This window comes from Brienomyrus brachyistius, chromosome 21, assembly GCF_023856365.1.
Source record: "Brienomyrus brachyistius isolate T26 chromosome 21, BBRACH_0.4, whole genome shotgun sequence".
NCBI lineage: Eukaryota > Metazoa > Chordata > Actinopteri > Osteoglossiformes > Mormyridae > Brienomyrus > Brienomyrus brachyistius.
The window spans coordinates 17,908,426-18,052,604 of record NC_064553.1 but is presented as its reverse complement, the minus strand read 5'-3'; the positions used below and the strand labels follow the sequence as shown (position 1 = coordinate 18,052,604).

The window sequence follows — 144,179 nt, the reverse complement described above, 5'->3', positions numbered from 1 at the left end:
AGTAATTATTGCATTAAGCATTTATGTATACTTATAACTAATCATCATCAAATTAAAGCATTAAATTAATTATCCAATCAACATAATTCGTAAGTTTTAAATATGTACGTTGCTGTCTTAGGAAAGAAATCTGACCACTTTGTGATGAAATTGTTTAGGTCAGAGCATCAAGATCCGATTCAGTTTACATAGTTTGTTCAGATTTACATTATTTATATTTATCAAAACATAGAGTTGAATATAGGGATTTGAACAATAAAACGTCCCCATAATAAATTATATTACCCTCTGAAAGCATCGTGATGGCAGTCAAAATAATAAAAGATTTTTTTCACACAGTATCTATAGTATTTTTTTATTAGATAATTCAGCCGCTAATAATGAATGTCATATAAATAGACATGAAGTGTAAATTACACCCACTGCCTGTATTATTCTTCTAAGAACAGAAATTGGTGTGTAGCGTCGCTACATAGCTGTAGACCTGCCGATTTAGTTATTAGTCGACTATTCGCAAACTCCAGGTAAGACTACATTAAACTTATAACGTTACCATAACACAGCAAGTAGCTCAAAAAGTACTAATATAAGCTACTAAGTAGGTAGACAAGACTTCTTTGAACTCCTAAGCACGTTCCACATGTTTAATGTAAAGTTCCTCGTTAGTCATTAAGATTGGTTCTGAACTCCACCGTTGATCTGGTTATACACGTCAAAGAACAATCAGATCCCGAAAATTATTTCTTTGGTGTATGATTTGAACTTATTTAATAAATGTAGCGAACATGTACAGCTCCAAACAATAATGATAACCTCTAATGCAACCTGTTTGATTGTAGGCCTGCTCGTAATCCTTTTCTGATGTTTGATTGTAGTTCTGTTCGTAATTCTTTGCTGATGTTTGATTGTAGGCCTGTTCCTATTCCTTTGTCCAAGCTGACTGCATGTCTGCAGTTTTATGTTTCATCTTTCATTTCATAAATTTGTAGATAGGTTGATAATCACACAAAAAATTAACGCGAAATAATTTCAGTTCTAATAATTTTGCAATTTTATGCTATAAGAAACGTCCCTTGTTTTGTATTCAATACCTTCACCCATGCCAACTCAGTTATTAAATAGAATTTTCAATCAAATAATAAATTCCAGCCGCGACTCTGTACCGATTAAGCGGTACTAAAGATAATCAATGATACATAATAATTTGGTAAAATTTAGTTTGTGTTTTTGAAAATTGCAAATAAACCTTCTTAAAATAGCCACTTGTTGCAAAAAGAATAAAATTATAAAATATCGCAGTAACTTGGAGAGAAGTACTTATGCATGTAATTTTTATTACGCCATTTGTTATGTTCCTAAATCACTTTTCCTATACAGTTCGTCTAAAATGATTGCTGATACATGACTTGAACTTCACATTCATTTGGTATGGCGGCATCTGAAGACATTCACGTATAAATATCATAGATATCACAGACTGAATGTTATAAGAGTTATTGAACACCATAATTTATTAGGCAAATATTTGATTTCCTATAGTAAAACTATCAAAAATATCACAGAGCTACTACTGAGACTGAATACTATCACAGTACTATTAAATACAATAGAGCTCTACACAAGTATTGTAGAATACTACTAGACAGCGCTACTATAGACAGAATATTACATGGAGGTAAAAGTATCATAGATAGAGTATTATACAGGGCTACAGAGATCTAATAGTTTCTTGTAGTATCACTATAGCTTTTTAAATAAGGGTTTAGGTTAGGAATTGTTTTACAATATGCCAGTCAAATTTAAATGCATATTCCTTTGAATCGCTCTAGAATACACGTGATGATTGCAATTCTGAACATCAATATTAATCTACTTGTTCGTTTCAGCTTTATTGTCTTACTTCGCAACCGAAACGCAACAAGTAGGAAAGCGTTTGCAATAAACTTTTAAATGTTTCTCTGAACGAAATGTTTTTTTTCCGTTATGAGCTTGGTTATGCATTTGAAAATTATACAAAAATATGAAGAAATGATAAGCACTGTTGTCTTCTTTTTTAAACAAAACACTTCGTTGCTAAACAGTTTTTTCGGTAATGGCAATGCCAAATCGACTTACCCAAGCTTAACACAACAGAAAAAGTAAAAATTGCTAACGGAACACCAAGTCAATGACTGAGCAGCATCCACGTAGTTTTTATGAATCTTAAAAAAGTAATTGCAAACTGTCTCCCAAGCGTGCATTTTTGACTCAAAGACACTCATATCGTTCTCTCTGTTAGTCGTTCCCTTTCGATGTTTTCTTTGCATAAACGAAGAATGAAACATCTCAAACATACTCTGCGAAATGTTCAGTATAGACACGGCTCTTTACATGATCTGAAATCAAGTATTATGAGATACGTCTTGAGTGAAAATCCATACAATGGTGAGTATTGACAGTTTTTCGTTTATTTAAATGTTTTTGCGCGCTGTCATGATCCCGAATATGCCTCAGGGGTAACTTAGGAGGTTAACAGGCGTCGGCAGGTTAAAGGTATGAGCCCCAGCGCAGGGGACCGACGGACATGCCGCCGTGGCTGGGCTCAGTTGCTGCAGGTGATGAGAGTGAGGGTGATAAGGATAGCCCCAGTCGTTGTAGGTGTTCATCATGCCGGACAGAGTCATGCTCTGCACTGGAGAGTAGGGATTATATGCGGGATTAGGAGAAACATCCTCGGCATGCTTTGGACGTACGGTGCCACCTGCCATCTGACAAGAAGTGTAGGATATCGGGCTGGACTGCTGCCCGATCGGCGAGGGAGTATTCATGAACCCAGACTGCAGATACCCAGAAGGGGCAAAACAGCCATAACTATCCTCACTGAAAAATGAGTTCCCCGACTGAAAGTGGGTCGGCGACGATCTGAGGGGCCGCTTAATTCTCCGCCTCCTCCTGTAATTCCCATTCTCAAACATGTCTTCGCATGAGGGGTCTATGATCCAGTAGTTTCCTTTCTCGCCGCCGCCTTCCCGGGGTACCTTGATGAAACATTCATTGAGACTCAGGTTATGGCGTATGCTGTTTTGCCAGCCTTTCTTGTTTCTCTCGTAAAAAGGGAACTTGGTGATTATGTATCGGTAAATGCCTGACAAAGTGAGCCTTTTCTCCGAACTCTCCTGAATAGCCATGGCAATTAGTGCGACATAGGAGTACGGGGGTTTCTGGCATCGTTGTGTCTTCTCCGAGCCATTTTCCTGTACAGCCTCCTCTTCCATGCGTTGCTTGTCCGTGGTCGTGTTGGCATCTCGGATCTTCAAATGTATCGCGTCATCTCCATGGTTTTGGTAAGTGACCATCCTTACGCAAATCCAAACATAAAAAACTGTGCTCTTCCACCGACGAAGTATATATTTAAACACGCAATACTGAAAACTTAAGAGAAAACACTCTATATATACAATTCATATAAGATGCTAGAAAAAAAGTTGACTGGGTTACTTGGTGCGTACAGAAGACAAGTTTAATACCAAACTGGATCTGGACTCCAAGAAAGCCCTCGCTTAAGACTGCTTTAGGTGAGTCTGGCTGTGTCTATGTCTACTATGAACTACTATGCCTACTTTTAGGTCCACCTGTCTCTTACACCCTTTACAGATCTGTACCACGATCCGAATTACAGCCAGACCCTGTTCCGCATTCGTCACCGCAGTATCTCGTAGCTGCAGACTGAGCAAAAGCGTCCGATGAAAGTTGACCAGATTCTTTTTTTTGCGGTGAAGACATAAAAAATACGTAGGCGCGGGGCACGCATGCTCATTATTGCACATGCGAATTTGTGGAGGTAGGAGAACATTTCCTTCCCTTTGAATCAAAATAGTTAAATGTCCTGCACAAAGAATGATTAGTAAACTAATCTTTCAAACAATACACATACTATCCCTTTACTAGCAGAATTGTTTGAATGCATTACATTTTTATTTGGGGTTGTTAAAGTTTACATGGTCTTATAGCAAACTTTCTAAAACGATATAGACAGAGTGGACTTTCCCTGTACAACAGAACACGCAGAGTCGCACAATACATCTCCCAAAACAGGGAGCGCGTTTTAAATGCGAAGTTTTCTCGGCACGTTCACCAAGACACTAGAAAACTGAGAAACTATGGATTAAAGCGATTCTAAAGTGTCTTCCTGCATAAAAATTCATCAACCTTGATATATTTTTAGGGCAAGTTATGATTAGTAGTTGATATATTAGAGTGTTACCGAAATAACGATATATCGACGAGATATTTTTGTCAAGGCTGAGTTATAAAGAAATTACGTATTGAACAAGAATGGTCTATTTATTATCGACTTCGTTAGACTTAAAAACCATGCATTACGCTCAAGCCTAGACATGCGGTAAATCAAGTTGCTTCGTTTGGTCAAAATATCAAAGTATTATAAACAATGCACCTTGCTTTACTTAAAGATATAATGACATCTGTTCGAAATTGTTATTTCTCAAGGAAATATGCTAATATTTGTTTATGATCGGGAGTTGTTGGTTACGTTTTATGAGACTAATTTGTAGGTTATGTGGTGTAAATCATGTGATTATGAGAAATATGACAAATTAAATAAATTACCGTGTTGAGTAATAAGGTAGCAAGGGTGTAAATCATTTATTGTGGATTGTTTCCAGTTGAATACCAGCCCAGTTGTTGCTCTGATTTATGCCCCGTGGAGTTGGATCCGGGTGTAAATTTAAAACACAAAGGTATAATACACGATTAAATCAAGATGTTTAGCTACCATTAAATAGGATTTAACAGATTGTCATGAACAGATTGTATTTACACTTTAAACAGCTCACATGGCACTAAATGCTACGAAACGAATACAATAAAAATAAAACCAGAGGCGGCCTACGAAAGAATTTCGATATTTTAATAGTGTTATTTGTCTTCCTTGACTGGTTTCCACGAAGTAAAGAGAAACGCCATTTTTTGTTTGCCAGGCCTCATTCGCGGCGCAAGCGTCACTTTATTATTGGACTTGTTTACTCTTAAGGATTTCTGCAGTAATTACACAACATGTAGTATCCACCTATTTTTAAATCTTTTTAAATAACTACTGTCACGCAGCAGAGAGAGGAGTGTAGGGCGCGGAAGGTGTTACTAACATCCATCTCATTAATTTTATAACACAGTGTTAACTTGTTAACATGCCGTACCCATCGAGCTGGTTTTAAAATACCCACGGAATTCATATGAAACTGCAAGAGCTGGGACAAGAAATCATTCCTAACACAGAATATCATTTGTGTGATTGACTTTTTGGTTAATTCACTTAATCAGCTGCCTCATATAAGTGGCCTATGCGACGTGTTGAGCTTAAACACAATTAATACATTACTCACGGTTAAATAAAAGACATTAAAGTATTTATCTGATAATGTCCCTGAGTGACTGGTCGAAATTGGGTGCCTTGCCTCAATAGACCAGTAGGCAGAGCTGTGCAGAAATTCAGCTGCTTTTTGCGCACGAATTGATAATTGCACATGAATGATTATGTGTCACTGATAGGACAAAGGGATCCGGTATCAAAGCGTCCGCTGTCCTGTGGTTATCACCTGATCTCCGTAAGCCCAGAATAGCGATGTGCGGTCCCCGTTTCGCTGTGTTCCGGTGGGCGACTGTTCAGCGCACGCTCCCCGCGCAAAAAAAAATTAAATAAGAGAATTAAAGCGCAGTGTGCGTCAGTCCTAGTCCACTAGAGACAACTCCAAAAAGCCTATAAGCCAAGAATAATACACTTAGGGTATATTAGTAATTACCTATGCGTACAAGAGAAATTCAGTTGAACTGTAGGCTTATTACCCCGTAAAAAGTGCTTTACACTGAGTTATTTGCTTGTATTAAACAACAATAGCCACACAAAAAGGGAATGGTGGACCCTTTGATTGGCGAGGTCAAAACCGGCCTCAGAACGACCTTTCTTCCAGATTCCTCTGCACAACCAGGCAAAAATTAAGCAAAGTTTGGATGCTAGATGATGTGAAATGGAAGTTACTGTAGACATGGTGGTCCAACCAGAGAGGACCCCACCTGTGATTTAAACCACTTCAGAGGGTTCCTGCCATGGAAGTATTGTCACAGATATTAAGGAACTCTGCCCCCCCCCCACCCTTACTCATTCACGTATGTAATTCATGCACTAATTTGCGCAAAATGCTGGCTAAATCTGGCACATGGAAGCACTCACAGAAAGGAGAGTCGGGTAAATTCCTTTCCAAATACATCTTTGAATGCAGAAGCTGAGCTGACCTTAAAAATAGAGTGTAAGGTAACGTAATGACTGAGCTGAACAGCTCCCTGCGTACAAGCGAACTATCGCTCATTTCAGCACCTATCAGATGCAGACTTTCTTCGTTGTTCCAAGCATTGCTGATGCCAGACATTTCACCTCCTTTAGCCGACCGCAGCCGTCCGGCCCCAGGTACTCCACAGCTTGCTGCAGATGAACGGGCTAAAAAATGTGTAAGAAACATCCGCCTGCATTCTTTTGTATGTCAGCTTTAGGCAGTACTCTCTGTACCCAGAATCCCCCTATTTCCCACTGTCTGCAGCTTCAAAAAAGTAACAGTAGTGTGTTCTGAAGTAGTGTTTTCACATTAAACAGTAATTCACAAGTACAAACACAATATAGGCCAACTAGCATCGCCTTGCAGCTATTTCCCTGCCCTGGACCTGTGATAGCAGTCAGGCTCCCCACAAGCCTGTTCAGTTGTTAGATGGATGGATGGATGGATGGATGGATGGATGGGTGAGTGGGTGGATGGATGGATGGATGGATGGATGGATGGGTGAGTGGGTGGATGGATGGATGGATGGAACACACACACAGCAGTCTCTTTCCACAAGCCATCACTTGAACACTTAAAGCAGGCACACAGTGTCAGTCAATATTTGTATAATAAATCTGTTCACACTAAACATCCACTGCACCTATGAACTGCAATCTGTGTATGCTGTATATATGATGTATATATTGTATATACCGTATGTTGTACATATCAAGCTCACTGACCTCCTGTATATACAGTAATCAGCATCTTTACACTCTGCACCCATTTCATTATTGTCTTTTGGCTCAGGTGCTTACTGTACATATTGTATCTCAATGTTGTAGATCTGTGATCTGTATCTACATATGCTATAACTTTTTTTCCTGTATGTCTGTTCTGTGTAAGTACATTGAGCGCAAGGAAAAACCTGAGATAAATTCCTTATATGTAAAAACATACTTGGCTAATAAAGCTGGTTCTTCAAATATAGAAAATATGTTCTATATGTTTCAATTAATAATGTGTAGTCTAAGCTGGAGAACATTCCACAGGTTTTCCTGGATCTTTTTCATGTTCAAGTGTCATGTATCCGCCTTGTTATCACAGGCACCAAGTCAGCCGATGTTATCCACGCACGACATCTTTGCTGGGAAAGGTAACAGGTTTGCCACATGGTAAGTGTGGTGTAGGGTTGCAGAGAGATTCTGCAGAAGAGTAGCAGTGGTATACCATTCACAGGCGTGTAGGAGTTTGTGTGTGTCCTCCGCCGCCGAGAGCCCAGTTCCTACACCCTGCTCTGGAACATCAGCTGAGATTTTGTTTTTCTGCTGAGACACAGTACAGAATACAGAGATGAGGGGATTGAAGGACTGGAACAAAGAGAATGAAAATCACTAGAGCAGACAGAGATGTACTTACACTGTGCTTTCCTTGTTCGTTACATTATTGCCTGATAGTGTTGAGATTTCACATTTCTGCTTTTAGTTAACAGCAAATCACACTTTATGTAGCAGTTAGTTTTATGGTTTTCTATATTTATCTGATTTTACCCAAAGTGATTGGGGTTTCAGGGCCTGGCTCGGGGAAATGAACCTGCACCCCCCATCCAGTATTCTGTAAAGTTATAGTTTATAGAGTAAAATTAGTTTTGTTCTTGACACATCCTAGACATCTGAAAGACTTATCCTAATATGTAAGCGCTGTTTAATAAATATAGGCTATTTAAGTACAACTGTCACTGAACTTACAGGTATTTAGACCTGAACAACTGAAAAATATTTAAAATGTACAGCGCAGGTTATCTCATTTTTATTAGGGGGTCTCTGTGATTCCTAATGAGATGTCATAGGGAGATCAGCGCAGTCTGAGTTACCCCAAATAGGATAGAGAAATGCACACAGAAAAGCAGAAGAGAAGGGGCTCGGATTTGCTCGTTAGAAACAGATGATCCGTGCCAGGGTGACTCAGAAGCGATCACCACCTGCTCGAGCAGAGAGCTCACACAATTATGGAGGCTTACGGCTCCAGGAAGGCAGAGGAGCAGGTTGTCTGCTTCATAAGAGGGCAAGTTCTGGGAAATCCTTCTGGACTGTGAGAGGAAACATCATTATTCTTCATTATTTATCAACCAAATCAACAGTATGGCATAAAGATTAATCTAATATAATGTCAATATGCTTTATCAGGTTCAAGAATTAGCTTCCCCATATACTGCTAAGAGGGGGCGGCATGGTGGTGCAGTGGTTGGCACTGTCGCCTCACACCTCTGGGACCCGGGTTCGAGTCTCCGCCTGGGTCACATGTGTGCGGAGTTTGCATGTTCTCCCCGTGTCGTCGTGGGGTTTCCTCCGGGTACTCCGGTTTCCCCCCACAGTCCAAAAACATGCTGAGGCTAATTGGAGTTGCTGAATTGCCCGTAGGTGTGCATGTGTGAGTGAATGGTGTGTGAGTGTGCCCTGCGATGGGCTGGCCCCCCATCCTGGGTTGTTCCCTGCCTCGTGCCCATTGATTCCGGGATAGGCTCCGGACCCCCCGCGACCCAATAGGATAAGCGGTTTGGAAAATGGATGGATGGATATACTGCTAAGATTAAAGCCAAAATATACTAATCAAAAGCATTTAAGGACAAAATATGTAACTGACTGCTAGCAGCTCATTTTAATTAAAAAAATAATCTAAAATAAATCTTATTGTACTGTTGAAAGATATGGGTGTATGGGATGGAAAAAGGGGTAGAAATGTGTCCCTTTGTCACTGGGCTATACCCTCAAGGGTCTGTCAAGCCTTAGCTGTAGGTAATTGTACCTTTTAAGGTACATAAATGTTCACTGATCATCATTAATTCTGTTTGTACCTTTATGATGTTCCTCGAAGTCCATTTCTGTACCTTAAAAGGTACAATTACAACGGTACAGCTACAGTACAGCCCCCTCCCCCACCCCCAATCTTACAAACTTAAAATCATGTAAGTTCCTCTAAAACTGACCGGAATGCATAATTTGTATTGTCGTTTCTGAAAAAATAACGCATTCGTTCGCCTTGTGCACTTGAAGCGAATATTTCTAGAAATCCTCAGTTCCGTGGTGGTTTCCCGTCTAAATAAATAAACGAATGAATAAATTAGGTCAATGGTACAGTGTGTGAACCAAATTCATTCGTATTAATTTGAAACATCAATGCACCCATTGCTGTTGGTCGGAGTATAGCTACGCTGTTAAAGGGTTTGGCTCATTTGTGAATCATTTGTCACAAATCCTCTTTTTCCAGTAATATTCTGACTTACGGAAAACAAAGAAAAAGGATTATCAGAATTGGTAATTAGTTATCTAGGCCTAATTATTTTAGATCTGGGGATAAATGGGTAATTAATATGATGCTTTTAAACTTCCCTCACTTGTTCCCGTGACCGTCTGGTGCATGCCTGATCATCTCAGCAGCGGGGGTTACCTTGACCCTGCCTAAAGCCTGCGCAATCTCTTCCGTGGTTTTAATCTCACGCACTTCGACACAACAGCAGTAGTTGTTTTTTCCCACGTTAAGAAAGGATGTGAAACCAGCCGGATTTCGAGCAGGCAGGATAAACGCAGTCGTGTCACGGCGCCCTTGGGGTTGGATCCTCCAAACTCCCTGTCTCTTCGCTTCCTATCGGAAGCTGTCCTCCTCAAACTCCTCAAAGAATTCCAGCGCTGAGGGACAGGACGCCTGCGGGTCAACCGTTTCTCAGATCATCCCCCTCCCCAACCCAGTGCTGCAATATCCACAGCTGACCAGACCATAACCCCAACCCACCAAATACTCTGTTACATTCATGCTCCTCCCAACAAACTCCCCAGACTCCATCCATCCAACTTCTGCTGGTCAGAATTCCTTGACCTTCACTATAGTCCAACCATGTCACCAATATGTTATATACATTATGGATTTGCTTGGATATTGATTGATATTGAGGAGGTCATAAACGACTACCCTGCTACTATAGGTCAAGATTTATATTAAAGTGATTCCCGTAATATCGCCCTCAACATTCGCTGGGGATTTGAATTTTCCTTTGGTCGCCTCTTCGTAAAAATCTGCGAAAATTATTATATGATTATTATTGAGAAACGAGACGGAGTCAGCTGTCACGTAATAAAAGTCTCGAACTCACTTTGGTTCCCCTCAAGGCGAACTTGAACGAAGGAGAAATGTATTGATAATTCTAAATTCAATGAAAGATTCGTACATTTACTGTTTAGACCAACTACCTGGATGTTTTCTTTTTTATTATTTTATTTTTTTGGAATAGCCTACAACCCACAAGTTAGCAAAGTGTACAACAATAGCCTATTCTACAACTCTCTTACTTTATAAATTACTTAATTTTTTGCATACGACAATTACGTATTCATGTTTAACCTTTGTTTTGAAAATTCATCCAGAAGCACGTGCGATGCTTTGTCGTTCATCTTTTCTCCGCGTCAATGCATCTATATCAATTTCACTTCCCGAAACTGCTGTATACACAATCACTGTTGCACCTGACATGTTACCATCGCTGTTTTCTTTTACCTGAAATTTAAAGCGCATTGCAGCAGAAGGTTGTGTGAGTCATGTTTTTAGGAATGTCACCAGTCAGATTTAATAGTCTTATACAACGAAAGAACTCTGCTGTACTCCACTTAAACTCAATGACTTTAGCATGTGGTAACACGATTTTCTGTATGCCAAGGTGGGGAAAATGTTTACTAGATTTGTAATTATCATATTCTGAATACTTGAGGGGAAATTATTAGAGACCTATATAAAATTTGAAATAGTTATTACTGATGGTGATATTTGCGCCATCTAGTGAATATAGATAATGGCTTTTAAGTTACCTTAAATCAGTTAAGCATTTTCACAGAAACATTATAATTATGCATTGATTACCATGAAAACTATTAACCATCTTTATCGCTATGAGAAATGTATTATCTAGCCTACCAGCAGTGTAGGCGTGTAATATCTTTTCCCATTCTAGGCAAGTTTATTTTCAGTGTAAACCAAAGTTTCTCAAAAGATTCTTGAATTCCACGAATTTCAAGTATCTTGAACACCAAAACATGTAAGCTTTAAATGGTCGGGACTCCAAATAGATACCCTATCCATTAAACAAAGCTTCAAATACACGCGCTCGCCAAGCAAACAGGAAAACTCAAACTCCCACAATTCATTGTTCCTTTAACTGCAGGAAGGCATAAGTGGCACGGAAGCTATAGCAATTTTCAAGCATGGCAGCTTTCTGTGCCGCACGGGGTGTATTTAGATTATCTTCGTGGCTGAGAAATGTCGATTCCTGTTCTCCAACACAGATCGCTTATGCGAGAAGAATGCTGTGCAGCCCACCCTCTGATAAAGGTGTAACGCTTTACTTCTTCATCAGCAAACGGATTTAATTTGATAAATCACTTACTGACCTTGTGCATGTCGACAAAGAAAGAAGGGATTTTGCTTTTAAATATTAGGCATTCTAGCTAAATGATGGTTAGATTGTTGTAAAACCTTGAGCACCTAGGCTATATAAACTACTATATAAATTTTGGATACACTGGTCTTAGATACCAGGTGGTAGCTGCCACCTTCTATTCATATTTCAGTGCCTGTACTGTCTCAGTCAGACATACTAATGTTGAACACTCGATGTATTCTGGTAGGAGATGGCGACATTGCGAAGGTGCAGTTTTCCGATGAAAAAGTGCAAGACATCCTCATCAGAATCACCGGGATGGATCTGCAGAAGATATTTCGAGCCGTTAAGGAGGAGTTAAAGCCACCGACGTACAAGCTCATGACAGATCAACAGCTAGGGGAGGTACAATTGCCTTCGCTTGTTTGTACATATAAGTGTCCATTTATGAACGGCGGACCCTATCAAGTATTGAAAATATATTTCTGGTTTCATACCTTTTTTGTAGATGGATTGCTTAATGACGGGAATATGTTCTGATGTCGTGGTTGTGCGAAAATGATCACCGTGAGCTACTTACACAAACCTAGATGGTATATCGTACTTTTCACAATAAACTAATTTATAAGTAGAAAGAGTACACCCTGAAATAATGATGCTATTACAATACATAGCATAAACCAGTAACAGTTACTAAACCAGCGTTCTTTACTACGGAAGCCGAGAACGACTGTCCTTGCAATATTTTTATTTATTTATTTTTTATGTTATATCGTGATAACGAGATACTTTAGCAGCATGGCAGCATAAGCTACAACTTTTAAAAGGGCATGCAGCTTATATAGAGTTTACATTGTTATCTCAGGGTCACTCTGTATGTCTGCCATTGTATAGATGGAACAGGTTTGTTTATATGAAATTGCTGTGTCTTTATTATCATCTACATATGTTGTATGCAGTGATGACATAACATTTCTGTAGACCATGGTGCAGACAGGCCCTGACATGCATTTCATGGTAAAACACTACATGGGTATAACATTTAATTTCAGCGTTCAATACATGGATGCACACATTAAGTAACACAGTTACACTAGATATACAAGCAGTGTTACATGTGGCATGACTGCCGTGTGGCATCACAATTTGTTCATTCGTGCAAATATTCCGAGAAAATTCTCGTCATCTCGAGATGACGGCATTAAAAAATAATTGCAGGCATGCCTGTTCTCAGCTTCTGTGCTGTACATTACTGTATGTGTTATACATGATTGGCAGAGCAGTAGGTTTGTTTACACCAGAATCACCACAAACACGTTACAACATCACGCCGTTATGACGTTACTACAACCCCAAATCAGAAAAAGTTGGGACAGGGTGGAAAATGTGAATAAAAAAATAAAGCAGTAATTCACAAATGTCCCTTAACTTTTATTTCATTGCAGACAGTATGAACACAAGATAATTCATGTATTTTTTGGTCAACATCATCTGATTTGTAAATAAACATCCATTCTTGCCATTCAGGCTTGCAACACATTCCAAAAAAAGTTGGGACGGGGGCAATTCTGGGGTAGTAATGAGGCATAATAACTAAATAATGATGTGATTTGAAACTGGTGATGTTAACAGGTGATTGCAATCATGATTCGGTACAATAGCAGCATCGAGGAAAGGCCTACTCCTTCAGGAGCAAAGATGGGCAGTTTGCCACCAAGTGCGGGCAAAAATCCTTGAAATGATGAAGAAAAACGTTTCTCAAAGAAACATAGGAAGAGATTTGGGCATTCCTCCCTCTATAGTGCATAACATAGTGAAAAGAATCAGGGAATCTGGAGAAATCACCGTGCGCAAAGGCCAAGGCGCAAGCCTAAACTGAATGGCCGTGATCTCCGAGCCCTCAGACGGCACTGCATTAAAAACTGTCATTCATCAATAAATGATATAACTGCATGGGTTCAGGACTACTTCAGGAAGTCACTCTCAAGCACTACAGTACGTAGTTACATTAGGAAATGCCAGCTAAAACTGTACTGTGCCAAAAGAAAGCCCTACATAAATAGTGTCCAGAAGCGCCTGGTCCATTGGACTTCTCTGGGCTCGGAGGCATCTGGGATGGTCCATTGTGCAGTGGAAACGTGTATTGTGGTCAGACGAATCGGTTTTTCACATCTTTTTTGGAAGAAATGGACGCCGTGTGCTGCGGACCAAAGAGGAAAAGGACCATCCAGACTGTTACCAGATACAAGTCCAAAAGCCAGGGTCTGTCATGGTATGGGGTTGTGTCAGTGCCTTCGGCAAAGGTAACTTGCACTTCTGCGATGGCACCATCAATGCTGAGAAGTATATCTCAGTTTTGGAGGAACAAATGTTGCCTTCAAGACGACGTCTTTTCCAGGGACGCCCATGCTTATTTCAGCAAGACAATGCCAAACCACATACTGCGCGCATAACAAAGGCATGGCTGCGTAAGAACAGGGTGCGGATGCTTGACTGGCTGGCCTGCAGCCCTGATTTGTCTCCAATAGAGAATGTTTGGCGCATTTTGAAACGAAAATTGCGTCAAAGAAGACCCCGTACTGTTGCGCACCTAAAACATTGTTTGCAGGAAGAATGGGACAAACTAACACCTGCAACACTTAGTCACTTGATTTCTTCAATGCCTAAACGTCTTTTAAGTGTTGTTAAAAGACAGGGGAACTGTACAAAGTGGTAAATGCTGTACTGTCCCAACTTTTTTTGGAATGTGTTGCAAGCCTGAATGGCAAGAATGGATGTTTATTTACAAATCAGATGATGTTGACCAAAAAATACATGAATTATCTTGTGTTCATACTGTCTGCAATGAAATAAAAGTTAAGGGACATTTGTGAATTACTGCTTTATTTTTTTATTCACATTTTCCACCCTGTCCCAACTTTTTCTGATTTGGGGTTGTAATTGAAAGGAAATTTTCAGCTGCATTATAATCTTAGGGGACCACTGTCGTATTCACAGTCCGTCATTAACCAAAACGTCATTAGGTGGGGTATAACTGTGTATTGTATATTTCTATATTAATACCCACATTTTAATGATGATGTGATAAGCTGTTTAGTATTTCTGTGGCTAATTTAACAGGCCAGGCAGAAGGCGATTGAGGAGGCTAAAATGAAGCTCAAGATGCCCCCAGTCCTGCCCGAGCGAAAGCCCATTAATGACATCCTGTCGCAGGACAAGTTCTTAGCCGGCATGGAAACAGCCAAGTATGTCTTCACTGACATCACCTTCCAGACTCCTCACAGAGTAAGTTTTGAATGCCGATTCAATTATTTGAAAACGTTTTAGCGCAGGTGCTGTATATATCCGCTATACGGGTTACATTCCGATAAACCTATCGTAAACATGCTTAGAAACACTTACATTAGCCTACAGTTCATGAAACACATTGAAACGGAACATATTTTATAATGAAGCATGGAATATCTTATGTAAATGAGAAATTGAACGGAGTTGGAATTTCCATTGAAATTTCAAAAAGTTGAAATATCGCGCCATGGATCATCGTAACCTATAATCATAATTCTTGCAGGAGCGTTTTGTAGTGGTGCGAGAGCCAGATGGAACCCTGCGCAAGGCTTCATGGGAGGAACGGGAGAGGATGATTCAGGTCTACTTCCCTAAACCAGGCAGGAAGCTCACACCTCCCCCCCTTTTCCAGGAAGGAAACCTCAAGGTAAGGCCGGCTGACTGTCCAGCTTCCTGCTCATGGATTAAATCCTCAACTGCACTCCAGAGGAACAGCGTTCTAGGGTGTTTATCCACTATCCAATCAGAAAGCTGCTTCAGTTCCCATGTGACCTCTGACATCAGGCCTTTCTACTGCCCTGTCCAGGTTGTGTACCAGCAAGACCGTCACGAAGACCTTCTGGACCTTTGCATCGCCCAGTTCGAACCCGATTCCTCTGAGTACCACAAGGTTTGCGTTAAACCATAAGTTCCCCCCATCAGGATCATCTGCTGTGAAGCTCCTCCCAGTCACAGCACGGTCTGTCACGTCTCTGCAGGTGCACCGGCTCACCTACGAGGACATCGATAAACGGGCCAAGTACGAGCTCCTGCGCTCCACCCGTCACTTTGGCGGCCTGGTGTGGCATCTGGTGACGGTGCGGCGTGTGGACGGCCTGCTGGTGGACATGCTGCAGAGGGAGCTGTGAGTGCCGCCCCCATCCACCCGCCTGCCCGCCACATAGCGGTTAGCGATTAGCTCTTTTTGTTTAGTCATCTTAAAACATGGTTCCACAACTGTGCTTCCAGTTAAGATGGATCCTCTGTACTGTGTGTCACCTGTCTAGACTTCCACTGTGAAATGCGAGTAGAACGTGGTTTTAGGTTAGACTTACATTTTAGATGCTGGTTAATAGAGTAGCATTGTGGCTCATTGGGTGACACTATCGGGTCACACCTCCGGGGTTGGAATCCCCTCCAATCCCCCACTCCTGTGTATGTGTAGTTGCCGTCACCCCCCCCCCCCCCCCCCCCCATGTTTCCTCCTGATACCTCCCACATCCAAACAGGTTTAGGCTCACTGGCATATCTAAATTGCCCATAACGTGTGATTGTGTGCCCTGTGTAATGGCCTGGCATCTTGCAGCAGAGTGTATTGTGATAATAAACACCGCCCCCCCAACCCCTCGCCCCCCGGCAGCATAAACGACGCTGTGAACCTGGTCGCTCTCTTCCACATGATTCACCCCCGGAGCGAGTCAGCCAAAGAGGCGGCCCGTCTGGAGGCCAAGGGCGTCGAACTCCTGAAGGTTCGTTCCCCAGACAGATCGAGGATGAGCTGTTTTCACACTGAGATACAGGAAAGTAGAAATTCCAACTTTTATTTAGGGTATTTCCATCTGGAGGGGTGTGTAAAAGGTAGCCTAAAGAGGAGAAAGACCTTCGTGTTCCTGTGACATTAATGGATTTCTGTGGGATTATGTGTAGCAATTTCCAGTATAATTTTCACCTGTGATTTAACGGTCTCTTTGAACGACTGAGCTGATCTGTTTTGATGTAGAACAGTATATGTCCGGTGTTAGACTGTGTGCCAGTTGTACCATTAGTGGGATCCACACCGGTGAGATAAGCTGATGAGATCTACTGATTTCAAGAAGCTTAATCACCATAGTCAGGTGATGCTGATCATCTTCATTCTTCTCCACTGAAGGTCTACGCCAGCACGGAATCTCAGCGGGGGGGTTACATCGAGCTAGCCCTGCAAGCCCATCAGCAGATGCTGCAGGAGAACGCTTTGTAAGCCACCCTGTGGAGGCATGATGGTGCCTTAAAATGCCATTGGTCTGCTTGTGGTGACGCAGGATCCATCCCCCTTGCTGTGTGACACTGATGGACACATCGTGAGCCTGCGTACCCTGTAGCAGGGGACTGGGTGACCTTTGCCCCGTTGTTCTCTTGGATTTACAAGTGCGACCCTGACCTTGTAGGGTGTATTTTGTCTAGCAGTGTTTCAGGATGGGCTCCTGTGTTTGTAAATAAAGATGTTGATGCTTTGTTTTACCAGTTTAATTCTTCCCCTTTCATAATATCGCCTGTGCTGGGTGCCTGCTTAATGCCCATGTGCTTAGCTTAACATAAAACATTTCACATGCCTGATAAACCTCATTGGTAAACCAGCTCGTTCACTAAAAATATAAATATTGATGCTAGTGGTTTGTCTCTTAGTATCCTGTTATAGTGTGTGATGGCAGTACGTTCCAGAAAGGAAAGCAGAAAGTTAACTAAAGCTAAAATCAGCTCGTTAATCTGGATAAATATCAATATATATACGAGACTTGTAATCAATATATAAAATAGTTTTTTTTTTTTCTCTTCAACATCGTCATAAAATTAGGTTGACGGCATCAGTATGGTTAATATTTTTACCACTTAGAAAATGAAATAAATGCATTGCTGCCCTATTCCAACGTGTTTTACTATACAGCTCTGGAAAAAATTGAGACCACAGCAAAATTCAGTTTCACTCATTTCTCAGTTTATGGGTTATGCACTTGTATAAAATACACGTTTTTTTCTTTGCAAATTCCAGCCTGACTTTTCTCTGCTGTTCGTTAATGAAGGGCTTCTTCCTTGCTTTATGGGACTTCAGTCCTGTTTCTAGAAGCTTGTTATGAGTTGTCCTAGCAGTGCACTTCACACCTGCACTTAATGTTTCCCAGTCTTTTTGAAGGTCGCTTGAGGTCATCCTGAGATTTATGAGGCATTGTCGGATAAGTTGACGGTCGTCTCTGCCATTAGAAAATTGCTTCTGCCCTCAACCTGGCTGGTTTTAGGTTATTGCCAGTGTCTCCTGCTTCACCACATTCTTGTGTCATGCTGTCTTACAAACTTTGAGCCTGGAAGCAGCCTGCCTCGCAGTGTAGCTTTCTGCCAGCAGAACCAGGGTTAAACCGGTATTTAAAAATTCAGATTTAAAAAAACATATAGAGTGGTCTCTTACATTTTTCAGAGCAGTAATACTCTATATATGTGTTTTTTAGTCTACTGACATCACCAAGTCTTACTGAACTTGAGGGTGTCACAGATAAGGCTGGTACATGGACAGAATCAATGACCACCCTAGCGATGACCTCATCTTTACCAGCCCAGAACTTCACCTCTACCGCCAGCAGATCACACCCGCGAGCCACAGCAAGCTCACCTCACATCTGCCAATAACATTAGGAAATCCTTTCCCAGCACTGGTGGATAGAGTACCTGAAAATCATACCTAAGTTCTAGTAGACAAACCTTATTAGGAAAATGACTGGTAAAAGTTAAAAATCAACCACTGAAATACCACTTGAGTAAAAGTATCTGAAATTAATAGTACTTAAGTATGAAAAGTATTTAGCTGGAGTTAAATATAAGCTTAAGTAAGATGTAATAAAAATTAGGTACAATAACCTGTACCAGTTTCCCAAATAAAAACTAGATGCTGTTGGAACGACAATGTTTTCCGCGGACAGCCCATCACCCCTCCCCACATGTAACCCCTACTCCTCCCATGACCTCTGAACCTCTATAATCTCTACCCCATACCCACTCTCTCCACCTGTCCAAAAAAATCTTTTTTAATAGCCCAGCCTTGTGTGACTTGTCTCAGTGTTAACAGGTTCACTAGATCTGTCTCTCGCTGTCCTTTCATGTGCCACTGCTATGTGACACTGCTCCTATCTTTGTGTCATTTGTTTCCAAATACTCTAGGAGATTCTCTGTTCACAAGATAAAGTGTCTTCTGCAGACACCCTTTCCATCTTTTGCTCTCTTCTAGTGCTGCTGCTTCAGTCTTGAGGAGATTTATCACAAAATGAAATCAGGTGTAGACCTTCATCCATATAATGTTTTTGTGAAGTAATTATATAATCATTCAAATACCACATACACAAATAATTATCACATTTGGTGGAATTTGTGTCAAAATCTATCCAGATCCAGGCCCTCTCCTGTACAAAGGACCTGTGAAATATGAAAAAGATCTGAAAAATATTTCTCGAATGTTTGTAGCTACACTTCTCTTTGGTACCACTATGCTTGGCTGCTTCAATTTTGGAACAAATTTAAGTTTAATCAATCATCCAGACTTTCTCCCATAAAATTTGTTTACAAAGTTTGAAAAAGATCGATCACATACCCTGTGAATTAATGTGCTACTGAGATAAATGTCTGCGGTAAGGGCGTCCCAAAACCATATGTATCCCTCAACAAGTTATTTGCAGGTACATTAACTGGGAGGGGGCGGCATGGTGGTGCAGTGGTTAGCACTGTTGCTTCACACCTCTGGGACCCAGGTTCAAGTCTCCGCCTGGGTCACATGTGTGTGGAGTTTGCATGTTCTCCCCATGTCGTTGTGGGGTTTCCCCCCGCAGTCCAAAAACATGCTGAGGCTAATTAGCTAGTTGCTAAATTGCCCATAGGTGTGCATGTGTGAGTGAATGGTGTGTGAGTGTGCCCTGCGATGGGCTGGCCCCTCATCCTGGGTTGTTCCCTGCCTCGTGCCCATTGCTTCCAGGATAGGCTCCGGACCCTCCACGACTCAGTAGGATAAGCGGTTTGGAAAATGGATGGATTAACTGGGAGAAAAAAAGTACCAGTTTGCATCTTTGAGGGTACAATTACTTGTTACTGGGGCTGTACCCTCACTGGTCTGCCAATTGTTCCCTAGCTGTAGGCAAATGTACTTTTTAAGGTACAGAAATGGATTCTGAGGAGCATTTTTGTACCATTTGCGGTATATTAATGTTATTTCTGAGTGTGGACAGGTAGTAGAATTGCGGGCTTGAACCCCCCACCGCAAAATCTAATGAGGGAGTCTTACCGGTAGGGTTGTAATGAAACTTATTTCTGGCTACAGGCAGGGACATAGATGGACATGTCCCTACCACTACTGTGGGAGTATTATGTGCGATTCGGGCGGTAAGGGGGTTTGGAACTGATTTCTCCATACCAGTGATGATAACAAACCCATACCAATCATGGCTACAGGCCTGATTACAGTAACTGTAATTCATATTTAGGCAAGCAGTTGACACAACAAGCATTTTGAATGACATATTTTAGTATTTTATCACTGTTTTAATGATCAAATAAATTGACACAATCAGGGCAACAGTAAATCATTTTGTAAAATGTAAAAAAAAAAAATCTTACTTCCTTTATTTCTACATGAAATAAAAATTAAAGCAAGCTTGCAAAATTTTTATATATGCAGTGCTCTTAATATATCTTTTAAAGATCTACATCAAATTATTGTAATAAAACTATTCTGCCTCATGTAACTGGGTTAAAATTATATTGTGCAGGAAAAGCCTTTATAGAAACTAGCACAGTTACAAAGGAGACTTTAAGTACCAAGCTTGACATAAGCGACATTCTTGTTATAGATCAATGACAACACCAGTTTGGTAAGAAAATATCAGGGCATCCAGTTTCAAAATATATCTGATCTATTAATACCGGTATGCTTCATAATATTACCTCACTGTGTTTTAATAGGGTCATGATATGCCTGTGTAACCCTGTTCCCCACAGGACGTCACCTACCTTTGGTGGACTTATTGACATCAGCAGACATGTGATGGCCAGACCACAGTCAGGCTGCACTCTCTGTGTCCTTATTAACCTCACCTCAGTGAGTGGCACCACGGCTATCAAAGCTGTTTTTTTTCTCTAGTCGATTAAAAAAAGTGCTTGATCCAGTTGATAATCAATGCTGAATGACTGCCTTGCAGAGACTTTACAAGTGGGAAGATGCATGAATTGGGGGGGGTAAATTTTACCTGATCACCAGTATAAAAAAGGAGATCACTTTCATTCAGGCAAGAAGGGTAGGTACTCAGGCACCCCGAGCTACGTGCTACCCCCCCCCCCCCCCCCCCACCCCCGGACATGACTGCCGATTAAGGTCTCAGATTTAACAAAAAAACAGGGGTTACAGGTGCTTGACACAGTAACAAAAAGTTGCTCCCCATAGATGTGTAAAATTGCGTCAAAAAGCTGTGAGAAATTAATCAACAGCTCGTTCAGCTTAAATAACAAGGCTCTCTGCTGGACCTGCAGCCATCATAAATCGTTGTTCCTCGTACCAAAACCTAGGATGTACTGTGTCTTGTTGTTAATGCCAGTTTTTACTCACAGAATTAGAAAACAAACCTTAAACATATGTATTGATAAATACATGCATACAGTACAGGAGGTCATTCATATTAAAGTCCACCAGTGATTTGCTTATCATGCACAACACTGACTCTCAATCATATGGGCGATCAGATTTATTTATTCCTTTTCATTGATTTTTTTAGAGGGGTCTGTGGCAATCTGTTTAAACCCACTCGTTACTCCTAATCAAGACCGATCAAAGGGCAAAGGGCAGTTTACAGTATTTGTGAATGACTGTGATAACCAGTCACATGCATTCCTGATCCAACCTTCTTATACTATCCCTGTCACACATATAATCCGAATTAAACCACATTGCTTCACATACCACCCTGCACAATCCAACAAAAACACACATTAATATACATTGCTCTTTCTAAGGAAACCAAACCATTATTCCAATAAACAGCAATTCTGTACAATGCAAGCTGTATGTAATGTAGGCCTATACAACGATATTTATGAGTCGCCAGATCTGTTCATGCGTTATCAAAAGTTGCCTAATAATGTGGTATATAACTGAAGATTGAAAAATACATTGTATTAAAATGTATTATATTGACCTTAAGTGACATTTATTAGCTGTTAGGAACAGAATGTAACGTATGTCAGTCTTTGGATTTTGGATACAAAATAGAGGATCAAACTAAAATAAGTCAAGTAATGAGTCTGGTTAAACTTCTGAAGAGAAGTTCAAAAGGTTTCAGGTACAAGTGTCAAGTACGGCCCTGTCACTGCTACCACAGACAGGGTGTGTAACCTAAAGTGCTTCAGCTTTGCTTGAGTAAACTGTTGAAATCTGGAACCTGTTTAAGTTCCTTCGGAAAAAACTGATTTATTGAATTCAATTAAATTGATATTTAATAGAACACTTGACCTTTTATTCTTTCCGCTTGAACACCTGATGACAGACTATGTCCTCGCAGGTAATTTCCTGAAAATGCAAGAGGAAAACCAGGATTTAACGCCTGTTAATAATTTGGCTGAATTTGCATTCATTTCCAGTAGATGGCAACAAATCCCTTTCTAACTTACACAGACACAAGTCACACCATCGTTTGCTGCAATATTCCGTAATCATGCATACATTTAAACATGGGAAGAAGTGATGCTTGAGAAGTGCTTCATTGTTCATAATTTGTTACCATGTATAACATATCTCCTTTGACCCAGTGCTTCCATCCTCGATTGGCCTTTTCTCCTTTCTGGACACACACAAGTTTGTCCCCTTCCCAGGTAATGAGAGTCTAAAATCCAGGCAAAAAAGAGGATTTAACAAAGTAGTTTGAGATGTTTGATGCTCAGTGTTGGTTGGAAAACCTGAATACATTTTGTTCACAGCCCTCAATCTATTCTTAAATATTTAGTTGGCGTATAACTATTCTGCTGCCTTTCCTAAGAAATAACCAACATTATATACAAGAGAATGCAGGTACTCGATGTAATATGTCATCTTTGGCTTAGTTTGATTTATATTGTTGAAGACTGGAACCATTACATTATTTGGGAGGAGTCAAAATGACAGGACCCACCTTGAGCAGCCTGTTGTCCAAGCCCTTGGTGTACTCCTCAAACTCAACCCCCACGGTGAAGGCCACCTCATAATTCCGGAAGGTGCTCAGTGTTTTGATCACAAACTGGTCCCCATTCTGGATAATCAGCTTCGTCTGAAGCAGGTGAAGCGCAATTTTACGAGTGATGAAATCAATGTCTGGGTGAAAAAGGAAAGACAAAACAAAAAAATGACTTAATTTGCCCAAAACTACATCCCACTAGACTGGACTTGACAGTTTTTGGAATTTTCAACAATCGATAGTGTTATATTCTATCAATATTCTATCAATATTCTACCAATATTCTATCAATATTGAATATCTAACAATTAATTAAAATGGGAAATGAAAAATTTCCAAAGAATGGGAAACTTTGGTATGGATTACAGATCACATCAGTCTCAGTGAAGCCGAGGAGCCAAGCCTTAGCATAAACATTTTGTTAAATCAGACCTCTGTGTTATCGGAGGGTTTAATAAATAAAACTAATTAGTAATGGCTACTCCAAAACTTCCCACGAAGAGTCCGTATCACTGCGGAAGGAGAAGGTTCTTTGACTTCTTGTCGGTACATTAACGTAGCGATACAATCTCCCCATCCTTCGCTTTCAATAAATTAAATCAGCTGGAGTTTATTCATTCACTGCCACTGCAACGTAACTTCTTTTCATTTAACTATTTATTTGTTTGTGTTGACTTTTAGGTCTTTATAATTTTAAATGCGGTTTTAATGTCTTCTGTTTTAATCCCTGTTTAGTCCCTTCTGTTTCTATCCCTGTACTTCTGTAATTCACTTTGAACTGTCTTGCATCTGAATTATCCTGTGTAAATAATCTTGCCTCGCCTGTTCCAGGCCTCCTTTCTACAGTCTGATCATGACATTCCCCCAAAAGGTATTTAACCCGGAGTGGTGCTCGGGAGGTGGCTTACTGAGAGCTTTCATGAGGTCCTCAAAGTTCTCATTGCTCATCATCTCCCACCGGCCGCTGAGGTCTGCGGACATGGTGAAGCCGAGGTGACAAGCCTATGCAGGATGTTCACAGAGACAGAGGAGGAGTGTTGGGCCCCTCTGGGTCTTTTTATAACCACTGGCCATTGAGACCTGGGGCAGAGTACGCTAGATAAGATAATTTATTTCTCCTGGGGGCAGGGGCTTTGAAAGCTTGGGTCCGGCGTTGTAACTGCTGTGGCAAGGGTCAGTGAGACCGGCAGATCAATTTTTAATTGTAATGCATCGCAGAAACTCACAGTACGAACCTAAGTAGCTCACGCAACCAGGAACAAACACACACATTTGCAGGCACTGACTCACGAGCTCCCACCTACCCACACAAACCCCCACATCCGCAAACACTTACAGGACTATAAGGGCTCCAACGTAATTGTAGTTTATACAAATAAGCAATACACGTTATTTTATCTTTATCGTGTTCCCGGTATTAATTCAGTGCAAAGGGTATGTCTTTATTTAGAGATTGGGCAACAATTAGATTCTACGAGAAGGAAAGAACTTCAAAGAACGGAAAGACCTTTAGTTTGCTAACAGAGAGAGCTGGATATGACAGTATCATAAACGCAAACCTGGTTACCTTAGTGAGCTGCCTGTTAGCATGAGGTTTACGATCTGCTTCAGCATGTGCTCGAAACATCAAAAAAAGATTCACATCTGCATAAACAGGAAGATGGACCCAGTTCTTATCATAATAGACCTGTACTCAGAAACCTGGTCTGCAACAAGGTCTCTCATTTATACTGCTGCATGTTTAAATGCTTTGCTCTAGAGCAGGTTCCATGTGAGCCTTCAGCCAGCAAACATTCAGATTAGGTCCATTGCCTTAACATTTATTCTGCCTAAAAATGTAGCAACACATCGCATGACATGGATATCAGCAATCAGAATAAAACCAGTTGGCATCTTTAATTGGAGGCTTAAGGCCCCACATCACTTTCCTCTCTTGTCCATTGGCAGGGGTCTGATTTGGAAAGTCAAGGGCTTAATCTGAAAGGCACTGGGCCAGATGTGGAGGCTTTTTTAAGAGAAATATCAGCCAAATATACAAAAAAAGCTTTTGTGCTCATGAAGATGCCCCCTGTTAGTCAACGGAAGGTCAAGCATGCTTTCAGGCTTGTGTCTGTTACCATGGCAAAGGGGACAGCTAGTCTATCCGGTTAGAAGTCAAAGGTTTTATCAGACTAATTGACACTCAAATTAGCGAAGAATACATGGGGGAAAATAACAGAAAATGACACTATGTATCTAAATTCTGCATATGAAAGCATTTGACTCAAGAAATGTTTATAATTTTCTGCAAAATACATCAGTGTAGCGGTGGAATATTTCAGTGATATTTTAGTAAGTCTGCAGCTCCTCAGCAGACATATTGAGCATAAATGAACTGCATGTCATTAATCATCTAAAGGCCAACAAAGAAACCAAGCAAAACAATGCCTCCCTACACAATAACAGAGAGAGACCATTTTGCCAGACTCAGACTCTTAAATATCAAAATTGTTACTGGTGTGCCAAACTACTGAGAAAAAATTTCTTACAAAATTACAAAGTTTCAGTTTTCCAGCAGTCTGTTATCAGTTATTCACCCATTAATATGTCTGTGCATCACTTCAGACAAGTCAGACAAAAAAACGCAGACAAATAAACAAACAAACAACCGATGTTTGTTTGAAGATAAAAGCAGGAGAATTGTTGTTTGGTGATGATTTTAAGTACCATTAGTCAGATAATATGGTGCTATTTAAAATTGTGGACCCAACCTCAGAATTCTGTTATAAATGGCCAACCACTTCCCTCATTTTACCGTTCTGTTGAAGGTAACTAAGATAATATAGATGCCAACTGAGATTAATAGCCACTGGCCTACGACCTCCAATGACAATGGAAGAGTACTGTCATGTTCTGTCCTACACCCGTATGGCCAGCAGAGGTCTCCCTTGCTGGCCATGCTGTGTCCCCAGCCATTCACACCTGTCCCTCATGTAGCCCTCGTTGATTGTGATGACGACCCTCACCAGTGTCTGCTTATCCCTAGTACATGGTAGCAATGTACCTGTCTGTAGTCATCAGTGTATATACAGTAGGTGCCCCTCTGTCCTGTGCTTCCCAGTGCTGTCATTGTTTCCCTGTTGCTCAACTCCCCACTGTAACCCTTTGGGCTTTAATCATCCCCCGGGCTGCCTTTAGGGTTTCTTTGCACCTCCCAATGCTTTAGGACATGACAAGTACATGGGAGCTGGATGGCGCCCCTTAAATTCTCTGCATCTCTTATTTTTAGATGGAAGTGAGATGCCCATGTTTAGCACGTGTGTTTTTTTTTTTTTTTTTGCAGGATGGCCTAATTAAAAACTTTCTAAGCACTTGTCAGGCTTCCTCAAGGACAGACTTAATGAGACTAGCTTTGCCAAACACAAAAGCCAGAAAACACAACTTCACACTAGCCCACAAATTATCCGAAACAGCAGTCTGCCGGAGAGTAGATGATAATTATCTCGATGGCTGATTAATTGGCACAACAGATTCTAGACTCTTCAGATTGTTGTTTTTGACAAAAGGGAAATCAGTTGGAAATAAATTTAGGTTACATTTAGTCTACATTTTTTGGTTACAAAACATATTGTCTACATATTGCATTTTACATTCACGTTATACTTTATATATGTCATTTAAATTCATGGGCCAATGGTCAAGTCATTAGTAAGCAATATATACTGAATCTGCTTCATTGCTATTGTCTTTTTTCGTGCTGCATCAGCAGACCCGAACATTGCCATCAGGAAAATCACCCACTCAATGTAAACTGATAAAGAATCATAATCAGATATCAGGCAATCATTTTAGAGATCGCAACATGGAAAGATTTCCAGCAAGAGGTCCCTGCTGTGCACAACCACAAAATGCATGGTGCAAACGGAAGATTCCTGCACTGAAATGTAAAAGCATCAGCAATTAAACATACAATTATTTAAAAACCCAATTCAACATTTAATGCAAATCATATAAAACACAAATTCACACATAGCTCACAGTTATTTTATGGTATAATACTAAGCATGCCTGCCTCCTCTCCATGTTTCTCTGAAAGCTTTTGCATAAAGATCATAGAGAGCATGTAACAAAGTATTTAAATGTCCAGGAAAAGCTTATGTGTCGTCAAAAATGACAGACAAGTCCAGCACAGGCAGCTGAAACACATACAGATGCTCAGCCACACGGTACGAGACTAAAACACATTGCCTTGGAAGAAAGGGATGAGGAGTTCAAACTGACACCAATTATCTACACTATGGGGGAGGGGAGATGTTAGTATCACAGTTCTGGAGGCTTGCAGAAACACCCTGTCAATTTACTAAATACCTGGATTTTTTGCTAAATTATTTCTGGGTGGTTTTGCGAATAAATCCACACAAACACAAATTTTCCTTTATCACTTATCCAATGCAGAGTCAGAAAGGATTATTTAAATACATAGTAATTTTGATTATTATCAGCCTTTTAAAAAAAGACCTTGAAATTTGCACTTGGGTGCCCAAATGTGGACCATTTCACATTTTCATCGTTAAATGCTTTCAAAATGCTGTCCATTGTCCCTGATATAAATTGCAATGAGGATTTTGTATTTTTAAAAAACCCTGAATGACACTGCTTACAATCCTGCTTGGGTCGATCCCATTCAGTCTGTACTTGGCACAGCACTGCGCCCCTGCAGACGCTGGGCAGATGAGCGTGGAATGAGCTAGTGAGGAATGACGTCCAGGGTGGCCCCTGCAGAGGAGAAGGGTCTGTTTGAGCAAAAACAGGTTCATACCAGAATGTTAAGGTGCCCCTTTCTAGTTGCATATACCCATTCAGCTGTCAGTAATGTGACCTCAGCCAGCTGGCAACAGCCTCTGAATGGGTTTTGGTCACATGAGCATGGTTGATAAATACACATCGCGCTTGGAAGAAGTTGCCAGGAAAATGGAATATGTGATGATGAAACAGAGGCAGTGATTTCATGAGAGTGTATGCTGCGATATATATGGTAACGCCACCCATTCTCACCTATCAGCGCTGCACATCAAAATCACATGGGTGGAAGATAAACTGGTCTGTCTACAAGGCAGGGGGAAATGGTGGGCAGAGGCTGTGCCCCCTGGTGGGCGGAAGATGAATTGCATTTAGTAATTCCCCATTGTACCACTGGTTTATGTTTAGTAAGTGTCTCAGAACTTCATGAGAGTTAGCAAATCTTTTCCTGCAGTAATGAATACTTCACCAGGCTAAATTAAATGAAAGGATGATATTTAAGGTGCCTTTCACGATGTTGGATGACCACGCGACGAAAGCTGTTCATCTGTTTGTCTTTGCTTTGTGCAAATTATTAACTTAGGGTGCCCCTGAATATTAACTCTGGACTCCACTGTGAAATATTCATTTATGCACTGGCTTCGTTCAGGAATTAAGGGTATGTGGAGTTGCCCACAAGCAAGTCTTATAGAAGCAGAACAACATGTCACACTTGTGATAGCATAGAAATTGTTTAATCTGAGGTTCCTTTAAGTAGACTGTAATGGTTACTAATATATTCTAGTCAAGATGCCAGCCGCTGGCCATTTTAACTAAGTAAAAAAGTATCCAGTACCAGGAAATGGTAGCATTCAGGAAGAGCTGCCCCCCACGGCCCACCCCTCTGGAGAAGCCCGTGGTCCACTGTGTATCTCAGAGCTGGAGCAGAACCTGCCAGCCAACACCAACTGCCATTTTCACTAGCTGCAGATTATTATTAATTCATTAGTCAGTGATTATTGTATTTTAACAAGCAGAAAAGTTTATGAAGCTTTTCTTTGTTTTATAATCTCTGGAATAAACAAATGAATGATCAGTTCACAGCATATGTACTCAGACAAGAAGGTGAATTCTATGAAAGGTTTTTAAATAAAACTGTAGTGTTAGACAGATCAATGTTGTTTTGTAATACCACTGTATTCCATTAGATTTAAGATCTTAAATTTAAGGTCTTACATCTTAAATGAGCAAATATGTCTAATATTCCATAAATAGTTTTAAAATATCAATAATTAATTTAAAATGTATATTTTCATGTATATTATCATGCTACTTTTTCATTTTTAAAGCAAATTATACTTCCATGAAATGCACTGACAAACTGTGTCAGAAAACATTTATGTTTGAAAATCTTCTCATTGCAGATGTAAATTGGATACAAAGTAAACAACTGCAACCTTTCAAAATAACAAAGAACTTGTCACATAACTTATGTGTAGAAATTAGTCACTTGCTTACATGAGGTGAAAGTAATTGGGGCTCATTTGTTTATATTTTCACTAAGTCGAAATTAAAATGCCTCCCCTGAAATCCCGTCCCGGGTTGGGACAGCAAACAGAACCACATGCCAGAGAGGGGGAACTGTGTCGGGAGCTAGGGTTCCTGTCGTGGTGATTGGGGATGGAACACGGAACACAGAACCGATACCAGAGATGACAAAAAACAGGATGGAAAAGTGTCTGTAGTCAGTGACTATAGCAGAGTAAGTAATGACTGGCAAATTAACAACTAACACAGCACATCATGCACAATGGATGTGAATGTGGAACAAAAGTCAACAAGCCAAACCTGACACATGCCCTCTTCTTACAATCCCAAGAATGCTCGGAAATGGCGTAATTATAATAGCAAGTTAGCTTCATTCAGCAACCTTTGCACTAGTGTCTGGTTTACATGGATGAGTTTGCATTTTTGTGGATGAGTCCTTGTACCATAACCTCTCTGTGACAGTGTTTCATAACATACCCACCACAGAAACTGTCTGGCTATGTTCATTCATGATACCTGGGTTGATACTGAACAAATTCCAACTAGTTTCATTTGGTTCGGATATCAGCTGATCTAGCTCAATTTTTGCAGGGCAGTTACATATCTCTGCCGAGGGTACCCCACCACTAAAAATGTCTGGCGGTGCCTGTTTACAAGTCCTGATTGTATAAGGTAGATTGAAGCACCATTTTCAAGAAGTTCATTTTTGAGCTGACCTAGCTCAATAATTTGAATTCATTTCCACACCCCTCACAGCCACACCCACCACCACGGACCCGGCAGACATCCATTCTGATGAACTGTCATATGCCCCCAGCAAGATTACACTAAGGGAAATTGGTTCGCTTTTCAGCTAGGCTGACCCCTCTGGGCTCCTGGTCTACAAGGAGAAGTTCACTTTTTTTCCTGGGTTAAAGAGGAAGCAGATGACATTACACTCCAGCCTTTCTTTGCCAAATTTACTTTCTTTTGCCAAATAATGTTTCGAAGGCTTTCAGGCGTAGCCCTCATCTATGGGCTAACAGTGAAGCAGGGGTCAATCAAGCTTCTCTACTAATATCCATTAAACATTATAAAATAAATGACTTTACATTTTCCATCCATCTTTAAACCACTTAACCTGCTCAGGGTTGTGTGTGTGTGTGTGTGTGTGTGGGGGGGGGGGGCTGCAGCCAATCTAAGGCAGCACAGGACAGAAGGTTGGGGGTCCCCCTGGATGGGGTGCCAGGACTCAGTATTTTCTTGTCAAAATAAAAGTTTTGCAGTGTCTTTGTTAATGTTTTGTGTTAAAAACACAAAAAATAGTTAATATGTAATTCCATTACCATAATTATTAGAAGTGTGTTGGCAATTTCATCCTATTCATTCAGAATTCTCTAGGTGAGTCGCCTTCAAATGGCACCAACAATTTAACTGTTTACAGTGACATTAAGGAAGAATGGCTTGGTTAGTCACTGGAGCCTTGTGCTGTTCCTAATATTGGACCCCTAAAGCAATCTAATGGTGATTCAGTTTTGCCATCTCCAACAAAGAAATACACACTCCATTTGTCCTTCAATTACCATATTGATGACTCTGACTTGCTGTGTGTTCCACTAGATTCCTTGTGCAAAGGTCAAATTTTATGGCGCGTTCCATGCTTGCTGAACCCCGGCAGCCGTATCTCTTTCCCAGACCCACAAGTCTGTACACCAGGGGACAGATGGAGTCATGGTCCAAGCCCATTTCACAACTCACTGATTCAGCCAGGCAACCCAAGACCTTCCATAACCTCTCACGGATCCCTACCATTTTTGTATAATGTCACCCACAAAACATATAGAAGACATACAGAAAATGTTTCATATATAATCTTGGATTTGTATAGATTTATTTCATTGTTTTATACCACTGGCCATCAACTGGCAGACCTTGGATGTGTGTTGCTGATGGAATTTGGCTCTTACTCATGTTAATACCCAAGAGCTGATGATATAGCAACAATTATGATGAATTTTCAAATTAATAGACAGCAGAGCATCTATTAATATGTGGTAAGTGTTTTAACCATTGATTTATGTAAAAACAACAGTTACATCACAATTGTGCGTTGTGTGTGACTGAAATAACATCTGTCCTCTGCAATCATGTGATTGTGCTCCCTTTTCATATCTGTACATTATTGATCAAATCCCTTTCCAGTCCCCTAAACCCTAAACATGGACCCCCATCCTCGATAAAACTGTCATTCCCTGACAAGCCCCAGCGTTACACAGTTTCATTCGCTTTCCCAATCAAAGAGATTCCCACACATATCTAGAACATATCTGAAAGGGTTCAGATTCAAGACGAAGTGAGAAGGGGTGAAAAGCCCCATTGGACCCAACAGAAACACAGTTACACTGATTTAATTCTACCAAAATGTAAAAATGATGTTACACAACAATAATAATAATAATAATAATAATAATAATAATAATAATAAGATGGTAGGCTGGGCCTTAATTGTCTATGGATGATAAATGAAAACAGGGTGGGGATCTGTTGTCACTTGCAAGGTCGCCAGTAGGAGGTGTTCGTCTCAGACCAGGACCAGATCAGTTTTGTTTCTTGAAAACTTGCTTGCAAACCACTCCGCAAACTCTTAACTCCTACACAGGACAAACGAAGAAATAAAGACACTCGTGAGAAGCAACGTCCCGGGAGAATTATAGTGAAAGGGATTTTTAATACACGGGATCTGCAATATGATTACCAAATGTAATAGGTCTCCGTCCCTCCAGTGGGTCCAGCCTCTACCCTCCTTCTCTCCATTCTGCACGCAAACCAGTTTGTCTCCCTCCCATTTGATAGTGGTCTGCATCACATATAGCACGGACCAGTTATGACAGGCTCAGAATTGGCGCTTAATCAAACGCTTATCTAATAACTTTAAAATATTACTACATTCGGATAGTTATAATACATTTATGAGTTATTGTTCTTTCTGTAAACTCACTGAGATAGAACAAAAAGAAAATAACGCAGATAAGTTGCGTAAATAAAGGTTCTTGTCAGAGGCGTATGGCAGCCTAATTCTCATCGACCCTCTTACCCTGCATTTGCGATCGTCCACACCGCTGAGATCTTCCACGAACTCCTTCCCGACCTCAAAGTCCATGTTGTAGTTTTTGAACGCGCTGAGCGTCTTAATGTTGATATGGTTTCCATTGTGAGTGATGTCTTTATCGGGCTTCAAAAGCGTGGCAATTTTCCTAATAGCGATGTTTATATCTGCCAGTCCATTTCAAACAGAATAATAAACAGACAGACATAGATAGCATTAAAAAAGTGAAACATTAAAATAACAGCCAAATCAACTTCATTGGCCAATGAAGATTTTGTTACTTAAACCAAGGAACTAAAAGGGGAGCATATTTAAATACCATTACAGTGTTCGGGAGAGATAGGCTATTTGGATTGGGATACCCTATTAACCCCTGCCGAAGATATATGCTTATTCGTAATTAGGCTATGGAAATTAAGGTGGGCTAAGTACTGTTTAGCGGATTCATTTTCATCAGGCTAATTTCAACAACCACGCGTGTTCCAACTTGTACGATTAATGTTTAATTTTAACATTTCAAATCAATTTCACTGGTCTGTTGTATAACCATAATTCGAGGTAATTAATGCTCAGTCGACTATAGTGGTAATTATCTATTTTTAGTAGTAAGTAGTCTTTATTCAAAATTAAAAAGAAGTTTAAAATAGATAGTCGATAGCACTGCTATTTTAATGGACGTCATTTTACACAATAGCCCTAATGCGTACACTAGCAGAGTCAATGAATGCAAACAGAATTCAGAGATAATTCAAGCAAATATGTCTATATATTTAAAAAAAAAAAAAAAAAAAACACTGCCCAAATTAAAGTACTATAGGACTGTAATTTACTGGCCTAACACAATTCCTTGTTATTCTGTTAGGAGTGAAAGTCATTGGCCTGTGAAAAGAAGGTTGCTAGTGGAATTTCTTCCCGCGATAAAGTTTAGTGTTGACCTTAATAGTAACATGCGGTTGTGGCTATATTAACCAGTATAAATAATCTCATTGCTGTTTTAAAATCAAGACTACATTAAGTCATTGAGCAACGGCAACGAAATCTTTGCACAACGCAATACTTACCGAGAGCTTTCAGATACTCTTCGAAGTTGTCATTGGACACCATTTTCCAGTAACCATTCAAATCTACAGGCATTTCTGTTGTTTTTGCGCGTTTTCCTGAAGGAAACTTCAGATGCTTCGATCCGATATGACTGTTTAGCCTGCGGCTGAATGCAGCACTTCTGCTAATAAATACAATTTCAGCCAAGGTCGTTTTAATCCGATTACTCGTGAGATTCTGCTCTTAATAGACTCTCAACTCTCCTCGCCCATACCCTTACTAGTTTAACGTTATTGTATGTAATTATTGAGACAAAATCTACTCTTGTACGTGCAGTAAAAATTGAACGCTTTTCTTCAAGCGTTGAATACTCATAAAAGGCACAGAACCGTTAATTTAAAGCAATTTGTCAGCACTGTTATTGCATTAAACAGCTGTTATTGCTTTGGGGGGGGGGGGGGGGGGGGGTCTGTACCCTAATATCTCCACATATAGAAAGAATCATTATAGTTAATTATATTACGCCTACTTATTGTATTATATTGTTTGTGGGGAAAAAATCCGTTTATGGCATTAGTCCATTTAAAATGAAGAATTATTTATTGCAAGATGTTTTAAAATTGAATGGGCAAGATCAAAGACTATTTTCTAATGCTGAGTTAAAAACTTTGTGACAGCTAAACCCTCCAGTCTTTTTTTTGAGGCTGTGCAGTAATTCTGGAAACGTCTGAGACCAGCATTAAGGGACAATTAGTAAACATGAATGTTGTTTTCATGATTTTCTTTCTAGGGGTTTGACACAAGTCATCATTCAGCAAATAATACAGGGGCACGCACTCATCCATTATCTACAACCCCCACCGAGGGAGGACAGGGTGACAGTGACCTTGGGGCCACAGCCAGACATCCTTGATGGGACGCCAGTCCGTTGCAGGGCACACACTCACACAATATGGCCAATTAACTGACACCAGTTCACCTTTCTGAAAATGTTTAACGACAGGAAAACGGGGGGAACACACAAACTCCATAGCCGAGACCGTGGAGATGTGATGCTGTCTCACTCAGGAAACACACCCCCCTGTTCAAATTTCACCCATAACATAATGACTCATTGACTCTCTGTTGATAGCTTAGAGCTGTAGCTCACTGATGCCTTAACATGCACAGGGGAGTGGAATGATCTGTAAACAAGATGGATTTAATAAGCAGAATTATTTGCATTTACTTATATACATTTATTTACTTGCCAGATGCTTTTATCCAAAGCAACGTACAAATGAAAAAGCAGGGGCTGCCAGACCCTGGAACTACTCGGGTTAGGGTCTTGCTCAAGGGCTCAATGCTGATATAACTCTGCTGACTACAGGATTTAAACCAGGAACGTTCAGATCCAAGTCACAGCCTAGCCCATGGAGCCACATACTGCCCACAGTAAAGGGACAAGGACTCATTGAAGTTTGATTCATGTTAGGTGCTAGATAATCCTGGAACATATAGCCCATTAGTTCAGGGACTAAGCAAGGTATATACAACCCATGAATATCAAAAAAAAATATATATGACAGGTTAGCACTAGCATTTGTGATTGCTTTTTGCCCGACTTTGACAAACAGCAATGTTTCAACACATAACCATCTTGCATCCCACAAGTTCCCAGCATCACATACGTCAGCAAACATACATGCATTTTCCTGGATTTCTTTAGTCGGAGGATTAATATCCCAACCCCAGGAACAAAGACAATCTTTTTGTTTCTCATGTAGGATTTCTCATATAACCCCAAGAAGGAAAAACTGCTGGCTGACTAAGAAGAATGAGGACAGGAAAAATGGGAAGGTCTCAAAAATGAAGAATAAAGGCGTAATAAGCTGGGACCAAAGCAGGTCCAACCAGGAGTTCAACACACTGCTCATGATTCAGGTTCAAAGAGTCAGCTGTCATTCAGCGGCTCAGAGGGCGCCCCCTGCTGTCCGAGAGGCCTCAGCACACTGTCTTTGTTCCTCTGCTCGCTCTGCCAGGTGTACAGCTGGTGCTCCTGGACGTACTCGATTACAGCGTCTGGCAGCAGGTACTTAACGCTGAGGCCCCTTCGCAGGGCTCGTCGGATCTCGGTGGCGCTGGTCTCGTTTCGGACCCACTCCCGTACCAGGAAGATGTTGTGGCGGTGCTGGAAGAGGGTGTCGGACTCGTGCACGGCCCGGTCGGCCTGAAGGTCGCCGCGACTGACGCACACGAGGCCGAAGTGGCCCACCAGCTCCTCCACGTGCTCCTCCCGCCACAGGCCCGGCACGCGGAACGTGTCCAGGAAGTCAGCGCCGCACAGCAACTTCAGCTGGGGGGGTTCTGAGGAGCCTGGAGGCACGTAAACACAATGGCGGTAACGCTGCCCCTGCTAATGCCGTTTATCCCTTTTGGCTCATAGGTGGGATAATCATGGGCAGGGACTGGAGGGGAAGGACAAACGCAGCAGTGTTTCAGCATGAGACATTCAGGCTTTTTTCCCTAAAATCAGCTGAATCTGTGCGTTGTTTGAATTTACTTTACATCTAAATCTAAGTCAGAACTCACCTCAACCTTCAGCTGGGTGGGTGTTAAGAATGGATGGATGGAATCAGATTTGTGTAAATTAAATCCAACTGCATCCATCCACAATTCTGTGGTCTAACCTCTTATCCTGAGCAGGATGACTACAGGAGGATTCTGGTATATACTGGTATAACTCACATTTCAGGGAATTATTAATATAGGAATTATTTAGTTTTCACATATCCCATCATGCTTTGCTATGACACACACACACACACACAAACAGGGGAGAATGTAGCTTGGGGCCAGAGTGCAGGGTTTATTTACACAGCGCCCCAAAGCAGTTTTCGAGTTATGGCTCTTGCTCAACTGGCCAGCAGTGATATGTTCACTCTGTGGGCCGCGGGATTGAAACTGATGACCTTCCTCCGAAGGATAAGAAGCTACTGGGTGAAAAAATATGAGTAAGACTGTCTTAAACGGAAGAGCTGAGTTTTTTATAAGCTGCTAAACAGGTAGCTGGTTTAAGGTCAGGGCTGGGGCCGGGAAGCCTTACCTTCAAGGCTGGAGTGGGGCATCTGGAGGTCTGCTGCTGAAGGCTGCTGACCCAGAAGCTTCTGAAGGTGGTGCCTACAGGGGTTCAGATTGGCAGCGGGGTGAAAAGCAGAGCGGCAAGGAGGTCAATGAGAGCAGTGTTGGACTAAGCCTCTTACAGAGGCTCGAGATGATTCAGTCTCAGGCCCCCCTCCCCTCCCCCCCCCCTCATGGGACACAATAGGCTGTTTGAGGGTGTAATCAGCTTGGGATTTCTGTATGCGCACATTAGAGTGGACCCCTTTCACGAGGGGATTACAGCTGAATGCATGTGAAAACCCTTCAAGGATGGAAGTAGCAGCAGCCCCATGTGCGCTGGTCACGGGTTCGAGCAGACATACCCGTGAGAACTCTGTGCATATGTAAGCGTGTACGCCAGTGTACGAGGCTCAAAATCAGCTGGGCTGCTTTCAGAGAGAACAACAGCCACGCTTCCGTGTGACCCTCACCCTTCCTCCACTAGAGACGGAGGCTCAGTTTAAAACGCGAGGCAGCATGACGGCCTCGGCCCAAAGGCACCTGGGGGGCAGTCTGTTTCAAACAGCAAATGTACAGCGAATGCGGCCGAGAGGATGAGCACGGACCCTCATGCCCAAGATCAGAGCTTTCCACCTCAAGACAGATGTTTTACACTAACAAATACAGATGGGGAGGGGAATATCTAGGAAAGTATCTCTGAGAGATCATAAAAACTGGGCCCTGTGTTGAGGTGAAATGTCTTCTAGGGTAGCCCCAGCCTAGATCCAGGCTGACCGTGACCGTTAGATAGCAGGATCAGCCAGCAGCCAGCACCTCACCGAGGTCAAGGGCCTTGCTTAAGGGCCAAAAGTGATGCATTCACTCTGTCAGTTGTGGGAATTGAACTTACAACCTTCTGGATACAGGTACCTAACCGACTGAAGCACACACCACCTAACACAGGATGCCACTGTTCCCCAAAAATTGTACAGATGTATTAATGCATGCATGTATATGTTTTTATATATGTATGCATCCCTCGACCTATCTCTAAAGCTATTGATTATTCTCTCCTTCTCAAGGGCATCATTCATTCTGCCACAGCACTGCCCCACCCCCACCTCAATGTGACAATGGTCTCGGTCCAGTCTGGCTGTCGGCTCTCCCAGTCGTCCACGGTAACCCAGTCAGAGCTGTGCAGTGCCAGCCTTGCCATGGCAACTCGGTGGTGGGCTGGGACCAGGCCGCGCTTGCCATAACTGTCGCTCACGGGGGACACTATACCCCCCACAACCCGGAACCGACCTGAAAGGAGATGGAGAATGCGGAGGGGGTGGGGGGTGGAAGGGCTTCGAACCCAGACACTGTCAGGCTGAAGTATTCAAACAGCCAAAAATACACCATGAAATAACTGACTGCTAACTGTAGATCTGAAGCAACTAGAAGAGCAACATCACTGACTACAAATGTTTTGTTTGCCAGGTATGTAACAGCGGATAATGCTACAGTTCCTGGGTTAGCGGGACAAATGCTGCCTTGAGATGTGAGAAGTATATATATTCTCTCTGCGTGTGCATGGACTTCCTCCAACACTCTGAAAAAAGGCAGCACAGTGAATTTTAGACTGTCTGTATTTCCTCTTGCGATGCTTACGATGAACCGGAATCCTGCCCATGGTCTCGCCTGCCTTAAGATGGATGGATGTTTTCTAGATATATGAGACCATCTGGACAGTTTATGATTTCTGCATCTACATGACTGGTTGTGGTACCTCTCCCTGCCAGCAGGAGGCATGAGCAGAGCCTACCTGTATGGTGCATGTGGTCACGGGCCAGTTCAAACAGCCTCATGTGCTGGTTGGTGATTGGGTTGAAGGAGCCACATGCCAGTAGAACCAGAGGGATCCGACCCATAGCTCTGGCACCAGAAGCGGGGTGGGTCAGCCAGAACTAATGCCACTGTAAGGGTGGTGGGCCTAGGAGGGGTGCGGATGACCAAAGATTAACAGCCTGTTACAACAGCGAATTCATAGTGACTACTTTGCTATGAGGAATTAGCCTGCTTTATATGTCTACAAGGGTCAGGCAGGTAAACGGCTCATTATTATACTCCAGACCCTGTACTGTACAGGCAGTGGCGTGACTTGTTACAATTGCCGCTGGGTATTCTGAGCTGTACCATCGACAAGGATTTAGAGTCTGAAATAATCTGCCCATTTTAAGTGCAACATGCCCCATAGAAACAGCAGTATCTTAGGCACAAGACGTTTTCCACAGGCAGGGGAGGGTCGTGACCTTATTCGATTCCACCGTGGCAAAATCTAACCGTCAGCAGAAACACGCAAATCTGTATTTTCCGCAATGAAACATTAATTATAAGCAACAATCCGGCATTTAACAGTTGCCTAATCATTTCTGGAATATGCTTTTCCAATTTACCGCTGCGTAGGTCAAGTAAAAAAAAAAAAACTTGTGGTGTAATGTACTGTGATGAGGTGCAAATAAGCTGCATATTACTAAAATGCTTTACTGGCACAAAAACAAATCCTGCATTATAATCTGGATATAAGCACCAGGTCCCCAGCCTCGGCTCGGTATTTAGACAACATGGTATCCTGGTCGCCACACCGAGGAACTGACAGTTTTGATGTACTAATCATAGGTAAAATGATCGACCTTACTTGATCGTGCTTGACCTAGCACTGTCCTAAAATGTAATATGGGAAAGCACCTCGTCGGTGCGTTTTCCCGTGCTATAAACGGAGGCAAAATAATTTTGTATTACCGTATCGCAAAACGACCTGGACAGCTTATAATACACGTGCTAGTTCAAAAACGAAAATATAATCAATTAAACCAATGATAGTATTTGTCGACTGCATTTTTTGAAAATATTAACCGGACCCTTTGCTAGCTAGCTTGCAATTGTTTTGGATAGCAATATCATTTTAATATCAAATACACGTGATCCGTTAAATTCCGGAAAGGCACAATGATAAATATGTCTATTTATTAAGAGGCAGTACCTAACAGTTTTCACACTGTTTTATCTGGCTCCAATGTGATATATAGGGTACGATCGCGCTCGGCAGCCCGGACCCCGACCGGCCGCGGTTCGGATCACCTTCCTCCGCCGCTGTGCTGCACCTTCCGTGTTCCGCCGGACACCAACCCTTCAGGATACGCAAGAGACATTTTTACGTATAGTACACCCCCTGGCGGGAATTTGGTTTCCCTTCGTTATTTAAATGCATCATGAAATGAAATGTTCTCAAGTTTTATGAAGACGATCATATACACGCATACAGAATTTCTGTACCGTGATACTATTCAAGCGCAGACAATTTCCAAGACCTTGTAGGTATTACAGTTCCTTCATAATGTGATTGTCGCGGTACGACGGCATTAAATATAAATGTAGTTAGGTGGATTCATTCTATACCGTTTCATTTCATTGTACTTATGCAGTCTGTCTGGAAACTAAATGTAACAAAAGAACAACATGAATCTTAGTTCTCTGGATAAAGCGGCTAGAAGAATATAATCAGCTTCCCAGTTCATTTTATAGCTCATTTTAAAACGTGTCTGCTGTGGGCAGGGAGCTCTTTAGAAGTGGGTGCTGTGAAGGACAGATACGGTCTCCTTCCAATTTAAGCTTTTACACATTTTTCACAGTTCCATCACCCAGAGGAAGACGTTCGACCCCTGTTCCCCTACCCACTCCCGAGAGCTTCAGCTTGGACTAGGAGGTGCTGTAGTATGATACCGTTATGGTGTTGCTGTCAAAGTTAGAAAAATTGATTTTTGAGAGAGAGAGAGCGAGAGGGCGAATGCTGAGGATGAGGGACTGCAAGTAGCCTGCATGATTGGAGGGGAGCGGAAGTAGCGGAGAGAGAGAGGGCGGATAGTGGGTGAGAATCGCGCAAACGACATGGCCGATTTTCTCTAAGTTTCGGCTCCCTGACTCCAATGAGCTTTTAGGAGATGATTTTGATGATTCACAGTAATTATATGGCGCATTTATATTCTGTCCACCCTCCTCGTGGCTTCTGAGGCACTCTGCCTTGTCATTAGTCTTCGTAATGTGTTTTGTTCTCCAAATTGGTATTGGCTGTATGTGCTATAAGCCGTCATGGGTAAGAGCATTTGTTGAATGAACAGATAATAAAGAAAGGCAGAGGAAGAGAAGAGATGGCAGAGGTTAAAAAAACAGGGCTACTTGATTTTTGTTGTATTGCATTCAAGCCATTGTCTTCCAGCTGTCCTCCACACACCATAAAATTCTTTTAATGGAGTTAGAAAATGTCTTGCTTTTATTCAAGTTTTGAGACATTAAAGCACATGTTTGGGTGATGGTCTGCATGGTTTATTCGCTACTTATTTGTCTTTCTCCCAAATATATATGACAGAGCATAGATCACCCTCAGGAAGCTATTGGGGCAATGCCAATTACTGCTGATCTCTGAAGTGATTCTGCATGAATCATCTGGTTTGTATGTTACTGGCATGGTGACGTCTTTTCATGAAATACCTGGGCCACATGCGCAAAGAAACAAATGAAAGGCAATGAAACCAATGAGAGGCGATGAAAGATAACAGGAAGGTGATCAAACTGATAAGGTAGAACTGCAGTGTTGAAGCTATTGATACACTCTATGGCCAAAAGTAAGTGGAGATCAGCTTGTCCAGCATCTCATTCTGAAACTAAGGGTATTAACGTGAAGTTGATTGGTCCCTTGTTGCTATACTAGCCTCTGCTCTTCTGGTGAGACTTTCCATGAGATGTTGGAACATGACTGGTGGGATCTGTTGCCGTTCAGGTTGGGTATTGATGCTGGGTATTTAGGTCACTTTTTGTGAGTTTGTGTGACTGACTTCACAGCTGAACCCAGATTTTCGCTCCACTTGCAGTTTGCCGATACAGTGGGGAAGAAAAGTGGCAAGATGGCGTCCTGTGAAAATGCCAAGGGGGGAATTACTAGGCTCTCCTGTACGACCCATTGTTCTGCTAATGTCTGCCGTGGAAGGTTGTGTTACTGTGTGCTTAATTATACGCCGGTGCCAGCAGTTGACCACATAATTTTGGCCATTTAATGTACAGTTTTTTTCTCAGAGGATATTCCTGTGTATTTGGGAACCTTGTTGATTCTATCTTACGTTTACTTTATCATTTATTCTTATTGTCATGACCCAGCAAGTCTTGGGAAATGTCATCAAGGTTCTGCCCCAATTGCTGGCAGCATCAACAGGCTTAGTCACAGTCCAGGTTCAGGCTCTCTGTGAATTCTTTCCTTGACTGTGATGTCTTTCCCAAAATAGTTTGGCCAGAACCGAAGAAACAATGTGATTCAGGCTGTTCTCTTCTCGGACCCACAGCCATTTACCCTGAGTAATCTTTACAGACTGAAAATCTTTGAAAATGTCACCTTTCTATGTATAGCCCACTGGCTAATTTTGAAATGGTTGCTTTGACTCCTATGGCAGAGACTCTTCTGGATATTTTGTCATTGAATTGGTGTCCATATGGTCCCCGCTGCTGTCTGAGATGATTACCAAGAAAGGTATTTGGGAATCAAACATATCGGGTAGAAATGGATGCAATAGAAGTACAGAACTTCACTGAAGCAGTTAGCAGACACTAGGCACTGGTCAATCACTCCGGAGAGCTTAAATAGAATAGCTTTCAATTATTCATAGACCATGCGAAGAGCTGTACACCATTTTGCATGACGGATGTTCTATTAGATATTTTTGCAAGAAAATATCTGCAGAGATAGGTGAAAAAAGACAATTAGGTTTCTATTTTAACCAAGTCTTTCCTTCTGCATGACTCAAACATAAAACCTGCATATTTCAACAACTGTATCAAGGTAGAAGAGATGCTACCGATCCGTTACCCACTACCGGTATTGGGCCAATTTTGGCAAAAAATGCTCGCTCAGATGTTGGGGGGGGGGGGGGGACAGATTCGATTTTCCACCAGAGAGAGACCTAGCCTGAAATATTGTGAAAAGGGTCGGATCCCTCTGGTTCTACTGGCAGATACCGTAAACAGAAGTGAGGGTCTCATGATGACTAGCTGTTCAGCATCATGTGCGTCGGAGCTGTCATGTCGACTTTACACTGAAAACAACGAAACTGCAAACTGAAATGTATGTAAGTCTATTGCTGATAGAGTATGTAATGGCTGATGGCTGTAAGATTGTTGAGGTTGTTTGGCCGAAGAAGGAGACCTTATGAGCTTGGTTAACTAGTGGGCCTCATGAAGCAGCTGACAGGTACCGGCAGGCAAGTGGAAAATGAAATTCGCCCTGGGTTCTAGATGGCTCTTGATGTTGTTGGGTTATCTTGGCCGACATACCCCTTTAACATTATGTGGACATCGGGGACAGTGCCTTTAGATGGGCAGACTGGGGTGGTGGTTCCAATCTTTAAGAAAGGGGACCAGAGGAAGTGTTCTAACTTCAGGGTGATCACAGTCTTCAGCCTCCCTGGGAAGGTCTATGACAGGGCACTGGAGAGGAGAATCTGTCTGTTGGTCAAACCTCGGATTCAGGAGGAACATTGCAGATTCCGTCCGGGTCACAGAACACTACCAGCTCTTCACCCTCACAAGGATACTGGAGGGTTCATGGGAGTTTGCCAAACCAGCCTACGTATGATTTGTGGACTTGGAAAAGGCATCTGATCATGTCCCTCAGGGGGTCCTGTAGGGGGGTGCTCCAGGAATATGGGGTGCAAGGTTCATTGTCATGGGCCATCAGGTCCCTGTACAAACGGAGTGAAAGCTTGGTTTGCATTGCCAACATGAAGTGGGACTCCTTCCTGGTGGGTGTTGCACTGCCCGTCAGGGCTGCCCTTTGTCACCAATACTATAGACAGAATTTCTAGGCATAGCCAAAGGGCAGAGGGGGGTTTGGTTGCTTTTTGCAGATGACATGGTCCTGTTGGCATTGTCAATCAGTGACCTGCAGTATGCACTAAGACGGTTTGAGGCTCAGTGTGAGGTGGCTGCCATATGGTTCTCGACCTGGGGTATGAACTGCTGCCCCAAAGAGGAGGAGTTTAGGTACCTCAGGGTCTTCTTCATTAGTGAGGGAAGAAGGAAGCAGAAGATTGACGGACGGATCGGTGTGGCGTCGGTACCATTCTGTCGTGGCAAAGGAGGAGCTGAGCTGGAAAGCTCTGGATTTACCAGTCGATCTACATTCCTGCCCTCACCTATGGCCATGAGCTGTGGGTAGTGACCGAAAGAACGAGATCACGGATACAAATGGCAGAAATGAGTTTCCTCCGCAGGGTGGCTGGGCTCAGCCTTAGAGGCAGGGTGAGGAGCTCTGACATTCGGGAGGGATCTACTCTCAGTAGATAGCTACTGCTCCTCCGCAATGAAAGAAGCCAGTTGAGGTGATTCGCCACAAGACCGGGATACATAATTTACCACGTTAAGTGAAATGTATCGATACAAATATTTAATTTAATGCTTAGCAATTGGTAAAGTGGAAATGAATACTGGATGGGTATCAGAATCGGCAGGTACTCCAAATTTAAATATTGGTATCGGACCAGCAAAAAATCATATCCTGCCATCTATGTAAAAAGATGTTACTGAACTAAAGTCAGGATCTTAGGCGGTACTCCTCACATGTGGGACGTCTGCAGGGTGCAGACACCACCGGCTGTTTCCAGCAGCACATCTATCCAATTCTGAGTATCACCCACTTTAAGGATGTCAAAAAGCTACACCATGCATTGGCTTTTGCTTTGGTGTTCCATTGCATTTGCCGCTGTCCTCCTGCAGAGGTGGTTGCAGCACGGTCGCATACGTCTTGTCATCCCTGCTCTTTGTGTCTATCCGGGAGGGTGCTGTAAGTCACTTTGAATGTTTTCTTACTGAATAGATGTAAACAGACATACAGACAAATGAATGGAAGACAGCCCTGAAACACAACTAGTGCAGTGATTAAGAGGACTGAGTGCGAATGGCTTTTCAATCCGTTTGTTCTGAAGGTAAAAGGGCGGCCAAATAATATTGGATTTCGGCCAAGCTGGTTGTTATGGGAAAGTAATGCCATTATCAGAATTCTCCAGAGGCTTCCTGGAAGCTGACATTTAACTAGAAAAGAAAAATGACCCTCGACAGAGCAGAAGGAAAGGGACTTGGCGAATTGCTGATTATTCAAACAAACGGCAGAAGAAAGACTTACTACTGTATTTTTAAGGACTTATTAAAATACAATACCCAAGCAAGATAATGTTCCTGCATTGTAATGCTGCAATCAGGTTCTGCATTAAATGGCATGGGGAAAAAATCCGGATATTTCATGTGAATTTTTCTTTCGTTCAGCTGTGCAAGGTAGCACAAATTAGATAGACAGACAGACAGACAGACAGACAGACAGACAGATAGATAGATAGATAGATAGATAGATAGATTAGGTAGGAAGCAAGGAGGGGATGTTGTGTGCCGGATGGCAGGATTCCCCAACAGAACCTCTTAGCACAATGTGGAGGAATGAGCTAGTAGGCAGGGGCGGCATGGTGGTGCAGTGGTTAGCACTGTTGCCTCACACCTCTGGGACCCGGGTTCGAGTCTCACCCCTGGGTCACATGTGTGTGGAGTTTGCATGTTCTCCCCATGTTGTCATGGGGTTTTCTCTGGTTTCCCTCCAGAGTCCAAAGACATGCTGAGGCTAATTGGAGTTGCTAAATTGCCCCTAGGTGTGCATGTGTGAGTGAATGGTGTGTGAGTGTGCCCTGCGATGGGCTGGCCCCCCATCCTGGGTTGTTCCCTGCCTTGTGCCCATTGCTTCCGGGATAGGCTCCAGACCCCCCGCCCCCAACCCAATAGGATAAGAGGTTTTGAAAATGGATGGATGGAGCTAGTAGGCAAATGCACTCCAAGACTGTGCCCCCTGGAGGAGAGGGGCAGGATTGTTCCCTCTGTTCTCCAATTTTGCCAACATGCTCTTTTCTGCGACAAGTGATGTAAAATAGTACAGACACCTGCAAATCCTCAGCTCTGCACCACTAGAGCAGTCCAAAGAACCCTCTGCAAGAAAGGTTGCATGAAATAAATAAAGTAAATTTCCTCTGTTATTTGCGCTGTAAAGTGCCCTTCAGCACAGACGAGGCGATGAGGCTATTTTAGCGTGTAGCTCAAGACTGCTGCACAAATGCAAGCTGAACACAACCATTCAATCTGAGCAGGACTATAAAGGTCAAAACACAAAATTCATGCTCTTCTCTGCTTCATTAAGTGGTTGAAATTAGCTAAAAACAGTGATATTTCTTTCTACAGCAGTGATATAATGTGTCTATTATCCTTAGTCATGAAAAAAACCCTATTCTGTCTTTAAAAAAATGTGGCACTATGTGAATACTGGCCACTAAACCTTTTACAGAGCCTGATCCAAGACTGAAAGTGCTTTTGCGTTCCATCTTGTTAGACGATAACAGAATCACTGAGTGTTGTGTGGATGGATAACTACCTCAGATAATCTAATTAATATAGACAATGTTTTTCCCTTAAATTTAAGGCCAGTTACAATGATAGTACACAACCCCCAGCAACATATAAGAGGATTAAAGTAATGTTGAACAAAAGTCAATGAAGTGGACGGACACATAGAGGAATAACACACACTTAACACAGGAAGATGAGCTCCAGTACGAGACTAGCTGTTCATTCTTTTGCATGTCTTTCCTCATCTTGTGGGAATTCATCTCCAGGACGATATTTGCTTGTAGTTCCCTCCTGCAAGGAGCAACACTACAGGGAATCTCTGAAGTGATTGAAAACAGCCCCCCCCCCCCCCATCCCCCCCCCCCCCCCCCAGAGGAAACCTTGCCTAATTCACAAGAACATGGTACAAAATAACTAGCAGTGAAATAGGAAAGACACATCTCTTTTGCAAAGAAATACTCTGGGGGCATTTAAAGATCGAACAGGTGGCTGTGCCTTGATTTGCATGAAATGGCATTTGCCAAATGCGTTTGCCTGGCGCAGATATATTACTAATTAAATTCAAACTGAAAAGCTTATTGTTCTTTTTAACAAGATTGTGAATTAGAACAGCTTTATGTACTTTTTAAAAAGAAAGGATTTTACAAATATTTATGTGAATTTTGTTTTAGGTTACATGTTTCGTTATTTGCCCAGTCTTGCGGTACTTGTTTATAGGTAGTTAAATATGAAACCGAAGGGTACCTGAGTCCATACGAAGATTTATATAAGGAAGACTAACGATTGATGGAAAATGCAGCGCCCTCTGCTGGTAACGGAGCGCCTTCATGCAGCAAATGCGCGGGAGCAAATCGGTTTCTGTAACTTGTAGAGGTTTGTACATTGATATGTAACCAATTGCTGTGAAAACCAAAAACAACCCAAGAATCACCGTTAATCGACCTAATGCTATATGATGGGTGAAGTGGAATTTTCAGCTTGAAATAAAACACGTGATTATTGTGGAAGGTGTTACGAAAACTGTTAATTTATATTCCGCCTCTAATATAGATTAATTTCACTTTGTAAATGTTAGATTTGTTTTATGTTGATGAATAAATCAGAGCGAGGCGTCTGGTTAAAGTGACTTATTGACTTCACATTCACATAATGCAAGCTGGTCACACTCAGCTCATCGAAAGCTCGTGTACTGTTAAAATGCACGTCCCTGTACATAGATGCTTCGTTTAATATGGTGTAAAAAGTAATATTGAAAAGGGTGACGAACAATGTGTGTGTGAGAAAGAGAGAGAGAGAGGGAGAGAGAGAGAAGCTGGATCTCGTATTTATATCAGTAGCTGTTCTCGGAGTGACGTAGTTGCGGGGCGCTATACTGAGATTCAGTGCCACCTCATCTTGGCACCCAAGACATCAGATCTGTACAGTGTGTGCCCGCCCTGATCTCCGATACCGGGGACTCTTGATCCGTCTACGTTTCCCGCAGATTTACCGGTACTGAAGACAGGAGGAAGGAGCAGGACTGGAGGAGATCTGGCCGCAGAAGATGCTGAGATTACGGCCGGTGTTGGTTTTGGTTCTGGGTGCACTGGGGCTGCACAGCGTCCTTGCTGGGAAAGGTGAGTAAAAAAGTCCGTGTCGAGGATGGAGAAGATGCCAGACATGCACCTTTATGACTTTATTGAGCTGGAAAAGATTCCCCCCCCCCCCCATTTATCTTCTGCTGGCATATTATTTTATCATCTCCTCTTGTTGTAATTCACAAGAAGTCGAGAGAGTAAGTTTCATGCATTTTTTACGTTTCATTTATTTTTTATGCCAACCGGGGCGAAATCATTATTTAGTTATTATAAAACACAGCAAGATTTTCATTGTACTTTTGCGGTGGCGCGTTTTGCTTGTAACGAACGCCGTCGTTTTGCGGCAATAATTTTGTTGAATTGGATTTAAGTTTCTGGTAGGTGGTTGATAAATAAGATCACATTGTAAGCTCTGTGATGTTTCCGTTTTTAACAGTATTTTGTTATTTGGGTGCTTCTTAAATTTTTTGGGGGGTGGTATAGGTGATCGGGTGGAAAGGGATACTTTTTAAGTAAAAATAATTAATTGTCCACACACAACAACGAAATGTGTCCTGTATATTTAACCCATATGTGATATCGTCACATACCAGGGACAGCTAATTCAGAACCGGGGGCGCAGTGCTTGGGGGGGCACCTTGCTCAGGATACCTCCGTGGTACCTTGTTGGTCGGGGATTCGAACCAGCGACCTTTCAATCACAAGAGCGCGTCCTTAACCATTAACGCATCACTGCTAAGAAAGACGCTGCAAGATACAGGTGTGTTTGGGTTCAGTTAATAGATCGTTTATTTATTAATCATCAATTCTTCACTTGCATCCTTTAATCAATAAGTACGGCTTTGGGGGTGGTGGTTGAAGCATGCCAGAAACTGACGGCAGCATCTCTAATTAAATATGTGGTGGAGGAGTATTTTTAAAAATCCGCGTTTGAGTGAACTTTAACTGCTTCATCCGGTCCCAAATAATATGCACGCAAAACTGTGTGCAGTAGCGGCTGTTCTGGCGTCCTCACTTCAGAGTAAACAGATCTCCCAGAAGGTATGAACAAGTCCTAATGAAGTCCCCAGAGTTTATGCCCGAAAGTGCTTTTCAAAATATGTTTCCTAAATAATTGGAAGTAACAACACGTTTCCGTCTTACTCCTGCAGGAAATGTTTGCGTTCTCCCCACTGTGATTAACTGAGCTTACGTGAAGGACAATCTGTATGATTTACCTTAACAAGAAGGAACGGCTTGAGGACAGGTGTGGCCGTTTAAATTCGGTTACTAAACTAGTCGTCTGTGAACAGTATGTGACAATGATCAGGCATCTTTTTAAATGTCCTAAAATCCATGGAAACAGCATTTAAACAAAATGAAACAGAAGTCTGGAGATTAATAGCTGATAAAAAAGGATGGTTTGGAAATGTGGAAGAGTGAGAGTGTCATGCCGGGTGTTTTTTCAGTGTGCTGTCAGATCGAGTCCACGTCCCGGCTTGCGTGTCTGCTGTCCAGAGAAGGTGTCCCTGCTTTGGTTTGCATCAGCCTCAGTATTCCCTGTGCACGGCGGTAACATCGCCTCCACTGGCACAGCAACTCTGCGGGGGCCCTATCGCCCAGGCAGCGGCCGGGAGGAGTAGGCTAGCGCGGAAGCCTCTGGGGAAACGAGGGGGTGAGAGGGGGAGTGGAGGCAACAATGAAATGAGCCGCAGATTTATGGCAGCGTTTTTTTTTCTCATAGGAGGCCCGCATTATCCGGGCCGCGCATAAATCGCGGCGAGAGACAGAAATGGCCACATAACTTAAAGTCTCCATACTGCGCCTTCAGAAAGAGAGCCTGGGAAATTTAGCTAATGCCTCTCATTTCACTGGTGTCGTGCAGGGAGCAGATGGGAGACGGAGGATATCCAAGAGAGCGGAGAATATATGCTGCCTTTCCCTCCCTCCTCATCGAAAAAATATATGAATATATTTTACTGTTGATTAATGGTGTTAATTTCTCAGCGTGTGTCGTTATTCACCTGAAACCTGCGGAGAGCGATGCGCAAACCTGCGCGCAGACAGCTGTCTGCCGCCCCCGTCTCCGCAGGCGAGCGCAACTCCGAGCCAACGGAAAGCACCCAACAGATCTGTACTTTCCCCCCTCACCTTTGAGGAGGCAAAAGTAATTAACAAAACTAAAATAACCCCCCTGGCTTATGTGAGGTTCATTTTTTTTCCTGCGGAGGATTGCCAGCGCTCCTCCTCCCCCCGCCCGTGAAATCAATCTGTAAACAGAAACGATTATTGACCACAGGTGCTTAAGAGCTGCCTTGAATATTATATTTTACTTTGTAAAGATCCGCTTACCTATAAATACTTGGTTTGCATTCTTTTTATTCCAGCAGAGCCATCTCAGCTTAAATGCTGCAGACTACAACCGAAGCCACTCCTGATATCCGAAAGACGAGGAGTATTGTTAGCTTGCGGTTGTGTCCTTCTGCGTATGTGAGTGTGGTTCCTGCGTGTTTGTGGTTTGTTTGTTTGTGCGTCCTGTGAAATCCTCAATACCTGTATGAGTATGTGCTTGTGTGTGTGTGTGTGTGTGTGTACCTTTACTGTCTGGCCACAAAAAGTTGAAAAATATCAGAGGGATACCATTTAAAACCTTGTCTCCTAATGTATGTATAAAACACAAGGGTGAGGTACCTCTTTTGAAACAACGCAACACACATTTCTGTATGCATTGACATTTATTTATTTGGCAGCGGCTTTTGTCCAAAGTGAGGCAGATAATGTGTAAATAAGTGTGTTGTTCTACTTTAACCTGATCTCTGCTGAGGCTGCGTGTGCGGAGCTCGCTGGAGAAAACCAATCAGCGCTTGTCACTTGCATTTAGCTTCCCACCCGATCCATGTCCAGCGAACCCATGGCGTGTCTCACTCGCTGGCAGGAGATGGTGAGTCTGTACCGACCGGCTCTTCTGCAAAGCCAGCTGGAGGTGTTTCATTAACGGGATGCTGCAGCTCTAATAGTTTCTCAAGGGCAAAAACGGTCAAGTTCAGGGGATGGTTGTGTGATTCTCAAAATAATGTGGCTTTTATTTTTACTTCTCTGCTGCTTATCCAAATAGTAAACATTAAAAATGCTGATCTTTTTTTATTTGCGTGTCAGTGAAGCTTTTGAGACTTAAATCTTCGGAAATTTCCAGAAGGTCAGCCGCCAGTAAGGGACTGAAATTGCGTGTAAGGCTGCGAAAGAGCAGGCATGGTGTCCTGGGCAATGGGACACAAGATCCCACTGTAAGCAGCCAGATGTCCCTGGAAACTCATGACCGGCCCCAGCTGTAAACAGTAATACATTTTCAGTAATTGGTGCACACCTGGGCTCCATGGCGGCTGGTGCTGGGGCCTCACACCTCCGGTGCTGAGGGTAATGGCATGAGTGCGTGGATGTTCTTCCCGCCCTGGTGTGGACTGCCTCTTCGTCAGCCACTTTCCATTCCACAAACATGGCCAGCCGGTCAAAATAATGATTGGGTCAGCTTGTGTCTTTAAATTGCCTTTAGTATGTGTGTATAAGAAATTCTTTATTGATTCCAAAGGGAAAATTCTAATAAGTGTATATGGTGTGATGGACTGGCACCCTGTCTGGGGAATTCCCAGCCTTGTGCCCTGAGCTTCCTGTGATGAGCTCCAGGCTACCTGTGACCCTGCACTGGACAAGCACTTATGGAAGATGGATGGAGTAGACTGTACCATGTAGGACTAACACACAGGCTTTGGTGTGTGTGTTGACTCTCCTGCAGAGATCTTCCTCTCCTGCTGGTCTCATGCTCAACTTCTCTGTGATTGACTGACCACCACTCCCGCCTGGATTACCTTAGACTAGCTTTGCCATTTCCAGTCATTTTTTGGGGTGGGGTGGGGCTGGGAAAAGTAATAGCTCCTTGCTTACTGGGAAACAGTGGTGCAGAAGATGGGATCTAGAGATCTGACTAAGCTTGATGTGCGTTAAACATGCATCTTGTCCCCTGACTTCTCCTCCTCAGTAGAGGACAGTGTCTGAATTCTTTAAGAAAATACCCCACAGGAAGTCTTGCTCGGACTTGATATACTCAACCAGATGCCTGTTTCTTTATTTTACCGCCGGGCAAAGGGAGGCTAGCGACATGCTAGGGACCGTGCACGTCCAGCCGGCACACGGTGAGCTGGGAAGTGGGATCAGTAGTGTGGGAATGCAACCATAATGCCAGGCTGCAGTTTCTGCCAGGCTATTGTACACCAAATCACAGAGCAGAATGGAAAGCTGGCCCCTGGACCCCAGAGGGCTGTTGGGTCGAGCCTCCGGGTTGGCTGCATCGCTTTTACTCACAAGAAGGAGCGTGACCGTTTCAGTATAAATGACCTTGCAAAAGGAACTGTTTGTTGCAGATTTGTCTCTGAGAGGGTTAAAGAGGAGCCAAGGAGAATGAATGATAGAATACGAACCGCAGAAGCAATGTGAGGCTGTAGTTTCTCCCTCAGACCCAGGGAGATGTGGGGAAGGGGGGGGGGGGTATTTACATGGCCCATCTGCTGTTTGGAGCACATCTAGATTATTCTGTGCCACTGCAGAGGCGAGTTCGCTTGTGTGTGTGTGTGTGTGTGTGTGTGTGTGTGGGATCAGCCATGCTGCGTTGAGCAGAGACTTGCGTGGCCTGTGATCTCCTGTCAGTAATATTGTATTTTTATCTATTTCTTGGGGAAAGGCATGTAAATGGATGGTGACGGGGGGGCTGCCAGTCCCACCTGCCGATTAGCCGAGATAGAAGTGAAAGTACCGGGGTGTCCGATGAAGAGAAGCTTCTGCTCTCCCCGCCCTCCCCTCGGTGCCCCCTCCTGGTCAGAAACATGCGGCACATGGTTTGTGATGAAAACCTGACACTTTTGTGGGAAAACCGGCACTATCCAGAAAATCGGGTGGCGATGTGACGATGGGGACTGTGAGTGTCTGTTAGAAAAGGGGCGAGAGAGCAGGAGAAAAGAGGTGTTTATGTGTGAGGAATTATACCTGATCAACAGCACCTCTAATTCTGGTAGGTAATGTGATAATTATACCCAGATGCAAAGTGGGATAGCAGGCATATGGTGTTGACAACTGTTGCCAAAGGGAGACGCGGTGATGGGATGGCAGACGGGAATGCAGGGGGCAGGTTGGCAGGCTGAGAATTCTGGGAAAATGAAATACCTTCCCGGCAAGAAGTGTTAACTTCTGCACCCACCGTGCATGATCTTATTCATTCAAGTGATTGAAATTATGCAAATGTAATGATTCGATAATACGTTGCATTTTATCGGCCCGAGCGTTTCTGTTTTCGTTAAAAGTGGGTTCTTCCCATGGCGAGCTGTTGGATGCGCTGCGGGGGCCTTGCGCTCCCTACTGCCACGTTCTGATTGGCCAGCGCTGTGGCGGAGTTCCCGTTCGGGGCGGTGGCCCATAAAGCTCCCTTTAAGGGAGGTGAGGAGCGCAGGGAGCCGTAAATCATGGCCGATGACGCCTGTGCTGGCCTGGGCTATATTTTCACTCACAAACGTGGTGGGGGGAGGGGGGTCCCATGAATCTCCCAGCTCCCACTGACCCCCACACCTTACAGAGTCTGTAATGGCTCTTGGGGGCCATTTTGCTGCAGTGATATACGGAGCCCCCTCTCTCTGGTCCCATTCTTCTTCTTCTCTTTCATTTTCCTCCTGTTTCAACTCGTTTATTTACACTCTTTCCATGGTGGGCAGTCGCTGTAACGAACGTGTGTTTAATCCATATTTCTGTCGGTTAGCTGCAGCTGGCCCCCGGTCTGGTAAGTGTATGGATGTGCCTTAGGCATCAGGGTGGTGTTCATGTATGGGGGCCGCCTGGCTTTATGGGGACAGCATGCGTGTATCTGAGATGGTGCCTGTGGAAGTCCAGTGCCCTCTAAGCCAGTTTACACATTTTCCAGCAATTTTGTCCAGTAAGGTCTCCAATGGTAGTTTTTTTTTCGCTCTGATTTCTGATTGGCTATCCTTTTTCCCTGTCCAGTGTTGCCAACATTCTGCCATCGTCACTCACTGCTAGCAAAATGGCTAATGGAACATGGTCTGGGAGGGGGGGGTCTCATCACGTCGTCACCCCTGTGGCGTTGTCAGGGCGGAGAGGTGATGGCGGTCAGATCCCTGCCTCTTTCTCAGCTCCCCATCCTGTGCACTGATCTGTAGTCCTGATGAAAAGCAGGGGACTATGGTGGTGGGGGGGGGGGCTCCTCGATATTAATGTCCCTGGAAATAGAAGGAAGCGAGCGGCAGCGTTTCACAGGCCATGAGGAGGGGCCATTCTTCTGCAAATGTCAGCCGGTTCGCTTTGCAACGAGGCCGTTTCTGAGCACAGCCTCTCATCGCTCACAGCCCAGTCTCTTTCCCCCTATAATCGCTCTAACGAAAGCCTGCAGTAGGAAAGCCTGCTACTAATGACGTGTGACTTATTCCTGCAGAACTGAATATAATTTCTTATAATCAAATAATTTCTATATTAGATTAGAAGAGACGTTATTTGGTCCCCCACTGAGGACATTTTCTTGGCAGTCCAGCAGTAGTACAAAATATAATAACACCCCCCACCACAGTGCCCCCCCCCCCCCCCCAAACCCTCCCAAGCCATAAAGGGTGTAGAATGGGGCACCCTTGGAAGGTGCAGGATTTAGTGGATGGGCCACAGTAGATGGAGAGTTGGGTTAGTCTCCTCTGAACTTGGGGGGGTGACGGCGGTAGGGACAGCAAACACTCAGGGCGAGACAGTACCATGATGTAGAGGTATTATCTGCTGTGAGGATTGGGGGGGCAGAGACGTAATAGCAGGAATGCCATTGGAATCCCCGAACAATCAGGTGCTACAGTCCAGGTGAGCTGACTGTCAGTCACCTAACATCAGCAAATTAAAATGATTTATACAGAATAATCTCCCCCCCCACACACACACAAAGTTGTAAGCAGTTGAATGGATGTATGGAGTCGCACCTACCAATCATCTTGATTAGGGCGGCCATCGGGGGGGCTGGTTATATTCATGGGGGGGTGGCTCGGCCAACCTTGTCTCTTCTGTGGTTCCACTTAGAAAATAAAATGATCCATATTTCGTTTTTATTGTTTGTGTGATGGCAACAGGGGTGGCAGCACTGACCGCACTGTAGATCCACCCCTGGATGGATGGATAGATGGATGAATGTACAGAGTAATAATATGTATAATATAAATATACGTATAATAAGTATGATAATGCATCTGAAGAGATTTCACTTCTATTCTACCATTCAGTATTTCTTAGCATTTATCAGTGTTTGACTGAAGTGTACTTACTTGACCTTCACAGTGCTCCCCCATCTCTCACTGAGCAGTCATGCCCCCACAATCCTGCGGAATTTGCCGGAACCTCGGTAAAGCAGCATTCTGAAACTCTCGCTCCCGGTTGCTGCCCCCACTCTGCTCTTCCTTACTGCCTTCCTGTCCCTCGCCTGCCTGCTGGTCTGCGGCCAAATTCCTGAGGAGACTTAGAAGTGCTAAAAGGTTCCGGAGCAGTGCTGGGATAAGTACGCCCTCCCCAAACCCCCCCCTTCCATCTTTCAAACTGTCAACTGGAATCTTTCCAGAGAGCAGCGGGCTGTCCGCAGCCCCGAGCCGGAAGCCTGCCTGCCTTCCTGCAAACGCTGAGGCCCACTGCGCCCCATCCAGACCGGCTGCTTCTCAGCGACTCATCACCCTCTGCCTGTCTGTCAGGCTCCCGGTGATGGACCAGGCGTCTTGTCCTGATCGTCCACGGTTCTAGGTGAAGTGAGGACCCTCAGCCATCTGTCATGATTACCCTTACGCGGGGGGGCCAAGGTAGCCACTCCCCCCCCCCCCCCCCCCCCCCAGTCAGGATTCCCTCGCTGGCAGCTTTCCTGGGAAGCTGCAGCCGTAAACATCCATGAGGAGGGCAGGGATTTAGGGGGGGGGGGCAAATGGTTCCCAATTCTTGACGGGAACCCCCCCCCCCCTCCCGGGGAGAGAGTGATGCGGACTAACAGCCTGGTGTGGAGCGGCGGTGCTGAAATGGGCATTCTGAGGCCACAACAGCAGATGGCTCACGGACGGGGGTGTTTAACACGCTATTCTACTGTATGCTACAGCTCAGCTAACGACTGACACGCGCCTCAAGTCTTAACTAAAAAGTCCATAAATGCAAGTGATGGCGGATGCAGCGTCTGTCGCGCTGTTTATCCAGCTGTACGCAGGCAGGACGGCCTTCAGGAGGAGCTACTTCGCCAAGCACGTCAGCAGCTGAAACCCACCAGCCCAGCAGGTAGCTTGACATGCCGGCAGGTGTTCCTGCGGGTTTTTCAGCTTAATTGGAATTATTTCTACATGACCCAATGTCAATCTGATACAGCAGAATAGGCTGCGCCCATAAGTGCTGAGGACTGATTATAAAGCGAGATAAGCAGAGAGCCGTTGGTCCGCGCTGAAACCGCAGCCCTCTGGGGGGGCTAACATCTCCGCTTTTGCTGCCTGACGTCAGTACAGCACCTCTCATGTCACTCCATTGGGAAAATAACCAATGGCTTGAGATGACCTCTGACTGGTCTTCTGTTGCCCCCCGAAGGTCTGATGATGGGTGGGGTGGGGGGGGCAAGTCTGATAACACTTGAGTGTAAAGACAATTCAGGTGTCTGACATCCTGCGCAGTCCGCCTGCCCCCTGCAACTGTTCTACAGCACAACCCAGACCTCATCCATTCCAAGGTCCCATGTCACCCTTCCATGTCACCTGACATGTGATCTCTCTGGTCATGTGATCAGTTGGCCAGGAAATGGCCTCTTCCACCTATTCCAATGATATTCCTCGCTTGTTTCGTCTTCCTGTTTTCCTGACACAATACAGAATGATTTTATTCTTTGAAATCCGCAATACTTAAAACTAGTCAGACCTGTAAATTCAAACTGCTGTTTTTTTCTCCATGAATCTTGACTTGTGTAAAATGAATGGGCTCCCTCAAGTCATTTTCTAATCTTTACCAGTCAGTTATAAAAACATTTCAGCAACTCTTTGCACAAAACCACAGTCCATCAATAACTCAGCTCCTTTACCAGCACCATAATTATAAATTTGCTTTTTTAAAGCTGAACACTCTTTTTTTCCTGTTGAAATTTCATCCAGATCCTTGTGTCCTTGATCCTTTCAGTTGTTAGAATAAGAAAACTGAAGCTGTATAGATGTTAAACGTACACACAGCAGCAGGACGTCAATGCAGCATTGTCCCGAAGCAGCAGGGTTTTTTCTCCCGTGGTCTTGCACTTTACACCAAGAAAGGTGGCTTTTGTCAACCGAGAATGTGTGTGACACACAGTCAAAGCTCAGAATTATGCCGACCGTGAGCGATTGAGGATAGTGCTGCACCCTGAGGTGGTTTAAGCAGCCCCCGCCATCCTGACAGTCCTCCTCCTGTAGGTGTTTAGCTCGGAGACGAACCGCAAATCGCTCGTCATCCTCCTGACGGCTGCCGTCATCGCTGTCAGCTTCAATTCACCGGCCGTGCTGCGTTCCATTTAGCGCCGTCGGGGAGGCGGTCGACTCGTCCCCGGAACGTTCCGGAAGAACAGCTCCTATCCCCGCGTGCGTTTCCTGCATTAGCGCAGTGACATGACGTCCCGGAAACCTTGCCCAGTGATGAATGCCAGTCAGAGATGACTGCCTGTGTCACACCTTTTAAGAAAAAACACTGAGAATGGAGGGGGGCAGAGGGCATGATCTGATTGTAAATTTTTCAGCCTGGGAACTGGGGTAATAAATGTGTAGATGGGACATGTAAATTTGCATGACCCATGGGGGTGTTATTTATACACATTAACCCCTTAATCACAGATTTAACAAGCATTCTGGGATTTGTAGTCAAGGGAGAACAGAACCACTTCGCTAAGTGTTTGTTGCATTCTTGACTGCTTTGTAATTAGCAGCTTTGGTGTTGAACGGCGGCTTATCAAAATAGGTGATGCTGTTAGCGTCTGAGTGCGCTAGTGGCTGAAGCTTCTCCAGCAAGAGTTAAACAGTCGTGTGTGTTAATTACAGCAGGACAAAGTAATGGATAGTGAAACTAATAAAATGTCTTCCTACAGCAACAGAGTTTCAAGCTAAGAAAATTATGTGACATTTAGAATGGTTCGACCCACACTGTTTCCACCCTGGATTACACTCAATGGTAGATCCCTGCTACACTCCTATTGATGGTCCCTTTCTGGCTTATTGACCTCGGACATACATATGGACCGAAAGGAGATAAATGATAAATGCAGGCCTGTGATGGACTGACATGCCGTCCAGGCCGTCCCTGTGCTGTCTCTGGCCTCTTCTGTGATCTCACACTGGACCAGCAGTTGAAAAATCGAGGAATGAATATTAAATACAACTTGTACCACATTGCTTTTGTGTACATTTTCAAATTTTAATTCAGTATTTCCTACCTTGTATTTGATAAATGATAAATGTTGTATTTGTATTGTACTTTCCTACCAAGGTATTTCTTGATGATGCTTATTCAACAGAATCTGGTAATATCAGTTTAAAAAGACATCAATTTTTTAAACGTATGTATGTTCCAAGTGCTTTCATCCAAAGCAGCACACAAGCGGGACAGCAGGGTCAGGATCGGTTATGGTTAAGCCCCTTGCTCAGGGTCCCAACAGTGAAATCACTCTGCAAAGTCTGGCATTTGAATCGACAACCTTCCGATAACAGGCACAGATCAAAACTAACCCACTGAGCTACACACCACTGCTTAAGACATTGATGTACATCGTTTTTGCAACGTTCTGGTTCATAGCATGGTCACAGCATATCCCCATGGGGTTCAGGGATCAGCAGATCAGATTCAGGATGATCTCGCTCACCAGAGCGTATTCAGAGGGACCTGCTCCCATCCACATGCGCCGTTCTGCTTACGCTGCAGTGAGCAGCTCTGGGGGTGCAGGCTGTTGAAAGTAGTGGTGGAAGTCCTCCAGAACATGCCAGAATCCCTGAGTATGAGGCCCAGATCCTGCCCGCGAACGTCCTTCAATGACATTTTCTATAAGTATGACATGCCCCCCCACCCACCCCACCCCCCCCCCCATGCACCAAGAGTCCAGGGATTCCTGTGACCGGGGATTCCTGTCTGCTGCATGGTCATGGTCATCATGGGGTTCCACCCGACAGTGGAATTCTGTCTGGAGTGATAGGGACAGAGAGACTGTGACGGGGGGATGGGGAGAGAGAGAAAGAGAGAGGGACGGAGAGAGAGAGGAATGGAGGGAAAGAACGGTGAAGAAAAAAGAGTAGGGAGTAAGATCTCAGAGGGAGACAGGGGAGGACTGTAAGGGTGCTGTGGATTTTTATGGCAAAGCTGAGGATTATTGTGAGGAAGAATCTTCAGCGGTCATCAGGCGATGGGAAAACCTCAAAGGAAGTGACCTCACGCTGCGGCTCAGGGCTTTTAATAGGATGCTGCGAATATCGCTCTCCTGCTCTGTGCGCAAGGTTTTGCTTTCCGAATAAGCGATCGTCCACTGACTGTGTCTCTGAGATAAGGTTTGCGGCTCAGAGGATCTCGCAGGGTGGGCTCAGAATCGCCACCGCGGGCACTGAATGAGGGATGCCGATATGCTGTGCATAAGATGACATTTAGAATGATGTGCATTTTGAAACTCGTTAGCATTATCGATTATAGCAACGCCTGGGGCTAGCGTGGTAATGTCTGCTTGGGGATGTGCTTATTTGGACAAAGAGGTAAATATCGGACCCTGATATCGGGGAAGTCGATAGTATTTCGACAAATGCACTCTTAGGTTTGGGTGTGTTTCTAAATAAAATTTCCAGGGAAATTAGCTTCCTTTGGGGTTACTGAAAGGAGATAAATGATAAATGCAGGCCTGTGATGGACTGACATGCCGTCCAGGCCGTCCCTGTGCTGCCTGGGACAGTCTCTGGCCTCTTCTGTGACCTCACACTGGACCAGCAGTTGAAAAATCGAGGAATGAATATTAAATACAACTTGTACCACATTGCTTTTGTGTACATTTTCAAATTTTAATTCAGTATTTCCTACCTTGTAGGTATTTCTTGATGGTTATTCAACAGAATTTGATAATATCAATTTAAAAAGACATCTATTTTTTAAACGTATGTATGTTCCAAGTGCTTTCATCCAAAGCGGCACACAAGCGGGACAGCAGGGTCAGGATCGGTTATGGTTAAGCCTCTTGCTCAGGGTCCCAACAGGGAAATCACTCTGCAAAGTCTGGCATTTGAATCGACAACCTTCCAATAACAGGCACAGATCCAAGTCGATAGTATTTCGACAAATGCAGTCTTAGGTTTGGGTGTGTTTCCAAATAAAATTCCCAGGGAAATTAGCTTCCTTTGGTGTTACTGAAGCTGATGAAACTCAGATTACAGTATACAGTATTTATACGTACTATATGGCGGTGTTTCTCAAGCCGGTCCCCATTTTTGCTCCCTCCCAGCTCCTGGTAAATGTAGGCTGTCTGGCAGGGAGCTGGGAGGGAGCAAACATGTGGGCCATCTGGGGGTCCCCAAGGGCCAGGCTGAGAAATGCTGCTGACAAAGAAAAGACCTGTCACCTGACTTCACCCGAACCTGGTGAATAAATGGTGGCCTGCCTCATCATACAGTGGAGCACAAAATGCAATGGTGCCAGTGCTGGTAGAACTAGACAGCTGTAATGAACATAGTCACCCACGGAACTCTGGTATTACAAAGACTTAAGGTGCTTTCATAACCTGCGGGTCTCCAGTCCATGGTGGTGGGGGGGAAAGCAAAGCCGGCAACTCTGTGTGTTGGGGGCGTGGTCGAGTGGGAGGGGCGTGGTCGAGGGGGAGGGGCTTAGCCATTGAGACGGACACAGCAGCAACTGCGGCCCCTTAATTGAAACGCTCTGCCGGAATGAAAGCAGACAAAGGAAAACACATTAACAAGATTAAGGAGGTGGGGACTATGGATCAACTCCATGAATAAAAAGAAACGGCCCAGTGTGCGAATAAATTATTCCTACTGCCAAATGAGAAATGCATCATTTACAGAGATAATGTAATTACTTGTTCTGAGATATGACTCTTGGTTCCCTGGGCTTCCAAACTGAATCTGAGCAAAAAGGTCCCCCCCTTCACTGGGTAGCACAGACTCCTCCTGTGCAAATATAATTCTGTTACTCTCCAAATATGCAAACAGCTCGGTGCTTCCAGTTGGTGCTTTTTAAAATCTGTTCAAGGAGAAGGGGGAGGGAGGAATAATCATGTTATCTATGGATGTGTCTCTCTTCAATACCAGACCATTCAGTTCCTCCACAGCTGTGATGAAGGGCATGATGAACTCCATAACGGCGGAGAAGGGCTTCTGCTCGTCTGAGAGCACAGAGTAAAACAGCATCAACTGGCCAAAAATGGGCTGTACCCAGGGAAGGACCAGCTTTTCTGGGGGCCCCCAGGGGGGGCTATTTTTTGGAGCTGAAAGAGTAACAAGAGAGAATGAAAAATGATGGAACACCAATAATATGCTAATCAAAGGCCTGGGTGCCAGCGGTGGGGGCGGGAGAGCTGTTGGTAAAATCGGGGGAGGGGGTATTTCACTGGCAGATGGATCGGCCAAATTTAAGATATGGAACATTTGCATCTTTGCTGTGGCCTTAGGCCGTAGCCCAGGATGGCCTTACACCAGCCTGAGGTTAGTCTTGAATTTTTGTGTAACATATTCTTTTATTTCTGTTCTCTCCTCCTCTGTTTGCAGTTTGTCCACCTCTGTAGCGGGACAGTATCAAAGATACAGGACTTGCAATGTTAATCTTGTATCTTTGCACCATTTTCTTCTACTGTTTGGCAATTTTGAGCCAGTTAGCTTGATCATGAAACGACCAGTAACCTAGCACTGCACTCCAGTGTGAAAAGGAAGCTGGAGAGGGTTAAGTATCTAAGGGATAGTCCATTACAGCCAGAAGGGGGGAGGGCATTAATGTGACTTCTGTATATTCTGGGCACCCCAGACCACTGCCTACCCCTGCTTTAGGGTAAGTCTGCCCCTAGCTGAACCTCATACCCAGAGTAGTTTATTATAATTCCTAAAATATCACTCAGTCTCACCTAAATCCCCAAACTAGTGCATGTTTCCAAGCTAGCTAGCGAGCCTTGCTGCGATCCGACATGTTATTTTGATTCATCTACAAAAAGCGAAACAAACTTTGCAGTTGTGCTAACTTTCGCATCTATCCAACTTTAGCAAGTACCATCAATAAAAGAACAAATGACGAAAAGCCAAGTGGAGAAAAAAAACAGTATGTGTTTTTCATACAGATGTGACAGAATAGCTGCATCCCTCTATCCTCACCACCACGGAAGTCGCTTAAAGCAAACGAAAAGCACGTTTTTGAACTGTGACCTTTTTTACATTTAAAAACGCGAGGGGGGTTAGCATCAGCAGAAGGGATATATTCATGGCAATTAATATTGAAATCGGACAGACATTTCTATTTTCTTTCTGTCAGTCTCAGTAGATATTGCCACATATTTTAATATAATTATATATAATGTGATGCATTTTTTCTTTTAATGTTTTGTGCTACAGTGTAGCTTTTGTTTACAGGTACAGAGGTCTGATGTCAAGTTGCTTGCCCATTTTCACAGCTTAGTGATGAGCCTTTAGTGGACCCTGATTGGACAGTCGCTGGTTCAGATCCTGTGTCTGGCAGTGATTTCACGATTGCAGCCTCGAGCAAAGCCCTTAACCCCAATTGTCCCAGGGCACTGGCTGACCCCGCTCTCTGATCCTCTCTGGGACAAAAGCGTCTGCTGAACAAATAAATGCAGTGGGTGTGATGCAGTGCGGCTCCGCCAGGCACTAAGTCGCACAGACGCTGATCTATATCTTGCAGATTTGAAAACTGCTTCCTCATATATCCTCACTGGCCTTGCTGGCTCTGCAGTGGAGGACGACTGTCCGCTCGATGAATTCACCTCGTTGCTGATGGCATGCCATGGTTGTGAAATCGCTCTTTGAAATCGCTCTGTGACCGTGACGCCCCCCCCTCCCCCCCCCCCCCCCCCGCCCCCGGCCTGTGGGTTTTTCATCTACGGGTGACCTCAGATCCGTTAATTGTGACTGGAGTGGGGGGGGGGGGTATGGCCAGACTACACTGCAGGAAGGTGGGCCGATGCTGGTGCTGGCTGTGTTCTGGTACCTTCCATAGCAGACCGCACTGCAGGACACAGGAAGGAGGATTGACCTCACTATGGGCTGAGGAGGGCAATGGGAGAATCGTTAAAACCCATCAAACAGCTCCAGCTGTCAAGCCACCAGTCAGTCAGGCTCTCACTGCCTCTTGCATCTAGCCAAAGGGCAGCGGATGGCCACCGGATACGCCACTGACATGACAGACTCTCCATTTACACTCATGAGCCGAGCGTCTTCGCATCGCTGGGACGGCCAGGGAGAGAGCAGAGGAGGAAACGGCCTCACATAATCTTCTTAGGTCCACAGTTTCTGCTTCTTCTGAAGAAGACAGAGAGACACTAGTGGGAGCATCTCATAAAATCTTAATGAATGCCACTGCTTACAGTTTGCTGGGCTTGAGTGATCTTTGGTGTTTTATCGAAACTTCTCCCGAGCTGCTCCCTATTCCTGAAGAAAGGACCCAAAGACACTTTCAGAGTAACAGCTCATTCCTCCCCAACCCACGGCCTTCGTTACAGATCTGAGCCGGGGGTAGAGGTCACCTTTCAGCCACCTCCTGGTCTATCTGGGGCCGGCGGCGCTGTGAGGTAAAACACGTGAGGTAGCTGAGAGCTAAACCGCCAGACGCCTGTGGTGTGCAGCTGCTCTCTCCCTCACGCTGGCCTCACCTGGGGCAGAATCCACATTATAGAGGTGCCATGGGTTGGGGAGGGCCTTCTCAGCCCAACTTACCCATGACCCCATCTTCTGTTAAATATGGTGCAGAAAGAAGCAAAAAAATCGTCTTGACAGCTCTGGGCGGACCCCTTGGCAGTAATATTTCAGCGATAAAGGAGTGTTTACTCTTCACGGAGGGCGTCGCTGAGATCAGCCCTGTCGAGTGTCCTTATCTGCTGATTATAGCTATGCTGAATGTGTAAGTGACCCCTCAGCAGCCTTGGGACAGAGCCCAGCTTCAGAAAACTGAAGCACAGAACCTGCATCTGAAGGATGGGCCATGAATATGTATGTGTATGTCTGCTCAGGAGGTATTATCTACATGTGCATCCCTTTGGAGAGAAGCTGCTGGCCAATGCTTAAATGCAAATGTAAGTGTGCATCAGTATAAGGATGTTTATCTGACTTCAGACTGTAGGCATGGTAATGTATATATTTTTATACGTTTCTATCATTTTTTTTTTTAGGCAATGTTTCCCAATCCAGTCCTCGAGGACTGCCAGACGGTCCACATTTTTGCTCCCTTCCTGCTCTATGCTAGACGGTCCACAGTTTTGCTTTCTCCCAGGTTCCCAGATTGGGAAACGCTGCCTTAAAAGCATTATCAAGTGCTTGTCAGACCCATAGTGTGATTAAGTACTGGGGTGTTCAGTGTGTTTCACTCCTGTTTACTGTAATTCAGTGTTTCTCAGTCCGGTTCTCAGGGACCCATAGGCAGTTCACGGTTTTGCTCCCAGTAGCTGGAAGGGAGCAAAAATGCGGACTGTCTGGCACAGAGCAGGAAGGGAGCAAAAATGCGGACTATCTGGAGGTCCCTGAGGACAGGATTGGGTAGCACTGGTGTAATTAATCAGTGCATTTGAAGAAGAGAGGTTAATCAAGGCTGGCTTTGCAGCGGTAGGCTGTGTCCCGTATTTGGCAAAGGGTGGTTTTTGGGTATGTTTCAGTTCAGAGCCTTAGGGAAGGGTCTGTGTATGTTGATTGGGCTCACAGTCGCTCTCTCAGTCGCTCTCCATCGTCATGTCCACCCAAAGATCTGGTTTTGCCCGTTTGAGCCTTTGGCCTGAAATTGTGTATCCATGAAATATGTATGGGCGCCTCCCCTTTTCGGCTCTCGTTAGTGTTGGATAAAGGGAGCCGGTTGGGGTTGGCCGGTGGGCCGATGCGTCCTGACAGCAGTCAGGCAGTCTGGCAGTGAACCTCTGTCCCCGCGGTACCTTTGGATACCAGCCCGGAGGCAAAAGATGGAGAAGAACAGCCTGCTTTTTTTCCTCAGACTTTCAAAGGGCAGCCGATTTGGCTCTCATCCAAATCCCAGTGAAAGGCATGCAGAGAATGGAACTCGTTCCCTGAGTGATTTGTCTTGCGCCATTGTTGGCGTTCTCGTAGCCAGCAGCTCTGCATAGAAACCACCCCTCTCCCGGGGCAACGCCGCTTCCACCGCACCTCATTCGGGACGATATACTGCCCGACCCTCGGTGCCCAGCCATTCCAGCCCCTGCGTTGCCAGACCGTCGCTCTTTGTGATTTCACTGTTTGCTCCTGTCGTAGATGTGCGTTTAACTTCCAGCTGACAGTGGTCTCTAGAGTCATGAAGCTACAGTGTAGCCGTCCTGACGGCTGATTTGCCGAGGACATAATCCTCGCTTTAAGTTCATCGTCTCGGCTGTACTCCTCTGCACAAATGAGAGCCCTCAGTCCAGGATCCACTTTCCCATGGACTGTAACTCTCTTCTGCTGCCAGTAATTGCGATACACAAGAATGTGTGCGTACCCTAACAGTTCTCGCCCCAAGTAAATTTACTAATTACAGCTTTTCACAGCATCATCTTACGTACAAAGAACCCAACTGCTGCAAAGGGGCAGCAGAACCTAAACAGTGAAAAACAGGGGGTGCCAAATTCAATTGGCTTAATTTATTATGCAAATCACAAGTGACTGCACCAAAATGGAAAATAAAGACATCAGTCTTCACCCGATTCGGTTTGCAAGATGCAGCGTCGTAAGCGTCAGCAAGCGGTAAATGGGATACGAGCGAATAAACCCAAGGAAATTGCAACATAAAGCACAAATCCTAATAAACATACATTCACAGTTAGAAAGCATGATATTAAATGTCACATTTGCCAGCTCAAGACTCTTACCCTTGAGTCGTTGTCGCTGGCGGGTCAGCAGGGGTGACATCACGCGGGTCCCGGCTTCTGTTAACCACACTGTTATCGCGTCACTCGCGTCACCTGTGTCCTCGGAGACCGCCACCTGGTCATCAGCGGGGCAGATGTAGACTTTCCTCATCCGAAGTTAAAAGAATTCCCTGACCAGTTTCAGCAGCACAGAATAAGCAATCAGCAGGGACACGGCTGATAAATAATGGATGTGCAGTAACGCGTGTTGCTATTACCCCGTGCCCATTGACGGACGCATCAGGCCAGACCACAACAAATGTAGTTTCAGCACCTGGGTGATCACTATTGTACTGTGAGTGCAGAACATTTAACAAATAAATTGCATGGCCTAGGCTCAGAAGCTCAGGCCGTTTATCACACTCTACTATATAACTCCCAACTAGAACCACCTACACCCCTCTCCGACCAATTAAACTGCACGCACCATATATGTGTCATGCTGGGAAATGTTGACAATGAATTCTGCAGCCTGGAAATGGCATACAGACACCTTGACTGATAGAGTCACACATGAACAATCTGCCGCGTGATGGAGAGATGTTCCAGGCCTTCAAACAAGATGAGCCAGTCCTTTCCACCTTGATAGAGTGCAGCTGTAAATGTATTTAGTTGCCTTTAGAATTGAGTAAACGATAATCTTTTTTTCAGTCAAATTACATACCAAGCTTTTGGTTTTGCTGCTCATGTCTGGCTTCTGGCGCACATATAATGGAAGCATTTGTGAAAGGAGAAGATGTGGAGGCACAAGGTGAAAGCTCTGTAGCACAGAGGATGGGATGCACAGCTGCGATAAGGGCAGGCTTCTGGTCTACTGTCAGCAGCATGTTTTACGAGACACACACTTAGCATCGCCCTGCTCATCTGAGAGTCGCCTGTCTGCTTTGATTGTTATTGTGGCTGGCTGGTTTTGGGGTACATAACTCAAGGCCCTGACAGTGATATGACTGCACACCCGTGGAGACCCCCTTCCACGCTGACAGAGCAATATCATAGGTGGGTGTATGATTATTCTGTTGAACACAGGATTTGAAACCCACAACCTTTCGGATATGGGCACAGATCCCTGAATCACTGAGCTGCACATCGCGTCTTTGCTCTCATTTCATGGTCTATTTATTTCTGCATCTTGGTTTTGTAACCTAACTTGCCAGTGCTTCTTTCATGAATAATCAATAATAACGATAAATTGTAATAAGTATCTAACACGTTAAACCGCCTGACTGACAGCTTTGTGAATAACTGAGAATCCTCATTTATTCTTTAAAACTGTTTGACTAAATGAAGAGCATTTCTCAGGGTTGTTCAACAGGAAAACCAAACATATTCATCATATTGTCATCCGTCCACCATATGTTCTCATTCGGGAGCCTGCAGCGTATCTCTCGACAAACCTGGGATGTTATTCTGTTGTGCTTTTTAAAACGGACTTTGCTTTTTGAGTTTAACTTAATAAACTCGTATCAATCATGGCAGCTCAGCGCCAGTACAGGAGCCATGCAGCGCAAACATGTCTGCCGTTCAGCTGCTTTACTTCTTTGTCTTTAATAAACTTGGCCAGCTCAGGGTGGCTCTCTCTCATATTAAAGACTCTTGATATCCTCTTATTGGCCGAACTGGCATTTTGGGAGGTTTTAATATCTATGATTATGTCAGGATCAGAGGGGTATTAGCTTATGCTGGTTAATCAAACTATATATGCTAAGGCTTTCAGTTATATAAAGACTGAGGTGTGGGTTGGGGGGCCTGAATAGCCGAACATCACTGACAAGGACGTTGCATTGTACTACCCGTGCTGAAACCCTACCGCACTTGTCCTCGTACTGTGTTATATTGCAGGAGGAGGGGGTGCTGTCATCAGGGCAGGGACGGCTGGGTGACTGGGGTTGCTGTGTCGATTAGTTACAATTGTCCCTCAACCCTAGAAACGATATAAATTGGCATGTTTTATTTTATCCTCCAGTAACCCTGACAACATATTTTATGTCACCCAATGTCACTTGTGTACAATATTTCAGTGCCTAAAATCTCTACCTGTTCCTATCTAATTGGCTGCAATTCCCTTCCCAGTCTCTTTGTCATTTGTTTCTTTTCACCATCGTGACCAGAGGGATTCTTACATGTGCATTTGTATGCTTTGCCTGTCATTCTGCACACAAAATAATTTGTTTCGGTACATCCTGAATCTCTGATGAGGGGATCTTTTGCTGCAGATTTATTTTAAACTGCATACTCTTTTGAGGTTTGAGGCTGCCGGTAGCTCATTAGGTTGTTGACCTGTACCTATAGGAAGGTTGTGAGTTCAAATCCTGTACACCCTCAGAAAAAAAAGGGTACCAGTTTGTACCTTTCTTGTCACTGGGGCTCTACCTTACATTTCTGTACCTTTTAAGGTACCAACAACATTAATGTACTCCTAATGGTACAAAAATGTTCCTCAGAGTTCATTTCTCTACCTGAAAAGGTACAATTAACGACAGTTAAAGGTACAACTGGCAGAACTTTGGGGGTGCAGCCCAGTGACACGCAAAGGTACAAATTGGTATTGTGTTTTCAGAGAGTGTAGCTGGTTCCTAGAGCAAAGCCCTTAACCCCGGCTGCTCCAGGGACACTGGCTGACCCTCCTCTCACTTGTACATTAAAAGCAGCCGCTTAATAAACATAACCATTATGAAAAGCCCAACACACACCCACAGGTTAAATTCGCGTCAGAATAAAATTCCGAAAAGCTCCATCTTAGTCCTCGGTGCCAGTACCAAGAACAAAGGCACGCCCTAGACGGCCACCATCCTTCCGTGTCTCACAAAATCCGCATCCTAACTTTTCACCTGCTCTGTCTGGCGATCCCAGGCAGACGTTCCTGTGAGGAGCCTGGCTGGCACTGCGGCAGACGTTTTAATTCTCATCCATTTTAATAAAGGGAAAACAACTTTTTTTTTATCCTTACAAAGAAAGCGCCATGTAGCCGGAGACTCAATTAAATTCTTCTGTAAAGTCTTCCTTCTCCCACCGCTGAGTGTTTCGCATCCATTGTTGGATGCACATTTTGAGATTAATTTTCTTGTTTTTTTTTTTTTTTTACTTGGTGCGAGATGAAAGGACAGAAGATAAAACATGCGAGCAGGACCAAAAGTGCTTAATCATAGCCACTCCGGAGGCGGACGATGACGACTTCCTTCTGCCCGTTTATCTGGTTTGCGCACACGCATGTACACACCAGGCTCGTACATGCAAAATGCACATCCAAGCTGGAAATCGTGTTTTCTTCAGAAGCATGGAGAAGCTCTTTCAGCTATAATGCTGTGGGCATGGAAAAGGTTTCCAACTGCACTGGAAAGGAGCCAGATGTATGTAAACAGCCAAATAAGAACTTGGTCAACATATCAGTTACACTTTCGGTCTGAATGGTATTGACCTTTGCTTAAGTAAAATTGTACCATAGATTTATAACGCAGCCCTGAGTTTTGGGGTCTGTGACCATTTCAGCAATCAACAAACCGTAAATTTTTAATTTAATTTAGTAACCTGTTCAACAGATGAAACAACAAAGGCCATTTATTATTTGATAATCAGTTCAGTTCTTATTAAAAAGACAAAAAGATTCATTCTCCTGAGCAGACAATGTGATAGTTGGTTTCCATTTCTCTCACGCTGTGGTTATAGTGGCACATTGTGCCGTTTGTCAGTGTATGTACCCAAGCCCATTTCCCACAAACCCACAGACCTGCGTACCTACACAGATCCAGCCACAAGTGTGTGTGTGTGTGGGGGGGTTTCAAATGAAGATTTTGTTCCAGTTCGAGCTGAAGTTTTACTCAGCCGCTGACAGGCTGAGAAATAGCTTCTGTGCTGCAGGCTGCACTGTGGAGGTACAGAGCAGATCACACCGGACAGGTAGAGGTGATGTCTCAGGGGAGGTGGGATTGGAGCAAACATCCACCCAATCAAGATGGCCTTCTTGCTGCCGGCAGCACTGCTAATGATTGCACTACCTCATTAGCGCATTCTCTCGCTAGCGCGCCTACTTCTTCTGCTTCCCACGATCACTGGTTTTGAACAGGTGCATCTCCACTGGGTCTCACTGCCCACTTTTTGTGACTTTTTAGGTGAGTGAGTAGCTTTGCAAGCTGATTAAATGTCCTTGGATCGTAATTAAAATCGGTTAGCATGGACTTGCTGGTACGAAATTCCTGTGTAAGATGCCCAAAAATCACCAGCTGCATTGTGTATCTGCGCCAGGTTTTTTGTGGGTTAGGACCAGGTGCCTAAGATCGGATGGTTTCCAGTTCAAATCTCATGTTGGGCAGACTGACTTCACCATTGGACCCTTGTGCATGGCCCTTAAACCCATCTGCTGCCCCTCCTCTCTGATCCTCACTTCTTCATTGCTTTGGACAAAAGTGCCAGCTAGATGAATAAAAGTGTATACATATAATGCAGGCTGAATGTTCTTTTGATCATACTGCCATTGCAATATCATTCCCTTTGAGCTCATTAGGGCATCTGAACCACACTGCTTACAACAAACTGTTTAAAAACTATTTTTTTCTAAGAACAAATGAACACTGAAACAGGAAAGAAGTGGAGGGTGGAGCCACAATTTCATAGCTTCGAGGGTCGATGTGTGCAGCCTTGGGCCTGTGTCTGATCTCTCTTACATACCTGTTAGATTCACCAAACTTGTAAGATCACTACAGTTTAGGACTGTGACATTAACAGTTGGTTGGAGGGCATGTGCGCATGCATGTTCACTCACACGCACATATGTGAACAGACAACTTTGCATATGAACACCCTTTGCACACCCCGAACCGTCACGTCTAGATGGATGGGCTGGTTCGTCTTTTTTCCACAGTGATCTGACTGATTTCAGGCAGCTTTGCCTTTCATCAGATGAGATTAAACACAGTCTTGGAGCCAGTCGAGAAGGAAGGGGCAGGCTGATTTCGCAATAGAGTCATTCAGATTTCTCCACGACGAATCTCCGGAGTTTCCTTGGATTTCATTTAAATGTAAATGTCCACTTTGTGACTGTGTCAAATTAATTTTCAGTGGTAGCTGAACTCTATTTATATTGGAATACAGTTTAAGCGCACAGAGGGTGTTTAATGGGATTTCACCTTACGACTTCCTAAAATCCATACCCTGCCCCTCAGTCCTAAATCAAAAGGTTTTTTGTCCTGCCAACATCTGCGGTTGGTCTCTTGTTTTTAGTCGTTTACTGCCAAGTGCCTGTGAAGATCAGGTCAGAGGGTTTGCGGAGAATTATGATGATATATGTATGCAGGACCACACTTCTTGTATACGTGGGTACATCTGTGTGTAAAGTGTAAGTCTTGTGTACGATATTTTTCCCAGAATGCCCCACCTGGCACACGGCCTTTATCTGGAAACAAAACAAGGCTGACATGGCATACAAAGCCTTGGTACAGAGGTTAGTGTGAAAAAAGGCTTATACTCCTTCAGTCTACTTACCTCCTAATCTCAATCTGCCTGCATGTGTGGGGAGGGCTCACCTCCCCTGGAGCCGGATTGGCCCATTAGGTGCCTACCTCCCCCATATTCATTGGCTCTGAGCTATGTCAGTCATAGAATGTGATTTTGGACACAATACCATATATGTGTTGTGAAATAAAAAAAAATATGGTGCTTTTGATTTTGTGCACTTAGTAGAAAGAAGTCGATGACGGCCTTAATTTTTCTTATTCGGATGCTACCCCCCCTACCCCTCCCTCCCTTGAAAATAATCTGGACCCGCTACTGCTTCAGGGTCACCTAAGTGATCGACGAGTCGGCGCACCATGAGGAAATGCGTTGGACGTGGTTTTCTGAGGTCGTAGGGTTTCAAGAGGATTTCTGGTGCTGCTGTGGAGTCTGGGGGCAGAAGGGGAAGACAGAAGCCCTTACTGCAGTTTGTACATCCCACAGGCCTCCAGGGCAGTTTGGGGGGATGAATAGAGCCCCCCACCCCCGTTCCCGTGTTTGGGAATTTCCAGTAATTACTACATAAGGTATTGTGAACTGGATTAGCCCACTTGTGTTATTAAGGTGCCAACCATAGTCTGCAAAATGCCATTTAAGGACAGTAAATTTACTAAAATCCAGCAGAATTTTGCCTTAGTTGGAGGTAAATTTGCAGAGGAGCTGGACAGTGGCTGCACACCTCTGGGAATGTGCCCAGATTTGCTGTGTGTGTGTGTGTATTATGTTCACTTACACTGTGGGGACCAAATGTTCATCATGTTGGTATTAAAGTTTTCCCCATAGAGATGAATGGAGAGTCCCCACAAAGATATAATTACAACCCTGTGTGTGTGTATGTGTGTGTGTGTGTGTGTGTGAGCATGTGTCATTGCCTTGTAATGGGCTCTCATCATAGTTTAAAAATATAGCAATGTTAAAAAATAATAAATGTCTATTTCTCATTAAATAATATTTGCTTCTCAATATATCAATACATATTTGGAACGTAATAACTTCCTTCTATTTGAAGGTGCATTAGTTATTTTGCTTAGGAATAGTCTCTATTAAGTTTTACATTCCTGCTTCAGTTGGGGACTGTACTTAATAATTCAGAACAGTATGTGCCTAAATAGTGAAAGTGCTCAGCATTGGGATCCCGCCGCCATCGCACAAGCGGCAAGCAGCTTGCGGGCAGCCGGCTCACTCCGCGGGCTTTTTATATAGAGCTTCCACTGCAAGGTACGGGGCTGTCCCTTGAAAGTATCTACAGCATTGGACTTGATTGACTCATTTTACTTTAACTAGGAATTAAAAGCATTTACCATTAAACCTTGAAGACAATTTAGTATAATATATTGAACATTCTCAAACCAAGCCGTAATCTTTCTACAATTTAATTTTCTAATTATACTCGAGCAATTACTAGAGTGTCTGTAAGAATAAGATGCGAATTTGAGCAGTGATCCCCCCCGTATATCGCGGTTCAATTATCGCGGCCCCGCTATATCGCGGATTTTTCCCCGACGCATCACAGTTCTCTGCGATGTGTATAGGCTATATATACATATACATTACATATTATTATGTTACTCATATCCTTAGCCCGACATCCACATATCATATGTGTTGTTTTAATAAGTGTACATGTGTTAAAGCATGTGGGAGCGGTATTTTAAGGCTTAAACTATAAAAAATGTTTATTTATATGGTCTTTTTATATCACAGATTTTCACCTATCGCTGATGGGTCTGGAATGTAACATCCACGATAGGCGGGGGATCAATGTAAATCTGTCCCCGTTGTTCCCCCTGACTGACCTCCACGAACGGGAAAACCTCAGGCTTAATTTCTTACCACTGGCAGCATACGACCCTCAAAACTCCAAACAAGGAAACAGACAGCAATTAAAAGCTAATTAGGGAGGCACGGCCGGTTTCTTCTGGGTTATTAACCAGGGTGGAAGAAACGCCGATATTGAATATTCAAACCACTTTCCCCACATCCAGAAGTCCCCACACACACAAAAAAAGAAGAGGACCACAGAGAACCCGCAGCTTAATTTGTTCAGGTTAATTTGTTCAGTTTAATTTGTTTAGGAGATCCATTATAACTGGATGGTACGTGTTCAGACCATGTTGTCGATCGGAGGGAAAATGCTGCCGGAGTGAAATGAATTAGAGCAAACCAATTTAACAGCTCGAGGAACGCGAATCCAATTTGGAGCGAGTCCTCGGTGCGCCCGGGCTACGATTAAATGTAAATCAGGAAGTGTTTTGCTTTCCCCATTGAACAATACATGCTCGGCAGCGGGGATGTCATCCGGTGCCCAGCGACGTCCATGATCGACAGGATAAAACGCTCGGAAAACCGCGCGCGGGTCTCGGGTCTTCTCAGCGCGAGCCGGAGCGAAACCGCAGGGAACGCGATCCCAGCGCGTGCCGGAAATCTTCCGGGAGTGATATGCTGCCAGCGCGTTTGAACCTGTTGAAGCCGTATTCTCGGACGGCTGTGAGAGCGGTTAAGAATAAAAATCTCCGGGAAGGAGATGCTCGCTTTGTTAGTATTAATCAAAAGCAGAAACTGGGTGCGGAGACAATGGAAGACCCCACTAATTATCTTTGATGGTTACCATCTGAATTATAACGAACAGAAACTGCTTATTCATGACGGCTGTATAATTAAAAAACTTATTTTTGAAATAAATATGAAACTTGAATGAGCTGTTTACCAACATACAGTATGTGGTATGGTTACTTAAAAATGATAAATTTTCACTGCCCTTAATCAAGCACAGCCCTTGCATTTTTTTTCCTGTAGAGAAATCTCCTTTGGTGACTAACCCAACAGAATCAGCAAATAATATCCTATAAAAATTCTGCTCTCTAAATTTACCCTGTTGGTCATCCTGCTAAAGAAGGTTCAGTGGGGTCTCACTGACGAGGGGCGCCCGTTTTCCTCTGAAGTATCTATGCAACAACAGCATAAGGTTGCAGGTTAAAAGTTTACCCCTCTTTCTGCCAGACGCACGCCCACGTTCCCTCCTCAGGCACGTCTGTGGCACCCAGGCTATCCCCCACCAACTGGGCGTCTTCTCTGTTTAGCAACAAGGTCACCGTTCAGCCCCCTTACGGGGCACCTGGCTTAGCAATGCTGGCTTTGCAAGTCGCAGCCTGATTAAACCTTGGCAGAAATACTTCTCATAGCATACATTCTGAAGTTATAATTGCTGCGCGCTAATAGGATCAGTATGGAGATCAATGTGCATGGTTCGTTTATCGCGGTTACAGCAATGTGAGTTTTGGATTAAGGAACTGCAGAGCGGACAGTGGGTGGCACTCATGGTGGAGTTTGGGGGCCAATCCAAAACTAACTCAGTCTCAGCCAGTCAGGAAAATTACGTTTTAAGTGTTTTACCTGGCTATCTAGTAGAAGGTATTATGCACGGATCTAACAGCTGTTTGTTTTGGTTAGTTTGATTGCAGCTGTTCATCAAGGCTCAGTGAATCGATGGTGCCGTGAGATTATAATTGTGTTCTGTGCTGGCACTTTGTATAAGGCAGTGGTTTGCAATTCTGTTCCTGGCGCCCCCCGTGAATGTTTTCATTCAAATCCACACTGCTTTCAACCTGCTACATTTATTATTAACCTATTAAGGACCATCTGAGCCTGATTAAGGTAGGTTTGGAATGATGCCCTTATGGCAGAGGGGGGCACCAAGAACAGGATTGAAAACCACTGGTATAAGCGGTTTGATTGTACCCTATTGATAGGCAAAATAGGTTATGTGTGCATCAGATATGTACGTTAATGCATGGGGTGGTAAGATGAATTTTTTGTTTTCCTCCCTCCAAGTGCAAACACCAAACTGTTCCTATGGCAGCACTGTCCCTCACACCTCTAGCACCAGGGGAGTTTGGTTTTTAGACGAGGCTGGGTGGAGTTCACATTTCCACACTGTGATTGCATGGGGTTCCTCCAGGTACTCTAAAATCCTCCCACACTACAAAAATGTGCAGGTAGGTGAAATATTGTCTTATTATGGTGCGTACGTGCCCTGTGATGGACAGGCATGCCTTTCTGTCCAGGGGGGGCCCGTGCCTCGTTCCTAGGCCTCCCAGGGGCAGCCAGGCCTCCAGTATTGTATCCAGTAGTGTATATGCAATCTCACTTGGCCCATTTAAAGACCCAAACCCTTGGAGAGGTGAAGTCCTTTAGGCTACTAACAAAATGCACTGAAACCCGTTTGGTTTCAAGCAATATCTCTCTATCTAAACATCGTCTGTGAAATTCCTGCATTAAATTTGACCAATAGGTAACGCCATGTTTTAGAAAGACTGTATTAGCAGCCAAGCCAACCAATGAGTAATATTTCATTTCTACTGTGATTCTATACTGTGAACTGTGGCTATTGATTTTAGGACGGTGTGTATTTTGCACTTTCTTGGTCCTGTTTAAGGCTGTTTGAGGTTCAGGGGTGCAGAATACTGACAAGTCTCATTCCGGAGCCTCGCTTTCTAAAGCAGGTTCATCGGCGGGATAGCAGAGGAAATGTTATGCAACCGCATCAGCGGAACTCGGAAATCTTCCAGGACGTAAGCCAGTTCTGATCTCTGAAAGCACTACTCTGCAGTTTTGTCGACTAAAGACCTTCATAAGTCATCACAGCTCAGCCCCTGCATTAGGGATGGGAAATACCAGTGTTTATATAGGTGTGGTTACTCCCATTTACATCATTACTGTTGTAATTACTTAGATAAATGATATGTGAGCCTGACTATATCCATACCTTCATCTTCTAACTGCTTTTTCTAGTGTGGGTATCCTAGAGTGTATCCTAGGTGACCTGGGTTTCTTTTTTTTCTCCTTTTTTCTCTTTTTTCCCTTTTTTCTTCTTTTTTCTCCTTTTTTTCTTTTTTTGGTTTTTCCCTTTTTTCCCTTTTTTTCTTCTTTTTTTCCTTTTTTCCCCCTGGGTTTCAAGGTAGGAGTACAGCCTGCACAGGAATCCAATCCATTACAAGGCACCTACACACAGTCAAAATCATACTCTATGGTTAATTTAAAGACAGTGATTAGCCTAACTTCCTGTCTTTGGACCGCAGGAGGAAGCTTGCATGACACATGGAGACCAGGGATGTAAAGTGTTGGTAGTGGTGGTGGTGGTGGTGGTGGGGGGGGGGGGTCACGGCATTGGCTGTACAGGAATGGACACTAACACTTTGGGGGAAGTATTGTGCATTACTTTATTAAATTACTTTATTATTAACTCTGTTATTACTCCTTTCTAGACATGTAAGATGAGTACAAAACTGAAACGTTTCTGATGTTGCCTTTTGCAAACTGAACCTGGAAATGTTTAATAGATCCATCCCGCTATAAAAATGCCTTCTGATCTCTGTGCTACACAACTGCTGTTCATTGCAAGACAAGGATGTATCTGGTTATGGTCCTCACTAGAATAATATCCTGCCTCAGGGCATGACAGGGCATTTCATTTGGCAGTCTCAACCAATCATGCTCTTCCTCTTCTCTGCCCCATGGAAGATGGCTGGCCAATCATTATGCTGGAGGCGGACAAGTCACCGGGCGAATGATCGCTCACTCTAGCAAATCACAGCCCTTGAGATTTTCTATCACAGAATGGCAGCCACCTCTTATTGCAAGGCATGACAAAACTTTGGGGGTTGGAGAAGATGAACTATAAGCATGTTCTGAGGAGTTGGGATGGCACAGGGCGTGTTTACAGTCTCAGATCCCAACAGGGGCACTAGGGCATTACGGTGGGATAGGCTTCGCTGTCTGTGGGGTCCTGTTCATTTATTAATTTCTTACTGGTGAAGATAGCGATGGCTTGCGGGTGGGGGATTGGAAGAGGCCTCAGGCAACATCGTTACTTTGTCTCCTTTCTCAGTTCTCCTCATCAGCACTGTTTCTTTGTATTTTCCTTTGAAAACATTCGAGCCTTATGGATTTCAGGATGAAAATCTCATTCACGTCACCACGACTTCAGAGAGAGAGGTAACTGAAAAGGATTCGCCGGAGTCTGAGGCCGTGGGCAGATCAAGTTTAAGTGGCCCGAGTGTCTCTTTCGGTCGCAGAAATTTGGTCTCCTGAGTGGCAGGTTATGCGAGTGGGTGCATCATACCTCAGGCTCTGAACGTCTGGCTGTCATCATTCAGCAGCGGCGGTTAATTTTAGCTGTTTATCTATCAGGCAGATCCTTCATGCTAACAGAGGCCTTCCTGCTAACGTCACTTACACATGGTTCCTGTTTTTCTCTGCTATATTGACTGCAGTATCTCCCCAGTATTACTGTGTGTATAAATTGCTCCAAACCTGAACTTGCTTTGATGGTAGCGGCACTTTGAACTGGAGGCCGCATCAGTGCGCCGCTGTGATCTTTAAAATATTAAATATTAATAGATTACTCAGCCCTGGTGGGCAGCTGATGAGGGTTTTATTCATTTTCGCGCTACTCAGAATGCCAGCGTTGTGCTCAATCAGTGGGCTGGGATCCACTTAAAACTACGAGAAGTCCATGTTACTGTTAAAAAATACGGGCTGTCTGAAAGCATTAAATTCCCAAAAATGTATCCTGCAAACCTTCACCTTTTGCGGCATTCTATCGCTGTAAAGGGCAGCTAGCTCTATAGATGTTTACAGCCCTGCTGTCAGGCTGTAGAAACCTTGTTACATTTATAACTGAGTGGAGTAGTGGTCTTACAGGAGTATTGTTGAAATGTATGAATGTATGTGTCTGTTATATTGCATTTAATGTATTAATCTTCCAGTATACACCATGACACCCAGTATTTCACTTGCTACTCCTTCATTGCCCTGTCACATTCTCTAGTTGTAAGTCACTTTGTTTTTAATGAGCTATCCATTCATATTTTCCAATCACTTGCCCTGTTCAGAGTCACAGGGGGTCTGGAGCCTGTCCAGGAATCTACAGGTGCAAGGCAGGGAATAACTCGGGATGGGGCACCAACCCATCACAGGGCAGACTCTCACACCATTCAAACCTTTGGACAGTTTGGCAATTCCAATTAGTTTTTTGGACTGTGGGGGGGGACCAGAGTACCCGGAGGAAAGCCCATGATGACATGGGGAGAACATGCAAACTCCACACACATGTAACCCAAGCGGAGACTCAAACCTGGGTCCCAGAGGTGTGAGGCAACAGTGCTAACCACTGCACTGCCACGTCACCCTTTAATGCGTTATAGTTATTTAAATTTATTCATTATCAGTAAAGAATGAAATATCCACACTCCCAACAGAAACTTTGAAATTCCATGTAATGAACAGAAAAACTCCATATAAGTTCTAAATTGCAATGTAACGGCAAAAAATCGAAGAAATTTGAGCACAGTGTGGATGTTCCGGATTTGCGGTGGTGTAGAGGATTGGGGCCAGCCAGGGGACGACGGCAGCGCGCCGATATCCTCGCTGCCGCCACCGGCACCCGGGGAGCCAGAAAGGTCCCTTTGAAACACGCACAGCTGCGTGTGAAAATGAAAGCCCCCTGTGGATTAAAGCCGTTTGTCCTTCCCCACGTACGCGCCATTATGAGTAATGAAGCTTGCACGCCTTTCAGGGTTTATGATTACTTCTTGTCTGTTATTATCGCCTGCTTCTGACATTATAACCATATGAGCATAATCAGACCTTTAAAGCAAAAATATGCAAAAAATATGCTAAAACCTCTCAGTTGCGCCAGTATTTGCAGTAACCATCCAATATACCCAAGGATTTGTTGATTCGACCTTTAGCATAACATATTTGGCTAATCAATACCACATCAATCTATTAAACTAACTCATTTCGTTAATTAGATGAGCTGGTGGTGAAATGTAATGAAGACATAGAATGGCTGAGGTGCCTCTGAGGAGACCTTTGGGACCTGATGTCCATCCAGCAAGATGTCAGGAACGTTTTGGAGAAGGGAAGAAATTCTCTTATATTGTTGCTGTTCCACTGTATACATTCTAATGTTAATTTATGGTTTTTTCTGAGCAAATATATACTTACTACACAGATGAATAGCTTTAAACATTTTCTTTGGCTGCCCCAGTCAACTGCACAGTTCTGTTTACATACTAACTCCACACTGTTTCTATCGATATTGTGTTTCAGAAAGATCCCGACTAGGTTTAAGACCATGGAGAATCCGGACAGGGGGTATTACGGCTCTAAGCTGAGCAGCCTGTTATGGGGTCCAGTTCTGGTTCCGTGGTGATATGGAAGCTGAGTGTTTGGGAGACCCGTAATTACAGATAACCCCGCTGGAGCTCAGCCAGTGGATTAAAGACGGGCTGGTGCGAGTGGGCATGTCCTGGCCTCGCCGCCCCTCCCCCGGGGGGGAAATGATGTGCACGCACTTCGGTTACCCTCCTGGTGCTAGAAGGGGACACTTGCGGGCTGGGAGTGTGGCGCTGTGGCCGTATCTGGCCTTTTCCTGTGTGTTTTTAGGGAGTCAGAGCGAAATTCTAGCTGTTTGTTATAAGGCCTTAATGCTAATCCAGGCTTGGATGACGCTGCCGTAAACTGACTCACTCTGGGTCCCACAAATGAGCTAAAGAAAAGCTAAATCTGTCCAGATAAGCATTTTGGATGGTGCTATATCTCTGCTTTCACTTATTCGTTATAGTGCCAGAAAAATCTTATATATATGTACATATGTGTAGATGTGATTAACATTATTCTGCTAGGGATGACTAGGCTGTAGTTTTCTAGGTCATTCAGACTGATTTTTTTTGCATAATAGTAACAGTTTCTTTAAATATGTTTGTCACATCGCTAAACCCCCCCCCCCCCCCTCCAGCCCAATCCAGAGTTCTTGAGTCAGCCAATGAGATCTCTCTTATTCCTGGTGATCGAACCCTCAAACAGGGAGGTAGACTTGTCTAATGCAGGGGTGGCCAATCTTGTCCGCAAAGGGCCGGTGTGCATGCAGGTTTTTGGGATAACATGTAGGTCAGCTGTTCAAACCCAGGTGTGAGGACTCTTCAGCCAATCAGTTCTCTAATTAGTGACCTAATTTGGGAGTTGCAGTGAAAACCCCTTAATGGGTTTAAGGGCTGTGTCAGGGCAAGAGAATGGCTGTGTAAGTGCCTTCTAGAGGCAAGACTTATTAGAACCCAGTATTGAAATATAAAAGGGGAAAATAACAAAAGTAAGTGATGGGCAGGTTCCCTGCTCGGTGTAGCCGCGGCCAGGATTTAGGCCATAATGTTCCACGTCCTGCCTGTGGTTCTGCCAAGCTGCCATTTTCTTTTTCCGTGCGCCACCAGGAAAGGGGAGCCAGCTGGGGTAATTAGTGCTCCCCAGACGAGTGTAATTACGGGCATGGCTTGGTCTGGAGTGCTCGATTGTTGGTCCGCAACAGGGGTGCGTTTGACAGGTGGCCCATTATCCAGGGTGCTGAAGGAGCAGAAAGGCCACCTGTCAACCAGGCAGAGTAGCAATGCAGCACGAGTCCTGTAGGTGGCGTCATAACAGGGTATAAAGACCCTCACACCTCATGTAATGTATTTAGCAAAAAAACATCCACCCACAGAACCAATGGAAAGCGTAGACCATCCCATTGACTTCGTATCAACATCGCTGCTTCTCCTTATCCGCAGTCATCATCTTGAGCAACAGTGTAAGGTGCTGTACTCATGAGCCAGTTGCTGCAGATTTACATTCCAGAAGGAGTGCTGCGGGCGTCATGACCTGAATCGCTGCAGTAAATATACCAGCCTATAAATAGGCGAAACATCAAATCGCAAGCTTTGAGTCAGCTTACCAAGTAAATAAAAAAAAAACCGGGTGGAATATTTTCACATGAGCCAGCCTAAACGGGAATGAGCTTAGAAGAACTTTTTTCTTTTCTGCTCAAAGTGAAAATTAGTAGGCGTTGTGGAGCACGCTAGCAGATTGATTGCTGGGCTGATGAATGAGCCCGGCGATTGGCTGAAAGCTACCTGAGTACTTATTTGGAGGAACATATTGGCAAGGGCTTCACTAAGGGGATTCAGAATAACATGATAGCGGCGTTTTATTGTGCCCTGCTCTCAAGCTAATTGGCATAAAAGCCAATAGATAAGAAGAACAACAGACAACAGAAAAGAGGGAAGCAACATCCTTTCTGGGTCTGCTGTCTTCAAGCTTGGGTCCACTGAGAGGTCTGCTTGAGGGAGTTAAGACCCTAAATTTAATTTCAATAGTAATTCTAATATATTCTTCCAGTAGTATCACGCGGTATTTGACTTTGGATAATAACGATGAAAGTATTCTCGATCTGGGGTTATTCTGTCGAGATGATGACTTCCCAAGCACATGAAAGAGAAGGACTGTAAAATGATGAGACTGCCATTGAATTTTATATCCTTTTCAAGTTGGTTTAAAAGTCAAAGGCCTCATTCCTTTTTCAATATTAGATAAGATTATAAATCTTCGAAGCCCATAAGCAGCTGGATCATCAGTCCAGAGCAGTGATTGTGCTGCAGGCTTGACTGCTTGTCAGCCTTGATGGAGACTGACGGAGAATTAAGAAGGTCTTGGTTCATACATCAGGCTGCCAATCCAGCATATGTTATTTATATTTTCCTAGCAATCAATATTAATATCCCTCTTGTAAATCTTCCTAATCACTTTTGGCTCCCTACATTCACCCATGTTTATTTTGCAAAATATGACAGAGGCTGTGGCATTGGAAAAAGAATTTCCCGCTCCTCCTCAGCAGATGATCGGCACATAAAAGCGATTCCGTGCCTTCCTGGTTCAGTACTTTCATATAGGTATTTAACGTCACCGTGCAATTAGCGTGTTGTTCGGCCAGCCATGTTTACGCATTTTTAACAGTCATCGACGCATTCATGAAGTGCGATTACGTGAGGCGCCGAATAGAGGCTTGGGTTTGGAAGGCGCAGCGCTTCCAGTCCGCGAGGTGCCTTGCAGACTGTGCTCGTTTGGCATTTGCACACCCCTTACAAGCTCCGTCAGACCCAAGACCCCTAAATGTCAGGATGGAGAAATGCTCCGACGGGGCTTCACAAGGAGAAGAGAGGGCATGATCATTCCAAACTTAATTAAATACTTTGCGCCGCTTGTCACTTTCCAGCCGGGCGGATATGCAGGGATCCTTGCATTTGGCCCCAGATCCTTGCGGATTGGGCTGTTCCCACGGAAGCCTGTGTCTCCTTCCGCGGTGCTTGACATTTCCTTCTCTAGAAGGAAAGCGTCGCCTTGCGTGGGCGGTTTTTGTTCCACCCAGTGGCATTTGAGAAAGAGGTGCGCCGGCTGGAAAGGAACGTGCCAGGGTGCAATCTCAAGGGGTTATGGGAGCAGGTGTCCGACTCAGGGACCAGACCCAAAGATGCTCTCGTTTGAATGTAAAATGGGGTAGCAGAGTTCATCCTGCAATAAGGAATGTATTCAAGTGATTGTCCTTCGGATTCTTCTGTCTACCTTACAGCAAGTTGTATAAACCATCCATAGAGGTTTTGGTTTCTATAGCAAGCTGAGTTGAGAACCGTTGCTTTATTATTCACTGATTGAGAGGTCATCCCAAAAACCTGCAAAAACCGGCCCTCCATGAATCCGGTTCCCCACCCCTGAATAGTTTATGGTTGGAATGTCTCATATATCAGTCACTAGTGATGTTCAATTAATGTCATTTAACACATTCAGTCCACACAACGCAGAGTTTGAGAACATCTCTGATTCAAGATGACAGTTTGTATATTAGAAAAGTGCATTTTGTTATACGAATGGTAAATCATGACCTGCTGGTGTCTTGCTATAGGATTGCATAGAGATATAGATGAGTCTTGTTAAGTGAAAAACACTACAAAACTCACCAGCTGGAGCATACATGCAGCACTCCTGCATGAAGACATGTGATGTGTAAATAATCAAGCTTGGAATGGATTGTTCTGGAACACTGCGCATCTTGTCTATTTAACGGTTGTTAGGTAAATAAGCAAGCAGCAACAATTAACCCCAGTTGCAAATCAGGGGAGAATGACACATTTATATTCGCATTACAGCAATTAAAAATAAGCATGGAAATATGCAAAATTGGCTTATAATTGTTCACATTCTGAATTAAAATTTTGGCTCTCAATATGTGTGTAATTTTGGTCAGCGCCTTAAACACTGTATACTTTCGATCGCTTTAGTCTGAGCACGACCAGAACAACAGGCCAACTTTCAAGTGAGAATGGCAGAGGGGCGTGACCTGCAGCAGCTTGCTTCTGCACCTTGTGGATGGTGCTGTCATCCTGCCAAGATCTCTCTGCTGTAAGGCGATGGGGAGAAACATGACAGACGTGGGATTCAGGATGAAGGAAGGTCAACCGACAGGTTGGCGGAGACGTGGATTGGATGCTTGTCTTCTATTTCTTCAGTGAGACAGACAGAATAACTCATTAGCCTAGGAGAGTGTCTCTCAGCCTGTTTCTCAGGGACCCTCCCAGCTCCAGGTTCCTCCTCCCAGCTCCCTATCAGTCAGATCACATTTTTGCAGGGAGCCGGGTGGGAGCACAAACGTGGACTGTCTGGTGGTTCCCGAGGACCGGCTTGAGAGATACTCATGTAAGGTAGAGCTGAACTCTTTATTTCGTCCCTCCATTCAAAGAGCTTTAGCTGCTCTGTGCTGTATTACTTTGCTATTAGTTCCATCCAGTGACAGGTCATTTTGGTCTGACTACAGTATATTTACCCAGCTGATGTCTACTGCATGGCTACCATTACACTGGACTCCCCCATCCTCACACACACGATGGCTCCATGACACCATTTCAGGTTGAACCCACTCAGATTACACTGGGTGCTTGTCCACTGGGCTCACACCCCCCAGGCCTGACTCCAGCGATGGCATCCAGTCTGGGTACGCTGAGTGTTACTGTGCCTCCATGGGGAGCCACATTGGACTGGAAATTGTTTGGACTCACCACAGACATATCAGTCAAGGGAGGCCATATCCGGGACCCAGAGCTACTGACAGCATAATCCGGAGGTCTGTACACAAAGCCTTCTACCACAGCATGGTCAGCATCCTCAGGGGGTCGAGCTATAGCCCTAGTGGAGGAGTGTACGTACCTAAGGACATGTTGACAAATGCCGGGACTGGGCTGGCAGGAACTTTTGTGTGGGCACTCTGCCAGCTGTGGGGAAGGGCAAACCTTGGGTTCGCCAGGCATTTTTCATCTTCATTGTGTACAGTTTCTCCGCAGCATCGTTGCGGTAACCTCTTAGGACAAGGCGAGGGGCTCAGCGACCTGGAAAAAAATTAGATTAAAGTTGTTACTTCTTAACATCAAGTAGAGCTGGATGAGTTGCTTGGGTGTCTTTGAATGCTGCCTACCGACCCAGTCCTGATTGAAGCTGTTCAGAGCGACTCCTACTGCGGAAGTGGCACTACAGAGATTTCATATTGATCTTCAGCAAACCACTTTTTCAGTGTTTACCTGAGTCACATCGTTTTGACCCCAATTGTTGAATATTTTTAATCATTGACATAACTATGAAATAAGGAATACCAAACATTTTTTAGTAGTAGCTAATACTGGTTATTTTTTAATGACGAGTAACTTATTGCTTACACAGTTTGCAGTCTGCTCCTTGTGAGTTGCCTTTTGAAATGTTAGTGTTGCCATACACCAGATGTTTTTTAATACTGCCTATTTAAAGTTCCATTTCCCAGCATAGCTTTAAGCAATTCTAGTTGAAATTACACTTCACTCCAGTGCAATGGAGCTATATGCTACCCAAAACCAAGGCTTTGTTGGACAAGAATCAATTCTTGATGGACTGCTCCTACGCTAACAATTGTTTTTTTTTGTAAATTTATTCATGAACCATCCCACAACCCCGTCCAGCATAAGCGGTTGGAAGATGGATGAATGGATAAGCTAATTTGACTGGGGATGTGATATTCTCTCTTCGGCCATTAGGGTTTTAATGGTTAGATGCCAAACATTCGCAGACCCTCCTGTTTATTGTAGCATTTGCATCGCGCATGTGACATTTGCGCTGATATTTCTGCAGCATATGGCTGTGTGTGACTGTATGTCCGTGTGTGGGCAGCGGTGACCTCCTTCCCGCTGTGATAGACTCCCATCTGCTCCCAAGTTCTCCTCTGCGGCCTTGGCACATTTGTGCTCCTGTGTGCCTTTTCACTGCTCCATCCTACCTCGTCGTGCTCCTCCTCCTCCCTTCTGCTCCTGGCTGCTGCTGCTGCCGCTCCTCCTGCTCTTTGTTCACTTCTCGCTAAGCTCACGCCTCCCGTTCTCCTCCTCCTGCTACCAGGCAGTGGGTCCAGACTAGGCTCTAATCAGCCAATCAGCTCTCGGTCCCTATCTCAGGCACTGGGCGGTGTACGCCGTTACCAGCGAGAAGAACAGAGTGTGATTCACTGGCTCTGCCAAGTCATTTATTTATCACTTGTGTATGGATCCTGCTGTGGAATCTTCTAGGGGGGGCTGACCCAGCTGCACAGTCAGACCTGGAAGTGTCTCTTTGTGTTGGGGTGTTTTTTTTTTGCAATTACTTTTCTATATTTTTATGCCAAGTTAAAAAGCACAGCAAAAGATAACATAAATAAGATTAATTGCACAATTCCAACAACCTGCTTTAAAATTCTGTGTGAATGTTGGTTATTCACTTCAGGTATTCAGATGAGAGATTTGAAAATATGAACTATTCATTGGTTAGAGGGTGTATGCATGGTTTAAAATAGGAATTGGCCTAATAAATGTTAGAGTTAGCATTGGATTTGTGAATAAATATTCAGATGCAGTAGCCTCTCTACATTATTCAATATACCCTTTTTTTCAGAGAGAAATATGCAACACATAGGGTTGTTATTAACGTAAAGGTTTAGTAGATTTACTGTTTAGCTTCTGGGGGATTGGATTTGAGTTTTCCTGACAAGTGGCTTGTAAAGGAGGAATGAACTTTTGACTGTGAACAATCAAGTCCTGAACCTTTCTTTTGAAGAATCAGAGGTCTCCGGGTACCCCGTGTTGAGGAAATGAGAATGCTGTTTTAGCCTTTATGTTTCCACAGTCATGGCACCCTTGTTCATACAGTAATACCATCTAGAATAGTGTACATAGCCGAGCGTATTGAAAGATATGAGAGCTCTTAGTAGATTTTAAGATCAGCATCTCTAATGGCAGAGAGCCACCTCTCGTCTCGCACGGCATTGGTTCAGGCAGATGATGTCGCTGCATTTCTCCGTTTGAGATGTGGGTGTCTCAATGCTTATCACACACACAGCCTGTGGTGGTCCCTGAGGTAGCCTATTAGCTAATTGGGGAGGTGGGGGGTGGGAGTTATCCTGCAAAAACAAGGATCTGTCCAATCATTAGCTTACCGGCGGAAGGCACAGCAGATGGAGATTGCAAATGGAAAAGATTTATACAGCTGTCCCTGCATGGCAAACGCCAGGGCTTTCCCTGTCTCACAAGTATATTTTTTCCTATAGCTGGCATTTGTGGTGATGTGGATTAACAGAAACTGGAGTTTTTCTCTGTTACCCACCAAGGTCGAACCTTCACCACACCCATCTGCTTTTACATTACACTGCCCCTAATTGATGCACTTTTGATCCATTTCTATTTCATTCACGCTGTAATCACTTCCTGGGCTGTTTGACCTCTGACCTGGAAGCAGTAATGCAGGAGGCCCGGCAGTGACATGGCAGCCTCCTTGACCTGACGTAGCGCAGAAGGTGACACTGTCTCCTTAGTGTCAGAGCTCTTTAAGAATGTAGCGGCCTGGGGGACGCCTCTAAAGAAGACAATCTCACTCAAATGTTGATTTAGGAATTTCATTATTTATGTTCTGAATTAAGATTGCACATTTGTTTCTGAGCATATCATTAGTCTGCTCCCAGAGGGGTAGTATTAATCCATTGCAGATGTGACTACCTGTAGGGAAGCAGTAATTGTGCAGTGCCAGGGTAATTGTTCAGGTGACAATGTGGTAAACTGCATGATGGCTCTGTCATTTGCTGGGAATAATAAACCAGTGTTTTATTTAATTGACTACCCGCTGCCATCTCAGCAGTTTTTCCTGACGGGAATACACTAAAGGGAAGGTGAGTTCCTGCCACCTACCATCCAAGACCCCCGTGTGACTCACGGTGGTGCATTCCGGGCATCCTCCCGGTTGCTGTTTCATGTATCACCACTAGAGGACATGTACAAGGCCCTGGGGGCAGTTGGCTTGGTGCACAGAGGCCAAAATGATTAGATAATGTTTCTTATATTTTAATTTCATTTTTGCTTATCTCAGTCTGGCCCTTTCGTTTTAGACTGCGGCTCTGTTATGGCAATAATTCAGTATACTTTTTTCTTGCTTGACTGTGACGTCAGATCATGGTTGAAAAAAGAAGATTGACACTAATTTACCCTATTTTGTCATTGCTTATTTTTTGCTTTTATTTCCTAACTGCCCAGAGTAACAAACTTCCAATGCTGCCCATAATGCTGCCTATAGTGACAAAATTCCAGTTCTGAGTTTGGTTACAATGGAGCTGCTTCTCTCATATGGCACAGTAAAGGGTAGCTTTTGATTCCTATCTGTATCCAGTGCTGATTTTGATCACCCACCTCAATTAAATGCAGGCTATTCAAAGGAACAGATCGTGAGGAATGCTAAAATTGATTATTCTGCTTGAAATAATCAAGTAAACAGATTCAGGCGATAAGGCTGCAAAATACAGTCAAAAAGCTGGATACCTCTAAAACATGCAGGGGTCTATACCTTCTATTCATTCTAGTCATTAGTTTTTGATCTTCTAATATTTACTTATGGATAGTAGAGATCCTACAATAAAGGAGTACAATATCGGCATATCAACTTAACATCAATTCCATGATTATCATTTTGAAATATTAGAAATCTAAAGCAATATGCAACAGGTATTGATAACAAAAATGACATGATGTAGAAATATAATCAAAAAATTGTTTCACAGAATTTGGCTTTCACACCCCCCCGCCTTGTGTCTGCAGTGAACAAGCACAAACCATGGATTGAAACGTCGTACCATGGGGTCATAGTGGAGAATCTGGACACCGTCCTCCTGGACCCGCCGCTTGTGGCTCTGGACAAGGATGCACCTGAGCCCTTCGCAGGTGAGCATGGTGGGGAGGGGGGCTCACTCCAGGGGGCAGCTGATGAGTCTGCGCCCTGACTATTAATCTCGTGATATGCCATTGGCGGGTTCTGTAGGGTGATGCTGGTGGCTGTAGGTGGGTTGATGCTGATTGGTTGGATGGATTCCGATGATTCCCGATGTGTGGATTAGTGCCCTGATCCACACCTGATGACCCTGCTATCTGGCTTGATCTATATTACACACCCCCAATAATTAGCTGGAAAGCAAGGTTGTTGTCTGGCCCCTCCTCCAATATGGTGAGGGTGGTGGGGGGGTTGATCTAAAGCACAGCCAAAGAGTGCATGGGCATGAGGCTTGAGGTTTCTGGAAGACTCAGTGCCAGCTGCTGTGGGGAACATCAGTGCGGGACACCACTGACACAAACAGGCGCACAAGAGCCGCGCACAACTCCATGTAACGATTCAGCCAGAGAGAGACTCTGCCAGGAATGACAAGACACAGCCGAATGTGGGATACATTCCTTTATTTGAAAATAGCTGCGTGTGGCTTCCATTCTGTGATCTTGACACACTCCAAGGTCAACAAGCACTGGCTACAGTAGCAATAGCAACACCTTTTCAATTGCCAGACTGACGTATCCCATCATCCCTTAAAGGAGCCTAGTAACAAACACTATTTCTCGGTGTACAAATGCATGTCAGACTGCTACACCGCTTATGTACTAATGTGTATTGTAATAATGGATTCAGAACCCTGGACTGATAAACTTAGTATAAGATAATGTTCTCTGTAATTAGAAGGAGTGATTTCTTACTCAATCAGCCACTCAGGCAAGCAGGGAAGCTTAGCCGCAGGTTACGTCTTACACTCCATTGAACGGAAGGAGCTGAAATTAATTTCCTCCCTGACAGCTTACGATAGGCAGCCATCCGTTTTTTTTTCTTTCTTTCTTTTCCAGAATCAGATTATTATTGTGGCTTTTCACAGCTACAGGAAAATGACCTCTTACATATTTAAGCTTTTATATTTTGAAACAGCAGCGATGCCAGATATCAGGAAAGGGCCAAAGATACACCACAGCACAGTGACACGATGCCCTACCATGCTGAGCCCGATCGGCGCTCTTCAGGCATCTCACATGTGGATGGGGAGTCTGCATCACTCTGGGAAAGCTGCTGTCCTGTAGTCAGGAATGACAGAATCGCATGAAAATATATTTGAGCCAATGAACATTTTCAAATACAAAATACCAGAGCAAAAAGTTACATCATTTTTGTGCATTATACAGTAGGACATAGATTCAGAATATGTATAAATAAGTACAATTTTCAGTTATTGCTTGTCCAATTATGATTGTGGAAGCTGAGATGCAGCTTTGCAGAAGTCCTTCAGAAGGTACCGTAGATGCAGAAAGAAATCTTCTGCTAATGGTTAATGTAAGCATACTGTGGGAGAAAACCTACACAAATAAACAGTTTCCTCACATTTAAACCTCTAGCAATGACAACAGCATTCCAACCACAGACAGCATAGCAGGAAATGCCCGCAATATGTATCTGAAAAACTAACCTCACCGCATTAATGAGACTTAACAGATTTAGTTCCAGTTTGAATGTAGCCAAGCTGAGTCTGAGGACGGCACTATCTAGCTGATTGCTATTCAGCTGTGCAGTTATTAAGCTTCAGCTGCATGCATTTTGCTGTTTCAAAATCATATTTGAACATTTCTTGTGTAATTGCAACTCAGCACATTTCAGAGGTTAGCTTATTACAGCTGCAGCGTAGCATGCGGCGTTAGCTTGCTATCAGGCCAACACAGCAGAGTCTTGTGGGTTGGTGGTTACATGAACGTCTTTGCCAATTGATTCAAGTGCCCCAGGTTGTGAGATATTAATAGGATGGAACTTCTCATAGCAAACTATACCGCAGAGAAAAAGTGGGAGAGTCGTGCTGGAGTCTCGTGACTCTGTCTCTTACTGGAAAACATGTCCAAGGATGTTGCACAGTGGTACTTGTAGAGCAGAAGTTGTTGGCCTTTAAGACAGGGAAGCTTGGCCTGTCCATCGCTTTGCTGGATTTCCCATCTTGCCAGACCAGCAGCACAAGTATAGAAGGCAAAATAAACACTGCTATGCTACTGTTAGCATAGCATTTCAGAGATATGGGCTTCCTACAGTTTTAGCTCACCAACTGTCAGCCGGGTTCGTCTTTATTCCACAGCAGTAGAACTAATGAGCTAAACCTGTGGCCCAACGAACTCCTCTGCGATTTGCCTTCACTCCTTCAGTGTTACTTCTGAGGTACATTTCCCAAAAGCATAGCTGCTAACAACGTTAGCAACTTACATAGTTGATACAATGGTTCCAACTACAGTATGTACTTTACCAACATGAGTTTTTGGGAAACGTACCCCAAAGTGATAATAAGGCCACAGAAGCACTAAATCGATGTGTCCAGCTCAAATAATTGGTCATTATTGCATTGCTTTCTAACGAGGGTCCCCATAGATGCATATTGTTAAGAAAAACATTTCTTTACTAGTGAGTTTTCTCACGACTTTTAAATGAGAGGCTAAATGCTACAAATACAAAAAAAGTGTGCACAGATAATGGATATTGTCGTCCTTCTTCCACTCCGGTTTCCTCATTCCAAGTTAGTCCCCGGTGGCCCTGACTTATAACCAGCATCCTGTGCTATCAGTCTCACTTTTGCCGCTTTTGGGAATGGAGGAGCCAGACCTCTTAAAATCACTCTGATTACTACAGGACTGAGAGGTGGGGCTGCCTTCATCCCTCTGCACGCTTTGTCGTTCGGCACGGCAGCGGTGATAAATCTCAGATGGATGAGTTATGCTGACGCAGGGATCTTAAGGAGGGCAGTGGTTATTTACAGAAAGGGAATCGTCCCTTGGGGCTAACAGGCGAGCAATCTCATTAGCTCGTGAGGGGATCTCTCAATAAAGTCTTGGCACAAATATCTCTGTCTCGAGCCTCCGCAAACTGGTTTACTTTTATCATTCCTCACGTAGATCGCAGCTGACGCAGCATCCTCCACTTCCTGCCTCCCCGTCAGCATGATTTATGCTGCCCAGCTGTTATTGCAAAGCTCCGTTTCCCCCGTTGTCAACTCTGGGACTTAATATTGAGTAGAGGATGCAATGGTACGTTCCTCACAAAGATAACATGTATGGGATTTAATATTGAGTAGAGGATGCAATGGTACGTTCCTCACAAAGATAACATGTATGGGACTTAATATTGAGTAGAGGATGCAATGGTACATTCCTCACAATGATAACATTAACATGCAAAGCTAAAAGTTGTAGAAGACAGAAAACACCAGGGGACATCTAATGACAGAGACCAGCATTTGCCTGTATGTGTGACAAAGAACTACTTAAAATATCCCTTAGCAAAGCTAATGAGGTGCCACTACTCTAATTTTAACTGGTACGAAGAAGTTGGGCCAAAGTGGGTGATTAATTTGTCTCTTTGTACAAAACCCAACAAAACTAGAAGCTGAACTGGAGATGCCTCAACACTTCACACATTCTGTAGCTGGACGATGGAGAACGAGCTGTGGTGGCAGATAAACGGCCATTCATTCTCATTCAGAGAGCAGCACCTGGGCCCAAAACTCTGACATAGACTATGAGTCCATCTGGCTGCAATATCAGACTGAGATCAATGTTGCTCACTTCTTGCCTTTTGCCTCGCTGGCATGTCCCCAGTGGAAATAAGCAGCCATGACGCCAGGTCCAGCGAGAAGGCTGGCCGCTAGCTCAGTCATTACTTTTCAGTGTCCTTTCTCATTATACTTCTTAGGTAAATCATGATTATATTTGATAATTAGAAACAAGATGATTCTGATAAGTAAATTGTCCATTTATTGTGGGCATGGTAATATGCAGTATATGTGCACAGTATGTATGCATGTCTTTGACTTTTATACGTAAATGTCCCTGATACCCAAATGTACCTGAGGGGTTTAATCAATCAATCAATCAATCAATCAATCTATCTATCTATCTATCTATCTATCTATCTATCTATCTATCTATCTATCTATCTATCCATCCATCCATCCATCCATCTATCTAAATGAAATAAATCCTGTGTATGGATGAGCCATAGAAACATGAAAACTGCCCCAGACCCTCTCCACTTTAACAAGCTTCTCGGTGTTCATGCTTACTGGCCAGCCAAATGGATGTCCCCTTCCCCGAGGTGCTTCATAAAAGGCCTGCATATTCACAAACCCACTGATTGAGTGCTGTTTACTCAATGTAACTAATGTCTCCAATACCTGGATCAGCAGATGCTGTTAGCTGCTGGCGGCTTGCCTGGGCTCACGTCTCTCACCCGCATCTGACGACAGCTGCCGCTGTTGGGGGCTTAAATTGTTGACATGCTAGCGTACTCCACGTAAAACACTGAGAGGGCTTAATTTCCTCTGTTTTCAGTTGCTCATAATGGCTTCTTATTATAGCGTCGATGTAATTTATGCATCTAGGTTGTGGGTGTATCATCTGGTGAACCCAGGAGAGCTGTATTAGGATATTGCCATTTGAATAACTGCAAATGCAATAAAATCCCTGTTCGGCTTTGGAGGGGAGGCCCACGTGACTGTCTCCAGTGGATTGAAGTGTGCGTTTAGTTGTGGGGGGAGGCTTCTCCTTATCTTAAGCTCTCGCTTAGGAAGTCGGCCACTTTCTGTCCAAAAAAGAGGGTCAGGACGGGCAGAAGAGCCAGATGGGCAGATTAGAAGCTTGGGGACTGGCAGGGAAGCCACCGACTGTGAGTTTCAGGCAGGCAGTCTAAGGCCGGCCTGCATCTCATCGGCAGTCTCCTTGCATGTCTCACCACTCCCATGCTGTTCAGCTGTTAGCGGCGCACTGCGAATACCCACCAGTGCATTGTAACGTCCCCCGGTGGATGCTATCCAGGGGGTCCTCTTCAATATACATTGTGACGTTGGCTCTGAGTGGCCTGATGTTTGAAGGCTGAAGACGTGTTTCACTTTTCTATCCGGCTTTCGCATGGTGAGCCATCAGAGTGCCTTCAAATGAACAAGCCAGCCAGGTGTAAACTCACTCTGAACTACACGTCCCAACGGTGCGTTTTCTTTTTTTTTTTTGAGGCAAAAGCTTGCTTTGAGGTTTCGGCTTGCTCGTGGGGTTTCTCGAGGGTGAAACGAAGTTTTGTAGTGGGTTTGCCTGAGAGCAGGTCATGCAAAGACCATCCTTAGCCTGTAGGTGACATGCTGCAGTTTCTTTTTTCATCGTGGGAAATCAGGATTCACTCCTTCTCTGTAAGAAATCACACTTCAACAAGGTCAAGGAAGGAATCTGTGGCCCTGTACTCCTCCTTTAATATATATGGTGTGAGAAGAGGTGTTGGGGACCTTTGGTTTGAATTTTCATCCCAATCTCTGAGCATTTGTTCTCCACAATTGCAAATGAACAAAAGGCTCAAGCACACCCTCCCCCCCCCCCCAGCCCTGTACTGCAGTTGGAATATGGATGGATGGGCATTATTCCTAATAACTTAAATACAGTGCTTTCACTGCATGTCTGGCCAGATGTGGCATGATTCAATTTCAACGGGAAACAGTTTTGCGGATGCCTTGAAGATCCATGTCTCCGTGCCTCTTTAAAATAATTCTCCAACTCGACTTATAAGATATTAGGGCCTTGTGGGGCAATTTTAATAAGTGAAGAGATGTAAAATGTTTTTTTTTTTTTTGCAGTTTGCATTTGCAGTGAAGGGGTTTAAGGGGAATATCATTAAGCCTGGGAAGCTGGGCATATGTGGCATGCATTAATAATAAACGTTACACATTGTAAATGAATATGCACTCTTCCAACTGACCCAGGATCAGAAGCTAGCGTGATGTACCTTGCCTATGCTGATCAGGCATTGCTAAAGGGATACCCACTTGCACCTGTTCCAGTTGCAGAAATGACTTAACACTTGTTCACCCATAATTGGTGAATCTATATTAGATGCTTGAGAGATAATGAGTCTTCCTAATGGCCACCTCTTTAGCATTTATTACCATTGTTTGCATATATCAGGCACTAGGTATTTACGGTCTTGAATCTACCCCCCTTCTCCTGCACTGCTCGGTGTTTTTGCATGTTTAAATGATGATGATGATACTCACCTCCCCCATCTTGCTCCCCATGAGACACACACGCAGGTGAGGGGGAGCCGGGGAATCACCGCATAGGGTCAGCCTCCTACAGCACCCATGGAGCTGGGGAATCACCGCACAGGGTCAGCCTCCTACAGCACCCATGGAGCTGGGGAATCACCACATAGGGTCAGCCTCCTACAGCACCCATGGAGCTGGGGAATCACCGCATAGGGTCAGCCTCCTACAGCACCCATGAAGCTGGGGAATCACCGCATAGTGTCAGCCTCCTACAGCACCCATGGAGCTGGGACTTAAGCTCTCAAGGATCCATGGACATGTGACTGTTCTGCCAAGGCTGGACTTGAAGCAGCGACCTTCACGATCACAGGTGCAGAGGTTTAGCTTGTGGAGCCCCACACCACCCCCAATCGACTGTGAATCCCTCCCTTGGTCACTTCTTGTATGGGGACAGCACTGTGATCCTGGACACCATTATCATGCGCCATTGTATACTTGTATATGGGTGGTATGTCAGGAAAGCTCTCTTGACTTGAAGGACTGGAAGGAATTAAATACGGTCTCATGCAGTCCCACAACACTTGCAGAGTACAGTAACATTTGCCAGTTGTTCCAGCCCACAGTCCAGCCCTGTTGACTTCTCATGATGCTTGACAGGCAGCTCGCATCGATTGACTGCGGGTTTCCTTGCAGCAGGACGCGAAGATCTAATTCTCGCTGTTTTAAAAACACCGCGCTGGTGTTAGCGGGTGGTCAGGGTGTCAGAGGCCCGTGGCTCCTGCCACATGGGTGAAGAGAGACAGATCAATAGCCTTTTGCGTGGGCCCACCTGTGCGACCCTGCGGCCTGCTTCCTAATCGCCCGTTTTGTTGTGGGATCTGCGGCCTATTGATTGGATCCCTTTCAGCTTCTGCCAGCACAAAGCCGTGTGCTTATTTGCATGCTTTTATTACAGACGCGGGCTCCGCTGCTATCCCTCAATCTCATGGTAATGCACTAGCTGAAAGGAGAGCCATTTCGCTAAACTGAACAGCCAGACAAGATGTGTACCGCTGGATTTTTACAGGCAAGTTGCCAAAAACAGGAAGACTCTTTACACTAACCCTTCTTTGCACGTTCCCCATTTGTGGCCTTTGTCTGCAGTCCAGGGTCCTAGATACTCTGCAATCACAGCGCCACTGTAAATAGTACTGCTTTAATGTATTTCCAGTGGGCCTTTAGCCTTGTGGAGCATTAGCATGCCTGCCCTCTGCAGTTTGGGGCAGTTAGCATGCAACGCTGGCATGCCTAGACAGAAGCGGGGGTGCAACTTCTCTGGGGGGCCCAGGCTGGTATGGTTAGAGGGCCCCTAAGTGGGCCGTCCGAGGTATTTTTGGATCCAAAAGAGAAACGAGAGGGAATTAAAAATGATGGAACATCAATAATATGCTAATGAAAGCGCAGGCTGCCAGCGGTGACACTTACCGATCAGGGTGGGGGCGGGAGTGCTGTTGGTAAAATTCGCTGATGGCAGGAAGGGGGGAATCGCACTGGCAGAACGATCGGCCAACTTTAAGATATGTTATATTATTATAGATGATAATATTTAAACCAAAATTCTCATAGTAATAGTTTGGGGTGGACATTTGATCTGCAGTATGTGTTTTATTAAAAAAAAAAAAAAGCAGGAGGCCCATGGAATGCGGGGCCCAGGGTTGTTTGCCCCTCCCTCCCACTTTCAAATTCCACCACTGGACAGAAGGCTTGTTTTAATTGGGAGTCGTCAGTAATGACATAGTGTGGAACTGCCCCCTTTGTGTTTAGGAATTACAGTGTATCGGCAGGCCTGAGAGGATTACATGCTGACCAGGGCCACAGTGTGCAGAGCTGCCTAATAGAACATGTGGCTTTGCCAGCTAAACCCAGGCCGGTTTTTCATCTCTCTCACTCATCATTATCCACCTGACGGTCCACAATGGTACTGAATTATACACGGATTTGCATATCGCCTGGTCCGTGTCGTGACTGTCCACAGCAACATCAAATAGAGTTATTGTCCTTTAAATCTGTGTTCGACGTGATTTCGCTATTTATTACTCTGCAGAGCCTGGTAGTCAGGTGCTTATTGCCACCATCTGCTTCCTCTCGGCTCCAAGTTTCCTCCAGAGAACTCCTGTCGTATCTGCACTCCTTACAAAAGGGCCAGGAGGCCGACTCTGGACAGTGCGTCTCTAGGGATTAATCAGAACGGGGGCAGGTTTGACATCTCAAGTACATGATACCTGGGTCACTGATAAGACGACCTCTCCCGCAGCTGATCTGGAATCAGCCAACGTTGCCTGAGTTGCCTTTTTTAAAGCGCATCAGTGACCGATACAGGAGGCCATGGAGGAGGTTTTTAAGACGGATGCCGTTCATTGTATCAGTTGTCCAGAGCCGCCCAAGAGCCACACATGAAAGGAATGAGAGTGGAGTGGGGAGGCTGCGGTGAGACCTCCAGCAGGGACATGATGACGCGCGAGATGCAGACGCACGTGTGGCTTTGCGCCTCTTAGAAGCCGCACTTACGCACGCTGCCATGAAAGGATAAATGTCATTTTTTTGTTCTCCCTTTGCGTCAATTTGGATGGAGGCGCCTGTCAGCCCTTTGAATGAGGGATGATTCTGCTTCTGAAGGTGCTGACAGTATTTACTGCATGTGCCCAGTCCTTTCCTGCAGTTCTGTCCCCTCCCCCGGCCCATTACCACGCGGGGGAGGGGGGGGGGGGGCGAGGGGTGTGCTGTACACGTGAGTCTGTCTCACCCTCGACAGCTCAGGGCCACAGATTCTGAGTATAATTTGCACAAATGCATTTGAGAAGCTACTGGCAAAACAAAATTACTAAAAACTAAATTTTACTTGTTTGCTGATAGTTACTCATGGCTGAGGCTGGATTTTAATGGATTGAGACTGATCATCAGTGTAGGTGCTAATTATCCAGTATAAAAAACTCTTTTAAACATTGAACTGAGCAGGATTTAGAAAGGAAATATATATATATATATATATATATATATATATATATATGAATTTTATATATATAGACAGTACATGCATAAGGTTAAATTTGCTTTCGTTAGTGCAGAAGTGTTTTTCCTGTTGACTTGTGCTCAGTTTGGCTTCCGATGAATACATAAAGGTGTAAAACATCATAGATTCACAAGGCATGAATTTTTACCTCAGAGACATGAGGGCAGAGACAGCAAACATCCTTTCTGTTCCGGTCCTCCAGCTTCCACCCTGGGCTGCTGTCTTGCTCTGCTGAGCCTGAATAAACACATTTAAGCACAATAACCCAGGACTAAAAGAAGACAGGGGCCTAGAGCGGAGCGCCGGCCCCTCGAAGCGTTCCGTGGACGGAGACCAAGCCTCTCCGGTTGATTAGGGGACAGTGCGGATCTAAGCTGTTTGCGGCTCTGGGCTGCTCTCCATGGTACCGAAATGTGTGACTGGCTACAGTCCACAGCACTGGCTTAAGTGTAGCAGACAGCTGGTACTGGAGCTGCAGCCATTGACTCTAAAGTTCTTATGTATTTAGTTTACTTTTACTTAGCAGATGCTTTTGTCCAAATCAACAGAATGAAAGTGCAGGGTGAGGCAGATCCTGGAAGAATTGGGGTCAAGGGCCTTGCTCTGTATGGGACTTGAACCAGTGACCTTCCAATAACAGGGTCCTAACCCACAGAGCCACACACCACAGTGCACAAAATGAGTGATCCATGTATCACATTACTGTGAGATGTTCAAAGCCTGTAAAGAAAGCAGCTGATCGAGGCCCCAGCTGGTCTTAGAGTGAGGAGATCCATAATTGTGTTGGATGTGGCTGTTCTTCCCAGAAGCAGACGAAGAGTAATCCCTCTGTCTTTGCTCTCCTGGAAGATGCTCTAGTTGTTTAACAAGCTCCATCCCAGGGGAGAAATCCCAAAACAAAAGGTAGGCATGCCTTCCACCCCCCCCCCCCCAGCACCACCACCACCACCTTGGGGCGGAGCTTCACCGCGGGGAGAGCCTTGCAGTTATAAGTATCCATCCAGTGAGGCCTGGGTCTCTCCTTTCGGACGAGGAGGCAAACAGAAGGGATCTTAGCATTGGTGTTTAGACCACAGGTCAGCCGTGCGGGTGGGGCGGCTGTGGGAGACGGGGGGTGTGGAAGCAGCCAGCTGCCTTCCATCAGCTCTGCTCTCAAACAGGTCAGCTGACAGGTCGTCCCTCTCCCCCACCGCAAGAGCCCCGCCAGGCATAATTTACATTTATTTTTATTTATTTTGCAGACAAGAAGTAAAAAAATGCAATAAAACATCATCACATTATTGATAAGTACGGTGTTTACTGCCTTATACCTGATCCAACCCGACACTCACACGCACACACAGGCACACACACACACACACACACACACACACAAGTTGGTATTCCTATCTAAATGGGGACCGTCCATTCCTTTGTATGAGAAAACCCCTAATCCCAATCACGACACCCTTAACCCCCACCCAGCCCTAACCTTAACCATAAGTAACCAACTGAAATACAAGACTTTTGGCATTTTTAATTTTTCATTGCATTCACAAACCTCAAAAGATGCCTCCAAACGTAGAGGAATTTCAGGTTTTACTACACTTTGGTCGTCAAATGTGATCTATGCAAACCCCCCCCCACACACACACACACATTGGCGCCCCTATCTGAATGAGGACCTTCCATTAATTTCTATGGGCAAAATCCTAATCCCAACATGACAACCCCTACATTATTACTTTTTTTGATTGCAGTCACAGAATTTTATAAAATATCCAAAGAAAATGGTCCCCACAACATCAGAATGACAGGTTTTTGTCACCTTGTGGGTACATTTGTTCCCCACAATGTAAAGTATATCTGACTCACTCACACACACACACACACACACACACACAAAAGACTGAAAATGCGATCGACTGCAGCTAAATATTTACCTTGTCCTGTCACTTGTAATATTAAAAATGCCTCTTTTTGTTCTTGGGAGACTCAACCCCCCTCTCACTCACCTCTCCACCCCTTGCTGTGTGTTACTGTGCCATGACAATAGGCCTTTGCAGGCTCTCACCCTGCTCGCGGAACGCCAGCTCACCAACAATGTCTGTAATTGGTTCGGTTAGCGAAGGTGGCTCATAGCGAAAGGCCTTGAGGGACAGATCTCTGCTCGCAGGACCACCCACGCTGGGCTGGGGGCCTGTCGCATCTGCCGCCATTCCTGGCTGAATCGAAGGGGAAAAAAATGTATTTGCACCAGATAAGAAAAAAAAAGATTTTTCCTGAAAGGTCATGCTAATCTGTCTTTTGGTTGCCCTTGGCATTGCTGCTGTCAGTGAAATTGTCTGCTATTACCGGTAATATCATGGAGCCGAGGCCGGCCGCCGGCCGAACATTGCGTCTGGGCGCCGTCACTCCGAGAATCTATATGAGACTTACAGGAAACCCTCCATGAGTGTTTCCATGTGAGCTGGTTTCCCTTCAGAGCCTCGGATGTTTTGCTCCCTGCTGTTTTAAGCCAGTTAATTAAGACCAGAATCATAATGTCTCTGTAGTAATGTCTCCTCGCTCGCTGCAGAAGGGAGAATGAGCGGCAATGCAGGTGTGTGTGTGTGTGAGCGGGGTATACCTATCCTTATGGGGACACAATGTCCCCATAACGTGATAAATATCCACTTTTTTTCCCCTTATCGCGACCGGTTTCCTGGTCCCCATAAGGGAAAACTCTATTTTATAAAAATCGGTGACTGCTATGAAAAAAATAAAAATGCAAAAACTCTTGTATTTTGCTTGGTTACTTATGGTTATGGTTAGGGCAGGGTGGGGGTTAAGGTTGTCATAGTTAGCATTAACATTTTTCCCATAGTCAATGAGCGGGCCCCATAAGGATATACGTGTGTGTGTGTGTGTGTGACTCATCACAGACCTGTAAGTGTAGTGAGAGATGTTAGCATTCAGGCTGATCGGAGAGGGATGTCACATCCCCAGCACTATCAGGTGGGAAAGGGAGCCGCTAGAGGGACCCGGAGCCGCTAGAGGGACCTGGAGTCGCTAGAGGGACCCAGAGCCGCTAGAGGGACCCAGAGCCGCTAGAGGAACCCGGAGCCGCTAAAGGGACCCGGAGTCGCTAGAGGGACCCGGAGCCGCTAGCGGGACCCGGAGCCGCCAGAGGAACCCAGAGCCACCAGAGGGACCCGGAGCCGCTAGAGGGACCGGGAGCCGCTAAAGGGACCCGGAGCTGCTAGAAGGACCCAGAGCCGCCAGAGGGACCCGGAGCCGCCAGAGGGACTCGGAGCCGCCAGAGGGACCGGGAGCCACTAAAGGAACCCGGAGCCGCTAGAGAGACCCGTAGCCGCTAGAGGGACCCGGAGCCGCCAGAGGGACCCAGAGCCGCCAGAGGGACCCAGAGCCGCTAGAGGGACCCGGAGCCGCCAGAGGGACCCAGAGCCGCCAGAGGGACCGGGAGCCGCTAAAGGGACCCGGAGACGCTAGAAGGACCTAGAGACGCCAGAGGGACCCGGAGCCGCTAGAAGGACCCAGAGCCGCTAGAGGAACCCGGAGCCGCTAAAGGGACCCGGAGTCGCTAGAGGGACCCGGAGCCGCCAGAGGAACCCAGAGCCGCCAGAGGGACCGGGAGCCGCTAGAGGGACCCGGAGCCGCTAGAGGGACCGGGAGCCGCTAGAGAGACCCGTAGCCGCTAGAGGGACCCAGAGCCGCCAGAGGGACCCGGAGCCGCCAGAGGGACCGGGAGCCGCTAAAGGGACTCGGAGCCGCTAGAAGGACCCAGAGCCGCCAGAGGGACCTGGAGCCGCTAGAGGGACTCGGAGCTGCCAGAGGGACCGGGAGCCGCTAAAGGGACCCGGAGCCGCTAGAGGGACCCCGGAGCTGCCAGAGGGACCCGGAGCCGCTAGAGGGACCCAAAGCCGCCAGAGGGACCCGGAGCCTCCAGAGGGACCCGGAGCCGCCAGAGGGACGGGGAGCTGCTAGAGGAACCTGGAGCCGCTAGAGGGACCCGGAGGCGCGCTACCTCTGCATGTGGGGGACTTTTGCCCAGATATTTGAAGGTCGACTCCAAAGGAGGCCGAACTTTCCAAGTGCTGCCATGATCCAAAAAGTAATTCTGCTTTGGTCAGACATTCAATGACCCTGTTTTAATGGCCGCCAGAGCAAATCAGTGGGAGAGGATGGGCGTCGTTGGCACGTTGTGGAGAGCACACATCTGTGTGAGCTGACCCCCCCCCCCCCTCCCCCCGTAAGTGCGACCTCCGCGTTACTTGCACGTCACACAGCACGGCGCAGGCAGCGATGCGTGTGGACAGATTAATCAGGGCGCCTCCTCACCCGTGGGAGCTCCGACCCGACACGGTCGTGATTTGTCTGCCTAAGTTTGATTCAGTGTTCCCTGCAGATTTTCATCACGGGAAACTATTGGGAAACAAATGGGTAGCTTGTTCTTAGTAAATATGTAGATGGATGGATGGATGGATGGATGGATGGATGGATGGATGGATGGATGGATGGATGGATGGATGGATGGAGTAAATGCTGAACATTTCATACTGTCTCAACGGGCAAAAACAAGCAGCAATCATTTCGGTCCTACCACTCGCATTTTAGTTGCCGGCTTTGGGGGGGGCGGGAGATATGGGGGGACTGATGTCATGGTATTGATAATACAGTACATTGTACTGAAATATGTGCCACATTAAGACATCATAGGCTGCAGCAGGCTTGGGCTGCCTAATAATCAGGCATCTTCATTCAAACAGCATAAATTCATAGATCAGGATTGGAAGATCATAAATCCAGAGGAACATAAATTCTAAACTAAAGGCCTTGTACTGACATTTCGAATGGAAGAGATCATTGTGAATGTAGTGGGAGGTTTCCGTAATTGGAGAAGCACTTGTACTGGTAGCATAACACACTCCCACTGCTGATGGCTGCAGGCAGAACTGGCTCTCTATATCACATTGGCACCGGTAGCTATTAGCCGCAGGCGTGTTACACGTGTGAGCAGCTGCCCCACAGAGCAGCCAATGCGCCAGCCGGCACTAGGCTCAAATAGCGACATCAACTTCAGACATCGCGAAGGGAAATTGGGCCGTTTGTCATTCAGGAGCTGTGGTGAGACAGTCGCGGGGTGGAGAGGGGAATCCTGGAGTGCATGCTGGGTAACGGGGCCGTTGGTCAATGAGCCAATGGAGCAGGGTTACCAAGGTCTGTGACGTTTTGTAGACGTCAGTGTGAACAGTGTTTATACGTGCAGTGTATGTATTTATGTTTTTTATAAATACGTATAATGTTCTTACTTGTTTCCATGCATCTTGAAGCAAGTAATGCATGACTCAAGCAGGAACTGATGTATCATGGGGGGGGGGGGGGGCGCTGGGGATGAGGGTTTGATATGCCAGCACCCGATTGGTCTCTGCTTCCTGTCTGATCTGTGAGCCAGGAAGTAAAAGGGCAAAGTTCATCACAGGCTTTGGGAGCTGAGTAGCACCTGGCTGGCAGGAGGGAGAGCGTTGATAATCAGCGACTTTGCACTGCATCGGCCCCCTTTATAAGCTTGGGCCCCAAGGCTTCCTGAATCTCGAAAGTGGCAGTTTGCGGGGCTGAATCATGAGTCCCAGAGGCATGTAGAAGCTCACACACATTCACACGTAACTGGTAATCGGTCTTTTAATGGTGTGGGCTGTTTAAAGAGACATTTGGGAGAATGGAGGCACACAGAGCAGAGTATTTAATATGCGCTCCTTATCGGAAAGCCGCAAACAGAATTGCTTTGAGAAGTGCTACCTTTTGTCAGATTGGTCTCCAGAATCAGTTTTTCCGCAGCAATTCAGCGAGAAGCTGGGTGTTACTATGGTCCAGGATGATGCACTCAGTGTGTAATCTGACGCTTTTGGGCAGGTGTTCCATCTCTGCGTGCGACAGAATTAAACGGAAGAGTAATGAGCATCGCCCCGTCTGCCTGGCAGGGTCACTTACCGCCATCCCATCTGCTTCTGCTTAGTTTTCTTTGATTGAATCAGATTTGACCATAAGTGCAGATTTTCATATATTTTAATTTAGTGTGTATTTCATCATACATATCTATGATGGGAAATGTGTTGTTTAAAAGATTTATGTTGATTTTTCACTTATACGGTGAAAAGCATGTGCAAACACACACACACACACACACACACACACACACACACACACACACTCATTTGTGTTCATATTTTTGTATGGACCGTCCTTTTGGAAAAGCCCTAATTCCAACAATAACGACCCTTAACCCCTACACAGCCCTAACCCTAACCCTAACCCTAACCTTAACCCTAACCCCTACACAGCCCTAACCTTAAGCATAAGTAACCAAACAAAATACGAAACTTTTGGCATATCTAGTTTTTTGAGTACAGACACAGATTTTATTAAATTGAATTTCCCTTTGTGGAGACCAAAAAGAAATATCCTCACACATCAAAATAAGAGGTTTTATCACATTGTGGGGACCTTTGGTCTCCACAATATAATATATACCTAACCCCCCCCCACACACACACATACACGCACGCACAAATAGACACACACATTAAGCTTAGTTAAAGGACATATGGAGCTCAGACTGAATGTTGATCCCCATCCCTGGAGTTGGGAGGAAGTGATGCTTCCAACTCCTTAAATAAGAAAAATACATAAATTGGATATTAATCTCCTCAAAGGCTTCTCGGGTCAGTTGTATATTATATGCGATGGGTTAATATCCCATCAGGGAATGGTGCCCCCCAGCCTTGTGCTCTGTGCTGCGTGGGATACACTCTAGGCCCCCCCAGCCCCGACCAAGAACAGTGGTTGAGAGATAAATGATGAAAAAAAAAAATTACATTTTTGCTGATGCTGATTTAGGGGGACAGAGTCAAGTATGACATATAAACAGCAAGAAAGCCAATAGTACATTTCAGATACGTTTTGAATCGAGTTCACACAGTAACTCGACCTTATTCTGGATCAGTGGTACTGAAAATGAATGCGTGATTGGATGATGAATGAAGCTTAATTTAAAAATAATTAAAAACTAAAATGTAATTTGAAAGCAAAAACTAAAGTTATGAATGCTTAAAATATGTTTATATCTTAAGGTTCATTTTTTTTAATTGAACTTTTGAATCAGTTAAATTTAATGTTTTTTTTCATTGATTTTGATCAGTTTAGAAATCTGTACATAGCCTATAGTTCACAGAGTGCCCAATGAAGATAGACAGGCTTACAGTTATGGGAAATAGTTTGTCATTACTTACTATTGTGTGAGCTGGGATGATGGCTGTTTAACCTGCTCTCTCGTGTTATTAATAGTGGTTATTAATGGTCGTGTTTATCCACAGATTCCTAAGATTCCCTTTTAGAGTATCTATAAGGTTCTGGAACTTGTGGCTCAGAGATAGAGCTACATTTTCATTCACGTGCTCTTAAAGTTTCCACGGCTAACAGTGGTTGAGCTGCTTAGAGATGGCAGAACTTGTGGGGAGGACGAGGTCACCTGGAAAACTAATGGGTTTACTGTAGGGTTGGTTGTTGGGAAGCTGAGAAAGCATTGGAGATGATAATTAACTTTGCCCTTTAGTTCATTAACCTGTCTGCCGACGGTTGCTATGTAACCCAATTCAGTGTGGTTGTGGGGGAGGACACTGCTTTCTAATGGGTGGAACAAGGTACCATCTCAGTCTTACCTCCTGACCTATGCAATGGAGGATGTTTGTTGCACATTCCTCTTTGGGACCATCAGATTGCCCATTCTGGTCGTGTGGTGATGTGGTCTGTTGTCATAGTTACTCAATAGCCAAAATGCATCTCCAAACTGCACCTCTCCCTGCTGCTGGTGCTAGTTGACCAGGTTCACCCCTCCCCATGTTCCTTCCTTATCTCAGACCCCCCAGGCTGGTTCTCCTGGAGCCACGCTGCTTTTCAGCTCCTCAAATCCCCACACTGTACCCTAATAAATATCGAAAGGAAGGGCTGCTGGAAAAAGACATGAATGTCTCCTTTATATCCGGCTGGCATTTCAGCCGCTTGCGTATGTAGCGTGAGACTCCTGCATGGCTCGGGATACCCGCCATGAATACATCATCTGCAGGTGGTGGGTGACCTACGGCACGTCACAGCAACCAAAATGCCCGTCATCAGCCTCAACAACCCACCAGCAGGACACTCCCTGGAAGGCAGTATAGTCAGAACTATGCAGGGCTGCACAGAAGCACAGCCAAATTTAGACAGTAAATAATTAACATTTGTTTTCAGTTGAATGGATGCTATTGGTATTCTGGGTGAAGGGACTGTTGAAATTCATGTCTCTAATAAGCTAGACCTGTCTCTCTCCTATCTGCTACTTTACACTATAAAAGGCATAGCGATGCCTAAAGTTGAAGAGGGATGTTTCAGGAAATGCTTCGACTGTCAACTTCTGCACCCTGTGAAGTACATAATAGAGATTCAAATGGATTTAACAGTATGCAGGAAGCAGCTGTGTGGCTGTCAGCTTGGGCATCACTGTATTCCCCAGTGTTGCCAGATGTTTGGGGCAGGTGAGATGGGAATGCAGCCTGAAGGAGGGAAACACAGAGAAGCTAAGTGTGTGGCTTATCTGTGCTCTCCAGAAGACCGGCAGGTCTGCATAACTCCTCTGCGGAGCTTAAGGCATGTCAGCGCATGGTGATCGAATTCGGTTTACGCTTTTCTGAGTTATTTCACCCTACAGTCCTGAGCTAAACAGTTACAATATAGATGGATGGATGCATGAGTTATTTGATTCTATTATAATATTATAATAACCTCATTATGATTTACTGATCTGAAGCACCCTCATACCCTGTTTCTTGGCTATCAATCCCATCTAATATCATTCCATTCTGTTGCTTTTAAAGATATGTAACATTGTTTTATTGTTGAAGCTGTCGGTGTGGGATCAGCACGGCTGTCTGGAGCCCAGTGTTGTCTTTAGCTCTGCTGATGTACAAGGTGTCTTCAGTCTTAGTGGGATGCTCTGCCCCGATCGCCCCCTAGTGGACAGGCAGGGAACGGTGTACAGGTACTGCTACATGCCCCATCATATTAAACTGAATGTATTGTAAGCTGCAGGCAAAGTTTACAGATCATTTACACAAAACACTCTTTTATACACACACACACACACACACACACAGTTATTCAAAATCAGTAAATACTCTATTTAATTCTATGCTTCTGGCGAGAAAAAAACCAGCCCCTTAGAGATGGGAGAGTTGTGATTACTCTCTAATCATAAATACCACCAGAAACTTTTGCCATTTTCCTTTTACTTATTTGACCACCAGCATAAAACTAATAGCTTACTGTGAATATCAAAGACACAGCTTTCCTGAGGTATTACAAGGAAGTATGTGCTTCGTAATCTGCGTCATAATTAAAAAAATAAAATTACAGTGTATTCTGGGTGCAGAGGCCCAGCGTGCAGCTCTGTTGATTCGCACCTCCAGCAAAGGCCTTTCACATGTGCGTGTGCCATTTTCCTGCTCTGCCCACATTTTCTGTTCATTTCCTCTGGGCACTGCGATTTCCTCCTGCAGTTAGCTGAATTGGTGTTTCTCAGTCTCCTACAGTTTGTGCCCTTCAATGGACTGCTGAACTGCGAGGACCCCTGCAGTGTGCCTTCTGCACTGCTTGAGATTGACTCTGCCACTCCCCCCCCCCTCCACTCCTCCATGCCATTCTGTGGTTGTATTTCACACTTAAATGATTCTGCATTAGCCTGTATGTTTTAGATATAAATTTTGACACCTATTTCTACGAAACAATCTAAATGATGCACAAATACTTATAAAGTGATTAAGCACTTAAAATTGAGCCAGGCTGTTCTACAACAGTAACAATCACATCAATAATCCTTGTCCAAACCAAATGTTGCAGCAGTGAATCAGGATTGCCGTTGCAGCTAGACTACAGTTGGATGATGAGTTATGAGCTGGTGTCAGACCTGCTCTGGATCAGAGCCACGTGACACAGGATGGGAGAATGGAATGTGGGATAAAGGCAAACGGGGAATTCGGCTTTAGCAAACGGTGAAACAGGACAGGTGCTTGGCCTGCAGATGGGGCTTCAAGGTCTGGGTGTGTCACCTGTATGTGGCACTGAGGCTTATATATTGGCAAAAAATGGTTATAAATGGATGAAGTAACCTGTCGGATGACTTTTCATCATCGTGGGACAGCTCCCTATGTTATAAGCATACGTCGACATTTCAGGTTCAGAATTTACAAATCCAGACCAATATTTTGATTCAACCAACCAGTTGAGTACCCTGTGAATGTGACTCTTTATACTCAACTGGTTGGTTGAAACAAAATCTTGGTCTGGATTTTTACTTTGTGAACCTGATCTTCCCACCTCTGGTTATAGGAGAGACTTTTGCAGACCCCTGTTGTGTATCTTTACAGGAGGAATCTGCGCATTCAGGGTTCTTGGGCAGGACATCCCATTTGAGGCGGTGGTGCTGAACCGGACGTCCGGCGAGGGGGTGCTGCGGGCCCGAGACCCCGTGGACTGTGAGACGAGGAGAGAGTACAGCTTTTCCATCCAGGCCTATGATTGTGGCACTGGGGACAGTGCAGCCAGCCGGAAAAAGTCCCACAAGTGAGTGAGCCTACTGCAGAGGTCGGGGGGAGCCCACTGCGTGTATCTCTCACAATATGTGACCCGTCGCCACAAAATGAGTCTTAAGTCGCACTGGTAGAACTTCACCCATAAGACTCATTTTGTGGTGATGGGTCACATATGCTTGCAATTAAATGATTTAGTAAATATTGTCTGCTGGACTATTGTATAGTATGATCCTCAGGAGTGTTTAATGTTGACATTGTGTGTGAAAGGGATGTAGGAGAGATGATGCGAGTGATTAAATCACTGGCAGTGCAGTGAGAGGTGTCACCCCCATCACCCCCCGCTCTCCGCCCTCAGGGCCACAGTGCACATCCAAGTGGACGACGTAAATGAATTCCCACCTGTGTTCGGTGAGCCGGTGTACCATGCGGCAGTGACCGAGGGGAAGATCTACGATAGCATCTTGCAGGTGGAAGCCACAGACCGAGACTGCTCGCCGCAGTACAGCCAGATCTGCAACTATGACATCGTCACCCCGGGAACGCCCTTCGCCATCGACCGCAACGGTGAGTTTTATGTGCTCTTACCCCTAGGCATGGACATGGTCGTATCCATTGTCAGACCACTTATCAGTTCCTCTCCTGACCACCCATTTTCCCAAAAGCCAACAATGTCAAAACATCCAAAAATGTCTTTGACCAATCAAGAAATCATTATCTAAAATCCAAGACTTTAATTTATACAGAAATAAGATTTGTGTGAAGCATATATCTACATCTACATCTGTCGACCTGCAAACTGAGTTTTAACGACCAAAAACAAAAAATAGTATGAGTCTAACAGGGTTTTATAGTCTTAGTAGCTTTTTAGTGCTATAAATATTCACTGTCCAACTAAGATTGTAGGAAATGGTTGCTTCACTCTTGCGTACACATTGGCTGAATCATCAATCACACGCAGGTTAACTTGTCATTGGAGGCCTTATCATCTCTGATTGCTGCTCAGGGCAAGATAATTACCAATCCGAAGCATGCTTCTTTGCCACACACAAAATGCAGGGAACCATCAACCATTATGGTCTGTTGATGGACCATCCATGCCTCATACAGCAGCTGTAAAATAATATGAGATCCATTTTATATCCAGGTCAATTTTCATCCAATTTGGTCATTTCTATAATTTGGCAATTGGCTCGCTACCCCTTATTCGCATTCAAGGGACACTTTGACTGTGCGGCTGGCGTCTTCCCAATCAGAGCCAAAGCGACTTATAAATGAGTTTCTCAAGGGCGCCTTCTTCTGAAGGGCTGTCCTGTGTGGTTATCCATGGAATGGTGATTAGGATGCTAAATACAACAGGCTTTTGGCTGAAGTGGCTTTACAAGGAAAGATGTGAAGGCAATTACATAGTTCAGTAAGTGGGACAGAGAGCCACTGGCAGGTTTGGAGGTGAGCATAAGAGTCAAGTCAATAGCATGGAAAATGATTTACTCACAATGCTCTTCAAGAATGAAGTAATGAAGCGATAAAATCACCACGGTGGTCAGGTACCTACTGCTACTCCTACTTAAGATACCGTAAGAAGATTATGTCATTGAATTGCTGAGAACAGTAAACAATAAAAGTATGGGATTCCCAGAGTCCTACCTGCGGCAATTAAGAGTTTAAATTTCCCCAATAAAGGATAGACCTTCAACTAGTATGGTATGGTATAGTATGGTATGGTATGGTATGGTATGGTATGGTATGGTATGGTAACACTTTCCATGAATGCCATGTATATAAGAATATATGAACATATTCATAACACATTATAATGCATTCATTAAAACATTATAAACATGGATATATTTAGAAAATGGCATAACACATTATAACCATGTTTATTATGCATTATGAAAGGAAGATCTCATCTACACTGCACTATAGACACCGTTATAATGCAGTACAAAGCAACCTTAATCCAATTACACTTTAATTGAAGGAACAGAAACACAGTGCAACCTTGGAACTCAAACGCCTCTTAACTCGACCAACTCAGGTGCTTTATCTACAGTACATTTAGTGATACAGTAATCATGCCCCCTAAGAATGTAAGCAGTGATATCAGCAAACCAAAGAGGAAAGTAGTGAGAGTAACTTTAGAACTTAAAAAGGAAAATATAGGGAGACGTGAAGGTGGTGCATGTGTGTCTGCTCTCGCTTCGGAGTATTGGGTTGTCATTTATCACTTTTGTATGTGTGCTTTTCATGTGTGTGTTAGATTTATATTGATTGTTAATGCTTTTTATCATTAGTTAGGTAGGTAGATAAGTTTAAATAGGTGATCATTTGGGGCTCTGGAAGGGATTAAATTCATTTACATTATTTCTTATGGGGAAATGGTGACTTGGACCTCGACCAAATCATAACTCAACCAGCCTCCTGGAACAAATTAAGTTTGTGTTCTAAGGTATCACTGTAATGTATTAAGCTATTACTTATGTATTAATTAACCACAAACTAAGTCTAAGTTACGTGCTGATCTTATGTTCATTCATCATTAATGAATTATGATGCATGTTTTACCTCAAGCAGTTACTATATTTGTTACTATATCTGTTAATTCTGTAAGCCTTTGTGAACTACTGAAGGAACTATCAAAGAACTACTGAAGGAACTGTCAAAGAACTACTGAAGTAACAAGTAATGAATAACTCAAGTTAAATGCAGATTCCATGTTTGTTCATCGTAAATGAATAACGGTGCATCTTTTATTTCAAGTAGCAGTTATATTTGTTCATAATTGGTTCCCGATTTCTACTTCAGTAGTAACTCAGTTATTGCTAAGTATTTGTCCCTCGTCAAGCAAAGTAAAACTGAGAGAATAAATAAACAGGCAAAAATGTACAAACCCCATTTCCAGAAAAGCAGGGATATTTTCTAAAATGCAATAAAAACAAAAATCAGTTATATGTTAATTCGCATGAACCTTTATATAACTGATAAAAGTACAAAGAAAAGATTTTCAACAGTTTTGCTGACCAACTTAGTTGCATTTTGTAAATACATGCAAAGTTAGAATTTGATGGCTGCAACACACGCAACAAAAGTTGGGACAGAGGCATATTTACCAATGTGTCACATCACATTTCCTTTTAATGACAGTTTTAAATAGTTTTGGAACTGAGGATACTAATAATTTTGCAATTGGAAATCTGTCCATTGTTGCATGATGCAGGAGTTCAGCTGCTCAGCTGTCTGTGGTCGCCATTCTCCATGTCATAATGCAGCATACATTTTCAATATATAAAATATATATAGATATAGGAGATAGATCTGGACAGGCAGCAGCATACTGTATGTCTCTCTAAAATCCTAATATATGCCTCAGAGTCAAGGTTACCTTCGTATACATGCATCTGTCCCATGCCATGGGCACTGATGCACCCCCAAACCATCACAGATGCTGGAATTTGCACCTTTCACTGATAACAATCTGGATGGTCAGTTTTATCTTTAGCAAGGAGAACTCAATGCCAGTTTTTTTTTCTGAAAACAAGCAGAGATATGGACCCATTTGAGTACAGCACACAGTTCCACAGCCTTTTGGTCGATCTGAGATGAGCTTGGGCTCAGAGAACTTCCTTCCATTTTTGTTGATGTATGGCTTCCTCCATGCGTTACAGTTTCAAGTTGCACTTCTGGATGCAGCGATGGACTGTGCTATGTGACAGTGCTTTTCCGAAGCACTCCTGTGCCCAGGTGGCTATATTTGTCATAGAAGCATGACAGTTCTTTAGGCCTCAGGGCTCGAAAATCACATGCATTCTGCAGTGATGTCTGACCTTCCCTTTACGTACTGAGATGTCTCTGCATTCTATGAATATTTTCATGATATTATGTACTGTAGATGTTGCAAAACCTAAATTCTATGCATTCTCGCAATGAGGAATGTTCCTTTTGAACTGACTAACAAATTCACAAATTCTGGCACAAAGGGGTGAGCTGCTACTCATCCTTGCTTGCAAAGACTGAGCCTTGGATGGACGCTACTTTAATAACCATTCATGATACCTCACCTGCTACCAACTCACCTGCTTAATGCAGTCCGTTACTGAAATATTCTGTGCACTCTTATTTTTTGAGTGGGTTGCAGATATCAAATTTTAACTTTGCCTATATATACAAAATACAATTAATTTGCTCACTACAACGGTTGAAAATTGTAGTTTTGTCAGTTAAATGACAAAAATAATGAATGAATAAAAATAATAAAAATAAAATGAATAATAAAAAATAATAATCACGTGAAATAATGTATCATATTATTTCACTTTAAATAATATCCCAATTTTTCTGGAAATGGGGTTTGTATTCTAGTAAAGGTACACCTGTACACCTTTGACCTTTCTACTTTACTAAATACTTGCTTGTAAATATACTTTTTAAGTAAAAGTACTTGAACTTGTATTCCCTGATGGAACTGTATAACATGGCATTAACTGTCTACTGTACATATATTTTGTTAAATACAAAAACTCAGGTATGATAATGTTGTTTTTTACAGTCTTAACATTTGAAACATGAAATGCTAGTTTATAATAAGTGCTTCAAAAGTATCATTTCCATTGTATTAACTGAAATTAGGTTTGCATAATCAAACAGCTACAATAATTAATGCTGATTAGCACATTTAAGCAGAGCACATGCTCTCGGCCACACTTTTCTAGCACTGATATATGTGTGTGGCTGGGCGATATGATAATACACATCATGTGACGATAGAAACACCTATTGTTCATTTCATTGTGTCGCAAATCACACTTTTACTCATGGCACGTAGGCAAGCAGGAAATTTGCATGAGGGCCTCAATTTTCATTGCAATCAGCGGACACATGCATACTAGGTTATGTGCATTTGTACACTGAGCGACATGCTTTATATTTTAGACATTAATATTTTATATTTTGTTACACGCTTAATTGGAAATTTGCAGAAAGGTCCGAAATACAGTATAACCTTGGAACTCAAACGACCAACGCGGACATTGAATGGGTCCGTGGAATTTTTTTTCGACTTGTACAGTACCTCGACCGAAATCTTGCAATTCGACCATTCCTACTAAAACTTCTGTGGGTCGAAATGTGTTTGAGGTACCAATCTGCACCTCAAATGGGTCGGTTGAAAAAATCTAGCCACAACACGACTGAAAACGCAGAATACGACAAAACAAGACAGACCTGCTAAAACTTGTACAAATCGAGCTGCATCTCCCCTTTCAAAGAATAATCCCTCCATTCCTCCTCCTCTCCACCTGTCACTTACTGTTTGCCATCAGTTCAGCTCAATAAAGGCAAAAAGCTCATGAATTTTCATTTATATCATGTTTATTGCTTTTGTTTGTGTGCTTTTTCATATGTTTTATATTGATTGTCAATGTTTTTTATCATTAGTTAGGTATGTAGATAAGTTTGAAAAGGCAATCATTTGGGGGTCTGGAATGGATTCGATTAATTTACATTGTTTTTTTTTTATGGGGAAATTCTACTTGGACCTCAACCAAATTGCAGCTCAGACAGCCTTCTGGAACGAATTAAGTTCATGTTCCAAGGTACCACTTTAAAAGGAAAAAAATAATGAAATATCGGTATCTTTTATTTGTCGAGTGAATAATTCAAAATGTAATAAGAAATAGGTCTCTCCATGTGGTCATTTTATATAAATCATTTATTCATTGAATTTACAGAAAATATGCTATTTCGTGATGTGTCCTCATTGGAATATGAGATTTTGGTCATATATCAGTGTGTTATTAAATAACACTGACCAGCTAATGGCCACAGATTTTAGCACTTTTGTCATGACAGTACAGAACCAACATGCTATTCACCATTCACCAATCAGCCAGCCTGATCACAAGCATCTGAGGATCTGAGGATCACCTCCTGCCATTTCCAGGGTCATTTTTCAGAACACATCAAAAGGTGTTGTGCGTAGTACAAACTGGGGAGCAATCAGTCTCTCTAAATGGGAAATACAGGACACCCAAAGGTTTCATCTTGCTTTCGTAAAAGGTTCTAAGAGCTGACAGGACTGGAAACCTCTGACTCCTACGCCCTGCGTCAAGTCGCTGGCCTTTACTCTGACAAGAAAAGCTCCGAAATCTCGGTATTTTCTGTCCCATCACTACCTTTCCCTGTCGTTATTCGACTATAAAAATAGCAATGTGATTGTGAAATATAACGCAATGCTAAGTAGAAATATAGTACAGTATAAATATAAGTATGTACTGTAAGATGTAGTATACTAAAATTCAGAAGTGTCCATGGCTTTATCTACATAATATATATATATATATTATTTAAAAAAAAAAAAAACTGTCAGCCTCCGCAGCCACACTAGTAAATATTTAGCCATATGGGTTGTAGGACATATACTGACCCATGTCCCTCGGTGTCTGAGCTTGGACAGATAATGCCAGCACACTGCGCTTACTTAACAGACAGTCAGACAGGAGGACTGTGTCTGACACAAAGGGAGACTTTACTGCTGGCCAGAGACTCAGCACGACCTGCAGAGAATGGCAGAAAGGGATCGTGGGAGGTTTGTACGAGAACAAAAGGATTGCAGTTTGGCATGGCATTGCTGAGTGCTGGAGAAGCATCTCCACAATGCAGCTATTTAATTTGAAAGAAGAGCTTAGAGATAAGGAGCAACTCAAGTGTTTAACTACTTTGGCAGTAGAACCTTTTCCATGCTAAAAAGAGCACAGAAATTTGGGTGTAAAATTCTGAGAGGTGGGATGTTTTTTTATCGAAAACAGTTTCTGTCTCACTCAAGCCAAGCATAACCCGTACAACTAATTAACCAGCTCTGTCTAGACAAAGACAAATGATTACTGAATCATGAAAACCAAGTTTTGAGTTTACACACAAAATGCGACAATTTCCCTCAGAGCAAAACCTCAATTTATGTTCGCTAATTGTCTTTCTACATGCATGAAATTGAACGTTTAAACGAATTAACCGAAAAGAAGTTTTAATATGTTCAGCTGCTTGCCAACCATGACATGAGGCTAAACTACTGCTATCCTTGAATGACCTTAACAGGTTCTCATCTCTTCCAGGCAACATCAGAAACACAGAGAGGCTGAGCTATGACAAGCAGAGGCGCTACAAAATCATGGTGACTGCTTTTGACTGCGGTCAGCAGAGAGCGAGAGAGAACGCGCTTGTGCGCATTGACGTCAAACCTGCTTGCAAACCCGGCTGGCAAGGTAGGTTGTGGCTTCTTTGATCCTCATTGTCTGTGTTATTAGATGAATTGAGATGTTCATGACTTGATTTGCTGACAGGGTAGGACACTTGGGTCTTTATTTGAGTATTGAGATGGGTGGGGATGAGTGGCTGGCCCCTTTGGGTGACAAGGTCTAGGCCTCAGTTGAGAAATGCTGCAGTTTGCAGAGGGGTCAACATGTAATTTGCATATGCCTTTGCAAAGGATACTGGGTAATAAGCAAGGTCTACATACAATACGATGATAAGCGAGCTCCCCTCGCTCTCATTCCATATACATAATCCTCACTGCATTAGCACGACTGGCTTCAGCGTTCCATTCCCACAGCAGGGGAATATTCTGCCCCTAAAATATGATGGTAGCTCCACGCCCATCCCGAGTTCTCTGCTGTGTCCTGCCACAGGGCATCCCTGTTGTTCTTGTCTTTTGGGGGGCACCGGCTTTTTGCACCTTCCTCATCCCGCCTCGAGCCATGTGATCTCCCTGGAGCGGATTAATCTTTATTATTTTGCTAATTTTCTCTCTTTTCTGGGTAAGTCAAGACACGCCTGAGGGTATACAGTAAACAGCCCACTCCCCAAAGTGAAGAGCTGTGTATCTGTCTTGACGTTGGATGAATGCAGAGTTGTTCCAATTTGTACCTTTGAGGGTACAATTACTTGTCACTGGGGCTGTACCCTCAAGGATCTGCCAATTGTACCCCAGCTGTAGGTAAATGTACTTTTTTAAATACAGAAATGGACGCTGAGGAGCTTTTTTGCACCAATAGTGGTCCATTAATGTTGCACTTTGAGGAACAAAACTGTACCAGGGCTATGCCATTTTTTCTGACAGTGTATTTCTCCTGACACAGAATTAGGTTAACAGATTTTACCACTTTTTAAGTCATGGGATTAAAGCACTTAATAAGATCAAGGAGCCAGGTCATGAGTCATTGGTTACACTTGACTAGCAGTACTTAAGCTGCAGTATCATCGACTTTGGTTAGTAATGGTATGCAGGGCCATGCAACCCTGAAAATGTGGCGTGAGTAGAAGTTGGGGTTGAGAAAGACACTGCAGAGTATGTAACGGCTTAGCCCACCTTAGGATATGGAATAATATTATCCATCCTTTTGTCATTATTATGTGGCATAATGTCAGTGTTGACTCCTGGCCATCATAGAGGTGACACTCCTCTAGAACTTTGGTCTTCAGGTATCTCAAAGGCATATTCATAGCAAATTATGGTCTTGTCCATGCACTGGGTCTTACTATAATATGCCCAAAATAAGACAGATTCAGGCTGGTTCTTTGTGCTGCAGGTGAAATTTCAGGCTTGATCTGATCAACAGTTTTCTTGCGGCCTATGGTATTCTCAAAACCTTCACCAACTCCAAAGATCAAAGGTGTCAGACCTCTTCCTGTCCAGCTTTCCCGTTAATAAGGAGTCACAGAAAATACCATATTCAGAATGATTCTGTCCTTTGTTCTTGAAGTTGCGTCAGTCCTTCTGTTGATTCATTGCCAAGTGCCAGCCGGTAACATACTTCCTGGCTGATGGATCCTACTTTTGGTGTTATTAATCCCAGGAAGGTGAAAGCTGTCTATAATGTCTATGTTCTCCATAAACATTAAAGAGACCTACTGATCCTCTCATTTTAACCTTTGTTTCCTTCACATGTATCTGTATTCTCATGTGTTTCATTCTGTTGTCTAATTTCCTCAAATATGCTTTATTTTCTTCATAAATGTGGTATCGTCAGCATATCACACTTCATTGATGTTTCTTCCACTAGCCTTGAGGGCACAATCCAGTCTGTCTCATTAAACACTATATGGACATAAGTATTGGAACACACCTCTTAATCACTGAATTCCAATCAATGCGATTCTGTCATGCACTTTTTTTTCGAAGAATGTTCCAAAGTTGGACATGGTTGAGAGCTTTTCACTCACATATTGACCTCTTTCTGATATTTGACAATGATAACTGTTATCTTGAAAAAAAAACAGCTTTTACATGTGTATTAAATGTTACATTCCATCTTCCAGCAGTAATCTTTGCAGTGCAGCTTCAGATTTTCGTTTCTGAAACAACAGTAGCATGTCGAGTACCTTCCATTCTGAAGGATCTGTCTCCCAGCACTGTTGTTTGTTGTAATGTTTACATTCATCAGGTTCTCCTGGTAAAGCTGAGCACTTCAGTAGGTCTTAGCTTACCTGATGCACACAAGCCTCCTCCTCTCAACAGAGGAACCTCAGCGTTTCGAGAGATCAGTAAATAGCTGTGTGCGTTTATAGATGTATGAGTAACAGACAGAACACCGTGCCAAGTGGTATGGGTGTAGCTCACCTGCCTTCCTGCTAATGTGTGTTGACAACATTTCAGGCTGAAATTCCTTTTAGTGAAATTACACCGTAACATAATGAGTGAGTAATTATGAGGAAAAACACTGCTTTCTTGTATGAACTGTAGTCTCCTCCTGCGTTTCTTGCTATAACAGTATACCAAATAAATACATAAAACCAGGTTTTAATATGCTACTATTTTCTTTCAGTATACACATTACCTAAGCTTATGCAATTCACCTGTATGAGTATATCTGTATCTCCGCCAGGCTGGAACAAACGGGTGGACTATGAACCAGGAACAGGCAGCAAGCAACTGTTTCCCAAGATGCACTTGGACACGTGCGATGAGCCCGTGTCCTCAGTGCGGGCCACCGTGGAGCTACAGACCAGCCATATTGGGAAGGGCTGCGACCGGGAGACCTATTCGGAGAATTCCCTGCAGAAACTCTGTGGTAGGCTTCGTGTGGGGGCCAGGGTTGCATAGAGGATGAGAATTTATAACCACGGTTCTGTATCCTATGACAGGCATCAGTGTAGGAGGTGAGGGCTTCTCTGGTATAATTCTCTGTATTATTGGAAAATAATAGTTGTTCTGGACTAAAATGTCAGCTAAGCAGCTATTATCTGCTATGGAGAGACTCTCACCCATCCGTTATCCATAACCTTTTAGCTTAATAGTCATTATCCGCACATACTGCAGTGAACCCCAGTCCATCACAGGACAAATACTTCCACCCACAATCACCGACTATAGGTAATTTGCAGACACGATTTTGCCCAAAAATGCATGTTTTTTGACAGCAGAAGGAAATCCATTCAAACAGAACATACAGCCTCCATACAACCGGGGGAGAGAATCGAACCCACGACCCTGTAGCCATTACAGTCCTTGTGACAAATTGACACGTCCAATCGCCTAGCAGCACCCATTTCCCCAAGGGAATCGTCCTCGTCCGCAGCATCACCTGCAGGAAACACACAGTAAACAACTATTAAAGCACATCAAAGAAAGTGTGCAATAATCTTAAATGATGTGAACACAATCACCCTTAGTCCAGTGTGCATTGTTAACTGCTGTCCGAAAGCACAGTGATCGTTAACTCATCTACAGTAAAATAAATCGTCCATTTTCGACCATAAACACCAAGTTGATTCAGAAGTATCATAAAAGGCACCTCACTGACTGGAAGACTGTTTTTAAAGCACTTTATATTAATTCTCATTTTAAAAGATAAAATCGAACCCTAAAAGCTAATAGCTTTCTTTTACCGAGATTAATAATGTGTGAGAATTCTGTATCACTAGGCAAATATGTCAGCTGTGGAATTTATTGAAATGATAGCTTTTTAGAAGCTTGCCTGTCGACATAAAATTTTGATGAAAGTGATAAAGAAGGTAGGGCAAGAGAAGGCTCTAGTAAGTGGGGCCTCTTCCTCATACGGCTTTCTGGAATTCTCCGGGATTGACGGCGTCGACCTCCCAGTGCCCTTCGGCCCCCAGGGGCCACGCTCCTCGAAGCAGATTCAGGAACTCCTTGAAGAAACCCGCAAGTGCATTTATTGCTAAGAAAAATCAATCGGCAGTAATGAAAACTGTTATGTTCTCCAGTAGACGGCCTCCAGCTCGGCTCTGGCACGGAAGGCGGTACAGGGCTGATGGGCCTCATGCCATATTGATTGTTATGAAAGAAAATTCAGTGCAGAGGACAAAGAGAACAGCACTTTGTTCTTGTAATAAAGACTCATAATTTTCAAACACCTTGAAACTGTATAAATAATTGAATTAGCTAAACAGCTTACTGCACAGATAGGAGATTTCATGCAAAATCAAATAAACAGATCTGTTCATTTCTGCCGAAACGCCTCTCAGGAAAAATCATTGAGGTCACACTGTCGCAGCTCGTTCCACTGGCAGGCAGAAATCTATAAACTGTGCCCCCATCTTGCCATTTGACCGGCTTATGCAATTTCTGTAATATGGTCAGTGAGACTCTGGAGCAGGAAGTCTGTAGAGTCTGCACAAGTAGCCATTCTGCATTATGATCAGTGTTAAACGGATCAGTAGTTGAGGGGGAAGTAGCTAAACTGAACAATCAGCCGCATACTTAATGTGAGCTTGAATTCTTTGTTAACATTGGTCTTAATTACTTAAGTACAGAAAGGAATGGATACTTTTCATAAATAAATGGGATTTCTGTACATCTACCAGTAAGGGAGAGCCTCATACATTATATCTTATCTCTTTAGAAAGGTTTATTAGTAATTTTATGGTAACCATCTAGTTTTTTGCAATAGTTATAATCCATCTGGATTGTGTCCAGTCGATGTAAATGTTGAAGGAAGGTGTGTCACTGCCAGGGGCTGCATCAGGCAGCATGGACCTTCTACCGGCTCCCAGTAGCACCACCAACTGGACGGCCTCCTTGCTCACTGACAGTGGGCGCGACAGCGACCTCATCTTCCGCTTTGAAGGATGGCAGGCAGCCAACATCCCGGACCTGGTCGTGCCCCAGAACCTGACGGACCAGTTCACCATCGCCACTTGGATGAAGCATGGACCCAGTCCAGGTTTACGGGCCGAAAAGGAGACTCTGCTCTGCAACTCGGACAAAACCGGTGAGGCTGTGGTTTGAAACTCCGTGTTTGGGTGAAGGTGTGGGAAACAGCAGGAACCAAAGAAAGAGCCTGCAGACAAGTAGGGGATGAACTGATGGCTTTGAGAATATATGGAAGAGAGGATAGTGAATGAGCTGACAATAGGCGAGGGGGGTTTCTTGAGGGCTGCTGTATGACCTGAATTTGGGGCAAAAGATTTTTACAGCTGTTTATTCTTTATTATTGTTGCCACAGGACACCCTGCTGATACACTCTACTTATTTAAAGCCTCGTAATATTTCTGTTTCCTTTATTGGTAAGCAGACAGTCAGTAGTCTGTATCCTAGTTGAATTTTTATTTTTTCTGACTTGAGCCAATGAGGTGAGCACATGGGCTTTTTGGGAGTTGGACCATTTAAACGTGTTACTGAACCTTCTGTCAGCGGCCAAGGCCTTCCTTTCCCATCACAGTTGTTCAACAACATGTTAGAATTATTGACAGGAGGGACTAATAGAAGATAATCTGCTTAATCCATGTCACTGCCCAAGCATATGGAAATGAGTCATTGACAGGCGCACATCTAGATCATTACAATCATTGTGTGGGATAGTGTCTGTTTTCAGCGTGTCACCCTGTGTTTTCCGCACAGAGATGAACCGGCATCACTACGCTCTCTCTGTGCACAACTGCCGGCTGGTGTTCCTGCTGAGGAGGGATTTCACGCAGGGCGGAACCTTCCGGCCAGCCGAATTCCATTGGAAGCTGGAACAGGTGGGGTGGGGGGGGGCTATCACCCGTTGGGGATGTAATGGTTGTTTTCACAGAGAGATATAAACACCTAGTTGCACAGACACTTCCAGTCACATGTATGCAAACTCACACTTACTTTAAAGGACCTCGGTATGTATGTTGATGCTTCCATGTCCCACTCTCACCAGTATGGGGAAGCAATAAAAAAGGCCAATAGAATATTGGGTTACATCTCTAGGTGTGTGGAGTTTAAGTCAAGGGAGGTGATGCTACGATAATATAATTCCTTGGTAAGACCCCACCTAGAATATTGTGTGCAGGTTTGGTCACCATACCTTAAGAAGGACATTGCTGCCTTGGAAAAGGTGCAACGTAGGACTACGAGAATGATTCCTGGTCTTAGAGGAATGTCTTATGAGGAGAGGTTAGCTGAGCTGAATCTGTTCAGCTTCGAGCAAAGGAGACTAAGGGGGGACATGATCCAGGTATATAAGATTCTAACAGGTCTGGATGCTCTTTAGCCAAATGGCTATTTCAGTATTTCAATATTAGTTTAAATACTAGAATTCATAGCCATAAGTGGAAATTTTTTAATGAATTTGAGGAAGCACTTCTTTACACAGTGTGTAGTTGGAGTATGGAATAGTCTTCCTGCTAGTGTAGCACAAGCTAAAACCCTGGGTTCCTCTAAACCAGAGCTAGATAAGATTTTAACAACATGCCCTATTATTTAAGTTCTCCCCAAACGAGCTTGATGGGCCGAATGGCCTCCTCTCGTTTGTAAATTTCTTATGTTATGTACACATGCATATGTGCACACCCATAAACATGCACACGTCTGCACATACACGTGCACTATGTTCACCCTCAGGAAGCTGCACTCTCACCTCCAAGCAGTGTGTGTTAAGGCCTCAGTACCTCCCAATGGTTCCTGCTTGTGTTAATTTTTGCAACTTTCTCCATGCTTATGCCAGATGTCCAGTATTGACTGATTATCACAGGGGACTTATCCAGAAAGGGCTGCTGTGTTTGCGGCTTTTCTCTGCAAGTGGTGTGAGATTATTCATCACAGGACCAGTTGGCTGACGTTTCCTCACACCTGGCTTTGAACAGCTGACCAAAAGGTTATCCCAAAAACCTGCATACACTCCGGCCCTTTGCAGATAAGGTTGCCCAGCCCTGGTTTATCAGAATATCACTCTATATTTTATTCTCCTCCTAATATAAAGAGAGCTTGGTCCTTTTGATCCAAGCATATCATAAAGGAAACTGTCTTCACTGAAGGGAAAGGCGGCCTGCCTGCCTCAGTATTATAATGAAACACTTTTATATTGAGCTTGACAACAAAACCAAGTGTCACGTCTTTATACTTTTTTAGTTGGAACTGAAGTTCAATAAGAATCATGCATGAGGGAACATTTGCTGGCGGACAGTTTGCTAATCATCAGCCACATAGTAGGAGGAGGGATCTCTTTAGGGCTTGCAGACTCCACAAGGAATTTACGCAAGCAGTGCTTACTTAAGGGTCCAACAGCAACTTACTTCCCCTGATGTTTGACAGGCGGCCATCTGGTCACATATCCTGGGTCCATTTCTTATTGAACAGTACGCTGGTCGGCCCTAATTTAAAAATACGCACTGCACTCAGAGACAAAGCACTTTGATTGCCTTCCACGCCTCTGACGGCCTTTTAAAATTCATCGGCTGGCGAAGAGATCGCCTACTCAGCTGGCTAGTGCTGACTGCCCTGGAGGGTAGCACTCTCTGGCTCATTAGCCGCAGATCGTTGTTTCATTAAGTAGGTAAAAAGACAAAGTAAAACCACACCCCGAGGACACAGATCATTGTCAAGCCCCTGATTACTGACACACATATAAACTTGCAGTCAGGAGACAGTCTCTAGAACTCTGTCACTGACGAATGGTCACGAGCAGGTTCTGCTAGTGCACTTACGTCAAGCTGGATGACCTGATTGTGCATGGACGGGACTATTTTTACATGTTGGAGAGAGACCAAAAGGTTCTGGCAGACATACACTATATGGAAAAACGTATTGGGACACAGCTCTCAATCATTGAATTCAGGTGTTTCGTTAACACCCATTGCCACAAGTGCGTAGAATCGAGCACCTAGCCATGTAGTCGAGTTCACAAACATTTGTGAAAGAATGGGTCATTCTGAAGAATCCCAACATCACCGAGTGCAATGGCAAGATCTGTATGGAGTGGTGTAAATCATGCCGCCACTGGACTCTGGAGCACTGAAGACGTTCTTTGGAGTCATGAATCTGTCTGTCTGGCAGTCTGATGGATGGGTCTGGGTTTGGTGGATACCAGTAGATCATTACCTGTCTTTCTGCATTGTGCCAACTGTAAAGTTTGGGGGAAGAAGGATAATGGTATGGGGTTGTTTTTCAGATGTTGGACTTGGCCCCTTAGTTCCAGTGAAGGGAACTCTTAATGCTTCAGCATACCAAGACATTTTGGACAATTCTATGCTTTCAACTTTGTGGGAATAGTTTGGGGAAGGACCTTTTCTGCTCCAGCGTGACTGTGCCCCAGTGTACAAAGCAAGGTCCATAAGGACATGGATGAGTGAGTCTGGTGTGGAGGAACTTGACTGGCCTGCACAGAGCCCTGACCTCAACCTGACAGAACACCTTTGGGATGAATTAGGGCAGAGACTGCGAGACAGGCCTTCTCGTCCAACATCAGTGCCTGACCTCACGGTTGGCTGAGCTTGTTGTGGAAGCTCTGACCTAAACCCCATTGATCACCTTTGGGATGAACTAGAATGGAGACTGCAACCAGTGCATGACCTCACGAATGTTCTTCTGGATGAATGGGCAAAAATTTCCACAGCCAAACTCCATAATCATATGGAAAGTCTTCCCAGAAGAGTGGTAGCTGTTATAGCTGCAAAGGGGGGACCAACTCCATATTGATGCCTATGGATTTAGAATGGGATGTCATAAATTTCCTCCATGTGTAATGGGTAGGTGTCCTAAAAATGTTGCCCATATAGTATATCTTGCACCATTTAGGAAAGTCTACAATCTAGATTTTGCTGATTTATTGTTTATTTTTGCTGCTCCTGAAGGGTTTTACTCTGGCTTGTTACAAATTAGCAGTCGGAGAAGAAGTTGTTTGTGGTTCATTTGGCCTCCGGAGAAACAGCTTTTAATTGCAACGGTAATTAGTTCCGCCGCTGGGGTGCAAACCGCAGTCGCCTTCCGGCACATTCTGCGCGATGAGAGCTGACAGGATGGACACAAAGGCACATAGCCATGACACACAAGCAGGGATAAATGTTGTCAACAAGTCAGAGCTTTCTATTTAATCAGTCAGGCTGGACCGCCAATTAGAATGACTTGCATCTATGGCTATCAGCCAATCAAGTTCTGCTGTCCAAGTCAGCTGGTGGACATTGATCATGTCGCCGATCATGCTGAATTAATTGTCCTTATGTTCCACCTCGGGGGTCTCACTGGTTATCAGTGCATATCCTGTTTCATGTTGGGTTTTTAGGTTGACTCTGCTTAATAAGGTTTGACTCCATCTTTCTGGTCATGTCATAGTATCAGATAGACCTACACACGCTCATCAATGACCCCTGATAAGTTCTGATCTCTGCTGCTGTTGGGGGTCTGAAAGCTGCCAGTGTGAGGGTGACGACCAGGGGAGAAAATTCCTGATTTTCCGATTAGCATCATTTTGATGGCTTCGTATGTCTATGGGCTGCTGCACATTTTGCTCTTGCAAAGGCATGTAAACCAGCACTCCAAGCCCGCTGTGAGGAAATGATCAGAAGTCTTTAATCACTGTATTCTGCTGAGGATTCTGGGCCTGGAAACAAAGCTGGAGCAACTCTGAATGTGATGTTGAGCATGGTGGTGGTAAAAGAGAAAGTGCTGTGAAGGTTTCACATTCATGGGTAGGAGGCTGACCTAAGGGCAAGTCTGCAAAAGACTCTGGATGTTCAGGAATCTGTCTGCTGAGGCTTTTCTGCTTTCTGAAGGATGCGTTTGAACTGACAGGGCCCGGCCTGCCATCTTTGGCCCTGCCCATGATGCATGCGGTGGAGAAGATCCATTCCTCGAGGAGGAGCCCTAGGGGCCTAGGAGGAGAGGGCAACTTCTAGGAACACCACTTTTCTTCTGACAATTTTGTTTCAGATTTTACCCTTCGCTTATGCAATTAATGAAACATGTACTTCTCTGGAGAGAGCAGTGTGGCGGTAAACCTTAAGGAATCAACTTCAGGAGGTTCTGCCCATTGCTGCTGTACCCTTGAACCACTTAAATGAAGTACAGTCATCAGTGATGGTTTCTATATGCATAACTCAGTAATAATACAAGTGGCTTTAGCATCACATAATCAGTAAAATAAAACAAAATAACCAGAATCTATAGTATATATGTGTTCCTTCCATTCCTGCCGCCGTCTAACATGACCATGTGAGGCAGAGCACGTGAATGTGTATGTTACTTAATGACTTAGACTGTGTCTAGTGCTTAAATGAGTTCATTAGTCAGCAAAAGAGTAGGAATCAGAAACAGGAAGTGGGCGGTTCTTTCTTGACATAGGATGTGTCGGGATTCCCTGAGAGTCTTTGACATTAATATGTGAAGCACTATCCTCTCGTTACAGATCTGTGACAAGGAGTGGCACTACTACGTCATTAACGTAGAGTCACCCCGGGTGGCACTCTTTGTGGACGGTGTGAGCTACGAGCCCTACCTGGTGACGGACGACTGGCCCATCCACCCCTCCCAGATTGATGAGCAGCTCACTGTGGGGGCCTGTTGGCAAGGTCACTCTGGGGAGGCGGGGTCTACACACCACAGTCTTTATTCAAGGGCCCGTGGAAGGATGGATGGACAAAGTACTGGGAAAAGGCGGGGAAAAAATGTACATACTTAAAGAAAAAAAAACAAGTAAAATATTGATATTAAATAGGGCTGTAGACAATCCATACAGTATATGGTGTTCTTAAGCCTCAGGCTAATATGAATCCCATTTTAAAAATAAAAGAACAAAGGTCGAGAAAACAACGCAAAAAGAAAATGGGTCGTCAGCAGACTATGGGCTACAGACCACATTAAAAAAAAAAAACTATCATCTCACAACCTATATAATTACCTGCAGCTTTAATGATGTACACTGACAGAACTACTTTTTGACTTGAAGGTAGGATGTTCACTTCTGTTCATTCCCGACAGCCATTTCTCGCTCTTCTCTTAAATCGAATGTTGAGAGAAACAGCTTGTCCGGATTCACAGGCCACAGACTCTCTGGCTCCCTCACCTAAACTTCATTAAGCCACAGTCGATAAGTGTTCAGACAATTAGAACTGAATTACATTCCGGAATCATCCCCTTCAACTACAAATAATCAGAGACACGGTGGCTCCTATTAAAACCAGGGGGGCCTCTTCCAATCAAAGTGAGATCCATCACCAGCTATGTCTCAGCTTCATTCCATAACAGTTCAACTGGGTTCTGATTATGGGCCTCTGAGATCTTCAGGCCTGGCAAGCTTATTAAACAGTGCATTACACTAAGCAGAAGAGAGGCTAGCGATTGAACATTGGGGGACATTCAAATGAAGGAAGAAGTCTGTTAGCTGTATAGCTCTTATTGGTAAATTACTGGCAAATTTTTCATACTGAAGTATCCAGATCTGAATCTGCCATATATTTAGAGTGATAGCAATCTGTATATCACCCTCACATTGTCAATCACATACTGAAACCCAGCTGTTGAGTGCCGAAATGAGCAAAAAGGCAAATGAAGTTCTAGTCAGTTCCTAGTCAGTCAGACCATTGGCAAAGACCACTCTGAAAACAGGCCGCTAATTGGAGCGAGACACCAGAAGATTCCGCCATCACTGCTGCCAGATATACATGAGTATCAGGACAGGCTGACAGCAGCAGAGTGTAACATGGAGGCACCGGCCAGACTGAGGCATGACCAAACCAACTGGTTCATAGTACACGCTGAGCTCGGAAATTTGGCATCGCACTGTAAGAACAGCTATTCAGCTGACAGCTTCTGTCACAAGACTGAGGTGTTACAAGACTGGGGCATTTGTGATTTGTTTGGTCAGCGTGTCTTTCAGTGGGTACAGATCAGGAAATCATTCTTAGCATTAGGCGCCATCAAGTCAGTGTGACCTGAGAGATTCTTCCAGAACGATTCGTCTTCTGTCTGGGTCCTCAGGCTCCCCAGTGACAAGGTCTTTGCTGTGATGATTGAGCCGGTTTATCTGCTTTTTGATTTAAGCTTCAACTTATTCAAAATTTGCACTCTTTTCCAGTGTACCGGATCTTCTCGCAATACAGGCAGTCCCCAGGGTAGAACGGCTGACTTATGGACAACTCATACATACGATTGGACTGCCATAAACTCTATTATGTAAAAAAAAATTGGGTTAAATACAATGGTTTGTAATAATGAACGCGCTTTGTGGCGGATCTCATTCGTAACCTGGAGACTGCCTGTATGACCAAAATGAAACAGCTTCACTCCGATCCACTGTGCTTCAAGTGAAAGTTTAGCCATAATTTGCTGAAGAATACATTTGCTTGCTTTGCATATGGTCCATGGTATCATCTTTTCCAACAAGCCCGAAAACATTGCTACTCTTCCTGTCCTGCTCCTTTATTGTCCAGTTTTCACAGGCATAAAAAGTGACAGAAAATACCATATTCTGAACAATTCTGCCTCTTGTTCTTAGAGTTGCGTCAGTCCTTTTGAAGGTTTTTTTTCCCCTAAATCCATCATCTCAGCTTTGCGAAGTGTCAATCTGCAATGTATTTCCCAACTGCCGGATCCTTTGTTAGTGTGATTGTTCCCAGGAGGTGAAAGCTGTCTATATCGTCTCTGTCGTCACCATCAACACTAGAGAGAGCTACTGATCCTCTGGTTTTAGCCTTTCTTTCTTTTACATATAGCCATTGTCTCGTCTGTTTCACTCTTTTTTTCACTAACATCTTCAGATATTCTTTGTTTTTCTCATAAATGTGGTGTCACCGGCATATCAAAGGTTATTTCTTTCACACTTGTCTTCTTCCAGTCCAGTTTCTCTCATTATACGCTCTGCATGTAATTTAAATAGCTGCAGTGATAGCATGCATGACAAACACTCATTTTCCTGAGAATGTTTGTTGGACGTGGTCAACACCATCAAAAGGCTTTATGTTTAATCAATAATGCACATGTTGACCTGAGAAATAATGTCTGTTGTTCCTTGGCCTTTACTGAACCCTGTTTGTATATTAATCAATACTCTATCTATCAATGAAAGCTCCCCTTTCTTTGATATTGAGATATAAACTGACCTCTTCCAATCTGTGGGCTGTTGGATTGTTCTTCCCCAAATCTGTTGTCAAAATTTCATTAGCACTTTGATTGTCTATTATGAGGGATCTGCAAATATTAATCTGTATTTATAGCTATTTAAAAACGAACTGTGTAGTAACAGATCCCAAAAAGAAGGGTTAGTAAGGGGAGGTCGCCGGCCTCCTTCCAAGGCCTTATGTCCGTGTCTCTTCCTCCATAGGTGGTGAGGTGAACACACCCCGATTCACCCAGTACTTTCGGGGAAGCCTCTCGGGCCTGACCATCCGGCCCGGAAGGATCGAAAACCAAAGGGTCATCTCTTGTCTTCAAGCCTGTAAGGAGGGCCTAGACATCAGCTCCCTGGAAAGCTTGGGAGGGGGCATCAAGGTGGGCATCCTGGCAGAAGGCCAGCCGTACCTCCATCTGTCTGCTTTGACCTCAGCATAATTCCTAAATCAATGAAAATCATTGCATTGCTATGAATTATTGCTCAGTCCAATTCATTTTTATATACCACCTTTGACAATAGAGTCACCCCAAGGCGATTTACATATGTTTTGTGTTGTTGCGCGGCGAGTTAAATTGAAGTAATAGGTCACCAGTCGACATTTAAAGACTGAGACTGATTCAGCATCCCGAAGATGAGCTGGCAGACCCTTACACAAATAGGGGCCCCGTTAGCATTAGATTAGGATGACATGGATGTCTGTATTCTGTGAAGGGAGTGTACAATGTGGCTTGTAAACATAAATCAGTTCCATTAGCTAGGAAGGTGCTAGACCTTTGAGTAAGTAGGAGAACTTTGAAGTCAGTCCTGAGTCTAACAGGAAGCCAGCACAGGGAACAACAAGCAGTAGTTATGTGTTGAGACTTACTGCTTCTGGTGATTATTCAAGCTGCTGTGTTTGGAAAACATGCTCAGCTGCTGAAATCCAGCCCCTCCAAGTGGAATATGAAGATTATAGGCGGCCTGTCCGCAGTCTTCATCCTGAACAATATTTTCAGTGATCACCATCATGGTGTTTCATTTTTTCGATCAGTTCCACTTCAACCCTGCCCAGTCGATCCTGGTGATGGAAGGGGATGATCTGGACAGCATCAACGCAGCACTATCCAAAGTGTCCTACATCAACTCCCGGCAATTTCCCACACCGGGCCTTCGGCGTCTCCACATCACCACCACGGCACAGTGAGTATGACAACCCCCGTTTGCCGAAAAAGTGCTCTGCGTGGCGAGAGCAGGTTGTCAGGAAGATTGCATCAAAATGCAAAAAAACATTCAAAGGCATTCATCCCCTTGAGATATTCCTAAAAAAATCTTTGCTTAAATCTTCAAATCCATGTGCATGTTTACAGGCTCAGGTCTGTACTCTAACTAGGTTCCACCGGTTTATTTGTGGAATGTCTGAATTGTTAGTTTCTGTTGTTCTCTGAGGAGAACCAGAAGTGTACGTAACACGACTGGCAACACAGCACGTCCCAAAGCTGAAACCTCAACACCCTCGCTGCCACCTCCCTGCAGAAATAATAAGGACACTTTTGTGTCACAGCTACATGACAGGGGGAGATTCACACAATCAATCCCCGGACCGATAGAGGCAGCAGTCCTGCTGGGATACACGAAGCATATATATATACCCAAGGAAAAAGTCACAGATCCCATTACAGGGGGATAATGTGGAAGGACTCAGCAGATAAATGAAGATGATCCCCATGCTGATGTATTTTTGCAATTCCGCCATGAACCTGTAAATTTAAACGTACATTTATTTGAATGATTTGAGCCGTCAGAATCGCCCACGCCGGAAAGCCCTGCAAGCTATAGGTGACATCGCCCCCGAAATGGGAGCAGAACGTAGTGATTCCCTGATAATGGACTCCAGCTTCACACTGTACACATTCCCTCATGCACCTCCCCTTAGCCCCTACCTCCTTTCTCGTGACTCCCACGTTGCTCGGCGTCCCTTTAGGTGTTTCGGGGAGGACACCTGCGTCTCCATCCCAGATGTGGAGGCCGTGCTGATCGTGCTTCCCCCTGCCAAACCTCGGATCACCATAAGCGGGACGGGGCGTCTGATCGCTCCGGTGAACGATCTGCAAGGCCCTGCCGGCCTGCCGCTGTTCCCTGACCTGCACATCACCAGCACCGTGATGCCTGGTGACTCTGACACCACAGGTATGAGCCCAGCTGGAGGAGACTGCAGGGCCAAGGACACTAAGCAAGTGGCACCTTCATTCAGTTTGTGCTATTTGTTCATTATTTGTACTTCATTAGCAATTGTTTTACTATGTATTTGTGCGTCCTCAAGTAAAGTATCGAGTAAAATTTACCTGAGGAAGAGAAATATGCTTAAATGCATTTATTTAATCAACACATTTCCAGTGGTTTGCAAGTCAGCCAGGGGTTTGTGTATTTTGTGTGTTTTGTGCACCGTGTCCCAGATGACCGGGCATGACTTGCTGCTTTGTCTGCTCACGCCCGCAGCCCCACATGCCAGCATCCTCGAGATCCTCCACAACTTGGACTACTGCGATGTGCTGCTGGTCGGGGAGGAGCTGAACCCCCAGCAGGAGAGTCTGCAGCTGCTACCTGGCGCCCTGCTAGGGAAGCATCTGGATGTGACCAATTCCTCGTCCGGCATCTCCATCTACGGTGAGAAGCTCGCACCTGAGCAATGTGCCACGGGCTCAGTGGATTTCCTGGTTTTGGGCACGATCAGGTGACCTTCACCATCTTCACAGGCGTGGACTCCATGGTGCACTACGAGCAGGTGATCCGGCAGGTGAGGTATTACCACTGGAATCCTGAGGCCATTCGGGACAGGAAGTTCAGACTCACCTGCTCGGAGCTCAACGGACGCTACACCAGCAATGAGTTCAACCTGGAGGTTAGCACCAGCAGGGGTGGGAGGAGTACGGATCCAGGGCTAATGGCCGTGCCACTTTGGGGGAGAGGGGTAACTGAGGCCTGTCAGGTAGAATATTCATTGGATAAAACCTAGATGTTGCTCCTTAGAACCATATAGAACATTTTGCCAGTTAACCATCACATTTCAGAGAATGATTCTTCTAGCTCAAACCTCTTTAAAGTCCCCAGTAGGAAACTGGAATCACTGCTTACTTCTGGTTTTAATTTTACAGTGTAATTATTGAAATTTGTCTCAGAATTTCTTTGCACTGCCTGTTTCTGAAAAGAATTTTGGCTAATTTTGATCTCCGTGGGCAGACAGTCAGCCTGTAATCCGGACATGAGGCAGAGGGTTCCACTGCGAAGGCTGTGCAGACCTGACAATGCAACATTAGTCAGACCGTTCCCTGGAAAGGCTAGGAATCTGCACTGATCAAAGATCAGCACTTACAGGCTAATTATCTATTTATAATGCCTGTTTTCTCAAAAGTTAATACTTTTGTTTTAATTAGCTTTATTTTGTTTGGTTTTTTTAAGTCTAGTTTTACTTATAATTAGTTCAAAACCAAGCAGAAAAGTTTCAAAACACCCAAGAACAGACGAGAACCATGGACAGAAATTAAGACGCTTGACGTGCTCTGCGTTTTTATTCTAACACGTGTGGAGAGGCTCTTCAGTTTAAAAACATGTCTCACTGTAGATCAGAGGTGCCTGAGAACTGTGTACATATGCATGAGGATATAACCATTCAGCAGACAATATCTCCATTTGTAGTCATGGAAAAATTGTATTTACAAGAAATAAAACAAGTGCATTTAAATATGATAAGCTGCAGTCCTCCTGGAATATGAAGTGATAACATGTTCCATTATTATTTATGAAGTTTATAATTAATTGTATACGCTTGTGAAGATAATTGTGGTGTGAAGAGACAGAAGGAGAGCAATCTAAAGGTGTAAATCAATCTTGTTAACAATGTATTAAAAGATGACTCTCATTTTTTCTGTTATAATGAAAAACAGTCTTGTGACGTGTGTAAGTGTTTAATAAAAAAAGCTTTAGAGTTAGACAGGGTGGGCCTGTGCTTCTCGGGATGGGGTCACAGGTGAAAGGGAAGCATTTGGACAGATACAGGACAGATGTGTAAACGATTGTGTCGAGAGTGTCTGGGTTTACTGGTGGTTAAATAGAATACATTTGCATTGATTTATTAGCAGAAGCGACGTACAAGTGAGGAGATTTTGCTGTCGGGTAGCAGGATCAGCCGGCATCCCTGGGGCAGTTAGGGGTAAGGGCCTTGATAAAGGCAACAGTGATATGGTTATACACCAGGGGAGACTCCCTTTCAGTATGACAGAGGCTGAACACCTCCACCCCCCACAGTAACACTACAGGAGGATAATCTAATTGCTTTTGGAGTGATAATAGTTGCAGAATATCCAACAATATTTATGACATTCATTAAAGGATGAGATAAAGGGTTATAATATTTGTAGTGCCTATTTAAAGAAAAAATGTAAAAGGTTATAAACCCGGTACAGCATGGAAATTGGGCATGACTGTATTAATTGCATCAGCATCTCCCTGAATGGAGAGAAGAGAAAAATGTCGCCCACAAGCAGCGAAACCGCGATATTCAAAATCTTACCTGCAAGCTGTGACTTTACACCCTTTCCGAGGTGCAGAAATCGCACCGTCAAATCAAATGAACCTTAGAGCAAGTTAACAAAAGTCCCCCGGAAATGTACTGCCACTCAACCAAAGACTTTCATTAAGGCTCCATATCCAATATGCCAGATCTCCATGTGAAGGGAAGTCCGCATTCACCTTCACTCTGTAACCAGGTCATGGTGAACCTGGAACCTATTCAAAGAAACAGAAAGCACACGACAAGGCATGCCAATCCATCACAGAGCAAATTCTCACATTCAGAGCCAGTCCATTACATTCTCACACACTATCGTCATTTTAGACATCCCGCATTTTTGGACTGCAGGAGAAAACCTGCCAGAAATGGGGAGAGGACTCACATACAAAGTACCAGTCAGTTTAGGCACACCTATCCGTACAAAGGTTTATTTGTGCTATTCTCTACATTTTAGATAATAATAAAGACATCAAAGCTATAAAGTAACATTCGGTATATTGCCAAAAGTATTGCGACACCCCTCCAAATCATTGAATGCAGGTGTTTCCATCACTTCTATAGCCACAGCTAGGCATGCAAATCACAGAGCGGGGACAACGCATGCTGAGGCGCACAGTGTGCAGAAGTCGCCAACTGTTGGCAGAGTCAATAGCTACAGACCTCCAAACTTCATGTGGCCTTCAGATTAGCTCAAGAACAGTGCAGAGAGAACTTCCTGGAATGGGTTTCCAAGGCTGAGCAGCTGCGTCCAAGCCTCATGTCACCAAGTGCAATGCAAAGCATCAGATGCAGTGGTGTATAGCATGCCACCACTGGACTCTAGAGCAGTGGAGACATGTTCTCTGGAGTGACGAATCACGCTTCTCTGTCTGGCAATCTGATGGAGTCTGGGTTTGGCGGTTGCCAGGAGAACGGTACTTGCCTGACTGCATTGTGCCAAGTGTAAAGTTTGGTGGAGGGGGGGTTATGGTGTGGGTTGTTTTTCAAGGGTTGAGCTTGGCCTCTTAGTTCCAGTGAAAGAAACTCTTAATGCTGCAGCATTCAAAGCCATTTTGGATAATTTCATGGTCCCAACGTTGTATATCTGCAAAGGGTGGGCCAACTCTGTATTAACGCCTTTGTATTAAGAATGGGATGTTATTAAGTTCATATGTGTGTAAAGGCAGGCGTCCTAATACTTTTGGCAATATAGTGTACCCAAAACATATTAAACAAAAAGAAATTAATTGTGGGTTTGGACTAAGACAATTGCCAATTCAAGTAGAGTTATGCCACATGTGATGACGATGTAATGATACTGTCACTCCCTTTTGTAGATGGTTTAGCGTGTTCAACCTTTTGACTGGTACTGTACAGGGGGCACAGATCCAACCCTGTCCCTGGAGGCTACAACACTATGCTATCGATTAAGCCGTATCTTCCGTTTCTTACATCGGGGAGGAGTTAAAGTGAGGAGTATCCACACTGTCACTCCAGAGCCTCATTGATCATCCCTGCATCTGGCTTTAAATTGAGATGAGTCTCTAGGTAATGCTGGTGGCTTATTATTTCACAGCACGGAGAGGACAAAGGACTCCGCATGCTACTAAAAGCAGCTTCCAAAAGCTTATCATAGAACATTTTTCACATGTCTTTTGGGGAATCAACCCCCGCTAGGAACTGCCAGATTTCCGACATCGTGTCCAATTCTGGCTTTGAATCTACAGAAGTTACATTTAAATGCTGCCACTGAGTTTCCAGATTTAGCTGCACATAGATTTTTATAGTAGGTTATAAAATCCAATTAATTTCTTTAGGGCCCATTAATTTACCCATTGGGGCAAAAAAACAGCCAGATTTTTGCACTCACCCTAATAAAACTGTTTTAATTTTATACAGAATTTTATTGTTTTCGGTTGGAAACACTTATATTAGGCTCAGAGCTGAAATAGTTCTGGTTTAGTTTATTTGATGTGTTTAAGAGGACCTGCTGTGTACTTGTTGCGCTGTTGCCTCAGACCTGCAGGTTCGAATCCCACCCCAGATCTTCTCCAGCTTCTCCATTCTCCTCCCATAGTCCAAAGACATGGCGTTAAGAAAATCGGTGTCTCCCAGCCGCTCGTAGTGTAATGGGTTTCCTGTAGCATCATAAGTTGACACTGGAGCTCATTAAACTTGCTAATAACTTTCTTAAGCTTGGATAGTTTCAACTAATCCCTTTTAGGCCAGAATGTGAATTATCTTTTGTTCAAAGGCATTAAAGCATAATGTCGAGAGCGGGCTTATTGGATGATGTTAACATTATGAACACATTACGAGTATTTTTTAAAATTCTGTCTAGGACTCAAGATGTAAAGATGATTTCAGGCATTTCTTAGCCCCAAAAGCAGAGCAGCATACGCGGGAGTTAAGGGTTCAAATCTCACCTGGTCTGTGTGTGTGTGGAGTTTGCATGATCTTCCTGTGTTGCATGGGGTTCCTTGCAGTTAAACACTGGCATTTCGTAACTTCCCATGGCTTTCCACTGAGTGTGTGTGAGCCCTGCAATGGACTGGAATCCCCCCCCAGTCTTGTGCCCTGAGCATCCTGGGATTAATTTCAGGCCCCCTGTGACCATGTAAAATCTGATATAATTATGTCTGGAGGAACAATTAAGAAATCAGTATTAAAATGATGCCCTGCCCAAGCTTATGAAGACTCATTAAAATTACAAATATTAGGGACTGAGCAGGAAACATAAGGTATGTAACTGACAATAGGCTGATTGGCTCTTAATTACATTCAGTTTGTCTACTGATATTACATACAAATCCTACTTCCTCATACAGATAAATGAGCACAGAGAAAGCTCTCCCCAACTGTGGCTCCTTCCATCCATCCATCCATCCATCCATCCATCCATCTTCCTCTTTCCGGTACATTACTGTAACTGGGAAGCAGCCCTGTATTTACTGCTCCTTGGCCCTTCCCAAACACAGGAAGTCCTTTGGTTCCCACAGGAAGTTCCAGGTGACTGATGGGTATGCTTGTCTTCCTCCCCTTCCGCTCTGGCCCTGGCCATGTTCTGCAGGTGGATGTTCTCCAAAGCGCAGGATATCAGCAGCATATCGGTCACATGGCAGCCCAGGCGCCGTACCTGCGTGCCGTCCAGCACCCAGTCATGATCCATGGTCCCAACATGGCCCACAGCACAGGTGTGGGTCTTGCCACAATGTGGTCTGAATGTGTGATGCCATGTTGGGCTTCCTGATTAATCTCGCTGCCTCTCTGTACCTGTGCAGGACCTCCCCCAGCAGCCACAGTAGTGATTGTGATGTGCATCGCCGCCCTGGTGGTCATTGTGGTTCTGGGCGTGTACCGGATTCGTGCAGCTCAACAGGACAGTTCAATGAATGAGGAGGGCCGAGGAAAGAGGGGGTGGACAGACTGGGACGACTCTGCGCTCACCATAACCGTGAACCCCATGGAGGTACGATGGATGCTGGTGAACCATGTGCCGCTTGTCTTTCCAGTGCATTTCTGCAGCATATTGACTGTAGAACATATCGACCTGTTACCTAATGGTAGCTTACTGTCTCATATATCCCAGACCTTGACATTCACCATTTTTACAACATAGTCAACATAAAAAAAATAAAAATTGTAAGTCCATAAAGCAGAAACTCAATTTTATTAAAATCTATGACTACAATCAAAAACCTACCAAATTTTGTTTGGTTACTTATGGCCAAGGTTAGGGCTGGGTGGGGGTTAAGGGCATCATAATTGTGATGAGAGTTATGTCCATAGAAATGAATGGAGAGTCATCTGTGTGCACTCGTGTGTGTGTGTGCGTATATGTGTGTGTACACGTGTGTGTGTGTAAATTTATAATGCTTGTCAGCCTTCCACATAAAACATATGCCATCATTGTTGGAAATTCCTGTTTTGTTGTTTTATGCTGTGGTTTGCACCTGTTGTTTTGAAATTTGAGACAGTCAGCGTTTAATCTGAAACCATCCTGTAAATCTTTTCAGTAAAGGAAGCTGGAAATTGCAAATGAGGATGGGGGGGATGGGGGTGTAGCACCGAGTGAGAAATGAGGGCCAAAGACAGTCACCTTCCCATGTGAGATGTTTAGTCCATCAAACACGTTCCTTCACTCCAGAGTGTCCAAGAACAGCAAGGTGCTGCTGAAGAGGAGGGGGAGCAGGATGAAGAGGAAGAGGATGGCGAAGACATGGAGGAGGACGTCACCAGCACAGAGAGCGAGGACAGTGATGACGAGGAGCAGGGAGTAGCCCGGTCCCCTCGGGAAGGCAAGAGGAATGGTCATGTAGAATGGAACAACTGTACGTATTAAATACGGACGCACACCCAGACACTCTCGCATTTACCCACACAAAAGCCGAGCCGATTACATTCATGATGCGTAACCCAAGCTTATGCCTGTTTGTGCTCATATTTTTAACGAAATGTCTCCCTCTGTTGCTGTCAATGGGGTACTACACCACAATTTGCCTGAACCAACAACAGCCAGCAAGCCCCTCAGCAGTTGTAGAAGTCATGGCCTGTCCTTGTTTTGCCGTTATTGTTATTAGCTCATTATAGCTCCTTGACTGATTTTGATTGGCCCAAACACATACACATACGCATACTCTGACACACCCACTGACAGTTCATAACAACAGATCCACCTCATATCTCCATACTAACCATAGCTGATCTTCTGCTTCACCAGACTTTTTTGTAAATCTTGAATTTGTGATTTCGACCCAGACAAACATATATTTATGCAAGAAGTAAATGTTCATACATACATACATGCGGACACCGGAATCATGTAGATATTATTTAATGATTTCTCGATACTGGAGACAAAGGCATGTCCCCTTCAGTCCTGACCCAAATGTGCACCTATAGTGACAGGTATCTATACCGAGATGTTTGTGTATAGTAAGCAAAATGTTTGTCACTAGTTTTATTTCATATATGTTGAATCCTTTGCAATTTACAAGTTAAATAAAAATGAAAAAATCCTTTCCCTAATATATCAGACTCCCGATCTACGATCCCTTTCCCTCAAGTGACATTAATACATTTCACATCTATTGCATTTTGCTAACTTGTATTTTTTTACACATTACTTTACCAGTGGAAAGTGTGAGTTAGTCACTTGTTCTTACTAAAAATTATAAAATTAAATGTCTATCTTTGGAGCGAAAATTCAGCTTGATTGATGTTCCCTAACACAAAGCCAATGTTGTTCTGATGTTAGGTTGGGCTCTGTTTGGTTTCCCTATATGGTCTGAGGACAATATGTGAACATCAAGGTCAAGCTGGTTAAAGAAACATCACACCTGCCTCTACCTGTGTCATTATTGCTCGCTGGTCTGTTTCAAAGGACAGCTCTCTTTCTTTAACATACGCCTTTAGAATACGTATCCATTGTTCTTTCGACTTTGAGGACTCAATGTCATTGTTAAACAGAATCCTAAGCTTCCCAAAATCCTAAATTTGAACCCATAACAGCTCATTTATTGGCCAGTATATTTCCTTTGTGTTTAAATCCTCCGTTAATTAAAAAGTCCAATCCAGTCAATGGGTCTTCAGTCATTTTCAACAATAAAACTGTCTTGTTCCTAGAAAAAAAAAACATTTTTAAGCGCAGGGTCTCAAAAGGATTATGGAAATTGATAAAAAAAATCCAAGCCAGCTAATAACCAGCCAAGGATAAGCAGGTATATTGTAGAAAGTAAAACCACTTAGGGTGTAGGTTCGTAGGTCCATCCTCAGTGAACAGAATCTGAATGCCAGCAAACAGAGAAACCCCACAGGTTAGAGATGGCGCTAAATGACTTTGTGCAATGTTAAAATTAGGCTCCATTTGCTATTGTCCTCTATGATGCTTATCCTGCAGATTATAAAGCAGGTATCCTGGTGTGATGACAGTGTAATGGTCTGTTTGCATAATTCCAGTTACTGTACACTTACTCACCTGCATTATTTTTAATTCATGTGGTGGCTCGGGTTTCCCTAACCTGGTCACGCCTTTGCTGGTGACACTGTCGTCTCGTGTCAACAATCCTGCTTTTCCATCTGGTCGTTTTCTCCATCTCCATCGATTACCTCATGTCAGTTAGAGAATATTTAAAAGCCATTTAAATTATTAGACCTGTATGTATACAATGGTTCTTTAATTTTTTTCTATACTATTTGGTATTATTTTAATTTAATTTCTTATCTGTAATCACTACAGCACTTTTCTGTACCTTTGCCAATAAAAACCTGTTTCATAATCTCACACTATGTGGATGTATCTGTTTTTTCCATATTCTGTATGTATTTTAACTTACTTGTGCTGTGATGAGCTTTGATGTATCACCTGTGGTTATGACTCAGCAGATGCTACCTAACTGTTTCAGGTTAGGGAGTTTGAACAGTTACTTAAACTCAGGTCTGACTCAGTAAACTGCGCTCAGGTCAGTGCAGAAAACCTTCCTGTCAAGGGAAACCTACTGTTGCAAATCTATTAGAACGATAGCAAACCTTTGCAGTTCTAATCGTCAGAATTTATAAGTAAATGTTATCACCAGGTTGGATGGAGAACAGACCCGTGTGACATGGAACGGGGATTTTGATTGGGTACTGGAGGAGAGACGGGTTTAATGAAACAGAGGAGAGGAACTAAAGCAGAAGATGGTTGTTTCGGATGCTGCCATCCGCCTTGCCTCCTCAGCTTTCCATCTCCTGCCTGTTGGTACCATGGAGGTCCTACAGGGAGTCACATGGTTGTGGTCGCCATGGCTGCCCCCCTGTGACCTATGACATAACCTGTAATTAACCTGTTATGACATAACCTGTAATTCACTGATGATATCCTTATTTATTCAGCTTATTTTAAAATACTTTAAACTATTTTTTTTTCTATTTTTGCAGCTTAGTGGTGAGGAAATTCTGACCCCATGTACTATTTTATTCTTGATTTTCTACGCCAATGAATATAACCCCCTGCAGTTCTTCTGATGCATTTTTGTGTGCTGGACTTGAGGCAGGATTTAAGCAGCAAACCCAGCAGGCATGAGGCTGCAGTGACAGCCAATGTCAGCCATGTGGATTTATACCCTAAAGATGCTGTTTCATTATGCAGCTGCCTGCAGTCACTTATTGTTCTCAAATATTGAATTCTAAGTTACCGACATCCTGCTGGATGACTAGAACACTGTTTCTCCTCAGAGACAGCCCAGAAACTTCATGTATTAATTGAATTTCACCACCAGCCCCATTACTTAATTACTTGAATTAGTTAAATAACTCAATGAGGTATTGATTTGTTAAATAAGGTGGGGTAGTGGCCGAGTCAAAGATATATGGATGTATTGGATGGTTGCTGCAAATACTATGGTAACTTTAGAGGAGGTTTTGGAATGGCTAAACTGACACGCTTTGACAGACACAATAGAGTTTTACACCAACATGAAGATCACTGACAAATTATTTTCTTTGAATGCCTATTGTAGAGTACTGAAAATCGTTGAATATTTTATATATAGTATGATATATTTACATATATAGTGGGGTATTTTATATGTACAGTATATAATTTAAGATGTTTTTTTTAGATTAGATTAGATTAGATTAGATTAGATTAGATTAGATTAGATTAGATTTCTTTATTGTCATTGCACAGAGTCCAGCAACATTTGCAGCTGTCCCAATTGGTGCATTCACACATAACAAATAATTAAATTGTAAACTGAGGTGTAACCAGAGTGTAGTGTACACACAGGACATAACATAATAACACCACAAACCCTGTATGATACCATAAATAGGTGAAGTACAAGGTGCAGTAAATGGAATTACCAGTGCAATTAATACAGATAAAATGTAGCTGAATGTAAAAATTTACAGTGTTGTTTTAAAAGGGCTGTTAAATTGATGTCTGAATGCCAGTGGGCATGGGACTCACACAAGACATAACAAAATAAACCGTCTTTGGACCTCAGCCATGGTCCTGGGCTCTTTTGGGTCTTTCAGCATCATACACCCATAGGCCCCGACCGGCATCTCAGCAGCCGCCCACAGATAGGCCCTCTTGATCCATAGCAACCTAGTAACATTCTGCACAGCTTGTTTCGCGGACCTGCGGACCGGTTCACAGTGAGCCCGCCAGCCAGTACACTTCCCCACAAGTTCCTGGTACTTAACTTTTTCTCGTGTTCCTCTGTCATGTGATCTTCTCAATCTCATCCGCTTACCCAGATCTACTCTCAGCTCACAGTCAGTGGCTATGGGGAGGTGACCATTCATAGGGTGGGGTTTCTCTCCAGCTTTGATGCTGGTGTCTGTTGGTGTTAATCGGAGTGGTTATGCTGTTAGCAGCTGCCTTAAGTGCCTGGTCATGGTGCCAGTGGTACCAGCCCTGTCCAAGGGCCTTCAGACAGTTGCTAAGGAGATGTTCCAGTGACTTGCTCCCAGATCAACAGGGGCAGGCAGTTGTTTTGCTCGTTGCCCTGCTGTGAAGGTCTGCAGGGCATGGTGGACATTTCTCATAAGGAGCTGAATGCGACGGGAATCTGCCGGCCAGATGTTATCCCAGGTTGTCCTGCACTTCCCCACCCTGACAATGCGTGCCCATACTCCCATGCTGGTTGGTTCTTCTTCCTGAAGAACATAAGAACATAAGAACTATACAAACGAGAGGAGGCCATTCGGCCCATCAAGCTCGCTTGGGGAGAACTTAACTAATAGCTCAGAGTTGTTAAAATCTTATCTAACTCTGATTTAAAGGAACCCAAGGATTCAGCTTGCACTACATTATCAGGAAGGCTATTCCATACTCTGACTACACGCTGTGTAAAGAAGTGCTTCCTTAAATCCAGTTTGAAATGTTCTCCCGCTAATTTCCACCTATGGCCACGAGTTCGTGTATTTAAACTAATGCTGAAGTAACTATTTGGTTGAACAGCATCCAACCCTCTTAGAATCTTATATACCTGGATCATGTCCCCCCTCAGTCTCCTTTGCTTGAGACTGAAAAATATGGCGTCTTTCTTTTCCTGGGGCCTTGTCTTCCCAGGCGGTGTGCTGTGCACGCTCTCCATCCTTGTCTGCTACCCTCTGGGCCGCCTCATCCTGCTGCCTGAGCCCCCACCTCTTCCCACTTCTGCCGTGGGATGACCCTGCCAACTCCACCGCTCTGTCTGCTCTCCATTTCCTGCCCGTTCGTACCTCTAATGCAGTCGATACCCTAGGGTCCCTTTCCTCTTGCTCACGAACCATGACATATATAGTTTAGCATAAATTAAATATTGCATGTGGACAGAGTTTGTCTCAGTTCACAGCTCACTAGCTGTAAATGATATGCATTACCTCAGGACTATAACAGATTATTTTTTGCTCTTGAAAGTGGTTTAAGTCCTTTTGACCCTTTTGTGTGAGGGATCACAGAGGAACATGACAGATACCCCAAGGACATTCTTCAAGGGTCAATACTATGATGAGTGTGATGTACAAGCCTAGAGACCACATCTTCAGGCTATTTTGGTGAAAGCAGACACCCCGGGGCAGTGTGTGTGTCAGTCCCTGCACCTCTGCCTATCGAGCCTCCTTCAGTGAAAGCAGACACCCCCTGCCCCCCTCCCTCCCCCGCATTTGTGCTGTTAAGACAAGAAATTATTGTGAGTTATAACCTTTACACCATGAAAGAAGTATGCATTAGCCGTATAAAAGTTAAAATCTGTGCTATTATGACAAGAAATTGCAGCATGTAATGATATATACGGCGAATGGGTACTTACACACCACTTATGTGCATGCCTGGATATACGTACTACATCATGGAGCTTCAAGGACCGGCACTGCAGTCTAATAGCTCGGCGGTGGCGAGTTCGATTCTCGCACCCGGCTCGGTGTCCGTGGAGATTGCATGTTCTCCTAGGGGCTCTCATGGGTTTGCTCTGGGCGCTCTGGTTTCCCCCCGCAGACACACGAGTAGCTGAGCTGGTGTCTATATTGACCAAAGTGTGTGTAATGATGTTCCCTTCGACGGAATGGTATCCCCTGCAGATATGCCCTATCTTTGTACCAGAGGTCTCCTAGAATAGGTTCCAGGATCACCCTAACACCCTAAGAATAAATGGTTATAGAAAATCAATCTAGTCTGGGACCAAATCTCTCCCATCAATCATATTTAATCTTTCATGGGGCATGGTGCTTTAAGTTTCGGACATGGTGGGGGGTCGGGACACGGTGGGGGGTCCGAGTCTCCAGGGAGGGAATCTTTGAAAGTTGACGTGGGGGAGGTGCAGCCCTGCTCCTGCAGGCTGGTTCTGCTCCCCATCTACACTTTCATCACTGTCACCCCAACGAGCAGCAGAGTCAGCTTTTCCAGTGCCCCCCCCTGCTTGGATCAATGTGGGATCAATAAGAATCGAGTTTCCGCCCATCTTCACCAGCCCCTCACTCGCGTTCAGCTTGCTGGCATTGTCCAGACTGTGAGCTATGCACTCCTTGGCCAGCAGCCCCTCTAGCTGGGTCAGGGACCTGTATAGAGCTTGCTTTGCACATCAGCATCCACCTGGAGCACAGCAATAAGCAACAGCGCACTTACCTCTAACGGCTGCAAGACTGGCTCTCGGTGTATGATCATATTGGCTTCTTCGCTAAATCCATTGCTGTGACACACCTCACACAAGTCTTTAACAGATTTACAGATCTACTAATCAAGGAGTCAAAACACTAGGACCCCCACGTGAAGTGAATACTGTTGACTATATCATAAAAAAAAAGTTCACGTCAAGGTCTGGGATATGATAGACGGTAGTCAACATATGGAATGCAGAAGAAATGAGAAGGGATAACTATCTGAGTGACTTCGACATGGGCTAAATCATTATGGCCTGACGACTAGCATCTCTGAAAACTACGGTGAGAATCTACTGAGAGGTCAGAGGAGGGAAGAACCACGATTCGCCGACAGTGCTGGAGGATTCATCAATGTGAGATGTGAGCGAAGGCAATCACATCTGGTACAAACTGAAGGAAAAGCTACTGTGGCCCAAATCACAGATAATTTTGATGATCACGATTATTACACGCAAAATTTACCAAGGGGACACCCACACACCAATACAGCAGAATAGTGTTGCTTTTGAAAATACTGTCTGAGTACCATATACCACAATATATGAATAGTATGACAGTATGAAAAATTAGACACCGCCCAAGCCTAGTGTAGGGGGCCTAGAGAATGAGTTTGGGGGGTGGGAGGAGCTGGGATTAGATGGGGTTGGTTATGGAGAATACATTGTTG

General features: G+C 44.1%; 6 protein-coding genes across 7 annotated transcripts; 2 read left to right on the top strand and 4 right to left on the bottom strand.

Moving 5' to 3' along the window:
- Window positions 1–1,314: 1,314 nt before the first annotated feature.
- Window positions 1,315–3,746, bottom strand: LOC125716642 (forkhead box protein L2-like). Its single transcript, XM_048989195.1, has one exon. It carries the CDS (start codon window positions 3,333–3,335, stop codon window positions 2,490–2,492), a length of 846 nt encoding a protein of 281 aa, XP_048845152.1. The 5' UTR covers window positions 3,336–3,746; the 3' UTR covers window positions 1,315–2,489.
- A 7,517-nt stretch (window positions 3,747–11,263) lies between these two features.
- On the top strand, window positions 11,264–17,280 carry mrps22 (mitochondrial ribosomal protein S22). Its single transcript, XM_048989194.1, has 8 exons — window positions 11,264–11,684; window positions 11,981–12,138; window positions 14,854–15,018; window positions 15,305–15,448; window positions 15,608–15,691; window positions 15,780–15,925; window positions 16,421–16,529; window positions 16,931–17,280. The coding sequence occupies exons 1-8, from the start codon at window positions 11,558–11,560 to the stop codon at window positions 17,018–17,020; spliced, it is 1,023 nt and encodes a 340-aa protein (XP_048845151.1). The 5' UTR covers window positions 11,264–11,557; the 3' UTR covers window positions 17,021–17,280.
- Window positions 17,281–21,515: 4,235 nt separating this feature from the next.
- Window positions 21,516–24,027, bottom strand: LOC125716727 (retinol-binding protein 2-like). The gene is made up of 4 exons (XM_048989355.1): window positions 23,900–24,027; window positions 22,950–23,128; window positions 22,563–22,664; window positions 21,516–22,351 (listed from the first exon to the last, which is right to left on the bottom strand). Exons 1-4 carry the CDS (start codon window positions 23,970–23,972, stop codon window positions 22,298–22,300), a joined length of 408 nt encoding a protein of 135 aa, XP_048845312.1. The 5' UTR covers window positions 23,973–24,027; the 3' UTR covers window positions 21,516–22,297.
- Window positions 24,028–31,198: 7,171 nt separating this feature from the next.
- Window positions 31,199–33,783, bottom strand: LOC125716728 (retinol-binding protein 1-like). The gene is made up of 4 exons (XM_048989356.1): window positions 33,444–33,783; window positions 32,371–32,549; window positions 32,032–32,133; window positions 31,199–31,927 (listed from the first exon to the last, which is right to left on the bottom strand). Exons 1-4 carry the CDS (start codon window positions 33,514–33,516, stop codon window positions 31,874–31,876), a joined length of 408 nt encoding a protein of 135 aa, XP_048845313.1. The 5' UTR covers window positions 33,517–33,783; the 3' UTR covers window positions 31,199–31,873.
- An 820-nt stretch (window positions 33,784–34,603) lies between these two features.
- On the bottom strand, window positions 34,604–39,683 carry nmnat3 (nicotinamide nucleotide adenylyltransferase 3). Of its 2 annotated transcripts, none has more exons than XM_048989354.1 (5): window positions 39,628–39,683; window positions 38,312–38,479; window positions 37,626–37,809; window positions 36,509–36,582; window positions 34,604–35,778 (listed from the first exon to the last, which is right to left on the bottom strand). In XM_048989354.1, exons 2-5 carry the CDS (start codon window positions 38,415–38,417, stop codon window positions 35,357–35,359), a joined length of 786 nt encoding a protein of 261 aa, XP_048845311.1. In that variant the 5' UTR covers window positions 38,418–38,479; window positions 39,628–39,683; the 3' UTR covers window positions 34,604–35,356. The 2 variants fall into 2 exon arrangements, with proteins under 2 accessions (XP_048845311.1, XP_048845310.1); XM_048989353.1 differs by having other exon boundaries at window positions 39,530–39,678.
- A 7,599-nt stretch (window positions 39,684–47,282) lies between these two features.
- LOC125716725 (calsyntenin-2-like) lies at window positions 47,283–139,166 on the top strand. Its single transcript, XM_048989352.1, has 17 exons — window positions 47,283–47,585; window positions 88,140–88,262; window positions 107,888–108,083; window positions 108,408–108,616; window positions 115,159–115,308; window positions 117,928–118,113; window positions 120,019–120,276; window positions 120,906–121,027; window positions 125,656–125,818; window positions 128,569–128,735; window positions 129,389–129,537; window positions 130,319–130,524; window positions 130,834–131,001; window positions 131,091–131,236; window positions 135,954–136,077; window positions 136,165–136,352; window positions 137,031–139,166. Exons 1-17 carry the CDS (start codon window positions 47,513–47,515, stop codon window positions 137,223–137,225), a joined length of 2,823 nt encoding a protein of 940 aa, XP_048845309.1. The 5' UTR covers window positions 47,283–47,512; the 3' UTR covers window positions 137,226–139,166.
- The last annotated feature ends 5,013 nt before the right edge of the window (window positions 139,167–144,179 follow it).

Coding starts and splice junctions, on each gene's coding strand:
- LOC125716642 (XM_048989195.1), bottom strand. CDS start 3,335: ATGGTCACTTACCAAAACCATGGAGATGACGCGATACATTTGAAGATC.
- mrps22 (XM_048989194.1), top strand. CDS start 11,558: ATGGCAGCTTTCTGTGCCGCACGGGGTGTATTTAGATTATCTTCGTGG. Junction 15,692..15,779: donor ATTCCTCTGAGTACCACAAG/GTTTGCGTTAAA, acceptor ACGTCTCTGCAG/GTGCACCGGCTCACCTACGA. Junction 16,530..16,930: donor AGGGCGTCGAACTCCTGAAG/GTTCGTTCCCCA, acceptor TCTCCACTGAAG/GTCTACGCCAGCACGGAATC.
- LOC125716727 (XM_048989355.1), bottom strand. CDS start 23,972: ATGTCCGCAGACCTCAGCGGCCGGTGGGAGATGATGAGCAATGAGAAC. Junction 23,129..23,899: donor GGACCTCATGAAAGCTCTCA/GTAAGCCACCTC, acceptor TTTTTCACCCAG/ACATTGATTTCATCACTCGT. Junction 22,665..22,949: donor TGGACAACAGGCTGCTCAAG/GTGGGTCCTGTC, acceptor CCTGGATTTTAG/ACTCTCATTACCTGGGAAGG.
- LOC125716728 (XM_048989356.1), bottom strand. CDS start 33,516: ATGCCTGTAGATTTGAATGGTTACTGGAAAATGGTGTCCAATGACAAC. Junction 32,550..33,443: donor AGAGTATCTGAAAGCTCTCG/GTAAGTATTGCG, acceptor ATGGACTGGCAG/ATATAAACATCGCTATTAGG. Junction 31,928..32,031: donor ACGGAGACCTATTACATTTG/GTAATCATATTG, acceptor TGTCCTGTGTAG/GAGTTAAGAGTTTGCGGAGT.
- nmnat3 (XM_048989354.1), bottom strand. CDS start 38,417: ATGGGTCGGATCCCTCTGGTTCTACTGGCATGTGGCTCCTTCAACCCA. Junction 37,810..38,311: donor TGACCACATGCACCATACAG/GTAGGCTCTGCT, acceptor ATCTCCTTTCAG/GTCGGTTCCGGGTTGTGGGG. Junction 35,779..36,508: donor GCCCCACTCCAGCCTTGAAG/GTAAGGCTTCCC, acceptor ACGTGCCTCCAG/GCTCCTCAGAACCCCCCCAG.
- LOC125716725 (XM_048989352.1), top strand. CDS start 47,513: ATGCTGAGATTACGGCCGGTGTTGGTTTTGGTTCTGGGTGCACTGGGG. Junction 47,586..88,139: donor CAGCGTCCTTGCTGGGAAAG/GTGAGTAAAAAA, acceptor TTGTGTCTGCAG/TGAACAAGCACAAACCATGG. Junction 121,028..125,655: donor TCCATTGGAAGCTGGAACAG/GTGGGGTGGGGG, acceptor CTCTCGTTACAG/ATCTGTGACAAGGAGTGGCA.